This window comes from Electrona antarctica, assembly GCF_951216825.1.
Source record: "Electrona antarctica genome assembly, chromosome: 16".
Taxonomy (NCBI): Eukaryota; Metazoa; Chordata; class Actinopteri; order Myctophiformes; family Myctophidae; genus Electrona; species Electrona antarctica.
Window position 1 is genome coordinate 15,519,495 of NC_136797.1, and position 144,179 is coordinate 15,663,673.

The following is a 144,179-nucleotide window of genomic DNA, read 5'->3' on the forward strand; positions in this document are numbered from 1 at the left end:
GAATGTTGTTAATTAACTTGAAATCGGTGCACCACTGTGTGAGTAGCCGGCCTGCCGCCATTAACCGGGCCGTGCATGCCACTGGCTCGTCAGCACTACTGTGGCATTGAAGCCTTATTTCGGCCAGTTCCACTGGGTCTTTACGTATAGTAGTCACGTAGTTCTTCAAAAGGTATTCTGTGCTGAGCTGTCAACAAGAGTTTTCACCAAGCAAAAGGAATTAATTTAGAGAAATACACATGCGTTTATTAATATGTATCAAGCTTGATTCATGCATGCCATAATGCCTTTGCGTATTTATGTTGTTCCGCTCCATTAATTAATTCGGCTAGGCCAGAGAATCGGAGCAGCAGGGGCGGTATTGCAGTCCGCACTGTTATGACGAAAAGAGAGCTGAGCCAGAAGGCAAAGCTCTCCGTCAACCAAGCAATCTTCGTTCCTACTCTCACCTATGGTCATGAAGCTTTAATGTGAGCTTTAATCATGTTCCATCATATTCAAGTGCTTTTAGAGAGGAATGAGACAGACTCCATGGTCCCCAGACCCCATGTTCGTAGAGAACCATATTGGACTAGCCAGTAGCCATCTGTAAGAGGGTCGGCCACACATGTGGATCTCAGGATCCCCATGTGGCTGCATGTCAATTGCATGTCAATTCATTAACAGTGTTCACATATCGAGGCCTTGTGAAGTGTGACTCCATTTCCCATACCCAGCACTTGTCCAATGTTCTGGATTCTTGTTTGCCAAGTAACAAACAGTTCTCTTGGCAGCGTTATACCAACCTTGCAATATGTGACACAGGCATTTCCCTATTTAGACTGTCATCCAGGAAACATCCTGGGACGTTTTGCAATGCTTAAAGTGCTGCTCCATTCCTCTCTCCGTCGCCCACTTTGAGAACAGAGAGACCCAGTAAGGGAACAGAGAGACCCAGTAAAAGTCCAGCTGTGAAGACAAATTCCAGAGCTTCCAGGAAAAAAGAAATGCTATCAGACAGCATTAGGCCAAATAACACCGTTGATTAATCATTTGCTAACAAGCTCTGACGTCGGCTCATATCAGAGACATACTGAATCCAGAGCCTGAACATTACTCACACCGCCTGGAGTTTCTGGTCACTCACACACACGCACACACACACACACACACACTCTTGCATGGGTGTATAGAAATATCTCCCTTGGTCTATCTACCTGACTGCAGCTTGCAGACCAAGTTTGGTTAGTAACTCAACACCTTTCTGCTTTGTACATCTGACGTGCACATCTCGCCGACAGAGGACGTGAGGTGGAGGAAACCCTACAGTATGTGTTTTTTCAACAAGAAATTAACCCTAGTCAGATAAACAGTGATTAATTTATCAGATCAGAACCACATGGGTCGACTGCTGTAAGCCCACTGATGAGAACGGGACCAAAAAGGCCCGGTACGTTACATTTAATTTATTACTCTAAGCACACCAATAGATCAAAACAATATCAGTGTATTGGATTACTGGGCTTACTGTAATAATGATGGCTTGTTACAGGGAGAGAGAGGGGACGGGAGGGGGAAAAGATGAAATAGAGAATTTGATATCTATTGCTCAGTAATACTTTGTTCGATGACAACATTATTTTCATGTTGATGTTTCCCTCATTACAGTAAGCCGGAACATGTGTAACATGGTGTCGTTTGTTTGTGCTTGCAATTAAAGACCCGTCATTTAAAAAGAGCACGGCCTCCTGGGGCCAAGACACAGAGGGAAAAAAATGGCTGTTCTATAAAAACTAAATGAATCATTATAATTATTCTCAGGCGTGTGCTGGGGGATACCTCAAAGACCAGCATCACTGAGCAGAAAGATGCAGAAGAGTACAGTAGAATAGAACTCCCAGAGTTAAATTGACATTGATTTTACAATATAAATTGGGGTCCCAGAGATAGAAATGCCATTAAATGGGGGTCCGTAGACTAATGCATGTCAAACTGGGGGGGGTCCTTGAAATAAAAATGGTTGAGAATCACGGCTAGATCCATAAAAATATTCTCTTATGGGGGTCCTTGGCATTATTATCTCTTCAAATGGGGGTCTGCGGGCTAATTGGTGTCAATTTGGGGGTCCTTGACATGAAAAGGTTTGGGAACCAAGCGGTCTAGTCAATAGACCAACTTTGGGAATAAGCCGCAAACAAGTGCTCTCCAGGCATCCCGGTCGTCCATGCGCCAGTTTCTCCAGCTGCCCCCATGTGTGGCCAGATCTCTTCACATCTGCATCCAGGTCACGCCATTCCAGAACAGGGCATATATATCTTCGGATATTAGATGCAGGCTTGCAACGAGTGCGGCCAATCTATCTTCCGCTCATGTTCAGGTCAGGATACCAATTCCACGCAATCAGAATATGACGTAATGAGGCACATTATGAAGTACATTTTCCCTTCATTGTCAATGGCGTTTTTAAAAACAAACATTGAACTAAAAACAAACATTAAACCATTAAACCTATATCAAAATATGATTTTAATATGAATAGGATATGAATATTGCAGAATAATATGCTGTAAAACGTTCTCTATGGTCCGGTCCTTGTATAATGTTTTAGTTCACGTGGCACAGAGTCTCGCCAGAACTCACACAGCAATTTTATTGTTATTTTTTTAATTAGAATCTTAATTTAAAATATTCGATTATTCTTTTATTTTTTACATTCGAATATTCATTTGAATATGGAATATTCGTTGGCAGCACTAATATAGGAGGGGCTAGCGCCCCTCAAAAATAATAGCAACAATGACGTGGCGAAGTGGCGAGATGGGTTGGATTATATAATATTATAAATAAATATAAATATTATCAGAGGGTGTGGTTGCAGGTGGATTCAATCATCCTGACCAATCAAATGCTCGCTTTTCATTACGTTTAAGAGCAGTGTGCTGCACTCAGCCAACCACTGCTCATGGGTCATTTTCAGTGTCTTGGAAGAAAAGCCCCAGATACGTAATTCCTCCCAAGAGCAAACTGATAACCTTGTGTAAGAAGAGATGCAGAGTCATCAACAATAAATCCTACCGCATCTTAACTATAGACCGCCAAGAGCACATTATGTCATATTATCTTTGGAGGAGATAACAAACGCACTTAAAAACGTCTGGCACTGGTTCCTATGAGAAGAGTTCCTTGGTTAGGCCCGATTCATGAGTCCAGGTCATAATAGCCAAATAAACTAAGCAGGTGGATGTCCACAAAATGACTGTTGGCAGAGAGATGTCCGTAAAGTAGACCATGGGAAATGTTTACAGAATGTCATTGGCAGGGACGTGCAGAGAGAGTTAGAGGGGCAGGGGCTGAAATCCCGTAAGAGGGCACTTTTGGACTAACATTGCGAAAATAGTAGATCTACAAGCTCACAACGCGTTGCAGTGCGACGCGTTGAGAGCTCGTAGATCAGCTATTTTAGGGGGGCAACCCAGCACCCTTTAGCTAGTGGAGATGCGGTGTAACGACATGGATTTCTCCAAAACTGTTGGGCCAAACTGAACAACCAATATGTCAATTTGAAGCTATGATTCCCTGCTTTCATATGAGATGAAAAAACGAAAATTTAAAAAAATCCAATGGCAGTCCCTCAGTCAAATTTAGTCACATTTGTTCGACGCAAAATACTGTGTTCAAGTTCAGGAGACTTTGGGAAAAAATGCTGCCTTCTGGCATGGCATGGGAAGGAAAGGAGTGGCATTTGCATTTCTTTCACCATGTAGTAAATGCTTCCAGTGGTCTGGAAAGGGCAGTTGTTGTACAGACGGGTAAAAGGGCAGGGGCTGAAGCCCCCTTTGATGTCTATGTGTGCACGTCCCTGGTCATTGGTATGCTCCAAGTATGCTACACTGGACTATGAAAGCCAAACGTGGATAGTCTCCTGGATCCTGTTATAACCACTTACTCATCCTACGGTATATATGTGACTCTTTTTGATACAGAGACAGTCATGGCGGCAAGACTAACTGGTCAGGAGAGGACCGCCGTGACAGGATCGAGTCCCTCAGGGGTCTATACTAGGACCCCTCCTTGTTTCCCTCTACACCAAGTATCTTAGCCGAAAATAGCCGTTTCCACTGCAGTCACACGTCACAATGCAACACTATTTTCACCAAATATTTGCCCCAGACTATATGAATGCTACATTTTATAATGCTGAAATATGGATATAACCTCACATTCTACATATAAACAAGCTAAAATATATATTTTTCCCTCATAATATTCTATAATCTATACTGTATATTGGTGCAGTATCGGGCAGGAACATCTTATGTTCATACTACAAAAACTACAAGCTCAAATGTTTTGAGCTTGTAGATCTGCTATTTTTGCTATTATTGAATTTTCAGTTCAGGTATAGGCATAGGGTTTGTAAATCCAAAGTTTCACTGCAACTAAAGGCACTGCTTTATTTGCTGGTGGTAAAATAGGTTTTTAGAGTGTAAAGCAAAAAAATAAACACTTTTAGCATTCCCGACAATGCATGCGCACGCACGCACACACTCTCTGCTGGGAAGAGCAGTGTATACCAACATCACCAATGCCAGGCATATAAGACCACCAATAACAAATATTATTGCTACTATAGGACTCTTGCAAATACAAAAATGATCTAATGTTCATCAAGAAGGTGGTGCTTAGGGCTTCTTTAAACATTCATGAAAGTCTCAAATAAACGATTCAGATTTCCCGTTAACAAACTTGAAAAGGTGAATATTGAAATGAATACAGAGAATGAAATAGATGGTGTAAGCTTGATGGGCTCGGCATTTGTAGACTTACTTTGTGAAGCATAAGGCAGAAGAAAAGCAAACGCAAGCAGTAAGTTTGACTCTTTCAGGCATATTTCTCTCCAAGTAAATTGCCACACAGCAAGAAGGTTCTGGGTTCTAACCTGACTTGCAGCATTTCTGTGCACATTTTACATATTCATTAGCGTTTAACTCCCACACTTTGGAGCTGTTCCCAAAGCTGCAGCTAGTAAGGATCAGTGACTCAAATATAACATAACCATTTGATTTTGAAAATGTTTTTTTTGCGGCTTTCGCCTTTATTTTATATTTTTTATAGAGGGACAGACAGTAGGCTGACAGGAAATGGGGGAGAGAGATGGGGGAGTGACATGCAGTAAGGGCTGTCGGGATCGGGAGACGAACCCGCGGCACACTGCCAGACTCTGGCTGCCGGCCAAGGTGCCTGGACAGCTGAGCCACGGCCCAGGCCTAAATTGTTATTTTAAACATCTTTTTCTATGCTCATTAGTACTATTACTTGTCCCAGATGGCATTTTTGAGTGGTGCAACTGCAACCACTCCAAGGAACAGCAATGTCCGTGTTAACCTACCTATGTGACTATGAGTACCAGTAGGGGCAAAAGTGGCGCTGTTGTGCCAGAAACAGAGAGAGAGAGATAGTGCTGCACTGTTGCCTGCTAATGAGAGAGAGGGGGGGGGGGGTTGTTGCACCACTCAGTTCACACTCGTCACACACACTAACATAAGATTATAACATCCGTCTGGGTTTGTGGCTCTTCAAAATAAGAGTTGAACGGGTGAAAATGCTGGCTTGAATTATATCATATTAATAAATGCTGGCGGACTATCTGTTAATATCGGAATATTGATATATTATTGATTTCAGCTGTTACAATTCCAAACATGCAAGTATAATAATATGAATATATTTGTACAGCTACACAGTTGCAGGCGGGCATGTTTATGTATACTTTGACATACAACCATTTTCTACAAGAATAGAATGCTGTTATGTACAAACTCACAACCCCTTCCTATAGCCTTCTTATACTGCATCAGCCAGGGAGTGCACCTTATCTGCTAAATCTATCCTAAATAAGCAAGAAAAACATTTCCCAAGTGGATTAAACAGTGGGGGACTAATGGTTGGAGAAATAGTCAGCGGATATGAATACAATCTGGGAATAAATCTCTTACCAATAATTTTCTTCACCAATGTGTTTGTAAAGGTGTCTACTAACATATCCCACATTGGTTTCTATTCAACCACCCTAGGGGAATTTGAGACAGCTGATGAAAGTTGGGGTACCATCAACAACAATATATGGCAAAATGTTAAAAATGTCATTATACATTAAGTAGCATGTGACATGTCAAACTAGGGGGTTTTCATGATTCTGAACCCATTCCAAGCATTAGTTTTGCACGAATTCGGCCATAGCCACTTGCCCCAAATGTGCTGACCTCATCAGTGTCACATTTGTGATGACGGCTATGGCCGTTTTTAGCCCACGCAAATCTTGACTGAGAAAGAAAAAAGGTAATGCCCTTCCATCCCTCAAAAACTACAATTGAAGTGCTTGAAGAACATTTAGATGGTATATCTCCATTTTAATTCAATTAAACTATACTCAGAGAGCAGATTTTGCCAAGCTTTGCCAAGGTCCTTTGGCAAAAAGTTAACTCTTATTACACGCTTGCATTATGCAACCAGGTAAATGAAATAAATTGCATAATCTAATCATTCTGAATTGTAGAGGCACCCTCTGGGATACAGTAAGGCATGTAGGGGGCCTGTGGGCACAACTAAAACCACCATATCAGAGAATGTGAACTTAGAGACTCCACAGACAGGGCACTGTTTAGTCTGAAAGCTAGACTCCACCATCTGCTCTACAGCTGCCTGTTAGAAGTCCTAATTAGAACAATGATAATGTTCAATGCTACATTAACATAACATCTACCAGTCAGGGAATCAGTGTACAGTACATGGAAGAGAGTCTCAGAGCTCATGACAAAAACTCTTAATGTCAAAGCCATAAATATGTTGCCGATTAATTTTCAAAACATTTTTTCAAAAAAAAAAAAAAAAAAAAGACCAAATGGTTTTACCCAGCAACATAATTGTGATAATCGTTTTTAATATGGGCATTTCCTATATCAATGTGGTAATCGGGCCTAATACCGATCTGATTTCATAATGCGCCTGTAGCCTGTCCAAGTATCTGTTAACTTAAATAAACAAAGCACCGCGATAACCTAAACTATTTAAAGTAGAATGCCAAATATGTATAACACATCAAACTGTATGAGAGCTTTATTGGACCTGCAAGCATAATCCTTGAAACGCAAGCCCTGACATTTTGTTATAACAGGAAGCTAGTTAAAGGACCACTTCACCACTTTTCAACCTATCTTCATATAATAGGTCCTCAATAATAATCTTGATAAAATGGTCTGTGTCTCATAGGAGGGCTGTGGGCAGTTCAGAAACCCGTCCACTAGTGACATCATCGATGGGGAATCCAAGCTAATAGAAACTGCAGGCTTTCTAGTCCTGAAAAGTTGCAATGCGAAAATGGAAGCCATCGTTCTCAAGATAATAAAAATCTAAACATTATTGTAAAGAAATCTTGTTTTAAAAAAAATCTGCCTAACGATGATGTCACTGGTGGACGGGTTTCTGAACTGCCCACAGCCCTCCTATGAGAGTAGAAAAGAATTGTGCCATTTTATCATGATTATTAGATTAGGACCTATTATATGAACATAGGTTGAAAAGTGGTGAAGTGGTCCTTTAAAAGGGCATAAGACCACATGCAATGCCACATATTTTATTTGAACAAGAATTTAAACAATGTCCTATCTTTAGATATCAAGTTGTTTATTGTAACTAAATCACAAGCGTCAGTGCTGTGCGTGGCCGTGACGTATATGCTTTTTTTTAAAGTATGTTACGATGCCGGGAGATGCCGGGAGATGAGAGCACTGTTAGTCATGTTCTTTTTGTGACGTAATCACATAGCTGGGAATGGACTTATTCACTCCTTTTGGTTTTCTATTCTTCCTAGTCCTAGGCAGCAGACAGGTTTCTTTTGTTTAAAGTGCACAATTTGGTATATGGTCTTTTTTATTGGCCTAAAATATTGTCTGTATACATACATTCATGAATCCACATGCTGACCGGCTGTCGGTATTTATTGTGCAATTGTTTTATAGGGGTTTATATCAAATGTGATGAGGTCAGCACATTTTGTTTTTTAGCCCAAGGACTGTTTTTTTGTGCAAAACGAATGCTTGGAATGGATTCAGAATCATGAAAACCCCCTAGTTTGACATGTCACATGCTACATAAAGCATAATGAAAATGTGAAAATCAGGCGCCCCGGCTGGCCAGCTGGGGGGAGGTAGTTTAGAGACCAGGATTACTGCATGTTTTTGTGAGGGTACCCACCCTAGGGGACACGGGGAGAACATGCAAACTCCACACAGAAAGGCCCTTTCGCCGACCCCGCCTCGGGTATGGGCACTGCTGACGCGGAGGAGATAACACGGCCTCAGCGCCCACAGCGTCCCAAGCGGGAATCGAATCCAGGACCTTCTAGCTGTGAGGCGACAACACTACCGACTGTGACACCGTGCCCCTTCCATCAACATTATTATAATCATCATCATCATTAAAGTATTACACTTCTTCACACATCTTTAGAATGCATCTATTCCTGTTTCTTAAACTAGTCATTCTAAGGTACATTCCCACAGAAGTGGAGCTTCCCATGCTCATACACCCTGAAATCACATAATGCCACTGATCCTTTTGTTTCGTAGATTCGTTTGTCAACCACAAATTAGATATTAGATAGCAGGGTATTTAGACAGATTGTTTGCCATCCTAGTTTATTTGATGCAAGACTACACTGTACTCTCTGCACTCTGTTATCATTCACTTTGGATAGAATTCATGCATACTTTTTGTATTATCTCACACATAAATTATAATTGTCCTAATAGTTCAATCTACGCAGTATATTTAACACACGCACTAGCCTTTATCTATTGGGTCGGCGGTGGGTCAGGGGTAGAGTGGCCGGGACATCCCTATTATCAATATCATGATATTAGACTGGATATTGTCTGTGATATTGTACTATTGTGATATGGCATAAACGTGTTCTATAGAAATATAAATGATCGGTATCAGATCGGGAGCAGAAACACGTGTTCGGGACATCCCTAGTGATGACCAATTATTCCGTACACGTACAAGTGCATTTTCTGTTTAATATCAATGCATTGCTATATAAAGAATTCAGACATTTCCCATCACTCAAGCTCACAATGCATCACATCGAGCCTGTACACCAGAGCTTGCACACTCACTATATTCGAAAAAGAGCTTAACGCGCTCTCCCCCCCCCACCCCGTCCTAGGAATGTAGTCTAAAAAGTAGCCAAAAATGCATAAAAATATGTTTGTTAGTCCACCACTGCCCGCTAAAAACCAGCCCATGTCTCCCCCGCCCCCCCTCTTCACCCCCCCTCACCCCCCCCCCCCCCCCCCCCCCCCCATGGCCCTCAGCCCTGACACCAGGCTTCCTTTGAAGTGCTCTTTTAAGAGCACAATTAACCCTCTCCTCCAGACATCGCATTTACTTCTCACCTTTTTAATAAGCCGCCTCATAGACCAGCGTCACACTTGTTTCTGTCTCTCTCACACATTGTCACTTGCACGCACGCACGCACGCACGCACGCACGCACCCCCCCCCCCCCCCCACCCCACCCCTCTGATCCTTACACACACACACGCACTGTATGTGTGTCTGCGTGTTTGTGTGGGTGGGTGGGTGTGCGTGGGTGGGTGCTGGTTGACTCAGTGCTTTGATACCAGGTGAATCAGGAGTGACTAGCGCTGAAGCAAGCTGGACCATCTTAATTGGTGCTCTGCTCGCCATGTGACCTTTTCTGCACTACAGTATACACATTGAAACATTGAAAATACTCAGTATTCATTCCCCCCCCCCCCCCCCCCCACCAGCTAAGATTTTGTTGGCATCCCACTTTTTCATGTGAAGGACCCCCCACATTTATTAATTGGCAAAATATTTTGAACCCCAGAAGCCCCACCAGCTCAGCGGGCTTGTGGTTAGAGTGTCCGCCCTGAGACTGGGAGGTCGGGGTTCAATCCCCAGCCCTGGTCATACCAAAGACTCTAAAATGGGACCCAGTGCCTCCCTGCTTGACACTCGGCATCAAGGGTTGGATTGGGGGTAAGTCCCTGCGACAAGGCTGGCTCGGCAAGGCTACTTACTTAACCCCAGAAGTGAAGTGTGTGTGTGCGGCACGCGTGCATGTGTGTTGGGGTTGCAAAAATTTGCCACTTGAACCCCAGCATGCCTATTCTGAACATTAGCCCAAAAAAAAAAAAAAAGCCGATCTACAAGCTCACAACACTGTGAGCTTGTAGACCCAACTGTGTTTGACAAAGCGGTCCAAGCACCGTTGTAACTGGGGTCCGTTTGACTAAGAACAGAGGGTTTAAGTGGTTTAAGTATCGTGTCCACGTAATGGTGAGAACGTTTGCAACAGCACACGCACATGGCCTGATGATCAGCAGACACTTGTGGATCAGAGTTCAGCCGCTTCCAGAGGTGGGACACGGGGTTAAGCCCAGCGAGTATTGAGTTAGATTGAGAGGATATTCCATATGAAAACACAGACGTCCTGCCTTCCTATAATAACTTCCTCAGAAGCGACAGCAGCTCACAGTGTTGAGCTATTTAAGACCTGTGAGCCTTTGAGGAGAGGGGATTTTTCCCTACAACTACTACTACTACTACTACTACTACTCTCTATTGCTCTCTCTCTCCCCCCCCCCCCGCCCCCTCGACCCTCTCACTCTGTCATTAATAATATGATATTGTCCCATCTGTGTGCGGGAGAGCCAGTGCGGAGCACGTGTTTCCAGTTATGGCTCATCAGAACCTCATGTGGGGAGGCCTGGGAGAATGCGAGAGAGTAGACTGGAACTGGGAAAAACCTGGTTCTGAATGGGACTGCTGGGATCTCGGGGAAAGGGTAATTAAATCAACGGTGCTCCGCCATTTCACTGCCAGGGGTTCACATCAATGATATACGAGAAGGCAGGCGGCGTGACAGGCGGTACCTGCGACGGGACTGTGCTTTTACTGTAGAAGAGCATCGAAACGATGACGTTAAAAAAGACGCAATGCCTAATTTTAGTTACACTATCCCGCGGCTGGAAATAGCAGATCGACCAGCTCACAACGCGGTGCATCGATCCGCAAGATCTGCTGTATTCTATGACAACAAATAAAACTGGCTTATAAGAGATACAAGAGAGAGGGAAAGTAAAATAGAGGTTCTACTAGACTGATATCGAGTGGCTTGCTGAACTAGTCTGGGTCTAACAGCGGATGTGTTGCATGCAAATGAGAGAGAGAGAGCGGATACAGAAGACAGACTCCATCACACTGAAAAGTTCGGAACAGAAACCAGGCTTTTCCACCACGTGCAAAACCTGGTGACGGCGAGGTTAAGGTTTTTACAATTGCACAAAGTTGTGGTGTAACGTCATACTCCTAAGCTGCAGTACCTTAGCGAGTCATAGGCGCGGTGTGATTTCCTGGGGGGTCCGTCTGTGGTGTAGCGTGGTGGGGGTGCTGGGGGTGGGAGCGGGGGTGGTGTGGCGTGGTGGGGGTGCTGGGGGTGGGAGCGGGGGTGGGCCGAGTGTTAAATCCACGGGGCTTTGGTGATTTGTTTTCATCCCTGCAGGCGGAGGCTCGTCGGCTCCTAAAATCATGGCATTCAAACGACGTCCCACCGTCGCTCGTTTCTCGTAATAGTATTTATCAATACTGTAATGTAGAAATATTCTGTTACAAGTAAAAGTCCGGAATTACAAATTGTGCTCGAGTAAAAGTACAAAAGTATTGGTATCAAAATGCACTTAAAAGTACCAAAAGTGAATGCAGAATGTCCCATTTCAAGTTTTCAAAAAGTATACAAATCTTTTGAAAATAGCAGATCTACAAGCTCACAATGTGTCGCGATGCATTGTGAGCTTGTAGATCTGCAATTTTCCGAAATGTTTATAGGGCTGAAGTGGTTAATGTATGTTTTGTAATAATAATCCACATCTACAAAGTAACTAGTAACTAAAAGTGTTCAAATATATGTAGTGCAGTAGAAGTACAGTACAATATTTGGATCAGAGATGCAGCGCAGTAGAAGTAAAAATGTAATTGGAAATACTCAATTACAAGTACCTCAAAACTGTACTCAAGTACAGTTCTTGAGTAAATGTACTTCTTTCCACCACTTCTAAAATGGCATTCAAACAACATCCAGCTGCCTTTTCACAGATTGCATCCATGAGTTAATACGTTTAGAGACACTGAGGAAACACTGTGACATACACCAGTGGTTCCCAAAGTGGGGTCCGGGGACCCCCAGGGGTCCTTGAGGACCAAAACCAAATACCCGTCAGGGTCCATTTGGTTCCATTTGTACACTCTGAGTTAAATTAACATTGATTTTACAATATAAATTGGGGGTCCCAGAGATAGAAATGCCATTAAATGGGGGTCCACTAATGCATGTCAAACTGTGGGTCCTTGAAATTCAACGGGTTGAGAATCACTGCTAGAGCCGTAAACATCTTCTCTTACGTGGGTCCCTGGTGTATGTTTTCAAATGGGGGTCCGCGGGGGTCACTTTGGGGGTCCTTGGCATGAAAACGTTTGGGAAACACTGACATACACAGCAGAGCCATGCAAAGTCTTCACTGCAGAGTAGACAAGTCTAATGTTGGCTCGAGGCCCAAACGCTCCCTTGTGTTTTTCACTAAAACACAATCATACAATCATATTTTATTATGTCATTGCTTCTTCAAGTTAGGTCTAGACATTTAAATCTTAAGTCTAAAGGGGAATACTATAACTAGGCTACAGTGTAACTGTATTTTCTATAGTTATAGTGATCTGTGTGAACAACTCCAAATAAAACCATTTATATTATTTATTTGTTGTTGTTTTTTCTTCTTCTATTAGTCTAAGTTGCAAAGGTGCATTGAATAGAAGCGTATATTTGTTTAGCTCTGCAACAGATTCCACAGGTCCTATTGGAATTTTCCAGAACATGGTTCCTGTGCCTCCGTTTAAGTTAGTTATACGATTAAGTTACAACCAATGTTCTTCCTCCTCAGGTCCAAGAACTAAATGTAGACGACATGCATACGGATAGATTTGAACAACCGTATGAATGCCATATAATCGTTTGTCATTAAGTCAGTGCACAATACACTGCTCCCCATGTCTTTGTATGAGTCCAACACAACAGACCCTTCCTCTGTGGTCCCACAGAGTGTAACCCTATCTCAGTGACCTGGGTTACTGCAGTCAACGCTGTGATGTCACGGTATGTATCACCCAGAGCCATAGAGTAAGATACAGAGTTACGAAAACTCTGTTCACTTCATGGGGCCAGTCCAATGGCGGCTCTCCTACATAGACTTCTATTGAGAATGGGGACAACAAATAGGGACAAGTCCTGGACCGGAAGTAGGCAGAGATGCATTGGACCCAGGCAACAGCCCAGCTTTAATGATCTTAGATCCCTTTATTTTAGATTGTTTTGTAGTAATTCATACAACATAAACATTACAGAGACTTTAGTTGTTACTGTACAATACTTACATGCCAACTAACAGTTGGCATGTAAGTATTGCACAGTAACAACTGTTGCACACATTTCAAACTCCAGCATGTCACTCTCCAGGCTGCATGAAGAGCGCTCGGTTTCTGCCCCCTCAATATCGTAACTCTTCTATTAGATGGCTCTGGTATCACCGTGCAGGCGTGCACTGAGATGGTGCAGTGCTGTTATAGAGGACGACCTCTTGATTTAACCACTTGAACCCTGTAGGTCTTAACAAAACGGATCCGAGTTACTTTGACCGCACCCCCCCTCCCCCCTCCCCCCCCCAACCGCCCCCTATATTTTTGATTGCTTACCTCGCTAAGATTACGATATAAGTCGCTGATGATCGCTCGCTTCATATTTTAAACGAGAGGCATGTTTGAAGTCAGAAAGAGAGAGTTTAGTATATCAAAACCACGGAGAGCTCCTTAGATTACGCGCGCCGAGCCTTTCTTTCTGATCCGTATACAGGGAAGTGAACGACAACGCGTGTGCGTGAAGAGCAAGGAGTATGGTGGCCTTGGAGGCCAACTAAAAAAAAAAAGAAAAAAAATCTGAATATTTGTCTCTCGTTTGATATCAATGAAATTGCGCTAGCAACCAGTCGGTTGGATTAGTTATGACGTTCCCACACGTCGTCCGGTCTGAATGTGTTAAGAAATCACCTCTTCTCTATTGATCCATGACAGCAGTAATTATTTTCCAGAAACTTAAAACAACTATACGGTATCACCCAAAGCTTGTAAAACAGAGATGCCAGACTTTTAAATGTGATCCCATACTGGTGCAAAGTTTCAACTGCATAGTTTGTCTTAACCTTTAAAGAGAGCTATGGTGTGCTATTTCCTTACCAGAAAATCTGGATCAGACTCGACCGTGTTGTCACTTCACACGACTACAGGTGTAAACGTTTTTGTTCAGGCACTCTGCAGTTCCAGGAAGAGTTGGAATACTATACAGGGAAGAGAAAAGAGAGAGAAAAGGAACACAGAAAAAGTCACATAACAGGAAGGCACAGTCAAATCAAAATACAAAGTCCAATATACACATACAGTTGGAGGCCATCGATATTGTCCTTTTCTTTTTGCTGAGGTTTGCGTGATCTGCGCAAAAGGACAGTTAACCCATTTTGGGCGGGAACCCCTTTTGGTGTTTTAAATTATGTTATAATTTAGCTATTGAAAAATAGCAGATCTACAAGCTCATAGCGCGCCACCGAGTGGCGCGCTACGAGCTTGTAGGTCTGCTATTTTTGAAAAATCGTGAAAATATTTATTTCAGAAAACTGGAGGATTTAGAAGGATTTTTTTAAATTTTGAGGTCAGGCCTAAATGGGTCAAATGATAAGGGACAATATCGGTGGCACCCAACTGTACAAAGTTGCAATGGATAGGTGGCAGAAAGGCAGAAATGCTCCTTGTTCCGATGGGGAAACATATCCATCATATAAAAAAGGGAAGCAGGTACTGTATATAAAGTAAGATCACAGTTTTATGTACATCGTTAAAGTAACATGGTGAAATAAATGAAAAACAGAGAATGCAAGTATAAAATCACATTGAATAGCAGAAGGTATAAAATCATGGTCTCATGTGCAGTTTAAAGAAACAGCAAAATAAAGCATGGGATATATATATATATATATATATATATAATGGTGAGTCACCATTTCTTGAAAAGAAAATTTGCCATTTTCTCCAGGAAAATAATCCTTGTTATTGTCAAACTCACTTTTTCCATCTTCTTTCTAATTGATTCTCTATGTCGCTGTACTGTACACTGATGTGATAGCACACATCTTCTCCTCTGGTTCCTGTACTGTACACTGATGTGATAGCACACATCTTCTCCTCTGGTTCCCGGCTATGGGAAACAGCAGTGAATGTTCACAAGTACAGATCAAACTGTCCTAGAAATAACATTTCAAAGCTGAAAATCAGCGATATTCCCTTTTAAGACCCCTGCTTCTGGATCACATATGCTCTCGCCTGTCCAAGACCAAATCCTGCCAGAATCGTCTGCATCTACTTTTGTCTCCCTCATGATTTCCACTCCTAGAAGGCATGGAACTTACTCGCAGGCTGCCACCATCCATCCATGGCCACCTGAAGCTCCCCAAAGCCCCTTTGCAACTAATATAACGTTTGATCAATTGAGACTATATGACTCAAAGACGGTCTTATTGCTCACATGCCTTTAGGGGAACCCAATTTTCAATTTGGGTTTGTTTCAGCAAATTTGGGGAAGGTTTGAATGTTCTTCATCCAAGGACAGCCTTGTAGCAGAATTAAAACCTTGTTTTCCACCACTAACAAACAATCAAAAAGTATGCCTGTGAAATTTAGACCGGAGTTGTTCGTTTTTTCTTCATGATTTCCTGCATGTATGCATGTGCATATGAATGCAAATATTAGTGTGTGTGTGTGTGTGTGTGTGTGTGTGTGTGTGTGTGTGTGTGTGTGTGTGTGTGTGTGTGTGTTGTGGGCCCGCAGTAGGCCGCAGGCGAGGTTACATCTTGCAGTAATTATGCTGCATGCGTTTCTTACGCCCCTCCATTGGTCTACTGCGGGGTCTTGTTTCTAGGCCAGCGTGGATGACACAAAACGGCGAGTGTTCAATGGCTTAGTAGCTGCATGGGGGTGGGATGAACACAGCAACATGTTGCAGGCATCAGTTAATTACCCGACAATCAAATGTGGTCATATTAGATGGAACACAAGCATGTAAACAACGCTGACAAGCCACAGAGATCTGGAACCAGGGAGAGGGAGGGAGGGAGGGAGGGAGGGAGGGAAGGAGAGAGATGGAGAGAAGAAAAGAAAATATCAGGGAGAGGCAGAGAGGGGGAGAGACGAGAGAGAGAGAGAGAGAGAGAGAGAGAGGGAGGTTTGGGGGTAGAGAAACAAAAAATGAGGAAAATTAAGAATTGTGAAAGGGCCACTGTAGCACCGCACCACAGATTCACGGCGATTTAATGCAGAGAGTGTAGAAATGTACCCGTTTGTAACTTAGCCTATATTCAACCGCAAATGGCCCCTCCGGGACCATTTAGGGTTGAATATAAATAGTTACAAACGGATAATGAACACTGAGGAGGATTTGTACAGCGAAGTGACGAGCGGTGGGAAGAGGGCCCGTGCGGGCTTCAGAAAGCAGTGATAACATTCTCACGTTTTAGTCCTGGAAACAGAAGTTATTCTTTGCAAAGATTTTCAATCGAAAATATGTCAAACAGTGTCTTATATTTCCCCCTCGCACATTCCTCTACGTTCACAGCTTTCATCTCCCAACAGATCTCCATCAGAACACATATCTAAACATATCCCTGTGGTCTCCATGTTCTGCCAAGAGGAAAAGGGCGCTGGATCAGTGAGAATTACTCTCTTTTACTGCTGTTGAACTTCCTGATGACAGCATGACTGAAGCCATGCAGCCAGTTATCATGTGGCACAGATAGCTTACATACTCAAGCCTCGCCATGTTTATGTGAAACTGGCTGGAAATAGTCAATGGCTATATACCTTTCCATTGTAGGCTAAAAACTGGAGTTGCCATGGCAGGCAGGCCAACCAAATTCATTTATCTAAAGCTGTAAGTCAGCTAACAAATCATCGGTTTTGGCAAGAAGAGGCAAAACTGAGACGCACTGAGTAAACCCTGTGAGGCCTGGTCTGGAGCAGGTCTGGAGCTGTAGTGTTGATATTAGATCCTACATTGCCCCTTGGTGGTGGTTGAGAGAAGTACAGTACACTACAGCAATGATAAATAATATTATGAATGGCCATTACGCGGTATATGTATCTCGTCGTGCAGAGCAGCAGATAGTGGAAGAGGGACATGGTCACATGGACAAAATAATAGAACACTGGATTTGTGTGCAAAGCAATACTGATTAGATTAGACCTGTGTACTGTATTAATACAGTTTAACATGTAAACCCTTTAAAAGTTTAAATGACTTTTATTTTATGTTTTTATTATTATTATTATTTTTACCTCAACGTGTGCTAATTAAAAGGCTTCGCCAGGCTAGGCTGGGGAATAGAGTTCTAGACGAATCCAGTTTTTACACCTCATCCTCAGCACTGATTAGCAACACCTGGATGCTGGATAGCTAGCTGCAGCTATTTGATTTGCTTGTCAATATAGAAAACACAAGTGGAGGTCAATATATTAGAGGATTTAGGTTGGGTGAATCAGTTCACGTTCACAATCAGCCAGGCCTAAATTTATGCTTCCTCCTACAGTAGGACAATAAATCAGGCTTTTATACTTTTCACAATGTCCTCCAGGCCTCTCCAGGATCAGTTTACCTACCTCCTCGACCCTCTCCAGACTCCATGGCCCCTCCTTTCTCTGCCGGCTCCATGTACTGCTGCAATACTGAATAGTGGCTTCACTTTGCCTTGATATGGATCATGTGTTGTTTTAGAAGATTGTCTTGGCTCTATAAATGACGACCTGGCAGGTCCATCCAATGCTTCGGGATCTTCTGGACTTGAACCTCTCTTCTCTGATCCGCCCGTTGTGTTGCTTGCTTTTAGCCACCATCAGCTGTGGTACGTACAGTAGTAGCTGGTCGGTTTTATCCAAAAGCGTCAAACGCAAAATTGGTCACTGTACAGTATGATATCCTTTGTTTCTTTTGGACCAATTACAAGCTGTTCTTGATGGTCTGCGTTTTATCTCTGCACACTGGATCATTATGCTCCCATGGTGTATTTATTCAATTTACCACCAAGGTGATGTTTGGAGCGTCTGCGCTCTTCGCCTCTTCCCCAGGGGAAGAAACGTCACCTTGGACGTAATTAAATAAATACACAATGGGAGAATGATGCAGTATATATTTCTATAATTTAAATGTGTTCTGTCCAGCACCTGGGATTTTATCATTTGGATGTGCGTGCTTTGCTTTGTGAATATTCTTCCTTGCTTTTTATCTCTGCCAAGGCGAAGGAAGGCATGTCAGAACTATCATAACCCAAACAATACCACCATAAATCCCATCTAGTCTTGGTGAATCTAGATATCCAGCTGTTGTGCAAGGCCCATATATACTGTATTTAGTCATCATTAAACCCATGCAACCCTTCAGGCCTGTCCTCTGCAAAATCCACCATTTCCTCACTATAAATCCTCCCCATATGGAAATCCCAGGCATCTTTCCTCTGGACAAAAAGGACATTCATTGTGTGCTGGCTACGTCTTCATTCCTTGCATTATTGAGCCTTGCACCTAAAAGACTATTCATATTAATCTGGAGTGCTGGAGGCTTTTTCTGCTTTTGCAGATATTTCCCCTCAAATAGCTCCACCAGGCACCCAGCTGCCCCGAGTAGTCCTACTCCCTTCAGTCCCTAATTCCCAGCAGTTCAATAACCTGATAACGGAATTCTTCCAACCATGTTGTGTACGCAGTATGAATGCGTCACGATGATTCATTTCCTCAAACACTGGTCAACAACATCACACCCATTCTGGAAAGGTGAGCTGGAAGCAGCCGGCCTGAGTTGACCTGAGAAGAGACGTAGCATTCAGACTGCCATTCAGGAATCCTAGCGTTTTGGGATATAATCTATGTTGAGAACTTGAGATGCTTGACAAAATGGGCCATAAACTGGATCCGGTTCAGTAGGAACATGGAAGAGCCTGGGCAAAAGATCACAGCGTAAGATCACTCTGCCCCGTCCTAGGGCTGGAAGGCAGAACATGAGGGAATGTACATGTACAGTTTGGGAAGGAAGTGCTGTGAAAAGGTAGAGTGTGTGTGTGTGTGCGTGTGTGCGTGCGTGTGCGCGCCCAGAGGCCTGAATATGGGGGCCAGGGAAGGAAACTAAAACGGTCATGCCACCGGTTAGAGGAAATAGAACGGCAGATAAATTACCCAGAGTTGTGCTGGCAGGACATCTGAAGCCTAATTTATAGTCTCCGTCGTACGACGGTGTCGCGTGGCAAAGATAGCTGATCTACAAGCTCAAAACGCATTGCTGACGCAACGTATTGGGAATGGTAAATGGGCCGGTTGAGACTGAGGTTTGGGTTAGATTTAGTGTTAGGGTTAGTAATGTCGGACAACGTGCCTCGTCGCTGTCAAAACGGTAGTCGTGCTCAACGCACAGATTGCAGCTACTGAGATCTTGGTAGGTCTGTAGACGTCTACTGAGATCATTCAGTGGTCTGATTAAACGTGATTTTGTCCCGTTCAGTGAATCGATAGCATTCGAAGCGGCTGGTAAAATATCAATTTGAGTCTGAGGTTGGCATCTGGTGGGCTTTCATTGACCTTATATTATTCAAGCAGCAAGCGGAGCCACCTTCTCGCTCGGTTGGAGTCTGTGGAAACATTGCCCACCACTCCTGAATGAAGTGTCTGGTGCTGGGACTCTGGTGCAACGCACAGGTCCTGGGCCTGGTGAGAGCAGGAGTGGACCTGGTGAGACGTAGGAGGGGTCCGGACGGGAGGCAACCCACAGAGCCTATAGTCCTTCCATGCACCAGAAGCGTACCTCCCAGCCCTGGCAGAGTAGTTCTGGAGTAGTTCCAACGGATTGTGTGGCCCTGGTTTTTCCCTAATGGGACTGATTGAGGGTAGCTACTGGGACGTAAGTCGGGACTTGATCACCCCGGCTGGGTCGCCTGAGTGAGAGGTATGATGTTCGAGAGACCCGAAACCCTGATGACCGTGGGATACATCACCGAGGATACGTCCCAGGTGCATCCATACGTTTTTTGTTATGAATGAATAATTATAATTATTATACTCATGTGCAGGGTTCACTACACATTCCTTTAGAGTTCAAATTAATTAATACCCAGATTTTTACTGCGCTCTCACAAAGCAAGAAAGTGTTGTACATAATATTAACAATTTGTTAATTGTGCTACATGTCAATAGCCTAAGAAACCTCATGACCTGTTTAGTTGATTGAGAATGTGATTACAATGTGATTACATTTGAATGTCATCAACTACTTATTCTCTATTGTAAATGATAAAGCTTGTCTTTCAGACAGTGTTTTAACAATTTTCAAATAAAGTTGTTTGCAAAGAAATGTCATCATCTGCCTGTTCATTATGCATGTTTTGATTTATGAAAGTAACATCCAAAACAACATACCACAGAGAAGCAAAGAATACAGATTCACAATTTATTTAAAGTGGGCATTAAAAGCCAATGGCAAACAAACATTTAGATTTTCACTATAAAACGGTCGATAAAAGAAATAACCATAGCATACGTTGTTTCCTCATCCCTTTGACAGAACTTTGAGAAAGGCCTATTTTACTCTCTGCAATGCTGAGAGAGAAGTCGACGGTATATATCCTAGCTAGCCACATAAACAGACAATCTCACAAAAAAGAAAGGTTTTCTACTCGGGGTATAAAGAATTGTGGATGAGGTTCAATTTCATTCAAGTTCCTGAGTAAGAAAAAATGGAACAGATTGGGGTTTGGGGTTCTGAATAAGGTTCAAATGAATTGCCAGTAATTAGCTGAATATGTTCCTGAACTTCTGGCAGCTGGCTCTAGTGGAAATAGTGCATTCTAAGCAGTGTTGGGCAGCAACTTATTACTAAATAATATATTGTATGCAAGGGATGGCCAAACCAGTAATTATATATTTCAGTTACTAATCTGAGGGTTGGGGTAGCGAAGGTAGTGGTAATATAACAAGTATAGTAACGCACCAAACTACATTTGATACGAAGTAATAATAAAGTTATTACTTTAACTCATTACACTTCCTGAGTAACTCGTCCAACAACAACTAATTCTAAATAATCTAATTGTGTTGAGATGAATGTGAAATTACAAAGGATCATGGTTCTGAAAACTAGTTCTCAAACGTTTTTCATGTCAAGAACCTCGACGTAATGGCTACTGGTAAATATTTGGCCACGAACCGCCATCTCCAAATATCTTGTGCTAAACACCCCTGCTGCTGATGTACTGTATATACATACAGCAGTGGTTCCCAAACCGTTCAGTTTGAGACAGACCCAAAAGAGAGATTAGAGTTTTAACCTGGACACAAACGGCTGAAAATAGCCAATCTACAAGCTCGCAACATGGCACTAATTATTATAGTTTTTATTTGTGGAATTTCCAGGATTTGTTTTTAAAAAATTGTAAAAAAAGAGAATTTGGATTTTTACTGGAGTCATGACCCATAAAAAGTGTTCCATCACCCACAAATGGGTCCTGAACCACTATTTTCAATGGTATAGTGATTAAACTGATGTTGATGCTATCCTAACACATTTTCTGGACCCCACCCAAGGACCCATGGGGTGTTGAGAAACACTGCAGTATAAGGCAAAGGCGTTTAGGCTGGCACTTGTCATGAGACAGAGCTCTGGCATATATTGCTGAAACCTTGTATCTCCATATTTCATCCCCCCCCATAAATGTATGCCCCATTTTATAGCATTAAAATAGGGTTCATAACGCAATGATGATATTCCAGGTTGAAAGTGTTTAAAGTCTGTCACACAGATCACAATATTTTTGAGTGGTGCAACCACTCCTATAGACAGCTGTGTGTGTGGCTGTGTCCCTGGGTCTGTCCCTGTGTCCCTGGCTGTGTCCGAGCACGAAAATAGCGTTATAGCAATTTCCCCTCTGGGATTAATAAAGTATATCAAAAAAAGTGTCACTGTTGCACAGCCTAACACACACACAGAAACACACAGGCCAGGGAGGAGGGCTTGTACAGTACAGTACGGGTCTGATTTTTGTTCTATTTCGTGATAAGGTAACGGTTTGAACATACAAGGTTTCCACCAGCGAGTGATGATACTGTATGTAATTATTCTTTTCAAGCAAACTAAATTATGTGCAAACGATATTATAGAAAGACTAGACCAGAGCGGTTGAAATGAAATAAGGATCATTGCCAGCTACTGTTTTCGGAGACCAGGGCAATAATAACAACGCTAAGCACATATTGCTAGGTATTGTTAGAGACAATCTTCTACAGGGATTTTTCAGTATGTTAAATCAATCGAATTCAATTAACCGCCAAACTATAAAAGCGAATATAAGAGACAGTAAGGGCAAAAACAACTAAACAACATTCAGGTGACACTAGACATCATAGTGCATTAATATACGTAGTTGAAGAAAAACATTGTATTAATTCATACAAAACAAACAATCAACAAAACAAGGCCATCAATAGTACAGCTATCAAACCTCTTTTTCTCTTCTCAAAAGTACAGTAACTTGGGGGAAAAAAGGTCACGGTTATACATTTCAATAAAATACATTTGTATAAATGCTTTGTGCCAATAGGAAAATATTGATAGAAACAGCATCATACATTTCTTCATCTGAAGTGCAGCCCCAAAAAACACAGCATTTCTGTGGTTTGATTTCTGAGTACATAATGTCACATGTATTGTCATCATGTGACAAATAATTTAGTGTATTAAGAAGACACGGACGACAACAACGCAACAAGCAAAATAAAACTAACACTGTTGATTCATAGAGATCCATACGATTAACAGCAGCGACGTGCTGTCATTGCTCAAAACGTGTATGTGTGTGTCTGACATTTTGTGCATACTCCCACAGTTATTATAGTTATAACAAATATTTATTAGTTTAAATTTGTATTTAGTATTTCAGTTTGGTGTTTGCTATTATAAGTAGTTTTAGGAATTGACAAAGTTTTTCTTAGTTTGGGGTTTTTTTCTTTAGTTTTTATTGTCGTTTCAGTATTTTCTTTTTCCCTTTTAGTCTTAGGTTTATTAAGTACAATAACCCTGGTATACGCACACACACACACACACACACACAAACGCGCGCGCATGCATTTTCATGCGTATATGACTTAGTGATGTGGTACATACGGTATGTAGTGTAAGGTCAATGTCAGACATGAAAGACTTGATCAAACTATAACAAGTTTAGCGGGGTAGCTAACAGCCTCTTTGTTCGATTGAAAGACAAAACAAAAAATGTGCTCACAGCGTCACTCATTTGTAAATCCACGCTACTCCTCACTTCCAATCAGCCACCAGGTACCTTTTCAGAGGCGTGGTTGGTTGGCACTTGGCAGTCATCTTCGTTGTAGTGGCAGACAACAAAACAGGCGGATTAGGACCCATTTGTACTGTTGTTCAAAGGCATCAACTCTTTTCTCTGTTGAAAATACATTGTTTTTTTTGGTACTGTATAGTGTATACAGTATAAAGTATGAATTTGCCATTAATGTGAATGGAAAAGAGATGCTAGATGTAGTAGCTGAGAGCAGCAGTTCACTTGTTTTTGGAAGACAGGGCCTAGTGTTTAGCCTGATTTACACATAGTTGTGTGACTACGTATAACCTGATTTATACTTGGTTGTATGGCTGAGTGTAAATACAAGCGTGAGCTTGTAGATCTGCGGCTATTTTCCGTGGTATAGGACTGGGGCGTGAATGAAATGACGTATCTCAGCATGACTCCTTGGCTGGACTCGGCATCTTGCACATCATCAGTATCTGCTTCAAGGCTTTCTGGACGTCCTCATCCATCTGACCCTGGAGGAGCACACCGAACAGAAGACGTTCACGTTGATTTTCAATAAAGTAATAATGACATTAATCTACTTAATCGACCAAATCTGAGACAAAACGATATCAAAGGCCACGTGACAAATTCCCTGTTACAGTACAGGGCTGGGCGTCATAACTTTAAAATCAAATCAAACTTTTGCCTCAATTAAGATTAACCCATTCATCGCCGTTCGGCGCACCATTCGGCGCATATCTCTTGGATCCCAGTGTATATTGTAAAAGAAAAGTAAATGTAACTCAGTGTAAAAATGGAACCAAACCCGTTAGGGTCCATTTGGTTCCATTTGTACGCTCTCAGAGTTACAGAGCCATAAGGGTCCATTTGGTTCCTAATTATCATTTAGCTGGGGACCCCCTGGAACTCCCTCAAGGACCCCTGGGGGTCCCCGGACCCCACTTTGGGAACCACTGGTCTATGGGGACGCAGCTTTTTGAACGCAAATATCTCGGAAACTTCTTTTGGGGTCAAAACAAGCTAGATGTGCGCCTCATTTCACAAAACGGTATGATCCTCGCTTACAAAAAAGTATGTTTTGGGTGGATTAAATGACATTTGCAGCAGCCGTTAACAGTTTGACGGCATAAAACGCTTTACCCGCTATTTAATCAAATATTTTACGCTGCCGAGACTGTTTTATTACCTTTAGAGCATACGCTGAAGTATCGTCGGCTTGTTATGATCAGTAGCACCAGCGGCCATGACAATGCGATACGAGACCACAGAGCAGAGCAAGTTGTAGTCTAAACAAACGGCCCGTCCACTTGCATTGGGCTCAATTTCCCAGAAGCCCTAGCAGCCCAGAGGTTGACTTGATTTCCGGTTTCGTCATCATAACCTGACGGCCTCGTCACCAGGTCCCGGATAAATCCGCTGTTTCTTTTTAAATTATTTTAAAACGGCGAATTAAACGCATTAAACAAATGTCGGGTATAGCGTTTTACGCGCGGTGGAACCCTGGATTAAACAATTAGCGTCCGTCAAACTGTTAAATAAAGTAGGAAGTAAAATTTGGCCGCACAGCCCCCATCTGACAATAGGTTGTTCCAGGGACCTCCCGGTAGCAAAGGGAGTTAAAAACGTTCACCGTGAAAGAATATATATTCCTGAATGGGGTTTAAACTAGTAGAAGGTACTGTACCTGAACGGCATAGAGTAGATGCATCCTGTAGACTGATACGATCTCATGGTGCTGCTTCTTGGACTCCTGGAGAAAATAATAATAGGAAATAAAAAAATCGGAAATAATAACTACATAAGTTCAGTCAGAACAACTCATGAATGGATGAAGTATATTTTTATTGTATGTAGTCATAGCACTTCATAGTATATATGTACAGCATAGTATAATATATGTATAGTTTATATGTATAGTGTCATTATATAGATATGTTCTAGTTACGTTCTTAGCTTACGCATGTTTCTTGATAAATGCTTTTTATATATGTGATGTATTCCCATGCTTTTTGTTCTTGCTTAATGTAAATCGCTCTGGATTAAGAGCGTCTGCTAAATGCCTAAATTGTAAATTGTAAATTGTATTGAATATAAAATGAGCAATGTATTATTTATTTTGGTTTGGCGATGAATTGGATCAGCTTTTTAGGTACTGAGCAAGAGCATCAGTCCCTTAACCATATAATAGGGACTCTAGCTAAACAGTAGCTAAACAGCAGATCCAAAACGACAGGTTGTAGCTAGGGTGGAGGAGGGTGAGACAGGTGGTAGCTGGGGTGGAGGAGGGTGAGCAGCAAAGCTTTAAGCAGACAGCAGCGCAGCGGCATCAGTATGCAGCAAGCAAGCAGTTTGAGCAGTGCAAACTTCTAGTTGAAATAGCCGGTATGAAGATGGAGTGAGTGTGTGATTGGATGAAGGTGAATCATGTGAACGAGAACGTGATGCTGAGGCGGCCTAATGAACGGCCGGCAGCAGCTGCACTGAGTTTCCTGACTGAACTTGCTCTGCGCATGTCTGTGACAGGTGCACCGCTCATTTATTTTGGTATCCATGATATGATCTACAAGCTCACAATGCATGGCATCACGACTCCTCATGTTGTGACTGAGGACTTTACCGTGCAGGAGTTATAGAATAACAGAAACCTGTATCGCTATATTTCTACTTGTGTTTTGTTATGTGTCTCACACAAGTAGCGAAGATAGCCGATCTACAAGTTCACGACGCGCTGTGAGCTTGTATTTTTGCTATTTTTGAATGAAAATGAAAAAAGGAACGGTTTTGGACTAATAAGGCAACGAAATGAGAAGAACCTTACCGCTAGCTGGTACTGCAGTTGTTTGACTTGTTGCTGCAACGTCTCCATCTGTAGGCTCTGCTGCTGCCTCTTGGCGGCGGTAGAGGAACCGTACGACAGCTGTGATAGGCTGTTCAAAGCCTCCTTCAACTTGCCCACCTCCCGTGATAGGTCATCAATCTGATAGGGATATCACATGGGAAATGTTTGTACAATAAAATGGTTTAAATGTTGTTATTCATTATTATTATTATTATTACTACTTATTGTTGTTGCATTTGATCATAATGCTACTAAAACTAACGTGATATAGGATCAATGCTAAAGACATTAGGCACTATTTTCGTCAATGCTAAACCCCTTATCCCTGAACTTCCCCTAACCCTTTTTTACTATTTTGAAAAACATATTCAAATTAAAACTAGGTGATCTACATCGACTCGTAGATCGGCTATTTGAACTATTCAAAAATGTTTTTCAAAATAGTAAAAAAAGCACTGATGAAAATAGGGCCCAATATTCTAAACATATTAACACATGACGCAGATATTCATCTTCAGTTCATATTACAACTCTGTATACTGCATATGGATGTGCATTTAGAAATGTGAACGCACTCTCAAATCGGACAACATTTACAGCTGCTGATTCCAAATGTAGTAGACTAAGCATACACATTTGGATCTTGTCCTGTAGGCCTCTATGTATGGGTCTGGTTCTAGTATCGGAGTGCATTTGTAAATGTTATGCTACCAGGGGAGAAAGTGTTGGGGAGTAGAGAGAAAATAAATGACTTCAGGATCAGGTGCAGAGCAGATATGAAGATCACTTGTACACAACTACCATTATCATTGTTTTCGAGCAATTCAATTGCTACGTAATTCACTAGGCTGAGGTCGACACAACTACACTGGTCAGCCTGCAATGACATGCATAAGATCAGGTCATCCCAGCTTAGTAAGAGGTTCAAACTAAGTAAAATCACACCCGTGTGAACTGAGTGGTGCAACTCCCCCCCCCCCCCCCTCTCTCTCTTTCTCTCTCTCTCGCTCTCTCTGTCTCTCATTAGCAGGCAGCAGTGCAGCACTATCTCTCTCTCTCTGTTTCTGGCACCACTTTTGGTACTCGTGCTCATAGTGACATAGTCACATAGGTGGGTGGGTGAACACATGGGTGAACACATAGGTGAACACATGGGTGAACACATGGGTGAACACATAGGTGAACACGGACAAGTCGGACATTGCTGTTCCTTGGAGTGGTTGCACCACTCAAAAATATTTAGGACGACCGTCTAGCCGATTCTACTCTATGGCTCTGAGACACTTTCAAAGAAATGAGAGAAATTATATGCAGTATAAGTAAAAGAAAGGGGGAAAAAAAGAAAAAACAATAACTATGCGTCGCCTACCCTTTTGTTCTTCTCCCTCTCGGAGCTGACGTGGTTCTCCACCAGCTGCTTGAGCTGAGAGACGCCGTCCAGGGCCTCGGCCAGCCGCGCGCTCAGGGTCTGGTTCTCCTTGTCCCTGGACATGACCAGCTCCTGCAGGGCGTCGCGCTCTGCACGACTCTCACGTGCCTGGTGGACAGTGGTGGGGAAAAAAGGTATACTCAAATGGGCTCTATATTGCATATTACACGCCATTTTGGAAAGAACTTGGGGGCCCTTCCGTACTTCCTTCACAGGTGTTACCGATGATATCAGTAATGAAGGCTCTGTTCCATTCTTGTCATACAGTGTCAGGGTGCTGCTATTGTGCATGTTGGCTCACTGGAAACGCTCTAGTCTACACTGCCACACCAGTGGGTCTCAAAGTGTCCTTGAGTGGGTTCCAAATGGCCCCGTACAGGTGTGTAACTCTGAGAGTTGAATGGAACCATTTTCAATTTGTACACTCTCAGAGTTATGGGGGTCCTTGAAATTAAAACGTTTGACAAACCACTGTACACTAAACGGAACAGAGCCCCAAACTCGGGTCATCAGGTCAAACCGTTTGACCTGATCAAGGGCCTTGGCTCAAAACGTCGTCAATAAATTACATTGGAGCAGATGACTGTGCAGGTTTATTCTTCAGTGTATACAATGGGACACATGGCTACGGTATTTCAGCCATGGTCCTGTGATAACAGTACATTCTTTATTTTCACATTTCCTTCAGCCAGTCGCTCACCTCCTGCCATGCGGCTGCAGCCTCCAGAGCCATCTCGTCCTGCTTCCTGAGGGCCCCCTGGAGGAGCTGCGTCAGGTGGTTCACCTCGCCCTCCAGGCCCTGTCTCATGGAGTCGTGCTCCGCACGGGAGACCGTATGGTCCGGGGTGTCATCCTTCTCCACCGTCAGCCTTATTGTGGGACAAGCAACAAGCACAGTTAAACTTAACTTGGGCCAATGGTTCTCAAACGATTTAATTTCAAGGATTATCTCCATAACTCAGAGTGTACACATGGAACAGAATGGACCCGGAAGAATCACCAAGATTCCACTATGACGCGCGTCCAGTTTTGGGTTCCATCTTGGATGCTAAATTAGTAGCGTTTTAATGCTAGCGAGCTAAAACACAGCGAGTCAATCTTATAGCGATATCAGACGCCTCAAGACGAGCCCAGTCGTCATGAGCGCCACGCGTAATTAATTTATATGACGAGTATACTGTCCTTAGGATCCAATGTGTTAATTGAATTGAAAAGATTATCGATAGAATAATCGCTATCTAAATAATCTACAGTTGCATCCCTAAATAAAATCCCCTCTTCTGCTCATTCAGAATCATCACATTTCTCCTCTACCTCTAAGTGGTTAAGTAACAGCAGCAGCTGTGAGGTACAATAATCTTTGTTTCCAGGCTTGAATGCAGTTGTGATGATTACACCCACCTCTTCTGCAGAGCATCCACCTGCAAAGCCTTCTGGGACAGCTGCTGTTTCAGGGCTTCTGATTGGCTCTCCAGCTCTTTGATGGCGCTGCCCAGCGAGGACACCACCTGCGTGTGGTCGGCGAGGGCCACGGAGTCTCGCGCCTGCGCCTCCGCCTCCTGCCTCAGGAGGGCGATCTCCTGCCGAGAGGCCGCGTTCTTCTTCTCTGCGTCGCTCAGCAGCGTCTGTAGCTCCTCCACCCTGTTCTTTAAAGGGATTGTGACATTAAAAAAATAAGTTTTTGTAATTTTTCCCTTTTTTCTCAGCTCAATTGTACCCAAAAAAAACATGAACTTTTAACATTCCGAAGATCTTCTGTGGTCTGGGGTTTTCTGGCTCAAACAAGTGCTCCGATTTGCCTGTGGAGTGTGAGGTAAGACTCCACAAATAATTTTCATTGCAGCTCAAAAGGGTTCAGAACACACAGAGAAAACCACAGACCACCGAAAATCCACCGAATGTTCAAAGTTGTATTTTTTTGTATTTTTCACGAAAAAAATACAAATAAACGAAAATTAATGTCATGAATGAAACCTTTAAAACCTGGAGCTGCTGTTGCTCCGAGGACGGGGAGCAGGAAGGCGAGGCGGGGGAGGAGGCGGGAGGGGAGGGGGACGCAGAGCTGCTCCCTGCGGTGCGCGCCTCGGCCAGCTGCTTCTGCGTGGTGCCCAGCTGGCTCTTGGTGTCGCTGTAGGAGTGCGAGAGTTCCAGTAGCCGGCGCTGCAGTCCGGCGACCGTCTCGTTCATCTCGGCCTTCATCTCCTCAAAGTCTTTGGCTGCTCTCTCTACGGGCACCGTACCCCGTAGAGCCTCCTGGACAGACAGAGTACAGTACATGCATTAGGGAAGAAGACACTGGGGCGATGTCAGTGGCTCAAAGGTCATGTAATGCAGTGTTTTTTTCAACTGGTGGTCCTTGAGGAGACTCCAGGTGGTCCCCCAGCTAAATGATGGGAGAGTTGGTAACCAAATGGACCTTTATCCCATTTTGGGGCAGGAACCCCTTGAGTTTGAGTTTATGTTATACTCGTAGCGCGGCACTCGTAGGTCTGCTATTTTAGATTTTTTTTGAAAATGTAGCGCAAATCTTTGAATATATATTCTTTCAGAGCCAACGTTTTTAACTCAAATCTTTGCTTCTGGGGGGTCCCTGGAACAACATATTTTCAGATGGTCAGCAGCCAAATACAGATAATAATAACAATAATTTTTGGGGTCCTTGACATGAAAATGAAAAAACGACTGACATGGAACTATGAGGTTTTTCAGAAAACTGTTAGGATTCAGAAGATATTTGTAGAATCGTCCTCAGGTCTAAATGGGTTATAGATCTTTAACTCTTGAGTGTAAAATGGAACCAAATGGACCCTTACGGGTCCAAATGGACCGTCTCAGTAGTTTCAATAGTTAAATTATTGTTAAACATCTGCATTACTTAAGTTAATTTACAAGAAGTCTACACAATTAGAGAATGTCGAAGAATTGTTATTTTGATCAACGTTTGCCTGTTATCTCTCCTATGGTACAGCATTGAAATGTGGACACATTCTTTAGTTTGGGGTCTGCAAGGCTAAATTAATCTCATCAAATGGTGGTCCGTGGCTCAAATGCCAAATAAATAATGGGCCTTGATATGAAAAAAGGTTGAAAACAAAAATGTGCTTGCAGACAGCAGGCAGTCTACCGCTGCGACCTCCTTGGCTTTCAACGTGCGAGGCAACGTTGCCAACATGGCAGGTGGCAGCGGGTGACAGAGCAGCTGAACATGCAAATGACTATTTGCTGTCGCAGCCCAAATTAACCACTTTTTCAACTTGCCGTCCCTAACTTGGGCATGTCATTATAGGCGAAAACATTTAAAATAGCCTATTCCTATACATGCTTAATTTATACTAGCAATAGCCAATCAAAACGCTTAGCATGACACTGTTGTACAACTATTATACATAAAAGCTTGTTCAAATGTTCTAGCTTGCTACCTATGGCAGATATAACGGTTGATCTAATCTATTGAGGAGTGAATCAATGTACCCTGATTTATAAAACACCTTCACTGTTTCATTGGCCATGGAGCAGCTTCAATGTTACGGTAGATTCTGGTATGAGCCAATGAACACCTTGTTTATTTGATGCTTAGCTTTAACCCATTCAGGACGACGGGAACCCCTTTTGGTGTTTTAAAGCATTATGTTATACTTTAGCTATTGAAAAATAGCAGATCTACAAGCTCATAGCGTGGCACCGAGTGCCGCGCTATGAGCCTGTAGATCTGCAAATCTTTGAATATATATTCTTTCAGAGCGAACGTTTTTAACTAAAATCTGTGCTTCTGGGAGGTCCCTGGAACAACATATTTTCAGATGGGGGTCGGCGGCCAATTATTGGGGTCCTTGAAAATCACTGACATAGAAACAGGTTTTTCAGACAACTGTCATGATTTAGAAGACATTTGTAGAATCTGGTGTCAGTCGTAAATGGCTTAAGCCCTGCGAAGTTCCCAGTCAATCATCTATATAACAGTCCTACTGGGCAATGGAGCCAGCAGTAACCACTCACTGTCTGCAAGCACCCTCGAGTGAGACAAACGTTACCTGGAGCATCCTGATCTCCTCCTGTGCCTCCTTGTAGAGTTCCTCCATTTGTGCCGCCTTCCTCTCCTGCTCCTTTCCTTTCATAGTCCCTCGTTCCTCCTCGGCCCTCCTCCTGAGCCCCTCTTCTAGCTGTCTGATTCGTTGAGCTCCCTGCTCCTGCTCGGACCCCGATTGGACGAGCTGAGCCTTCAGCTGTTTCACTTCCTGCTCCAGAGAGGACCTGCGTCTCGGAGCCTGCGGCTTCTCCGTGCCGTCGCTCCCTCTCTCCCCTCCTCCGCCTCTCATCCCAGTTCTCAGTTCCTGCACCTCCTCCACGGCCTGGTGGTACCTCTCCTGAGTCTCCGTCAGCTTCGCCTGAAGCTCCGCCAGACTCTCCAGCAACTCTTCCTCTCGCCTTCTCTCTCTCCCGCTCTCCTCCTCCTCCTCCTCCTCTTTCTCTCGACCTCTCTCCGACACGGCGCCAGGCTTCAGCTGGGCCTGCAGTGAGCGGTTCTCTTTTCGGCTCTCCAGCAGTTTGGTCTGGACACTCTCGAGGGCCTGCCTCAACAGGCCGATCTCCTCTTTGCCGGCATCCTGTCCTCCTCCTCCTCCGCTCTCCTCTTCCTCGTCTCCGTCTTCCTGTCTTAGAGACGCACTTCCTGAAACCCTGGACGTCTCCTCTTCGGCCTGCTTAGTGGGAGCGGGCGCTTGGCTAGTGGGCGGGACGTGTGGCAGCGAATCAAAATCGTCCTGAGTGGAGTGGAAGGAGGAGTTGGAGGCCATGCTGTTAGGCCGGCTGTCCTCTTTCAGGTCATCACTGCCCTGGAGGGACGGACGTTTCTGCATGGGGGAGGGGGGGGACACAAAAATCACTTGTATGATGGTAGACTAGCATGTAGTTCCATCACAATGTTACTAAACCAGTATACTTTGCCTCTGAGTGGAGACAAGTGTAACCAAGGGTCCATCTGGTTCCACTTCTATCCTCTCAGAGTTACAGAACAATGTAAGGGTCCATTTGGAACCCCCTCAATGAATCCTAGGGGTCCCTGGACCCCCCACTTTGAGAAGCACGGTACTAAACCACAGCCATCAGTTAAAGACTGAGAATTAACACATCGTGCTGTATATATAAAGCATGGGGCTCATTTATCAAAGTGTGTGTACTGTAGTTTCCGGTAAAGATTCTGGCTTATTAGCCAGAATCTGAGAGGGTCGTCGTTTCTCACTACGCCTCTCAGCCATTATAAAATACCCGGTAACCTGAGACCTCTTGTGGCTTATTGCTTTAATGAATGCCGTGGCAGATATGCAGAGCACAAGAAACTTCAAGATGACATTTAACCAAACTTAATAAAACATTTTGGGACAAGTGGGTCTTTAAACTGAAGGACCACTTCACCCATTTTCAACCTATTTTCATATGAATTGGTCCTCACTAATGCTCATTATTATAAGAATTCTTTATGTGTGTCTCAGACGATCGGAGGGCTGTGGACAGTTCTGCCTACCGGTGACATCATCTGTAGACAGGTTTAGCCCATTCAGGACGTGGAACCCCTTTTGGTGTTTTAAGCATTATGTTATACTTTAGCTGTTGAAAAATAGCAGACCTACAAGCTCGTAGCGCGGCACCGAGTGCCGCGCTACGAGCTTGTAGGTCTGCTATTTTTGAAAAATTGTGAAAATGTAGTGCAAATCATTGAATATATTATATTCTTACAGAGCGAACGTTTTTAACTCAAATCTTTGCTTCTGGGAGGTCCCTGAAACAACATATTTTCAGATGGAGGTCGGCGGCCAATTTCATATAATTTCTGGGGTCCTTGACATGAAATAGTTTGAGAACCACTGACATAGAAGCACAGTTTTTTCAGAAAACGTATAGGATTTAAAAGACATTTTTTTCGAATCGGCCTCAGGTCTACATGGGTTAGCCAAAGTTAATATTAATTGTATATTTTATTAATGCAAGAACAATGGCTTCTATTTCTGCATACTAACTTTCCAGCTAGAGAAAAGGCTGCAGTTTTGATCGTCTTGGATTCCCCATCGATGATGTCATCGGTGCCCACCAATGAGACACAGAGCGAGTAGACAGAAATTATGGCATCTTATAATTAGCATTGGTGAGAAGCAATGTCATGAAATCAGGAGGAAAATGGGTGACGGGCTCCTTTGAACACACAGGAAAGAGTCTCACCTTTAGCATGACAGCAAGCTGCTGGTTTTCCAAGGTGAGAGCAGCAACTTTGGCTTGAAGAACACAGACCAGGGCAGAGGCTGCCGTACCACTGTGCTCAGTCTATATGTAACACACACACACACACACACACGCACACGCACAAAGACAAAGACAAAGACACACACACGTAAACACACAGGCATGAAAGCAGCGATCGGGACCAAACGCTACCTAGGGAAACAACAAAACGGGTTTCAACATGTCTAAAAGGTAGGTAAGACCTCCTTCAAGAATGTAGGGTGAATACGTTCAGCAGTAAAGAGTTTGTCTGTTTCCAAGGTATGGCAGTCAGTCGCTTTGAAGCCCTTCAACAAAGTGTTTAATAAACCTTTGGCCCGAACATAAAGGCAAGCGCACACAATGAGACCTCGGCTCGCGTCTCCGTGAGATTAGCCATTTAAATAAAAGGTTAAATACAAAAGAAAGATGATGCTGGGAGGTTAGTAGAATTAGTTTAAGTTGTCCTAATCTGCTGTGCTTAACCAAAGTCTGTGACAAGTCTGTGTCTGCGTTGCAAATGTTGACTGAATGTTTTCAACAATTTTCAGACATGCTTTTCGCATCAAGATCTCACTTTATTAGGCACTAACATGATCAGAATAAATGTTTTGGACAGTATATTTCCGCATGTCCATATTGTCCTAAACAGGTCAGCGTCTGCACTCTGGACCACATTATAGCAACTGACCCCTAGTAAAAAATGGGCCCCAAATGAAATGGATCATTAAACGTATCGCATTGTTTGAGAACAATCAATCAATGGAGTCTTTTCTACCTTTCACTTGAAGTGGACAAATGAACCATTCTGTAAACACGATTAGTCAGTTAGTCAGAGTCAGTGTAACACACACTAGTGTTTTTTTCTTTTTAAAGCTTAATTTACGCTCTGTCGTACGACGCTGTAGCATGGGCAACAGCTGATCTACAAAGCTCACGACGCGTCCCTTTGGGCCTGTAAAATCGGCTATTTTTTGGCACACACAAATGTAAACAATAACGGCATCTGTGGTGGTTTCACCTGTGCATGCTGCTCTGGAGCGGTCGCTGCAGTCTGCTCCACCATGTGCTTCAAGTCGTCGATGGTCTCCAGCAACATGCTCTTCTCCTCCTGAAGCCTCAGCACATCCTCTCTCAATGCCGTTCCTCCAACCTCGTCCTCCTTTAGAAGAGGAGCAAAGGGGAGGAGAATTGGAAGGAAGGGGGGTCAGGGCCCAGGAGTGGAATTATAGGGAGGGAGGGGGGAAACAGAAAACAAAAATAGGAAATGAAAGGAAAAAAGAGGAGCAATAGGGTGACAGAGGAATGTCAAGATTTAAGCTCCCCCAGGAAGTGGTCGCTGAATATTCATTATAATGTTTAATCCATCAAGACTAAGATTATTATGTGCCGCCACGTACCTTAAGATCATCGGGTCAGGGTCTACTGAAGGTGACCCATAAGGCTAATTTGGTCACTAAAGGGGATCACTTTTGGTCACTTTTGTGGTTAAGGCCCCAATGCTCTGGAATAGCCTACCAGATGAACTGAGGCTAACCCAGTCACTAACACATTTTAAGACCCTCCTGAAGACCCATTTTTATAGAATAGCCTTTGCATCTCCCTGATTCTTATCGTGTTTGTTATTTTGCATTTTCTACTGTTTTTTCTTTTGCATCTGTGATGTATTATGTTGTTATTGATGTCTGACTGTTCAAAGCACTTTGTAACTTTGTTACTATATAAATAAAGTTTTATGCTTAAACTATTTCATGTGAAGGAACCCCAAACTTATATTTAATTTGGCCGCGACCCCAATCTGAAAATATGTTGTTCCAGGGACCCCCCAGAAGCAAAGATTTGAGTTGAAAACGTTCAAAGATTTGCGTCACATTTTCACATTTTTTTCAAAAATAGCAGATCTACAAGCTCGTATCACAGCACTTGGTGCCGTGCTATGAGCTTGTAGATCTATTTTAATAGCTAAAGTATAACATAATGCTTAAAACACCAAAAGGGGTTCCCGTCCTGAATGTGTTATGCTCCCAGGAAGTGTTGGCTAAATATTCATTATAATGTTTACATTCATACTAATGTTAATGAATGATTAACAATAATAATAATCCAATTCAATAATCCCAGTGTTTTGGGGCATGTGAAACATCTGAAAACATTCAACGTTTGTCCATTTTGAGCTAGTAGATCGGCTATTTTTAAATAGCCGAATTATAAAATAGGGCTTAAGACTTAAAGCCCTATTTTATACTTCCGCATCGTAAGCCTTAAGTGGATTAAGAAAAGATTTCCCATTACCGTGAGAACTTTGTACGAGATTGGCCAGGAAGAAAATGGTTAAGGATCAGCGGTTCCCAACCTTTTCTCGATCTCTTGAAAATCTCTTAAGCGCGCTCACGGCCCACATTACTTTTTTATATTAATGTTATATCATCATTAAAATATTGCCAATAATTTGGGGGACTTGGAAGACCCTCGCAGCCCACAGGTGGGCTAGATCATTTTCTGGCTGCTGTTACAGAAGAAAAAAGTGTTTTCTTTTCGTACGTTACCTTGTAGGTGAATGACTTGGGGGTATTACTCTTGCTAGACACTGGGGTTCCAGTGGGGATGATGTATGACGGAGACGACAGTCCAGAATTCTGTCAAAGGGTTGAATATAATACAAAGTTGATCACTTTGAGTTGACGCCGTAAATTAATACTGTTCGCCAAACACAAGCCTGAATGCGGAGGAGAACCGACGTTCGTCAAGGATGATGAAACACTGGTGTGCAATGAACATAAATAAAATTACTCAGGTTTTTGTTGTAAAACTGCAAAACCAAACATGTAGCCAAGTGCGGACAAACTGACAGACAGTCAGGTTAAAACAATAAAGTTGCCTACTCAAGTAGCGGTGGCGCCGGATCAGACTCCCGAAAATGCTCTGGCATAAGCGTAAGCGTGCGTATACTAGCCTAGGTCTGATCGAGATCTGCAATCTATCTGAATGACTGTTAAAGCACTTTATTTAAATAGGTGAATGATTAATAAAGCACCTAACTTAGCCTACAGTATAACATTGCAAATAGGCTATAATAGCCTATGTTTGTCAATCGTCACTTGGAAATAAAATAGGCGTGCATGTCCATGTATGCCAAAATGTTATATTTTCACAGGGGTTATGTATGTGTTACCGACGTGGTCAAAATCCTCTCGCATGAATGCACTCATAATGTCTTAACAGAGCCAGCAAAGTAGTGTTTGATTAAGCATCCAACTAGTAACTTGTAACATTGTAAACATGTTATATCTAACTAGAAAATGAACCAAGTCTATGTGTGTACGTCTGTACGTCTGTAATCCACCTAACTCGAGAACTAACTTCAAATTCGACACACGCGTTCCACACCATCACAGGGAGTGCAGTGCTCGGTGTCAGTCGGACCCACGGTTGTCCAGAACCGCCCCAGAAAGGCCTCTGCCCGGGCGGGACCGGGCCCTGGACCGGGCCCTTGCCCAGGGGTCCATAAGGAGCTGGCCTGTTCTGACCTCACAACACTCCATATTTGGGCATGCCTGACACAGAACTCCATAGAGTGGACGGATTCATTTGTAAAAAAAGAATACCTGTGTACGTGTGGACATAGCGTTACGGTTATGTCAACCACTGCCCCCAACGCGTGCGCACGCACGTACGCACACACGCACACAGCTAAAGCGAGGCCACAGTAGAGAATATACTGTAGACATACAATGCATTCAGAGGCAAGCAGACACTGACAGACAGACAGACATGCATTTACCTGCAGTGGACTAAGAGGAGGTGGGGGTGCTTTTCGTTTTTTGGGTGTAGTGATCCGTTCATCACTTAGTTTAGCTACTTGATCATGCTGGGGAGTAGCCAGCCAAGAAGACAGAGGGAGACAGAGAGAGAGAGAGAGGTACACAAAACACCAGAAAGAGAGGAGGAAATAAAGAGGTGGATTTTAGTGCAGGTTAGTGAAAGTGAAGAATAGTCACTCAAAATGAATGCAAAGATCTACGTTTTATTTCTCCTAAAAGCAGCTGCAAGGATTTATTTTTTCCCCCCGTTTTTTATGAAGAGATACACAGTACAGACATGGGAAATGCTAATCATATGCTCTTGGTCATATGATGCAGCTAAACATGTACATCAGGTCATACTTAATCATCATTCAATTAATAATTTTAGTAGTTTCAAATCTACAATTATTCATTCAGGTTAATGATTGATACTGTATTAGCCACTCTCGAACCTGGCCTTCCCATTAACGCAAAACTTTCCCCAATTCTGTCCAGTTCCGTCAAGATTATTCAAAAAATAGAAAAAAGAGCAGATCTACAAACGTGTCTAGTTTTAAAAAATCGTTTAAATTATAAAAAGGGGCATAACTAAAACCATATACTTCAGATGACCGGGATCACCCAGGGGTATGTACTTGGTCCTCTCCTTTTTCCCCTCTACACCAGTGGTTTTCAACCCTTTTCACATCAAGGCCCATCTTTTTATTCAGCATTTGAGCCACGGACCACCATTTACTGACATTTAGCTGTCAGACTAAAGAACTAAAGAATATTTTGTTGTCGTCGTATAAGATTTTGTCCAACAATTCCATGCTGTATTGATGTTGGTACCATTAGGAGAGATAGAAGGGAAACGTTGATCAAAACAACAATTATTTTACATTCTCTAATAGTCCCCGACCTCTTGTAAATGAAGTAATGCAGGTGTTTAACAATAATGTAACTCTTGAGAGCGTCAAATGAAACCAAATGGACCCGTACGGGTCCATTTGGTTTCATTTTACGCTCTCAGGAGTTAAAGATCTAATAAGGTTCCATTTGGTTACCAACTCTTCATCATTTAGCTGCATGGGGACCACTGGTTGAAAACCACTGCTCTACACTGAAAAGCTCTTCTCCAAAAAAAGATCCAGTTGTTGATCGGCTCTTTCGGGGCAAATTATGAAATGATATGTCCAGAATAAGGATGTTACGACGTAGTTAAAACTCTATTAAAGTTTTACATTAGAGTTTATGATCCTTTTTTTTTATATATATATTTGTATTGATTTTTACATTTGTTCACATTGTACTGTATACTAACAGTAAGTAAGGACAGCTGCTGCATGGGTAGGAATTATAATGTTGATTTCTTACCTGAGGACTTCTGGGAGACTTGGTATCTGCTCACAGGGACAAGAAGGTAACCAGGAATTAGACGTTAGATTCTAAATAAAGGCCTTCTAAATCCTAACCTAAGTTTTCTGAATAAAGAAACTTCAAATTCTTATTCAAGACATTAAAAATAGAATGATATAGAGAGGCTATGCACATGCATAGTGGCAAACCGAGTGTATGGGTTTAACATTGTTTAACATTGTTTAATGCATTCAGATAGGACTGTCAAGGCCAGAAAGTCGTTTTTCGCCACTCAGTAAGCGTTCCCGCATAAGTTCCGGGTATGATGATGCATACCCTCTATTGCTATGGCAACAGCTCATGTGACACAGATGCCGTGCCGGACTGTTGACAGCTTACCAACAGGTCCAAGTAGAAAAAAGAAAAGCCTATCAAGTTGGTTGGGGAAAAAAACAAATACCATGGTCATGTCTAAATAGTCAATGTAGTACCAGCTTCCACCACACAGGGGAGCCCATTACCTTGGACTGAATTAGAAAAGGTGAGAAAGGCATCCTAGATCCTCAAACCAGTGTCACTCTGTAAAGTACACATTATGTTTGTTTGTGTGTGTGTGTGTGTGTGTGTGTGTGTGTGTGTCCTAACTAAGTCATCACCCAACTCTGTAAAGTACACAGGATGTTTGTTAGTGTGTGTGTGTGTGTGTGTGTGTGTGTGTGTGTGTGTGTGTGTGTGTGTGTGTGTGTGTGTGTGCAGTGTCCTAACTAAGTCATCACCCAACACTTACAAGCGCACCAGCAGTCATGTGACCAGACTCCTGCTGTGTGATTGGTTATTGGCAGCCAACTCAGATGTATAATAAATCGCCACTGTCAGGCAGAAGCGTAGGCCTACTTAGCAAGTTGGTTATGTCTGTCAGAGGGTTTTATAAATATTTATCGTATCCATTAGAGAATAGAGATTAGAACACACGTTCCTTTTATCCATTTTCTTGAAACGTTTGTGTTTTGTTTTGGACGCACAAGGTTTTTTCCGCCCCGAAAAGTGACGATACAGAAACATGAACATGCACTGAGGAACTGACAGTGTGTGCTCTCTCTCTCTCTGTGTGTGTGTGTGTGTGTGTGTGTGTGTGTGTGTGTGTGTGTGTGTGTTCATGCGTGCGTGTATGTGTGTTTTGCAGTGGTGGAAAGTAAGTACTTTTACTTAAGTACTGTACTTTGTACTGTACAATTTTGAGGTATTTGTACTTTACTCTACTCCACTACATCTCAGAGCCAAAATTTGTACTTTTACTTCACTACAATTATTTAAAAACACTAGTTACTTTGGCGATTTTAACATACATTAACCACTTCAACCCTATACATTTCGGCCATTTGAAAATAGCCGATCTAGATCGGCTAGATCGGCTATTTTCAATAGATTTTCTTCACATTTTGAACTTGTGAAATGGGACATTCTGCAATATGAAAGTACATGTTGATGCCGATACTTTTGTACTTTTACTCAAGTACATTTTCAATTCCGTACTTTTACTTGTAACGGAGTAGTTCTAAATAGCAGTATTGGTACGTTTACTTAAGTAAAACCATTGAGTACTTTTTCCACCACTGGTGTTTTGCATCAACATATCACCTGCGTGGTGGTGGTGTTGTTGTTTGTGCAGGGCAGCGGTGAGCAGAGTCTTGACCTCAGCAGGGCTGGGCGACAGCTTGGCGTAGTGCAGGACGTCTTTGCCCTCTGCGTCCACCGCCCACAGGTCTGCTCCTCGCTGGAGCAGCACCTCAATCACAGACACGCTGCCGCACTCCGCCGCCAGCATCCCGCACGTCCTGAGTGAAGAACCAGACGCGGAAATAAAGTGTTCCCGTTATTTTTTATTTTTTTTACTTTAACACTAGCATGACTGAAGTAAAATGAGACACAAGTAGCATGTGCTTAAAGGACAACTTTAGTTTTTTTCAGCCAAGGTTCATGTTTTAGGTTGTTATTAGAGAAAGTAAAATATGAGTGTTAAAAAAAATTCATTTGCTGCTTTCTTTCGTTTTAGGGATTTTAGCTGTTTTTGACAGGGGGGCGGGGGCATTCGAGCATGGGGCTAAATATGTATTATTTTACATAATTTCATAGCGATTTCTTTTTTTATCATTTACTATAGTCCTACTAGACCCCAAGAAATTACATCTGGCCACAAAAGTTCACAGGATCTACTGAATATGAAGGTAGCCTACTGGGGGGAAGCCACACTGTAATAGGCTCAATATGTCAGTTTGACACATTCAGTAGATCCCGTGATCTTTTGTGGCCAGATGTAATTTCCTGGGGTCTAGTAGGACTATAGTAAATGATAAAAAAAAGAAATCGCTATAAAATTATGTAAAATAATACATATTTAGCCCCATGCTCGAATGCCCCCGCCCCCCTGTCAAAAACAGTTAAAAATCCCTAACACGAAATAAAGCAGCAAATGAAAAAAAATTAACACTCATCTTTTACTTTCTCTAATAACAAAGTAACAACACTAATAAAACATGAACCTTGGTTGAAAAAAACTAAAGTTGTCCTTTAAATTCATATTTAGAAAATGTTTCAGATGTCAAACATGTCTGAGATGATAGAATGGTGATGGATGATTATGGTCATGGAAGGGGGACCTTCTGAAAGCTTCATGGGCAAAGATAATAAACTTCAAAATATCTCAAATGTCTTCTAAATTCCGTTTCTACTGTCGGTGGTTCTCAAACCTTTTCATGTCAAGGAGTCCCCAGAATTAAATATAAATATATTGGCCGCCGACCCCCAATATTTTGTTCCAGGGACCCTCCAGAGGCAAATATTTGAGTTAAAAAATAATAACAATAACGTCCGCTGTGAATAGTCGCACGCATTTTCATGATTTTTTTCAAAAATAGCAATTCAAATTCAAAAATACAATTTAAGGTATTCAAAACAATCCTTTCTAGGACAGACATGACGAACATGACATCCTGTTATCAGCTTTCAGGAGGCGTAGCTCCATGCAGTCAGAGATTGTGGAATATAGTTGGCTACGAGAGAATGCATTTCAACCACAGCCATAGAGACTGTATCTGTATCTGTACTGAATGTGCCCTGTGCACAATCACTTGTGAATTTGTGGGCATGGGTGTGTGTGTGTGTGTATGTGTGTCTTGGCTTATGTCCGTCACGCTACCTGCCATTGTTATCGGATGCGTTGACGTCAGCTCCCCAGTCCAGCAGAATGCTACATACTTCAGCATGAGCGTGTTTGGCCGACAACAGCAAAGGACTGTACCCCTCCTGTCAGAAACACACAAGACAGACAATAACTACCCCTCCTGTCAGAAACACACAAGACAGACAATAACTACCCCTCCTGTCAGAAACACACAAGACAGACAATAACTACCCCTCCTGTCAGAAACACACAAGACAGACAATAACTACCCCTCCTGTCAGAAACACACAAGACAGACAATAACTACCCCTCCTGTCAGAAACACACAAGGCAGACAATAACTACCCCTCCTGTCAGAAACACACAAGACATACACTGTACCCCTCCTGTCAGAAACACACAAGGCAGACAATAACTAGACTACCAATCCAAAAGACTGTACCCCTCCTGTCAGAAACACACAAGACAGACAATAACTAGACTACCAATCCTAAAGACTGTACCCCTAACCCCTCCTGTCAGAAACACACAAGACAGACAATAACTAGACTACCAGTCCTAAATACTGTACCCCTAACCCCTCCTGTCAGAAACACACAAGACAGACACTAACTAGTCGACCAATCCAAACCACTCTCAGTGGGCTCCATAGGCCATGCATTAACCACATGAACCCTAGCCTCCTAGCCCATTAAAACCCGGGAAAGCTTCTGTGCCATTTTAGATTTGAGATAAAAGCCATGTGGGCCTCGCATTGGGCCTCTCATCAGGGAAGGGTGCTCCACTGCCGATGTTGAGTTGTGTTGCGCTGCGTTGCATTCGCCCCCTATTCGCCACGGTTCGTTTTTTGACGCCGTCCAAATGCAACGCAACGAAACGCAACACAACACAGTAGGTGGAGCTTTGGCGTTACGGTTATTTTGAAACGAGGTTGGCTTTTCAGCGGAAACCAAAGCATCAGATACCCGTGTGTGAATGACGCATGACCAAATTAATAGTTCGATGTGAAACACTCAGACGTTCTTTATTCGACACGGTCCCGGAGTGTAATGACCTTTATTCGGGCCAAATAGGGGAACATTGAGCGGGAAGCAGTCTGCGTGAGGACGCGATGCTATGACGAGGAGGTGTGTCTAAACGGGAATAAGGATTATGTCTATGTGGTGAGAAAGCTCTCAGTCAGGTGTGAGAATAGAAGCACATGTCTGAACAGCACCATGTGTTACATAGGATAGAGTTAGTCTGTTGAAAGACTGGAACAGAAACCCCCCATCCCAAGGAAAGGAAAGGAAAAACACATTATCTTCATATCTGTTTACTCTGATCATAAAATGAATCACGATCCGCCTTGATTATTATGGCCATTTTGTTGTGCAAGAGAATTCACTGAAGAAATGCATTTATTTAACCACGTGAATCCCAGGCAGCGTCCCTGTTCTGCGGTGAACATTCGGCCAACCTACAAGCTTACGTTGCACAGCGACACTTTGTGAGCTTGTAGATCTGCTATTTCTGCAGAAGGAATTTGGTGTAGAGGGAGGAAAGAAGGGGGATAAGTAGGCTACAGTAGACCCCCAGGGGGCTGAAGTACTGTATATACAGTAGGGTTTAAGTGGTTAAACATTCCCCCTTTGATGCATTTTGGATTTATTGTTTGCCTGAGTTCGAGGCCACGGCGCCCGCCCGCCCACACACACACACACACACACACACACACAGAGAGCACACACACACACACACACACACACACACACACACACAGAGAGAGAGAGAGCACACACACACACACACAGACAGAGAGAGAGAGAGAACACACACACACACACACACACACACAGAGAGAGAGAGAGAGAACACACACACACACACACACACACACAGAGAGAGAGAGAACACACACACACACACACAGAGAGAGAGAGAGCACACACACACACACACACACACACACACACAGAGAGAGAGAGAGAGCACACACACACACACACACACACACACACACACACACACACACACACACACACACACACACACACACACACACACACACACACACACACACACACACACACACACACACACACACACACACACACACACACACACACACACACACACACACACACACACACACACACACACACACACACACACACAGAGAGAGAGAGAGCGAGCACACACACACACACACACACACACACACACACACACACACACACACACACACACACACACACACACACACACACACACACACACACACACACACACACACACACACACACACACACACACACACACACACACACACACACACACACACACACACACACACACACACACACACACACACACACACACTTTGGGTTGTACTGCCACATTGGGAAACATTTGTCCACATTCTCGTATCAAGTTACTCACACATCGCAACACATACTCCGTCACGCAGTGGTCATGCTTGCCGAAAGGGACAATTAGATTCACTGAAGAAAAAAAAATGTCTGAGAAATAATATGAAATCTGGCAGTTTTACTCAATGAAGCAAAGACGGTGTGTGCGTTTATTACATGCAAAGCAGATGTCTGTTCTTCCACATCGATTTCTACAATTTTGGGGTTAGGGTTCTACGCGTTTGTTTGTTTTTTGGGGGGGGGGTGTCATTATAGGTGAAACATTATCACCTCACAACATGTTATAAAGCAGCAGTGTTTGCGTGACATCCTCATATGACAATGAGTGTAGAATGTGGGGTCCCCGGTCCCGGGACCCTCGGGTTCCTTGAGGGGGGGTGCGGGGGGTCCTCACCCCCCCAACCCCCTCCTCAAGACCCTTACAGGTCTGGATAACTCTGAGAATGTATACAGTACTCTCAGAGTTATGGAAGTTCCTTGAAATCAAAACGTTTGAGGAGACACTAGTTGTAGAAGGCCCAGTAAAACATGTCAGCATAGCTTTGTGTTTTATATGACATGGCGGCCTGCTGCCACAAACCACACGGTACAGAACTATGTTGTGGCTTTTCCCTGGAGCTCTGTTAAAGACTTTAGCAGCGCTCCCTCCCTCTGTTCTCTCCAGTCTACTGTAGACGTCTGCTACCTAGTTTTTCTCTGGAGTCTAACAGACACAAATCAGTGTTTTTGCTCTCTCTTTTCGACTTCTCTCTCTCACACTCCGCCTGTCTCTGTCTGTCTCAGTCTAGCTCTGTGCGTGTGCGCGCGTGCGTGCACGTGTGCGTGTGTCTCCGTCTGCATGTCTGTCTCCGTCTCTGTGTACTGTGCATGCATGTGGATGCAGACAGGGTGCCCGTGTTGATGTGTAAAAGATACAACGTGTAAGAGATAGCATTATCATTATTCTATTCTAGCCCATTCTGGGTGGGAACCCCTTTTGGTGTTTTACCCCCTCAGGCCGGGAACCCATTTTGGGGTTCTGTACAGTATGTACAGTATTCAAAAAAATGTGATGCTGCTATATGAATATTTGAAGTATTTCAGAAAACTTAGGTCAGGATATAGAGGCATTTTTAGAATCGGCCTCAGGCCTAAATGGGCTAGTTTATGGAATGAAAATAAGTTTCAATTTAGACGATGGGTTTCTATATCAGGGCAGAAAGCAGAATCATGTCTGTCAATCTCTTAAAATGCCATTGTAAAAGAAAATTGTGGAAAATTACAATTTCTGTAATTCCACATTTTGGAAGTGTATTATTATATTTTCTCATGGCAGTGGAAAAAAAGATGTTATTGTGTCAGTGTGTGGTGCTGTAAATGTGTCTGGCTTCACAGTGAGCCCATGCAGTTCAGGGCATTATTCAATGTTGTTGAATACTCTGCGTTGTCTGTGAAACTGGGCTAGTATACTGTGCCGTTGAGCCCTTTCTCTGGGAGAAAAAAAAGTTAGAATTGTGGGGAATATGAATGTGTGAGACTGAAAATATAGGGGGAAGCTTTCAAAGCATGCTGCTGCTTCACGTAAACAAACAAAGTTGAACCAAAAAAGCAAAGTTTAACAAAAGGCTCCTCTTTGTTCCTCCATTTTACTGGGTGTTTATTTAAGTCAGATACGCGGATAAACATGACGTGTGCCTGGGGGGGTCTGACAGGCTGGCATGGTTTTCTCTGCTCCTGCGCTCTCATTCTCCTCCGCTCCCACATAGTCAGGGGAAATTAATATAAACTGGGAATAAATCTCTTACCTAAGGAATTTTCTTCACCAATGTGTTTGTAAAGGTGTCTACTAACATATCCCACATTGGTTTATATTCAACCACCCTAGGGGAATTTTTGACAGCTGCTGAAAGTTGGGGTACCATCAACAACCAATATAAGGCAAAATGTTATAAATATCATGATGCATGATGAAGTAGCATGTGACGTGTCAAACTAGGGGTTTTCATTATTCTGAACCCATTACAAGCTTTGCACAGAAAACACTCCTTGGGCTAAATTCGGCCATAGCCACTTGCCCAAATGTGCTGACCTCATCACATTTGTGGTGACGGCTATGGCCGTTTTTAGCTCAAGGAGTGTTTTTCGTGCAAAACTAATGCTTGGAATGGATTCACAATCATGAAAACCCCCTAGTTTGACACGTCGCATGCTACTTAAAGCATAATGAAATTTAGAACATTTTGCCTTATATTGGTTGTTAAAGGAGCATTCAGTGATTTGGGTGATTTGGAAAACCACCCAGTCCGCCCCGGTAACAAAATGTGCACATGCACGCTCTAGTAACAGCATGTGCACCAAGGCCCGCCCCCACTCGATCATGATTGGAGGAAGGCCCCTCTCATCCTGATTGGATGAAGGTTTTGCCACCCGCCACCAAAACTGAAACTAGGGTTTTTTGACCCCAGGGGCTCACTGGGAACAGGGAGGATTTCCTTATATGGTCAGCACACTCTATAGTAGGGAGGATTATCCAGAAAAAAAGAAAAAATAAGTGATATTTGAATTAAGTCAAATCACTGAATATACCTTTAATAATACCCCAACCTTCAGCAAACGTCAAAAAGTCCCCTAGGGTGGCTGAATATAAACCAAGAAGAAAATTCTTGGTAAGAAATGTACTCCCAGATTTGACATTTTTCTGATAATATTCCCTGACTAACAGCATACAGTCAGAAACACAGCAATGTGTTCCAGATGGCTCTGTGGGATCGCTGTCTACATGTCAACTTAACCACCGCTATACTCGACAGGACTTGCAATTGTACGTCCAAGTATGAAGCTTGCACGTGAACGTGCGCAAACATGTGTTTCACAGTTCACACCCACATGCCACTGTACTCACACACACACACACACACACACACACACACACACACACTTTGTGATGGCAAATAAAACGTTATGTCTGTGGAACCAATGCCACGAACACTCATTTGTGTCAATTTCACCACTAAAAAGCCTACTCAAAATGTCAGTCTCAACCTTATATATGAATAGAGACGGCACCGGATTTCTCCTCTCATCCACTTGCATTCAGTTGCTCAAAAGCGCATGAGGCGATTTCACTCCTCCTTCCGGCTAGGAACAGAGTGCATTCTGGGAAGAATTGGGCCAAATCGTGAACACGCTGGTCCGTTGACTATCATTGCACGCGTTCATGTATGAAGCGGCGTTCACGTGTCATCATGAACGTGCGCAATGATAGTCAACGGACCAGAATTGGCCCAGCGCTGCAATACCAAATTCGGCCACTATGTCCATTTCGCCTCAGGGTTTCCTCCAGGTGCCATCTCAGCGTCTCTATATACTCTAAGGTCTCAACGCGTCGCATCGCAACATGCTATGAGCTTATAGAATACATTGTCCGTTTTTGGAAGTGTTACATTTGAATGTTTTGCCTATAATAATGACATGCCTGAAACAGATCCATGCAATCATCTAACATCCACCTTTCTTTATCAAGTCATGGTGCACGTTGATAGCCTGGGTTCCAGCCTGCTTCGCTGGGTGCCGTGAATATGTGTTGTCACTTCGCTAATCGCTACTTAGGCCTCACTCACACGGTCGCAACAGATTGATGTATGCTTGTTGTATACAAAGGGTGTGACATAGCTTGCCCCAATGCATTTCCAATGGGAGTCACATGGTTTGACACAACATTTGTGTTGTATGAGGGGGAGGGGGGCAGTCGAAACACAGCCGAAAGCCATACAACAGCTTGTAGTCCAAAATGTGGACTACAAACCATGTGACTTCCATTGGAAATGCATTGGGGCGGCCATGACACTCACAACATTCATACAACAAGCATGCATCAATGTTGTAAAGGTCTGAGTGAGGCCTAAGTCTGGACAGGGTCCTCCTATCTACCAAGGTAGGCGCAGTGGTGTAAAGTACATTTACAATTTTGAGGTATTTGTACTTTACTTGAGTATTATCAATTTCCAATACTTTTACTTCTACTCCACTACATCTCCAGAGCCAAAATTTGTACTTTTACTCCACTACAATTATTTGAAAACTTTAGTTACTCGGGAGATTTAAATTTTTATTAGAAAACATACAGTACATTTACCGCTTCAACCCTATACATTTTGGCCATTTGAAAATAGTACTACTGAATCTGACCTAGTGATACAACCTACCTTCACAAAGTCTACTGGAAGCCCCAGACATGTTAGACCCAGACATGTTGGTTACTATAAACCTTTTGGTTACTATTCAAATGTCATCTATAGGCTTAGCATGAGAGATTAAGCTTGGTTGCTAAAAGTTGCATGTTGAGCAATTTGAATAATAAGCGTAATATATGACCATACCAATCTATAGACCTATAAGGCAAAAAATCCTAAATTTCATAATTCTTTAAGTAGCATGTGACGTGTCAAACTAGGGGGTTTTCACGATTCTGAATCCATTCCAAGCATTCGTTTTGCACAAAAAACACTCCTTGGGCTGAAAACGGTATTATGGAGACATTAGTATTAGTGTCTCCAAACAAACAAAAAGGCGTAGCCTACATTGTGTCACATTTCATGAATTTGAGTATACCAACATGACCTGAAAATCACACCTGTGTAAAGTGAGTGGTGCAACTCCGTGTGGGGGTCCCCGGAAGTTCCAGACCCACAGGAACACGGCCAGGGTGCCGGCCCGGTTCCGGCGAGCCGCCCCGCGTGCGAAACGGTCGAGAAATGACAGTTATCGTGTGGGGGGTCCCCGGAACATCCAGAACCCCAGGAACGTGCACATAGTGCCGGCCCGGTTCCGGCGAGCCGTCCCGCGTCCGAAAAGGTCGAGAAATGACAGTTACCGTGTGGGGGTCCCCAGGGCAGGACCCATGCAGGGACCCAGCCAGGGACCCAGGCAGGGACCCAGGGACACACATAGCTGTCTATAGGAGTGGTTGCACCACTCAAAAAGATATGAAACGTATCTAGTGCATAAACAGCTGGATTAATTAGACAAGCCCAGTATGGTGCGAGTGTTACAGCCCACTTTGCGGGTGCCTAACTGGTAGCTTGTTACTAGTTCAGACAGAGTGCCACAACAAAAAACTCCTCCCAGGCATATACAAGCTGCAATAAATGTTCATTATTAAGTAACATAACATCTTTAAATCTAGGCCAAGGGACCCACCGGGGTAGAGTTGCGTTTGTGTGTAATGTATGTGCGCGTTCGCACAAACCAGCGTCTCTCAATTGAGCCAGCTGTGTCATGTGATGAGCAAGGAAATAACGGGGCATATCTTTCTTTCTCTTTCACATTTTCTCTCTATGCCTCTCACTCAAACACAAACACAAACACAAACACAAACACACACACACACACACACACACACACACACACACACACACACACACACACACACACACACACACACACACACACACACACACACACACACACACACACACACACACACACACACACACACACTACAGGGTAGAGACCACAGGCATGGAACGTCAATCCAGTGGAGACCACATGTCTGTGGCTAGAGAGCAGAGTTCCCACAGTACAGTGACCATTTACCACAAACATGCGCTTGCACGCACGCATGCACACACGCACACACACACACACACACACACACACACACACGCTATTAATCTTAATACAGGGACAGACAGGGGAAATGCCTGAGTTAGAGAAATTATTTCACGCTAAAGCTGCAATCCGTAAGATTGATGCCCTTGCCAGGATTCGAAACAACATGGTCTCCTCACACAGGAGATAACATTTCTACCACTGAACCAAGGGGACTATACCTTTTTTGCGGAGCCTGGGTTTCGAATCGATGGGCGCTGATGGGATGCTTGTTTTACAGCGCCGGCTACTAGGGCGAGGGTTAACCTCACAAAAGCTATGAATTAACCTAACCTCACAAAAGATATGTCTATAAACCTAAACCTAACCTGTAAAACAAACGCACCCCCTCAGCGACCATCGACTCCCAGGCTCCACGAAAAAAGACTCTCCCCTGAACCAAGGTCTTCCACACAGGAGACAACATTTCTACCACTGAGCATGAAGTGGAAAGAGTTGTGCGGCCCCGGGAGATATTGCTTTGAGCTTCAGGCTTCAGGCAGCACCACCTGTCAACCACAAGGGTCTGCATTTATCACTGCAAATGTATGCAGGGAGACCTTTAACCCATTTAGACCTGAGGCAGATAAAACATTTAAAAAAATAATTGCTTCAAAAACAGTTTTCAGAAAAACCTATGTTTCTATGTCAGTGGTTCTCAAATTATTTAATATCAAGGACCCCAGAAATGATATGAAATTGGCCGCCGACCCCCATCTGAAAATATAATAAAGAATATATATTCAAAGATTTGCGCCACGTTTTCACGAGAAAAAAAAATAGCAGATCTACACCGAGTGCCGCGCTATGAGCTTGCTATTTTTCAAGGTATAACATAATCCTTAAAACACCAAAAAGAATTCCCTTCCTGAATGGGTTATACCTACCACACAGATTGGTCCCGACTGCGGCTTTAAGTCATTATCATGGCCTTTCCCTCTTATCTGCTCTATTTTTATTTATTTTTATTATTTTTATCCAACGATTTTGCAACCCATTTTTTCAACCAGTGTCAATTACCTAATGTAATCTTGGACGCTACACTTCCTCTGCCAACCTGGGGGGGCAGCGGACTGACCTCATGGTTCCTTCTATACATGAGGAGTCCAAGCTGCTTCTTTTCACCTGACAGGAGGAGGAGTTTCACTGGCCGGACATAGCACGTGGAAGGAACACGTTATTCCGACCAGTTCCTTTCCCCTCCATCAGGCTGGCCAGGGGGAGGTAGTTTAGAGACCAGGATTACTGCATGTTTTTGTGGGGGTACCTACCCCAGGGGACACGGGGAGAACATAAAAAACTCCTCACAGAAAGGCCCTTTCACCAAACCCGCCTCGGGTATGGGCACTGATGACGCAGAGGAGAGAGCACGCCGCCAGCACCCACAGCGTCCCCAGCAGGAATCGAACCCAGGACCTTCTTAGCTGTAAGGCGACAGCACTACCGACTGTGCCACCGTGCCCTCCTTATCTGCTCTATTGATAAAATGTACAATGTGCCTGCAGTGCTTAAACCACTCGAACCCCATCATCCATTCTGTAAACTATCTACAAGCTCACAACATGTATATTTATACATATTATATGTATACAGAGAAAAGCGGCCCGAGTACAGACAACGCGCGTCCAGTTGACTCTCTCTATAGTGTCTAGAGGCATTGAGAATGCATTGGGCGTTTAAGTTAAATAACTCCGAAACTACAAATCATTTCAAAGTAAAAAGTTCCAGCATGTGTCTCCACAGTAAGCTGAATTATAAAAAGTGTGAATGGAGTTTCTAGGTGAAAGTGCTTTTTTGACGTGCCAATATCTGCCATTGAGCCCCATTGTGAATTTCTCAAATTTGAAAGCACTATATTTCTAAAACTATGAAACATTTCAAAGATTTAATTTCAGGCAAACATGTAAGATGAACCTAAATAGGTTTGAATGGGGTTTCTAGGTGTAAGTATGTAGGACTAGTAGCATGCCAAAGTTTGTGCTATTGCCATTGAGAATGCATTGGGCGTTTAAGTTAAATAATAGACATATTTTGACAGCAGAAACTGCCTGTCATAATTTCTCCCTATTCCAAAGCCCCCCCAGGTACATTATATATTTAAACTATTTTCAGCAATGGTACACTTTTCAGTGAGTAGATCTTGTTGAGCTGGTCATTTTGAAAGTAGATCCCCACATCATAAATGTGTGCACCCCTGGTCTAGAAGTACCAATTTGTGGGTCACGGACCATTTTTTTATGGGTCACGATTCGAGTAAAAAATAATCCCATTTTGTTTTCACACATTTACACAAAAACAAATTTAAGAAATTAAATAAATCAAAATAATAAAAATTGTAATGAAGTACGATATTGATAATAGCTGATCTGCTATTTTCACTAGTTTGGGCAAATGTCTAATCTCTCTTTTGGCTCTCGACCCGTTAACCCGTTCTGGGCGGGAACCCCTTTTGGTGTATTATGTGTCATGTTATGCTTTAGCTGTTGAAAAATAGCAGATCTACAAGCTCATAGCGCGGCACTCTGTGTACGAGTTTGTAGATCTGCTATTTTTGAGCATTGTTTGAATATATATTCTATCACAGCAAACGTTTTTTAACTCAAATCTTTGCTTCTGGGGGGGTCCCTGAAACAACATATTTTCACTGGGTGTTGGTGGCCAAATACAGATCATTTTTGGGGTCCTTGCAGAGAACCACTGACATAGAAACATGAGTTTGTTCAGAAAACTGTCAGGATTGTAGGGGGAAGTTTCCTGTTTGGACGACGGGCAAAGGGACAGTACTGACATCACATCTTAAGAGAAACAAATCTAAACGTGCAAATGATTTTTGCCTGACCTCAATCCTCCTGAAACAAAGCCCCGGCCATGCTGTGGGGGAGTCCAGTTCGGCACATCATCAAGAACATGTGCCGCCGTAGGAATCAAGCCCACAGGGTTTTGTCAACCAAAAAAGCCAGACATTAGGGGCAGTATTATGCGTGTCTTAAGTACCAGGTCTTATTACTTAACTTTAGACCTGGAGGCGTGATCAATGCCATTTGGCTATTCTGAGTGGCCAAACAGCATTGACCACGCCTCCAGGTCTTAAGTTAAGTCATAAGACCTGGTACTTAAGACACGCATAATACTGCCCCTAGTAGTCCAACTAATACTAGTGGACGGTGCTCAAATGTTTTATTTGCAAAGAGTCCCCTTAACTCTGAGAGTGTTCCATTTGAACACTCTGAGTTACAGACCTGTTATGGTCATTCAGGGCTATCTATTTATGTGTTTCTGGTCATCTTATTGTCCACTCATTTTGTATGTCCGTCCGTGGCAAAAAATTTAATTTTGACAAAAATGTCCACCACAAGCCAACATGGCGATGACACCTGATCATCATACAGTGGAGCATTTGGAGTGACATCATCAGGTAAAAAGTATGTTAAAAATAAGTGCGTGCCAGGGTTGATTTCGTCGACTACCTTTTTCCACTGACAAAAACTAAATGGAAATCTACAAGCTCACAACAACGCGTCGCAGCTTGTAGATCGGTGTAAAAGCAGCCATTACGACGGCATCAAGGCCCGCCTAAATACATTTTAGTCTAGACTAACACTAAAACAACAACACTGGTGCGTAGATGAAAAGGTCCATACCGAGTCTCTGAGGTTGATGGGACTCTTGTGTTCACACAGCAGTTGGACGATGTGGACGTTCCCGCTGGCAGCTGCAGGGGACAAAATACAAATCCCACCCGTCTGAAGTGAGTGGTGCTGTACTGTACACGTGTTTGTGTGTGTGTGTGTGTGTGTGTGTGTGTGTGTGTGTGTGTGTGTGTGTGTGTGTGTGTGTGTGTGTGTGTGTGTGAGGCTGCACAACAGTTCATACCCTGAAGACATTCGTTAAGGCATTCGCTAAGGCATTCGTTGTCCGTAAGCCTTTAATTGGGCCCGGAAAACAAAATAAACATTACGTGACATTTCCCCCCCCAGCTGCTCTAGAGAGCGAAGGAATGTGACAACATTCATTTGTTTTCTACCCAAAAAAAAATCCCAATTCAAATATATGTCTAAATGACCTATTGTTAAGTGTCTCAGAGAGATCTGGGAGGCTTTATTGGGAGGCATTCCTAGCTACGTCAATGCAATGCCATGACATTCCAAGTGAGGATTAATACAAATCCTATAAAGATTCCTTGCATTGTTTTAAAAGGTAATGACCCGTGCGTGCACCTCCAGATGTCTCCCGACTCTCCGAACTGGGAGTATGCATTGGCCTTTAGGAACCAAATGGACCCTTACGGGTCTAGAACGTTACATTTGTACCACTCTCAGGGGTACATTCACACTGAGGATTTGACAAAGGACACACAAAATAAACCAGGTCAAGTCAACCAATGAAGTGCCCCTAAAACCAGGAAAACATCCGTGTCATAACTCATGTAAGATTTTAGCTACAGTATATATGAGTCTCACGATTTCGGATTTAAAAGAGAAATAGCAGATCTACAAGCTCATAGCGCGGCATAGAAAAATCTTGAGAATTGGTGCAAATCTTTGAAAATAGGCCTATATAATATTGTTAAAGCAAACATTTTTAAGTCCAATCTATGCTTCTGGGGGCCTCTGTAAAAAAAAGAATATTTTGAGATGCGAGTCGGTGGTCAAATAAAAAAAAATCAAGCTCGGTGCCGCGCTACGAGCTTGTAGATCTGCAAATTTTCAATAGCCAAAGTATAACATAATGCCTAAAACACCAACAGGGGGTCCCCGTCCTCAATGGTTGAATGAAAGCCTTACCGGCGTGGTGCAGAGCGGTCCTCCCTGAGCTGTCCAGAGCATCAACAGCACACTTACTCTGGATGAAATAACAGACACAGAGCTCATATTAAAACACATGTGTAATTTATTTTTGGAGAAGTTTCCATTATGGTACAGTATACCTGAATGAGCTTTTTGGCACACTCCTGCTGGTTGTTTTTGGCAGCCAGGTGTAACGCACTGAAACCTGAAGATAGAACCAAAAAGACACATTTAAAGGGATTGTGACATTAAGAAATACATAACATTCAGTAGATTTTTCTGTGGTCTGGGGTTTTCTGGCTCAAACAAGTGCTCTGATTTTCCTGCTGTTTGTGATGTCACAGCCTGCAAATCCCATATTATGTCAATGGGATTTGCCAGCAGATGTAACTGTTTTCACTGTTTTGCCTGTTTTCATTGAGGCTCAAAAGGCTTCCAAGCCACAGAGAAAACTCCAGGCCACAGAAAATCCTCGAGTCAAAGCTATATTTAAAAAGAACTCTGTTTGACCAAAGTACTGAAGTACTGCCCAGACTAGGAGGTAGCTAAAACCACACACACGGAAGCATACACTTAAACAACAAGAGAACACAACTCAAAGGCAGAAACAAACAACCACCAATAAGAACATTCAAATGCTAGTGAATAAAATATTTCTTTAAAGTTAAACGTTGAGCTTGCACATGCACACACACACACACGCACACAGGCTGTGATTTTATTTTATTTCTTACGCATTTTTATATACTGTAGGCCAGGGTATCAAACATTCAATAAAAATACATTAGTATATAATAGCCAAGGAGGCAATATGACTATACAGTACCTGTTCCATCTGTGACTGACAGGTCGGCACCATGGGCCAGAAGGACAGACAGACAGTCTGTCAGACCACGAGTAGCTGCAACATGAAGACTGCACACACACACACACACACACACACACACACACACACACACACACACACACACACACACACACACACACACACACACACACACACACACACACACACACACACACACACACACACACACACACACACACACACACACACACACACACACACACACAGCAAGAAGTTAATTAAAGTAACCATTACAAACTACTTCTGCAATACATACAGGTACTGTACATGTGCGTGTGTGTGTGCGTGCGTGCACAAACACACACACACACACACACACACAGACAGACATGCCTTTCTATCAGGTTTTATCACCATAGAGACACTGTAGACTCCTCCTTTGTGGGTCCTGAAAAGACTGGAACGCAGAGGTTCCAAATAAATGTGCGTGCGTGTGTGTGTGTGCATGTGTGTGTGCGTGTGTGCGTGCATGTGTGTGTGCTTGGGTGCGTGCGTGCATGTGTGCGTGCGTGCATGTGTGTGTGCGTGCGTGCGTCAGGGTGAACGTGCATGTGTCCCTGTATTTCTCCACGTGTGTGGAACAGTGAGCAGCCGTTGAACACATTCAGGTCAGTGGGTGTTGTGTTTCAGAGGAGAAAGAGGTCAAACATTAACGCTGGGCCTCCGCGTTATCAACTCAACCTCAAACAATGACTGAGACACAGACTGCCTCTGAGCAAGGGCTGTACTTAACCCATTTAGACCAGAGACCCATTCTAAAGAAAAGAAAAAAAAATGTTTCTATGTTGTCAGTGGTTCTCAAAGTTATTCATGTCAAGGACCCCAAAACTATAATATGTATTTGGCCTGAAAATAAATATGTTGTTCCAGGGACCCGCCCCAGAAGCAAAGATTTGAGTTAAAAACATTTGCTCTGAAAGAATATATATTCAAAGATTTGCGCCACATTTTCACGATTTTTTTCAAAAATAGCAGATCTACAAGCTCATAGCTGTAGATCTGCTATTTTTCAACAGCTAAAGTACATTTTGAGTTACTTTTACTTCACTGGAGTATTTCCAATTCTTGTACTTCTACTCTCCAAATGTTGTACTTTTACTCCACTACATTAATTTAAACACTTTAGTTACTGCACTAGTAGAATAACTTTTAATCAAGTAAATTTTGAATTCCGCACATTTCTATATTGTAATATTGATACTTTTACTCAAGTAAAAATTGTGAGTACTCTTTCCACCATTTAATGTCATACTGTATAACCTATTTAATTAAATACGTTTTTTTAATATATATATTCTATCATTTGTGTCATTTTTTGGGGGGCCCAGGTAGGGCCGAGAACTCTAGTTTTTGCCGGCTGCCGGGTGGGGCTGCACTAATAACTTTGGGGCAGGCCCGTCTAGAGTTTGGAATTGGACAGGTACGTATAAGTCAAAAGGGAGACATCCAAGAGGTAAGACGGATGGGGAAGGATCAACATATGTAATGTCAGAACAGGTCAGCTCCATATATGGAGATCTAAGGGTTTGAGGTCAGATGTAGAGTTGCTGGCCAAAATTGATGACATCAGGGATCTCCATATATGGGCTTAATATTGATGACATCAATGATCTCCATCCCTGATGTCACGAGGCATGACCATATATGGTCATGCCTGGGGTGACATCATCCACATCATTCCATTTATTATTTTGAGCAGTGTGCCCTAAATTTGAAGCCATAATTCACCATGTCTTTGTTTGTCATGATTTAATCAATGTTCTGCGTGTGTAGATAAGACCATGACTGTACTAATGTCAATAACAGGAGTGGTCAGACGAACCTTCCTTCCACACTATATTGAGGAAGTTCACATACATGTTTTTCCACAAGGTTCCAACACATTCCCTCCCGTTACTCTAGGCGGGGATCGTGAGGCCGGTGCCACTCAAATGCGCAAAATACCAAAAGTAGAAGAAGAGATCCTGGGCAACCAGGAAGGGCAGCCCCCAACGCTTCACTGTAGGCTACGGAGTTGTTCTGGGCCGCGCGATTTAAGAACATGGAATCATAACCTCCCAAACACCGGATCCTGGCCATTATATTAGTCCACAGTTTGGTGACTATACAGTGGCTACAGTAGCTTCGTTATGCTTATCCAACAACGGTGCAGGCGGTGCGGCATTATTAACAGGTTCAGTCCATCCGACGTGCCCACACGTCATAAGCAATCCAACTGACGGATTCAAAGGACGTGTGTACATGTCCGACTCCTAGCGCATCTTCAATGATATCAAACGAGAGAAGAATATTCTGAATTTTTCGCTTTTTTTTTTTTAATAATTTTTATCCCACAATTTTGTAACCCAGTTCTTTTCACCCAGTGCCAATTATCTAATGTAATCCTGGGCGCTACACTTCCTCTGCCAACCTGGGGGGGCAGCGGACTGACCTCATGCCCCCTATGCATGAGGAGTCCAAGCTGCTTCTTTTCACCTGACAGGGGGGAATTTCCCTGACCAGACGTAGCGCGTGGAAGGAACACGTTATTCTGGCCAGGGGGAGGTAGTTTTAGAGACCAGGATTACTGCATGTTTTTGTGAGGGTACCTACCCTAGGGGACACGGGGAGAACATGCAAACTCCACAGAGAAAGGCCCTTTCGCCAACCCCACCTCGGGTATGGGCACTGATGACGCGGAGGAGGGAACACGTCCACAGCTCCCACAGCGTCCCCAGCGGGAATCGAACCCAGGACCTTCTAGCTGTGAGGCGACAGCACTACCGACTGTGCCACCGTGCCCCGTATTTTTTTTATTTTTGACTGGGACTCCAAGGCCACCATACGCTTCGCTTTTCGTTCATGCGCGGTCCGGTCCGGTCTGTTTACCGCTGCAGAAAGAATGCCTCGTCTCTCCTAATCCAGGGAGCTCTCCGTGGTTTTGATCTGATGGATATACTAAGCTCTTCATTTCTGCCTCTCGTTCAAAATATGAACTCGATGGATTATTTAGCGATATTATGGAAACGAGAGCAAGGTAAGCAAGCAAAAAAATATCGAATACCGAAAATCACGTTTGGTTAATGCCCTAGCGCGTGCACGTCAGATCCGTATGTAGGTTGTCTAACATGTGAGTAAAATATATATATATTATTTTTAATTTCTGGATTAAATGAAATTAAAGAAAAACAGATTCTCACGTTCTGGCAGAGGTGGGTTTTTGAGATTAAAACGGATTCTGGCGTTCGTGGCTTAGATTGGTTAAATATGGCATCCCCGTTATAGGAGCACGTGGTTATAGATAAAAAGCCTCTGTGATTCCAGTGGGAACAGCTGTGACATTTTGTCCGGATCATTTGAGTGTCTTTATATACATGGTTATTTGCATGGTTATCTTTACTGCTTTAACCCATTTCGAGGACAATTCTACAAATGTCTTCTAAATCCTACACAGTTTTCTGAAAAACCCTATGTTTCTATGTCAGTGGTGCTCAAACTTTTTCATGTCGAGGACTCCCAAAAATATCTGTATTTGGCCGCAGACCCCCATCTGAAAATATGTTGTTCCAGTGACCTCCCAGAACCAAAGATTTGAGTTAAAAGCATTCGCTCTGAAAGAATATATATTCAAAGATTTGCGCCACATTTTCACGATTTTTCAAAAATAGCAGACCTACAAGTTCATAGCGCAGCACCGAGTGCCGCGCTATGAACTTGTAGGTCTGCTATTTTTCAATAGCTAAAGTATAACATAATGCTTAAAACACCAAAAGGGATTCCCGCCCAAAATTGGTTAAAAAGAAAAAGAGGCGGGGAAAAAATAGACCAATGAAAACCAAAAACTTAAGAAAGCAACCATTAAAAGCTAGGCTGTAGTCTGCTGCAGCCATGATGTCATGGTCTATAGAGGCCATTTCAGGACGGTACCACAGCACGTGCGCGCGCGCGCACACACACACACACACACACACACACACACACACACACACACACACACACACACACACACACACACACACACACACACACACACACACACACACACACACACACACACACACACACACACACACACACACACACACACACACACACACACACACACACACACACACACACACACACACACACACACACACACACACACACACACACACACACACAGGGTGGCATATCTACACGCTGATAAGATTTGGACTGACTGACTTAGCTTAGATAGCGTGAGAAGAATTTGGCTTCAGAGTTCAGACTAGTTGGCAAATGTCTATAGGCTATTCCGCTGCTTTAGTATCACACAACCAAATCATTCATCCGATCTCTATCCTCCGGTTAACTCACATTCTGACTAATCCCACACAGGCTTCACTTCTATTGCCCATTATCTGCCATGTATGTACATATATTTGTATTGCTATGTTGTGGAGTGTGCTGTTTATGTGTGTATTCAATTTAGGCATTTAGAAGATGCTCTTAATCCAGAGAGATTTACAGTAAGCAAGAACAAAAAACATGGTAATACATCAAATACATGAAAATCATAGATAAGCTTAAGAACCTAACAGTGGAATATCTATCTAATGAAACTATAAGTGTATACACTATAGAGTGTTATGTCTACATAAAGTGCTATTTAAGTTACATAAATTGAGCCTATGCATACACCTGTTGGACGTCGAGGCTAGGGCAAGTACTACGGCAAGTGCTATGGGCTAAGATGGAGTCTGAAGAGGTGGGTCTTCAGACTGGGGTGGAAGATTGGGAGTGAGTCTGCAGTTCTGACTGCAATATTCAATGTAACCTCCAAAGGGACTGCAGATGGAAATTAGCTGAAGCTAAATCTGGTACAATACATCAAATGGCAATATTGTACATGGCCCTTTACAAATAAAGAAATAAAGTATTGTAGGATACTTATAACCACTTAAGACACACATGGGTGCAACATACAGCCCATAAGTAGAGAAAAGTGTAAGAAAAATGAACCTCACGGTTCCCATCCGGCTGTTCTACCGGCCACTCTACCCCTGAGCCACTGCCACTCTTGTTCTGTCGACGATGGAGAGGGCCACAAAACTTCCACACTCACTCCAGAGGGCCACATTGCATATTACTGTCGTAGCAAAAATAGCTCTGCGAGCTCAAAACCTGTCGCACTGCAACATGTTTTGAGTTTGTAGATCAGCTATTTTTGCTATATTTGAAATCCTGAATTTCTTTTTGCTATTTCTTAATTGCAATCCTGAAAAGTAACATTTTTATTTAATTTAAAATACCTTTCAAATGCCTTTAATTATAGTTATGTTAACTTTATGAACTAAATACAAATACATTGGACATTAAAAAAAAGACAATAACATTTTAATACTACTCATTAAGCTAGTGATTAGAAGGCGGTTATGTTTGCATGTTTGGAATTATAACAGCTGAAATCAATAATATATCAGTATTCTGATATTATTCTGGAACCCTTTTTGGTGTTTCAAGCATTATGTTATACTTTAGCTATTGAAAAATAGCAGATCTACAAGCTCGTAGCACGGCGAGCTTGTAGATCTGCTATTTTTGAAAAATCGTGAAAATGTAGTGCAAATCTTTGAATATATTATATTATTTCAGAGCGAACGTTTTTAACTCTTCTGGAGGGTCCCTGGAACAACACATTTTCAGATGGGGGGGTCGGCGGCCAAATACATATATTTTTGGGGGTCCTTGACATGAAAATGTTTGAGAACGACTGAAATAGAAAACATAGGGTTTTTCAGAAAACTGTCAGGATTTAGAAGACATTTGTAGATTGTATAGAATCGTCCTCAGGTCTAAATGGTTAAACCTGCGGGCCACATTAACCCATTTTGGGCGGGAACCCCCTTTGGTGTTTTAAGCATTATGTTATACTTTAGCTATTGAAAAATAGCAGATCAACAAGCTCATATCGCGCCACTCGGTGGCGCGCTATGAGCTTGTAGATCTGCTATTTTTGAAAAATCGTGAAAATGTGGCGCAAATTTGGAATATATATTTTTTTCAGAGTGAACATTTTTAACTCAAATCTTCAATTGCTTCTGGGGAAGTCCCTGGAACAACAATTTCAGATGGGGGTCGGCGGCCAAATACATATAATTTTTGGGGTTCTTGACATGAAATATTGAGAACCACTGATTTAGAAAAATTTGGTTTTTCAGAAAAAAATACATTTTAAAAAGACTTTTTTTAAATTTCGACGTCAGGCCTAAATGGGTTAAGTGAAGGTGAGGGCCGCCATGTGGCAAGTGGCAACCCGGACCGCCAGTATGGCCCCATGTATGGACTATAGGCTACTCAGTACTCCCGTCCCGGACCGCCAGTATGGCCCCATGTATGGACTATAGGCTACTCAGTACTCCCGTCCCGGACCACCAGTATGGCCCCATGTATGGACTATAGGCTACTCAGTACTCACGCTGACTTGCCCTCGTTGTCCAGCTTGACGGAGCTGGCACCCTTCTTGGCCAGCAGCGATGCCACCCTCTCCACCTCGCCATGCTCCACCGCAGCCAGCAGACGCTCGTCGTTCTTGTTCCACTCATGGGTCTAGAAGGAGTGAGAGGAGGAGGAGGAGATACGTGACGAGGAGAGAAGGAGGAAGAAGAGGGGGGGGGGAGAGAGAGGGGACAGAAAGTGTCAAAGTGATGATGAGAATGACTTAATGTACCAGTGGCTCTCAGACGTTTTGTTTCGAGGACCCCCCCCCCCGCTTGATATCTTATATATTCTTTTTTTTCCTGAGGGTCAGGGATCCCAATTTACACTATAAAATCCTCCATGTTCATTTAACTCTGAGACCCCTTTCCACCAGGAACCGGTTCAGTTCAGAACCAGTATTTTAGTCCATGAGCCAGACCTCCAAAATTGGAAAATTAATTATGATTTGAGTGGGCAAAACCATACCTATATTAAACTGTAAATATAGTAAATTAATATATGATAACCATTCCACAGTAGTAACTTTTCATATTTTCTATTTTTTGCATATTTTCCTACAGTACATAATGCCTAATTTGCATATTTAAACAATTTCAGAAAATGTGTAATACAATAAATCATTGTCTTTAAAATTAACTGGGGAAGTTTCATGGTGATAACTATTAATTAAAGTTTGACCTATTCACCTATCACGTATAGGCCTACTGTAGGTGAAAATTACAAAATGTGTGATAAATATGAAAAGGCTACTCCTGTGGAAGGGTTATCATATATTAATTTACTTATATTGATCCTATAAACAATTTAATATAGGCATGGTTTTGCCCACTCAATTCATAATTAACGTTTCAATTTTGGAGGTCAGTCATGGACTAAAAACTGGTTCTGAACTGAACAGATTCCCAACCGGTGGAAAAGGGGCCTCTTTTGCATACTTTTGGAGTTACAGACCCATGAGGGTCCATTATTTGGTTCCTCGCTCTAGCTGGTTCTCAGCGTGGAGGTCCGGGGACCCCCAGGGGTCCTTGAGGGAGGTCCAGGAGGTCCTTCCTTCCTTGAACCCCACATTGAGAACCAGAGATACACACATCATGGCATAGTGGAAAGAATGTGACTCCTATTACAAAGAAAACATTCTACATCGACCCTCAACCCTAACTCATGATGATGAATATATACATTCCTACAAATCAAATACTGCGTACAGACATTCACTCACACATTAGACTAACCTCAGGCGAATGGCTGAGATGCTCTGAATGTTAGTAATGCTCCCAAAAAGACCAACATGTTATTTTGGCTCCGTCGTAGCAGCTCGCGCAATAACACGACGTGCACGTGTGTGTGCGCACGCACGCGCGCGCACGCACGCGCGCACGCACGCACGCACGCACGCACGCACGCACGCGCACACACACACACACACACACACACACACACACACACACACACACACACACACACACACACACACACACACACACACACACACACACACACACACACACACACACACACACACACACACACACACACACACACACACACACACACACACACACACACACACACACACACACACACACACACACACACACACACACACACACACACACACAGTGAGCGAGTGTGTGTGCGCACGTCCCTGCACACACCCACACATATAAGCTAACGGGGCCTAATTTATATTGCTGACAGCTTGCGCTGAGATAGAGAGTATTCAGCTATTGGAGTGTTTCAACCATGACCTCATAGAAAGGCTATATCTAACTGAAAGCACTACACACTACAGAATACACTACACAGCAGGAACGTGCACACAACGTTCCTCTCCAGACCACGAATGCAGCATTTACTACATGGTGAAAGAAATGCAAATGCCACTCCTTTCCTTCCATGCCATGTATTTTGCGTTGAACAAATTTGTTTAGAAATCCATGTCGTACACACCGCATCTCCACTAGCTAAAGAGTGCTGGGTTGCCCCCCGGAAATAGCTGATCTACAAGCTCTCAACGCGTCGCGCTGCGACACGTTGAGAGCTTGTAGATCTGCTATTTTCGCACTTTTTGTCCAAAAGTGCCCTCTTATGGGATTTCAGCCCCTGCCCCTCTAACACTCTCTGCACGTCCCTGCTACACATGCAACAGTTTGAAATGCCACTCAACACAGCTCTTTAAAGCAAAAATAGACTTTTCTATTGGTGAACAAAGCTCAACGCATCGCAATGCAATGCGTCACACAATGTGACCCTGTAGGACGGTCACTATTTTCACAAATCTTTTTACTCACATTGTTTTCGATTTTCAACTATATTGACATGCCCAAAATAGGGACACTTGTTCGAAAGTTGTCAAGTGGAAAAACAATATGAAGCAAATGAGGATTTGTGGGCAGACAACCAATACAACAAACCACACCACACAGTCATGAACCACAGAATGATCATAAATTAAATAGAATGTGAATTTTAGGGAGTCGACAGTACGGCCTGTCATTCTACTCCTGTACTCCTTCCATCACACAATGCAGTGAGGACTCAGGACAGAGAGGGAATAATAATAATAATAATCTTTATTTATATCCCGAAGGATATTCATCTTCACAGGTCTGTTCAACACCAACAACAAAAACAACACATAGTACAGAAAACACAGAGTTCCCCACTGTGTACAGAACCATCCTATCGGCGGGGCAGTTTGTTTAATGCCGCGATGGCTGAGGGGACAAAGCTCCTACTGAAACGGACCTTTTTCCATGGTAAGGTTCTGTATCTTTGTCCTGATGGCATGAGGTTGAAAAAGCGATACAGGGGATGATCAGTGTCACGTGATATTGGCCGCGTTTCCCGTACAGATTTCTTACGCATCTTCTTAAGAGCAAAGTTCTAGGCACGCGCAGTAGCCCTCTAGGCCGCAAACAGAAGCCTGTCTGCTGCATAATTGGCTGCATGGGCAGCGAATCAGACACCATGTCCTTTTTTGGGAAACGCCATCAAACACGACAACATAGACATAGAATACCTAGATGTCATAAGGCATGAATGAATTTAGAAGCAACCCCGTTTTTCCTAAAGCCTTTTTAAATATAAAAATGTCGTAATTAAATTAATATTTTTAGCATCATCTAGAGAATTTCAGCCATCTTGCCATACGTTTTATATTTCTTTTAGAATTATTGGATTACCCGTGACAGCACATTTAGGAAAATGCAGCTATTATAACTCCATGCGTCGTCTTCATTTTGCTGCGCCATGGCGCAGTATATGAATGGAGTAGGCTAATTATTTATTTGGAAAGGCTCGCCACCAAACATGCAGTCATCTTTTTTTAGTATGGTAAACAATATACATTGCAGGCAATGCATTTTGATTTAATTGTAAGAGGGAGCGTATCAACACACATGTGTAACCACTACATGCAGTGCACGTGAACTGTGCTTGAGCATTATATGCCGATGTTAGCATCTCACTCCATATAATTTAATAAAAGCATATAAAAAACATGAATTATACACCCAATGAAAATTTACACTTCACGGATTATAGGCCATTTGGAATTAGAACAATCGGTTGAAGATTGCCCGATTATAGCACGATTTAAATATCAACTTTGTGGTTGCGCTGAGGCAGTGAGGACCTGCGCACCGAAAATGGATGATCTGCAATTAAGCTCACAAAGCGCTGTCATGCAACACTTGGAGCTTGTAGATACACGGATGACAATAAACATTTCACAGAATACCGTATAAGCCTATACCACTTTGAATTAAAACAATTGGTTGTGCATAGGCTGCATAGGCACTTGAAACTGAAACTATAGCCTATATTTCTTTTATGGATGTGGAGCCGGAGGACTGGTGTTGCGCTGTTGTTAGGTGAGTGGCGTGCGGAGATCTGCAAACTCAACACGGTGAACACGCATATAATAATATAAATGAGGGGTGAGGCTGATTAAGTTTGCAAATAACGGCCCATGGGCGTTATATGGACGATATATATATATATATATATATATATATATACTCTTTTTTTTCTCTCTCTCACCCTCTATAGCGCGTCTCTCTCTGTCTGTCTGTGTCTCTCTCTCTCTGTCTCTCTCTCGCGCTTTGATCATAAAATGGTAATTGGTCAATAGTTATATTATTTCTATATAGTCCACATTTATGTCTGCCTGGCTCAGCTGGTTCGGGTCTCTCGGAATGTCGGAAATAATCGGATTTCGGTCGGAATGTGAAAGAAATCTCGGAGCGGGTAGGAATCGGTAACATGTCACAGATTAATTTAAAGAGTAAAGAGAGCCTACTGTCAGCTGTCCAGCAGTCCAAATATTATTAAATTAAATTTCAGAATGGTAGACCTGAGGCCTACCATATACCAGACTTCAAGCCTGAGGCCTATACCAGGCCTGAGGCCTACCATTGAGTGGCACATCTATGCACGGAACCTCTATGTTCACAGGCGTCATGCTTCACTGCGCGTGTCTAGAACTTTGCTCTTAAGAAGATGCGTAAGAAATCTGTACGGGAAACGCGGCCATTGAGAGTGCTAGCCGTGTGATGGCCTTATTGTTCATATCATAAAGTGTTGGTGTGGGAAGTCCGGAGTGGCCTGTAGAATCTAAAGCTGATCACACTGGACGTATCAATATCAACTAGAAAAAGTGCCCTTCCGGGCACAGGTCTCCACCAGGAGGATAGGACTGTGTGAGATGTTTGGCAAAATGTTTAGGAGTAATATAAACATGTTTGTTTGTTTGTTTGTTTTTTGCAACAATGTTCTTTTGTTGAGGAAATGCAGAGCCAGATCACTCATAGCATCTCTGAGGATAGAATTCAGGACATGTGCAGCATTTTGAACAAAACGGGCCACTCCTGAAAACTTTGGAAGGCAATGTTAGCCAATCAGTGTAGAATCTGAGAAATCCAACAGACTGTCTTGTTCACATGACTACAGAGATCATGTGTACCGATTTGCGTGAGATTTGGATGAAATCTGTGCGACTAACATAAGCAATGTGTTTTGCAGAAATCGGCCTCATGGTGGCGCTATAACCGGTAGATGTGGAGGGATGCAGAGACAATGTTTTTACATGGCCTCTAGGGAGTGCGCATACATAAGTTGTATACAGATCGATGCAGTTATAGCTAAAAACAGGAATTGGCCTGTTATAGCGCCACCATGAGGCTGATTTGGAAAAGAATGAGTGGCATGTCGTCCTCGGCCTAGTGGAAATGTGCGTGTATAATTTCACGGAAATTGCACACTGTGTTTGTGATTTGCGACATTTTGTTCGAAACGGACCAATCATGTGAGCTTTGGAAGCCAATCTTAGCCAATCAGGATGGAAGATGGGAAATGGTGCAGATCCGTGTTGATCACATGACTATGAAGATAGTGTATACCGAATTGTGTGATGTATGGATAAAATGTGTACGAGTAATGTACAGAAATGCATTTTGCCTAAATCGGCCTCATGGTGGCGCTATAACAGGCCATTGAAGAATATTTGGGGCAGAGGTTCGTTGTTGGCATCCAGGGAGTGTGTGCGCAAAGTTTGGCATGGATCGGGCCAACGGTGCCGGAGATTAGCTGATAACGGACGGACGGAAGGACGGAAGGAAGGAAGGACGGACACACACACACACACACACACACACGGACGGAGTGCAAAACATACTCTCTCCCCATGCCTTCGGCCTGGTGGAGACAATAACATCCATGACTTGTTGCTGCCGAGTGCTTAGTTGCTTACCAGCAAGAAACGGAGATGGGAAATGGAACGTGATGATGACACACACCTGGCTAGTGCTCAAAGTTCTCCACTCCCTTATAGTTGACAGCATAGTATCAGAATGATTACTTTCCTTGGCAAGCACATTAGTCAACTCAACCATGAGTGAAACCAGGGTTCGATTTCTTAAAAAAATATATCCATTTAAGCCCTTAAACCCATCCAAGCTTGTACATCTGCTATTTTGGGCTAAGATATTATTTGTTTTATTCACAAATTTGCACAAAAACCAGGCAGGGTTCATATGGTTAGCATTTTTGAGCGGTGCAACCATAGGGTGCAGCACTCCAATGCCCAGCTACTGTATGTGTGTCCCTTTGTATACGTGTATGTATGCATGTCTGTCTAGAGTACCAACAGGTGATAAAGTGGCGCTGTTGAGCTTCACACTGTGCACAGGTGCATGATGGGAAGATGAGTTTATAGCAGCCATTACGTGATTTCGGGTGTGACAGTACAGTACTGTGAAAGTACAGTACAGTAGAGGGACCCCCACACGGTAACGCCGTCATTTCTCGACCGTTTCGGACGCGGGGCGGTTCGCCGGAAATGGGCCGGAAACCTGGGCGCGTTCCTGGTGGTCTGGAACTTCCGGGGACCCCCACACGGAGTTGCACCACTCACTTCACACAGGTGATTTTTATATTATTGAACATTGCTATATCAAATATACATGTATCACTGCCAGACAGTCTACATTTCCCAAAATGCATGGATTTAACTCGGTCTGACCAGAAGCGGGGGAGAAAACACCAGTGATATCAAATTAATGCCTAGAGGGGACACTACCTCCCCAGTGCCTCCCCAGTGTCCCCCCAGTGTCTCCCCAGTGCCTCCCCAGTGTCCCCCCAGTATCTCCCCAGTGCCTCCCCAGTGTCCCCCCAGTGCCTCCCCAGTGTCTCCAATAGCAATACAAGAGCAATAATACAAATTAATCTTAATTTATTAATCTAATTAATTAATTAATTAATTAATTAATTTATTTATTTATTTATTAATCAATCAAATTAATTAATTAATGAATCAAAATCTTCGGCGCGCGGCCCGTGCCCAGCTCCATGCCAAAGCTTTTTCCTGCAGGAAACACTGCACCCCCCCGGCTCATACCCCAGCAAATCTGACCATCAGTGACACCACCCTGAACCATTAGTCTGGACTTATTAGGATGCAGTACAGTATTAGATCTGACCCGATAGCCTACTGACCTACACATGATGAGGAGAGCAAAGCCCTCTCTCTCTCTCTCTCCGCTCCACAAATAGCCATTTTGGCATACTAGTACAGTAAGCGCTCAGTGTAGCAACGTAAGCCAGCGAGCATAGCGGTACATGATGGTGTAAATAGCTTCCGTGGCATACACCCAAAGGCTGTTGCTGCAATACGTTTTGCACAGCTTGTGGAAAAAGGCAACGCTCGCTCGGGCTATAAACATCCCCTCACATCGCTGAGGTGAAAGGTCAACAGGTCAACAGAGCCATGACTGGATGACATCGCAGTGATTCTGCACTAGAGCTGCAGGGCAATTAGCGCAAAAATATATCCATACTTGGAACCAAGAACCAACAAAATGATGCTCATGTAGGATAATCCAATAATGCAGAAGAAGCAGTTGTTTTATAAACCATATATATTTTTCTCCTTTTTTTCCCTTGAATCAACACAATACAAAATCCAATAGATCTTTTATAATAGACTAAATTGATTAGTCTGACTAAACACTGATTAATGGTGATCTACACAGCCCACAAATCCACGATGCGGTTTCTTTATTTTTTGCAATGGCTCACATTCGTAATCACAGCAAAAAGTTTGAAGTCATGTCGCCCCGTGTTCTGCAGTGGTGCTTTTCATGTAAGGCAGAAAACTCCAGAGAAGGTGTGAATACTGATTCTCAACCTCATTGTACAGGTTCAACGCTAAAGCCAGAAACTAATATGGATTCATCCTGCCTTTGCCCACCGTCTAAACCCAGGAGTTCCCACACTTGTCCATGCGAAGGACTGCCAATAGTCATCATAGCCACTCTGGCTGCCATTGACTTCCAGCGTAACAGGAAAACAGCTCTCAAAGTCACTCTTTTAGCACATAAACAAACGCAAACAATTTCACACCAGGAAACCAGTTCCGTACTGGTTTCCTGCCAGCCATAGCCACCAAAATGTGCTGACCTCATCACATTTGTGCTGACCTCATCACATTTGTCATGACGTCTATGGCCGTTTTTAGCCCAAGGAGTGTTTTTTGTGCAAAACTAATGCTTTGGAATGGATTCAGAATCATGAAAACCCCCTAGTTTGACATGTTGTAACGGTTTGACTTGGTCTAAATTGGTTAACTGCATTAGAAACAGCAAAGCAACTGCAGGTGTTCTCACTCTGTGCGCGTGCGTGTGAGTACATACAGTATGTGGCCAAATTTGACTGAGGGACTGCCATTGGATTTTTTTGAATTTTCATGTCATAAAAGCAGGGAATCATAGCTTCAAATTGACATATTGGTTGTTCAGTTTGACCCACCAGTTTTGGAGATATGGCTTTAGAGTAATGTTTTAGAGAAAACAGGCTCAGGTTCACTTCTGTGGACTCTAACATTACACCTAGCTACATTTTGGATAAAAAAATTAATAAATCTGTTTTTCTCCTCTCCTGAACAGTTATTGCCGCCATGACTGTCTCTGTATCAAAAAGCATCACATTTGTAGAATCTAGTCTGGTCGAAATTGGCTAACTGCAATAGAAACAGCAGTGCGTGCGTGCGTGCGTGCGTTCGTGCGTGCGTGCGAGCGTGCGTGCGTGCGTGCGTGCGAGTACATACTGTATGTTGGGCCAGTGAAAGTGGAGCGGGGAGGTCAGACACGAGGCTGTTAGTGTCCATCATAATGATTAGTACTCCAACATGACACACTGGGAAGTGGCCGCGCCGGCGATGGGATAGATAGGAAAGACTTTCCAAGCAGATCAGATTACACTCATCACATCTAGTGGACTGCTTCTTAAACATTTTCACCCAGGATCGCCACGGTTCAACTCACAGAACGGGAACCGCTTTTTTTTGTATTTTTTTGTATTTTTTAGGTTTTCTGAGCTCAATTGCACCCAAAAAAAATCACACCTGTGTGAAGTAAATGGTGCAACTCTGTGTGGGGGTCCCCGGGGGGGGGGTTCCAGACCCACAGGAACGCACCCAGGGTGCCGGCCTGATTCCGGCGAGCCGCCCCGCGTCCGAAACGGTTGAGAAATGACAGAGTTACCGTGTAGGGGTCCCTCTACTGTACCCTCCACTGTACTGTACTGTACTGTACTGTACTGTACTGTACTGTCACACCCGAAATCACCATATATACAGTTAATATGTGAGTGTGTGTTTGTGTGTGTGTTAGGTTGCGCACAGGTGGTGAAAAACAACCATGCTGTTTTCATGCTCATACCTACAGTTCTAGGAAACACAGAATGTGGGGACTTTTATATTATTTCCACACACAACAGTTCTAAGGTATATTAATGACATAGTAAAATGTTGAAAATGAGTGGAATGCCCCTTTAAATTAACATTGGTTTTACAATATAAATTGGGGTCTCAGAGATGCCATTAAATGGGGGTCCGTAGCCTAAATTCATGTCAATCTGGGGGGTCCTTGAAATTAAACGGGTTGAGAATCACTGCTAGAGCCGTAAAATAAATCTTCTCTTATGGGGGTCCCTGGCATATCTCTCAAATGGGGGTCTGCGGGCTAATTAGTGTCAATTTGGGGGTCCTTGACATGAAAAGGTTTGGGAACCACTGAATTCGACATTTTGACCTAACCGTGGCACTAGAGCAGTGGCTCCCAAACACTCAAGAGAGAAAGAGAGAAGGCATGGCATTTGAATTCATACTGTATATTAAATTCATATAAGGCATGGCATTTGAATTCATATATTAAATTCATATAGAAGGAAGGCATGGCAGTTGAATTCATATATTAAATTCATATAGAAGGAAGGCATGGCAGTTGAATTCATATATTAAATTCATATAGAAGGAAGGCATGGCAGTTGAATCCATATATTAAATTCATATAGAAGCAAGGCATGGCAGTTGCGTTGCAGAACGATGTATCCAGAACTGTTTATGTTGTGAGCTTGTAGATCTGCTATTGTCACTAGTTTGGGTCCTGGGCAAAAGTCTAATTTCGCTTTTGGGCCTTGAGCTAAAATGTTTGGGAACCACATGAGTTAAATCACAGGGAATAACATCCCTAGTGAAAATGGCACGTCGATATTATCAGCTCCCTTTGGAGAATTGCCACCCCATGTTGTTCTCTTCTGTCAAGTCAAGAATCTGGGTCCAAATTTCCCAGCTTTCATTGTTTTTGTTTTTCTGGAAGTGAAAGGTTTCCCGGCACACGCTGGCAGACACAGGACATAGTTTTCCTGTTCACATCACAGTGTTGGGTTTGCTTTAGATATTACAAATAGATAGAAGATCTGCTGTAGATCTGCTATGATGTGTTTTTTTTTTATGTTTTTCTTTTAAAAAGGACCACTTCACCACTTTTCAACCTATCTTCATAGGTCCTCAATAATAATCATGATAAAATGGCAAAATTGTTTTCTACTCAGTATGTGTCTCAAGTTGGGCAGATTTTTTTTAAACCCTTTTTTTTTTTTTTACAAAAATGTTTAGATTTTTATTATCTGGGGAAGTGGGAACGATGGCTTCCATTTTCGTATTGTAACTTTTCAGGACTAGAAAGCCTGCAGTTTCTATTAGCTTAGATACGCCATCGATGATGTCACTGGTGGACTGGTTTCTGAACTGCCCACAGCCCTCCTATGAGACACAGACCGAGTAGGAAAGAATTGTGCCAATTTAACTCTCAGAGTTACAGACCCATAAGGGTCAATTGGGTTCCAAACTATCATTTAGCTGGGGACCCCCTGGAACTCCCTCAAGGACCCCTGGGGGTCCCCGCCGGGCCCCACTTTGGGAACCACTGCTTTAGAGGCTGTGACCACAAAAAGCATTTTGGACATCATATCCAGAGCACTTCTCTGCTTCGGAAAAAGTGGTATTTGTCAAAAGTGTAACTATTTTCTGGGTTCTACACTCAGCCAAACGCTGGTTGCCAAGAGAGCTGAAACGCAACACTGGTATAGCTTTCCTAGCGTGTGTTTACCATAAATTACACCCCAGGGGGGGGGGGAGTGCCGATGGCCAAGTGGTTAAGGACGGGGCATAACCCCGCATTATTATAGGCTCTGATGCAGCGAGGCCACGGGTTCGACTCCCGAGCCCGACAGACCTTTGCTGCCTGTCACTCTCTCCCCATTTCATTTCCTACATCCAAAAAAGAATTGCATGGAAGAAAAGCTCTAGCAAGAAAATAAATAATAAAGGCACTTTGTCACTTTCTATGGACACTGCCCCTTATACAAAGAACATCTCATCTTCCCAATACTGTTTTAATAGACCCCTTCAAACGTTGACAATCTCGACTCCCCCACAACAATAGTCTGTCTTAAACCTTTACAACACTGTAGTTATTGGTACAATAACTACAGAACGACAACCCTCTGTACTTCAAGATTTGAAGGTGTGAAAATGACAAGTAGCAAAAGCAAGCATATCTTCTGAAATTCCACAATAAGTATCTCCTCTAATAATAGAGTCTTCTTTATAAATAAGAAAAGAACCATTTTATACATTCCTCATAGAACTAAAGTTTGGACTGGGAATCAAACAACGCTCTTTCTTAGGTATATTCTATTGTCTATACTTAACTTATTTGACTTGTTTATATCCTTGTTTAACATTCCCTTTCAAATGTAATGTTAAAGTGTCTTATTCGTATGTCATTCTTTTGGCTAATGGTACAAGATACCATGTGGGACTTTCGGAGCAGGAACTTTGGGGGGTGGGAGAAGGGGTAACAAACATACACAGGCTATTGTGCCATTATGATGATGTGAAAATATCAATAAAGAAACCTTTAACAAAACAGAAAAGAAACGTTCTTAAGCGACAAGTTTGAAGCAAAGAGAACCCTCAGTTGCCACAGCTACAGAGAAATGGCAATGCATTAGGTGCCCTAGGTGGCCCTGTTTAATGGCCTGTGTGTTCATTATAGCCTGAACTAAACTGAATTAAGGGCCATCTACGGTGTGACACTGGCCTGCATTGTAACGGACAGCTTTAAGTAGAGCGGAATGCACTGCTCTACTTTCAACGAGAGCCCGTGTACGTGCGCACGCACATGCGCATGCACACACCCACGCACACACACACACACGCACAGCTAGTGGCATCCTAGGAAGGCTGATGCGATAATGGTGCTGACAGAGGTGGAATAATATCAGTGTGTGTGTGCAGGACCTGACAGAAAGTGGGCACAGACTAGAGTGTTTTTCTGAGCCAGAAATGCATAAATATTGTGCTCGTTACTGATAGCATGTGCAGCACATCCTCTAGTCTATAGATAATGTACTGGTTGGGAGTATTAGACCCCCAAAATAAATAAAACATTTTCAGGTATCATCTCCATGTGACAGAAACGTACTCAAGAACCATTATGAAGTCGTATGAAGGATTAAAAAACACATTCTGGACGGGAACCCCTTTTGGTGTTTTTAGGATTATGTTGTACTTTAGCTATGGAAAAATAGCAGATCTACAAGCTCATAGCGCTATGAGCTTGTAGATCTGCTATTTTTGAAAAATCATGAAAATGTGGCGCGAATCCTTGAATATATATTCTTTCAGAGCGAACGTTGTTAAGTCAAATCTTTCTTCTGGGGGGGGGGGGGGGGTCCCTGGAAAAACATATTTTCAGATGGGAGTCAGTGGCCAATTACATATAATTTCTGGTGTCCTTGACGTGAAATAGTTTGAGAACCACTGACATAGAAACATAGGTTTTTCTGAAAACTGTCATGATTTAGGAGACTTTTTTTTTTTTTTTTTTAAGAAATCGGCCTTAGTCCTTAAATGGGTTAAGTGCCCAGACAAACGGACCTTCTCTCTGTAACACAGCGTGTGATGCCATGTGTTCCAGAGCTTGTTTTTGGTAGCTATATCTAATTATCTACCCTCTCTTTCCAAAACATCATAAATATACTAGGACCAGGGCAAGCTCCTGTCAGCTCTCAATGTTGGCTTACACCACTGGTTCTCAAACCGTGGCACGCGTACCACCGCCTACCATCGGGTGGAAAGCAGAGGAATCTCCCTCAAAAAGAAAAATATACAAATAAAATGTAAATCTTTATCCCATGATTTTTGTAACCCATTTTTTCACATAGTGCCAATTGCCTATAAGCTGTGATCCTGGGCGCTATACTCGCTCTCTGCCAACCTGGGGAGAGCCCCAAACTGAGCTCATGCTTCCTTCAATGCATGAGGAGTGAGAAGGCTGCTTCTTATCACCTGACAGGGCGGGGGGAGTTTCCCCGGTAGGACCTATAGTGCATGGAAGGAACATGTTATTCCAACCAGTTCCTTTCCCCTGCATCAGGCTGACCAGGGGGAGGCAGTATAGAGACCAGGAGGATTACTGCATGTTGTTTTGTGTTTTTTTGAAGAACATGCAAACTCCACACAGAAAGGCCCTTTCGCCAAACCCAACCTATAGGGTATGGGTGCTGATGACGCAAGGGAGAGAACAAGCCCCCTGCAGCAGTGTGCATTTTGTCGACTAAAACTAAGACGAAAAATGTTCGTCGACTACCTTTTTTCACTGACGGAAACTAAATGGAAACTAGAAAAAACGAAGCTATGATGACTAAAACTAAGACTAAATATACTGACAATTTCGTCAACAAATACAAACTAGACTAAAATGTTAGGAAGGGACTAGTGGACAAGAGATCCAGAATAAGTCAATTTACATGCATGCTGAAAATAGCTGATCTACAAGTAGATCGGCTGTTTTCAGCATGTGTAAAAACAGTCATTACGACGGCATCAAGGCCCGCCAAAATACATGTTAGTAGACTAAATCAACGGAAGATTTAGTCGACTAAAATCTTATTATATTCAGTCGACTAAAACTAGACTAACACTGACTAAAGCATTCAAGGTGACTAAAATGTGACTGAAACTAAATGAAAACTATTCAAGAGACTATGACTAAAACTAAAATAGAAATGTACTGCCAAAAACAACACTGCCCTGCAGCGTCCCCGGCGGGAATCAAACCCTAGTGGACCTTCTAGCTGTGAGCAAGGTCAATTAAATAAGGTTAGGAAGCGAAGACCGTACGGTGGACTCCATGTTGCTCCCTGGAAGGAAAGAAACATGCGCAATTGAGACCAAAGCTGAACACAGAATATAGCCCATTGCGCATGTTTCTTTCCTTCCAGAGAGCAACATGGAGTCCACCGTACGGTCTTTGCTGCCTAACCTGATTTAATTAACCTTGGCTGTGAGGCGACAGCGCTACCAGGCCCCCTGAATGGAAATAACTTTACAATGATATCATGGAAATGGGACACAAGCTTTGCTTTCCTGTATATTATTATAAATATGTTGTCAGTGTGTGCCGTGTTTACTGTTTATGTGTCGCCGATGCGTACACGATCACAACAACAGCTCACAACAAGCTAAACGGTGGGCGGTGACTAAGATACTAATAAACACAGCTGAGTTAAAAATGGTGCAATCGTGAACTCAAAACTGGTTGGAAGTGTGGATCGAGAGGAGAATGTTGTGTGTTGTGGTGGATGTCTTATGGACCACAGAACTTGAACAGCACAACTTTGTCACATATATAAAAGACAGGGTGCTCTCTCGCTGCACTTGGGGGAGTGGGGGGCGGGGGGGGGGCAGAGCAGCTCGCAATTCATTTTCAATGGGAGTCACGTGGGTTTGACTTGACAAGCTTGCTCCCTGCTCCATGGGTGGGGGGGGACAGCGATGGAGCAAGCCTCCCGCCTTTTCCCCTTTTTACCTCCTCTATGATGATTTCGTGTTTTTAGCTATATAGAAGTGTATACTGTAATTGTACGTCTCTAAATGTTATGAAGAATTGAAAATAGTGGAGCCTCATGTAAACACGTGTAATACTTTATGGTGTCGTCCACTCACAGTCGACAGTTTTTGTATGAGTTGTACTTGAAATGTACTGACATTCTGCAAACTGTTAATACATACTTCAATCAATCAATCAATCAAGGACATCGAGAGAGTCTTTTATATGTGAGTGACGCCCAGGAGCACAGTGAAGTCGCACCCAGCACCAATTAACTGCCGCGGCACAAATACACTGGTTAATATCATGCAGAATCTGGGATTCAAGTGGAGTGGGAAAGAGGAATAGCCTATACCATTGATTGATTGATTGAAATATTTATTAACAGTTTGCAGAATTACAGTACATTTCAAGCACAAACTCAATACAAAGGCTGTTAACTGTGAGTGGACGACCCAATTAAGCATTACACTTGTTTACAAGAGGGTCCACCATGTTCAATTCATCAAAACATTTAGAGACGTACAAATAAGACACTTCTATATAGACAAAGAACAGAACAGGAATTCATCATTCAAGGCGACTAAAATGTGACTGAAACTAAATGAAAACTATTCAAGAGACTATGACTAAAACTAAAATAGAAATTTACTGCCAAAAACCACACTACAGACAGTGTGGTATGTAATGAACGCATGAAGCACTTCTCAAACAGCCTCTTACAACCAAACACTTGGAGAGCCAAATATTTTCTGAGGTGGTACTTGGTGTAAAAAAAGGTTGAGAACACAAAGTACTAAAACGGGTCCTGTTTGCAGAGAAACAGTGGATGTTTTTCTGACCAGGCTGTTAGAAATGTGCTTCATCGTGGCCCAATAGCTCTCTCAAGCCTCTGCAATGCAAGACTGAACAGTCAGTAAATGAGTCTATTTCATTTAGCAAATTGCACGAATGATACAGATTAAAATGTGCATCGCAAAGCATGCCATGGAGAGGAGAAAAGGGGTTACTGGCAGCTTATAGACCATAACATAAATTAAAATCTGAGACTACAGATGCGCTCAGTTGAGTGTTTGTGTAAAAAAAAAAATACCAGCTGCTGAGTAAGCCCAGCTGGTCAACATTCTCTCTGCGGTGCTTTTGCGACCTAAACTTGCTGTAGGTGAGACCTATGTTTCTCATTGGCTGTACTGACAACCTAACGTCCTGATTGGCTGCCTCGTCTCTAGGCAACCACACACTTTTTGCCTCTAGCCGACCTCTCAGCCATGGGATATAAGGCAGAAGCTGGTAATTAATTGATGTCATCAATTCTTGTTTATGAATTAATAATAACAATATAATCCACAATCCACTGGAAATCACTGTACACGCGGTCAAATATAGTCTGGACAAGCTAAATGCATTAAGGTAGGCCGACCTGACAGCATGAGGTATGTTAGCCCAGTGGTTCCCAAACTTTTTCATGTCAAGGACCCCCAAATTGACACTAATTAGCCCGCGGACCCCCATTTGAAAAGATATGCCAGGGACATGCACAGTACCTCTCTCCCTCTCTCTGCTCGTACACAGATGCACATAGAGAGTCCCTCTCTCTCTCTCTCTCTCTCTCACACAGATGCACATACCCTCTCTCTCTCTCTCTCTGCTCGTACACAGATGCACATACCCTCTCTCTCTGCTCGTACACAGATGCACAGATGCGCTCTCTCTCTCTCTCTCTCTCTCTCTCTCTGCTCGTACACAGATGCACATACCCTCTCTCTCTCTCTCTCTCTCTCTCTCTCTCTGCTCGTACACAGATGCACATACCCTCTCTCTCTCTCTCTCTCTCTCTCTCTCTCTGCTCGTACACAGATGCACATACCCTCTCTCTCTGATAAGTGTGTTTACAGTGGGATCGGGGTGTGGACAGACAGCAGTGTTTGTTTCTTCTCCGTCTCTGGCCTGACACTCATTAAGACACACTGAGTGTTTCCTGTTTTGTCCCTGAAAGCCAGAGGCTGCTGGGCATGTTGCGTTGAAAAAGCCAGGGTGGCAAGTAGAGAAGCAGACACGCCAGACAGTGAAGGAAAGAGCAGTGAATATGGAGGGGAAATGTGCCGAGAGAGAGAGCTATAGAAATAGAGAGTTTAAGTAATTTCCCCTCAGGGTTCCAATTGTTTCCCTAAATCAACAACACAATTAAGAATACCAACCCTTGCCATTTCAATTTATCTAATACCAATTCTTGACATTTCAATTTATCTAATACCAATCCTTGCCATTTCAATTTATCTTGAAACCTCGACTGAAATGTCTTGAGAGCGAGCGAGAGAGAGAGTGAGAGAGAGAGAGGGTGATTTAACACTGATATTAAACACAGATGTTGATCAATTCTTCCTCATGTCAATCGGCACAACAGATGATTCATTGTCTTACTGTATGTTATGTCCAATTGACTGTGAAAAATGAAAAAAAAAGATGGCTGTCCTGATCTCTCCCTCAAACTCTTCGTCAATGTATCTGAAATCATACGACCAACCATCACAAAAAGCTATGAGCTCAATGTTGGGGGTGGGAGATTCATAAAGCACACGCACTTGTGACACACACACACACACACACACACACACACACACACACACACACACACACACACACACACACACACACACACACACACACACACACACACACACACACACACACACACACACACACACACACACACACACACACACACACACACACACACACACACACACACACACACACACACACAGTTAAATTATTATTTATTTATTTATTGTATTTATTTATTTGGAGTACATATGGCTGCTCTGGAATGGTTCTCGTGTTGCTCTGAACCTCCATTTCTCATGAGGAAAAACAAACAAAGAGCAGAAAGCAGTCATTCCTTCTGCTCCATTCTGTACAGTATGTCTGTCGAGTTCAGCCACTTTAAAGGAGATGGAGATCAACAGAAAAAGAAAACATTTATGTAAGAAACCCTGCTATACATTTCCTGGGAAGAGTCGCATATGACCCCTGAAACTGCATGACAAATTCTGACAAGAGTCTGTATTGAAGGCCGAATTTTACAAGAACCAATAATGTCCCATAATAACCATTATAACCATAATGTTCTGATCTGTTTATTGGTTTGGTTTGGGTTGGGTGGCATGGACGTTGGAGGGAGTTGCCTTGGAAACTGACCATGTGACCACTAGCCTCGGAAACCCGGACGTTTTTATTTCCAGGGAGAAAAACCGTCTGACCGTCTGCACCTTTGTTAAATTGACACACACGTACACACACACACACACACACACACACACACACTCCTCTCTCTCTGTCGCTCTAATTAATTAGTCTCATGTCCTGCAGCTGTGCCTATAGTTTCTCATGGCAGATTCTGCCGAGACCTGCCTATGCCATAAAAAGCATAGGTGAGTTCCAGTCTGTCATGTGACCACTGACCAGAATTATGTACAACTAGCTACTTCCTCCACTTGAGATATACAGTAATTATTGTGCAAAAGAATGCAATCTGTACAGTCACCGTCCTTTTCAGAGCTTCACATTTTAGGTCATTTTTTCCATATACGGTAATGTATATGAAAAAAGCAAATATTATTATTATATGGACAATGTACATAATTATTAGCTCACAGCCTTCCTCCCACCTTCTATATTCACACTGTGAGGACTATTAGGGAACACCGTGACTCTGCTCTACCGTCTGCTGTAATCAACTGATGCTCCAGACTAGTTCTCATAAAACAGTATATGACTCCCTTGTCTCCTCTAACACAAAGAAGAAAATGTTCCTCTTCTTGACCTCAGGGCTTACCTGTGCAGATGAGAGATAAAACTGAATAAACACAGAGAGGCCAATTAGGTTAGGCGGGCGCGGGGAAAGACCAACAAACACCATCAGCACTGCTCATAATAAACGACAGAAAGAGGATATTGTACAGTATGTGTGGGGATTCGAGAGACAGATACAGTGTGCGTGCGTGCGTGTGTGCGCAGCAGAGTGCCTCAGAGGCTCTGCCTGAAGACTACAAGCCTAATATCTCCGCAGGCCAAGGCCAAGGGGGAATTCCCCTTCAGGCTAGTGGATGAGATGTTTGGCTTCAGTGTCCCTTCCTGCGCGAGAGACCCGGGTATTCGAATCCCAGGTATTACACGCGTGTGTGCGTGTGTATTCAGTTCAGTTCACTTAAGATCGGTTATATTTGTACACTCTTCTGAGTTCAATATTAACATTGAGGATTTTACACAAAATCAGCTATACGTGTCTACTGTATTTGGGCTCTTTGATCAGTGACGGCTGCGAACTTCAAACCGCTTATCTACAACAAAGCAGATGCTCAAATGTCCCTAAACAATACATCCTTTCTCTAGACGAGCCACAGCTGAAACTGCTTACTGCCCTCTCCAGTACAAACACGCACGCGCACACGCACGCATGCATGCACGCACGCACGCATGCATGCACGCACGCACACACGCACGCACGACAACAACAACAGTTTAGTGGCCTCTGAAACTCTAACCCAGAATAAGAGAGTGAGACTTTGGTAGACATGGCTGTTAAACAAAGAGCAGATGGTTGGTCTCACATTGGAAAGATGTTGAGACAGAACGCTGCGGCCACAGAACACTGTGTTTGTCTATGTCACAATGCTGTCCACTCTGGACTGCACAGGAAGGAAGGCAACACAGTCACTCAGCATTTAAATCGTCACATTTCGACAACTTGAACTTAAAATGTTAGTTAAGCAGTTTAACCCCGGTGTCCCTATTTTAGGCATGCCATTTTAGTTCAGCAGCCATGTTTTTAGCAGCTAAATAACAGCTATTTTTTAACATAGGGCATAAGTGTTTAGCTAAGCTTAAAAGGTTAGTTTTATGATCTAGAGTGGATTGGTATGATTGGTGAAACAAAATACCAGCAAAGAGTAAGAAGACTAAACAAGAATCTAACTCGTACAAACCCACAACTCTTACGAGGTAAGTACAGGGGTACTTCCATCTGAAAACATTTAAGGACTCTTGGTTGCCTCAAGGTGCTTACTTCATTAAAGCTGGGGGATTTGTGTAAAAGTCCATGATAAGTTGGTTGTGGTTGTTAGAAGGCCCCAGTAAAAATAGTGGTCACGCAACACTTCCTGCTGACACAAAAATAGCCTATCCTGCCCTATAAATAAACAGTGTTGGACTTGGAAAGCACCCAGACTCCAACACTTAACAGCTACTGAGAGAGTTAATGTACAGCAATAGGAAAAACATACAACACTCCCTCGGTCACGTACAGTGTGCACATTCTGTAGTAGACATTTAAATGGAACTGAAAAACGATATGTAGCCTGGCTGCACATACCGTGCACAAAATGTGTAGGTGTACACCGATAGATCTTCACAAGGAAAAAGGAAAAGGGAAAACGAATTATGTCACAAACTCTTGTTAATAGCTTTCATTGGTTAAATGTTTATAAAAACCCACAGATGGACTTAACCACTTATAACCTGGCTTTTCTATTTTGGCCGTGTCATTCTAGGCAAAATCACACCCGGGTGAAGTGAGTGGTGCAACTCCGCGTGGGGGTGCCCAGGGGGTCCTCGGAACTACCAGCTCGAGGCCAGCCAAGATCTTTAACTGAACTAGGCCTATCTCTACACCAGTGGTTCCCAAAGTGGGGTCCAGGGACCCCCAGGGGTCCTTGAGGGAGTTCCAGGGGGTCCCCAGCTAAATGATAGTTTGGAACCAAATGGACCCCTGTGGGTCTGTAACTCTGAGAGTGTACTAATGGAACCAAACAAAATTAACATTGATTTTACAATATAAATCGGGGGTCCCAGAGATAGAAATGCCATTAAATGGGGGCCTGTAGACTAATGCATGTCAAACTGGGGGTCCTTGAAATTAAACGGGTTGAGAATCTCTGCCATAGAGCCGTAAAAACCTTCTCTTATGGCGGTCCCTGGCATAGCTTTTCAAATGGGGGTCCGCGGGCTAATTAGTGTCAATTTGGGGGTCCTTGACATGAAAAAGTTTGGGAACCACTGCTCTATAGAGTGCACTTCCGACAGCAACCGCCAACAGTTGCATTGTCTGTCGTACAAACTCTATTTCCACCCACAGCTTCCTCGCGTCATGATGACACATAATGAATTAATGAATTGCATTTTTATAGCGCTTGTCCAAGTGCTCAAAGCACTTTACAATGGTTCATTCATTCATACATTGGGAGGTGAAGCGGCGAACAGTCGACGCCAGCGTCCTCACTTCCCACATTCACTTCACACACCAATGGTGGCGAGCTCACACCGACCGACTCATTGGAGGCAATGTAGGGTTCAGTGTCTTGCCCAAGGACACTTCGACATGTGGACAGGAGGAGTCGGGATTCGAAACTGCCGACCCAGGGATCATTGGACGACCAGCTCTACCTCCTGAGCCACAGCCCTGGGTAAGCAACCAGGCCTGGCAGAGATATGCGCTCCGAGGAGGACACTTTTTTTAAGTCTGTGCCTGTGTCTTGTGACACACCAGTCTCCTCATCCAGCTCTCAATCAACTCTGCTGGACTTAGTAGTGCCATAAAAGCTTCAAATAAAATGGCACGCCCAAGCAATTAAATGTAGGCACGTGGACAATGCACGCACACATACACAGGCTCAAACTCTCTCTCTAACGCACGCACGAGCGTGTGCACACAGTACACACCCAGTGTGTCACACACACACACACACACACCCACAGTGTGTCACACACACACACACACACACCCACAGTGTGTCACACACACACACACACACACACACACACACACACACACACACACACACACACACACACACACACACACACACACACACACACACACACACACACACACACACACACACACACACACACACACACACACACACACACACACACACACACACACACACACACACACACACACACACACACACACACACACACACAGTCCCCAGCCAGTTCCCAACTGATTTGCTGAATACTGGCTTTCTCTGTCCATGTGTCTGTACTAGTTCATGTAAACAGGAGATAAGAAATAAAGAGCCAGCATGGACTGTTCCCGCTTTAATTGGATCCATGTCTAAACAAGACTCGAAGCTATTTCCCTTTTTCTTTCCTCTTTCCTCACTTTGAACTCGCCTCCAGTCCATGTTTTGTGCATCCTCTCTCACTGTGGAGTGGGACACAGCTATGTGTGTCCCTATGTATACATGTCCCCGTGTCTGTCCGAGCACGGAAAGCTGCAACACGCTAACTCTGTCCTTTCTCGACCGTTTAGGCTCGCCGTTAGTGGGCCGGCGCCCCCCTGGACGTGTTCCTGCGGGTCTGGAACCCCCACGCGGTAACTCGACCGTTTCGGACGCCGGGCGGCTCGTCAGAACCGGGCCGGCCCCCTGGGTACGTTCCTGGGGGTCTGGATGTTCCAGGGACACACCGGGGAACCCCACACGATACCATTTCTCAAAGATCTTTTCTAAAAAATAATCAAAGTACAGTACAGTACAGAGCACAGTACACTACAATACAGAGTAGAGCACAGTAACTATAACAATACATGTATAGTTGCACCGCTCAGCTCACACAGGTGTGATTTCAGAGCAAAGGTATGGTAGGGCCTAAATGGAACAAAATGATCTTCTTTGATTACAGTTCAGGCCCAGGGTGACGCTCATCATAAATGGTCTCTCTCTCTCTCTCTCTCTCTCTCTAACAATACATGTATAGTTGCACCGCTCAGCTCACACAGGTGTGATTTCAGAGCAAAGGTATGGTAGGGCCTAAATGGAACAAAATTATCTTCTTTGATTCAGTTGATACAGTTCAGGCCCAGGGTGACGCTCATCATAAATGGTCGGTCTCTCTCTCTCTCTCTCTCTAAATGGTCGGTCTCTCTCTTCTCTCTCTCTCCCCTCTCTCTCCCCTCTCTCTCTCACACACCCAAAAACGAGGCCAAAGAACATGTACACTGATGTGCATCCCCCCTCTCTTAGATCCATCCCTGCCCCCCCCCCTCTTAGATCCCCAGATTAAACCTTTGCTGATTTAACAGCATTAAGACCCTTTTACAGCACACAACCACACCACACCATTCCATGCCAAACCTCGCAAAGCCAAGCCAAATCAAATAAACAAACCTAGCGGAGACATTTATATGATGCACTACAAAATGTTTGATTCTATAATGTGATGGATTATGTTTTTTTTCTTTAAAAAAAAACTAATTTTGAGAGAAAAAAAAGCCATTCAATACACCAACCACTGTGCTGGCACATCTTTAGAAATCAGATTTGTTTTTTGTTTTTGTTGAGGAATGTTTATTTCCTTTTCCTATTTAATTAGCAAAAGTCAGTTTCATGTGTTTTCTTTCTTTTTTTTTGCCTTTCCGAATTGATAAAAACTAATCTGATTCCAATCTGGATTGGCAAAAAATTCATTTTCAAATTCATATCGTTTTAAAAATAAATTGTTCTAACTCAAGAAAGTCCACACCACAACTATACCGACTCAGTGTGTGGATGCTCACCGAATTATCGTCATCATTATCGTCATCATTATCACCATGAGAATCTCTGTATTTGGAGAGAGAGGCAGCATAATCCACAAGCGCACACATCAATTAGACACATTAATTAGACACATTTTGAAATGGGGGTGTGTGTGTGTGTGTGTGTGACGTGTGTGTGTGTTTGTGTGTGAATGTCTGCTGTTTAGATGTGTTGAAACCGCACTGCACAACTCCATGTAGAAAGATGAATGCAGCTTTGTGTAGGTTTACGTGTGTGTGTGCGTGCGTGCATGTGTGCGTAACCCTTTGTAATCCCTTTCAGTCTATAACGAACAGCTGGGGAGGGGAGAGTAGGGTAAAGTAGGGTAACCATGTAGAGCTGGGTGGGTGCATGCAGGGTGATACTAGGACCACTGTCAACAATGGAGTACACAGATAATAGAGGGGCGCAGTACCAGTGTTGTTTTCGTCGACTAAAATTAAGACGAAAAATGTTCGTCGACTACCTTTTTCCACTGACAAACTAAATGGAAACTAAATGAACACTAAGCTATGATGACTAAAACTATATACCGACAATTTCGTCAACAAATAAAAACTAGACAAAAATGTTAGGAAGGGACTAGTGGACAAGAGATCCAGTACAAGTCATTTTACAATTAGTTGCATGCTGAAAATAGCCGATCTACAAGCTCACAACGCGTCGCGCTGCGACGCGTTGTGAGCTTCTAGATCGGCTATTTTCAGCAAGTGTAAAAACGGTCATTACGACGGCATCAAGGCCTGCCAAAATACAATTTAGTCGACTAAATCAACTGTAGATTTAGTCGACTAAAATCTTATGACATTTAGTCGACTAAAACTAGACTAACACTAAAACAGGTGACTAAAATGTGACTGAAACTAAATGAAAACTATTGAAGAGACTAGGACTAAAACTAAAATCAAAATGTGCCGCCAAAAACAACACTGCGCAGTACTTAGTTCAGAGTCTCAGACTAGCCATTGGTCCGACAAACGACAACCTACCTCAAACCCTAACCATAACCGCAAGCACGGGAGCAGCGCATGTCCATCGGAATTACGTGTGGATCCCATAATAGAGTACACCAATAATAGAGTACACAGGTGGTACTGTGGGATAGTAAGATAATTACAGTACAAACGTGTGTGCTGGGTGCAACAAGAACAACACGGTTTATCGAGGGTTGCAAATAAGCCTAAACGCAGTTTATTGGGGTTGCAAATAGCCTAAACATTATTTTCATTGTCGATTAACCCATTCAAAATCAGGACGGGAACCCCTTTTGGTGTTTTAAGGATTATGTTGTACTTTAGATATTGAACAATAGCAGATCTACAAGCTCATAGCGTGGCATCTGCTATTTTTGAGAAATCTTGAAAATGTGGCGCAAATCTTTTGCGCCAAATCTTTTGGGGTCCCTGGAAAAACATATTTTCAGATGGGGCTCGGCAGCCAAATACAGATAATTCTGGGGGTCCTTGACATGAAAAAGGTTGAGCACCACTGACATAGAAACATAGGTTTTTCAGAAAATTGCTGATTGCTGCCCCATCAAACACAAATGTTTGGTCAAACAATGTGACTCCCATTGGAATTGCATTGTGGCAGCCATTAATCACAGACAGAACACAGAACATTACTTTGATAGGAGTGTATATGAGGCCTCAAGACTAAGAACATGGCTGATTGGTAACTGGAGGAGCAGAGTATATAGGAATGTCTGTCTCCTTGTAAGACTGTGGCTGCTCGCCAAAAACCATTCCCAGAAACAATCTTACAATACCTGCCAGTTTCTTAAATACGCACGAATGCACGCACACACGCACGCATCACCTCCCCGATTCTATTCACTATTTGGGCCAAATACTGTAGATAGAATGTATGCCCAAAGGCTCCCACTGTAGATTGGGCACACACAAGAGACACAAACCTATCCTCCTGCCCAAAATGTACCCAAATGTGATGAGGTCAGCACATTTGGGCACACACAAGAGACACAAACCTATCCCCTTGCCCAAAATGTGCCCAAATGTGATGAGGTCAGCACATTTGGCATGTGGCTATGGCCTAATTTAGCCCAAGGAGTGTTTTCTGTGCAAGCTTGGAATGGATTCATAATCATGACACATGACATGCTTCTTAAAGCATAATTAAATTTGTATTTTATTAAAATTGTTTTGCCTTCAGAAAATGAATGGTACTCCAACTTTCAACCCCTGAATTTACCATGATCCACAATTTATATAATACTCATTTGTAATGTTATTTGGACGAACCGAAAAAACCTAGAACGGTTACTTTTGCAATATTTCTTTTGGGTCAGGCCCATTTTTTTTGCTTAGATTGACTGGCCTAAATGTATAGTACGAGTCTATTACAATTGTGATTTTCACACTTCTATGGGTCATACACAATATCTGCTCTAAAAAGACCATCTTCTCTGCCAGGCAGTTTCCCTAACATGTACACACGTCAAATATATCCGTCAACTCACACTGTGTTGTGTGTACATTGTGTATGCTATGCATGTCTCGGGTTGAGAATCACTGCTAGACCCGTAAAAATCTTCTCTCATGGGGGTCCCTGGCATAGTTTTTCAAATGGGGGTCCGCAGGCTAATAAATGTCCATTTGGGGGTCCTTGACATGAAAAGGTTTGGGAACCACTGTTCTAATAGGAGAAACAAGCCTCTAGTACTTTCAGTAATAGAATCCACTCTAGTCAAGGAAGCAGTGCCTCTAAACTTATCAACTTTGGGTTAATACAATAACCATAACCGCAAGCACGGGAGCATACAATAGCAATCGTAAATTGATCTAGTCATCATTCATATATCACTAGTGTTGTTACAGTGTTTACTGAATATCATGTCCGTAATATCCAATAGCAGTTTCTCTGACGCATTTAACCCCATTAACGCATTAAACCCCATTTATTTAATTGACCGTACTTGGCCCCCTCTTTTCATTTTCATGGAATGTTTGCTTTTATGACTTATGCTTAGAACAGGGACGCCAGGATCCGTGTGGTTAAGAAGTCTCTACCTTATTTAGCCCTCTTTCTCAGAGACATCTGCGTGTAGTACATTGGCTGCCAGATACATCCAGCGAGTGCGGAGGAGGGTCCTGAGTGAAACATTTAGCAGAGATTTGACTTCATATTTCTGAACCCGGGCTAAAACAGTGACTCCATTTACAAAAGGCCAATCTGGCCAAATGCCCAACTACATAAAAAAAAAGAAGATATTTGTGTAGGCATCCTGCTTCTCGTTTTGTTGGAGAATGAATGGGGGGGGGGGTCGGGGGGAAAGGCATTCCTACGCAATCTATCACTGACATATGACTCCCAAAATAGAATCAAGGACAATTTTTCTTTCTATTACCCCTTGATTATGGGTTTATAAAAAGCGCAATGGAATGAGGACTATTGGCTCAGAAGTGAAACATGCTGTGTGATATTGGAACTATATGCTGTGCTTCAGTTACCCCACGGTAGGTTTGTGGAGCACGAATGTTCCTTTTCAGCCAATGCCCTGCTTTACCACCATGCAGTACACATTCACACCTGGAAACGTCCCAGTACAACCACAGTCTTATGGTACTTGCAGACTGCTGCGTTTTATTTCCTCCAGAAAGTGCCCAAAAAAACGCAGAATAAAACACCACCATCTGCAAGGACCTGTACGGTACGATGCGGTCACACCATCAGCGATAAAGACCTGTCCTGTACGATGCGGTCACACCATCAGCGATAAAGACCTGTACTGTACAATGCGGTCACACCATCAGCGATAAAGACCTGTCCTGTACGATGCGGTCACACCATCAGCGATAAAGCCCCGTCCTATACGATGCGGTCACACCATCAGCAATAAAGACCTGTCCTGTACGATGCGGTCACACCATCAGCGATTAAGACCTGTCCTGTACAATGCGGTCACACCATCAGCGATAAAGACCTGTACGGTACGATGCGGTCCCACCATCAGCGATAAAGACCTGTTCTGTACGAAGCGGTCCCACCATCAGCGATAAAGACCCGTCCTGTACGATGCGGTCACACCATCAGCGATAAAGACCTGTACTGTACAATGCGGTCCCACCATCAGCGATAAAGACCTGTCCTGTACGATGCGGTCACACTATCAGCGATAAAGACCTGTCCTGTACGATGCGGTCACACCATCAGCGATAAAGACCTGTCCTGTACTATGCGGTCACACCATCAGCGATAAAGACCTGTACGGTACGATGCGGTCACACCATCAGCGATAAAGACCTGTCCTGTACTATGCGGTCACACCATCAGCGATAAAGACCTGTACGGTACGATGCGGTCACACCATCAGCGATAAAGACCTGTCCTGTACGATGCGGTCACACCATCAGCGATAACAAGAGACAAAGGGACTGGCAGTCATTCATTTCCAATGGTAGCTGGCGCTATTAGTGACATGGTCTGGTGACAATATATCTGCGACTTGGCAACAAACAAAGTTGAGAAATGTTGAACTATGCAATTATTCTATGTCATACGCATACAGTTGACCTTTCCTGGAAATAGGCCAGGAAAGGTCACTTAATCCACGGGACAAATTGTTTATTTTGTTCATTCATGATAGGGTAATCAACTCATCAGCCAACATGAAAATACTTTGACAACTAGGACTAGTAAAATGGACTCTCCTATACTGCACACAAGCCGCAAATAACAAACGTATAAACTAGTCGTTATAAATATGAAATGAATAAAATCAATAGCAACTGTGTGGCCTATTTCTAGCTTAAAATGTTCTCTGAAACAACAATGTTATTGTTGTTGTTACGTTGTACAGTACTATAGGTCAGGGGTCAACATTTTTCATGCCAAGGACCCCTTAGCAGAGAGAGAGATGAAGCAGGGACCCCTTAGCAGAGAGAGAGATAAAGCAGGGACCCCTTAGCAGAGAGAGAGATGAAGCAGGGACCCCTTAGCAGAGAGAGATGAAGCAGGGACCCCACTAGATATTGCATAAAATCGTGTTGCAGGTTCGACTTTTTCATAGATGGCTTCATAGACTTGTTTGACAGCACTATCATCAGCGATTTGTTTGTGTGTTTGTTATGAAATAAATACAGTAGATCGCTTCCCAACAAGCTGCAACTGCTCTTCAGAACTCAACTCAACCCAGGAATAAGCGACAGTGACACAGCGACTTGGCGATACATATAGCACTGATAGCAGCAGAGTCGCTGTCGTGAGTGAGTGCAGCCAGGGACGTGCACACAGACATCAAAGGGGAATTCAGCCCCAGCCCTTTTACTCGTCTGTAAAACAACTGCCCTCTCCAGACCAAGAATGCAGCATTTGCTACATGGTGAAAGAAATGCACATGCCGGAAGGCAGCATTCAGGTCTCCTGAACTTGAACGCAGCATTTGCGTTGAACAAATTTGTTTAGAAATCCATGTCGTACACAACCGCATCTCCACTAGCTAATGAGTGCTGGGTTGAGCCCCGAAAATAGCTGATCTAGCGGCGGTGGCTCAAGGGTGGTCGGCGGTGGCTCAGGGGTAGAGAGGCTGGATGCAGGTAACCGCAAGGTTGCCAGTTCGAACCCAGCCTCCCCCAGAGTTAGTGTCCTTGAGCAAGACTCTGAACCCCTAATTGTTCCTGATGTGCTGGTTGGTGCCTTGCATGGTTTCCTCCGCCATCGGTGTGTGAATGTAATGCACAATCTATGTAAAGCGCCTTGGATAAAGGCGCTATATAAATGCACCATTTATCTACAAGCTCTCGACGTGTCGCAGCGCGGCGCGTTTTGAGCTTGTAGCCACATTTTCACAATGTTTTTCCACGTTTTTTGTGCCGTGCTATGAGCTTGTACTGTAGATCTGCTAATTTTCAATAGCTAACATAATACTTAAAACACCAAAAGGGGATTGAACCTTCAAATGCCTGATAACAAGCACACTCATCTAACAGATCACAGATCACAGCTGCCCCCAATTATCAATCTTATCTGATGATTTGGCCAAAAAGTAAGTAATACAGTTGGGATAACAACTGCAGTTATACTCATTGCCACATTTATGAAAAAGACTCAAAACTAATATTGTATTGTATGACCAACAATGCATATTATACAAAGTATTGTGACTGAGTGCAATGCATAGTATAAATAGTGGATCAGCCTACTACTGATTAATCAACAGTAAAAATCTACATTGTCTGCAACAGCAAAATTCCACACTGGTTTCTGACTGATCCTAAAATCAATACATAAGCCATGACACGCATACAGTGAAGGGCATGGCATTATTGACTTATATAATCAGCAAGAGAATTCTGATGTAAAAAACAGCAATGTGTCCATCGACATTTTTTGTAAATATGCCTGAGAGAGTTTTCAACTGCAATTCCCGTTTCTGGATTTGTAGTTTTGCAATTTGATCACATTTACATTACATTACATTGCACTTCCAAAAAAAAACGTCGTACATTAATGTGTCCGAGATGCAAAAACATAAATGATGGTAGAATACAGACAGATCACGGGTCAAAGATCAAGGATGTATGGTATGGTAAATCCAACTATTATCCAGCAACTAAACCCTAATATAGTTGACTGGGGGTCACCAGGGCTTTATTAGTAGATCCACTAGCAATTCCCCAGTCTCCTCACGGAAAATAGCCGATCCACACAAGCTCACAATTCGTCACACGGAGCTTGTGGATCAGCTATTTTCTTCGCCGACTGTTCACCCCAGAACAGGGGCGCTCTGAAGAGTAGAACATAACAAAGGATGTGGGAGTGAGGCATCTGATGCTACAATATGTATGATTACGGTTCCCTATTACAAATGGATGCAGTCTCTTGTTCCTTAGCAACATTCACAGCAATTCTCCACAGTGCGTATTCTTTTCGTGCCACCCACCACAGGCTCTTTTGTACAATGCTTTTTTTTACGGTTTAAATAACCCATTTAGACCTGAGATCAGATTCTAAAAATGTCTTCTACATCCTGACGGTTTTCTGAAAAAGCTATGTTTCTATGTCAGTCGTTCTTCGATTTTTCAAAAATAGCAGACCTACAAGCTCGTAGCGCGCCACTCGGTGGCGCGCTATGAGTTTGTAGATCTGCTATTTTTCAATAGCTAAAGCATAACATAATGCTAACACCAAAAGGGTCTGAGAGTGTACAAATGGAACCAAATGGACCCGTTAGGGTTCCATTTGTACACTCTCAGAGTTAAATTTTACAATATAAATTGGGGGTCCCAGAGATAGAAATGCCATTAAATGGGGGTCCGTAGCCTAATGCATGTCAAACTGGGGGTCCTTGAAATTAAACGGGTTGAGAATCACTGCTAGAGCCGTAAAAATCTTCTCTTATGGGGGTCCTTGGCATATATTTTCAAATGGGGGTCCGCGTGGCTTATCAGTGTCAATTTGGGGGTCCTTGACATGAAAAGGTTTGGGAACCAGTGGGGTAGACTGTTGGTAAAGATGTGAGACTGAGGGCAGGTTGATTCGGACAGAATATCACCTGTGACCTCGCAGCCTTCTCCTCCACCTACCAACTTCCTTTCATTCTTTGTCTCTCTCACACACACACACACACACACACACACACACACACACACACACACACACACACACACACACACACACACACACACACACACACACACACACACACACACACACACACACACACACACACACACACACACACACACACACACACACACACACACACACACACACACACACACACACACACACACACACACACACACGAAATCTAACAGACAACATGACGCTTAGATGGTTTAAAACCAGCACAATAGTGAATACCCCCCCCCCCCCCCCCCCCCCCCAAAAAGAAAAGAAAAAAAAACTTAGAACAACTTCCGTACCGTTTCCTGGATAACATAGGCCTACCAGATCAAAACCTTAAAGGAGGGACGTGCCCAAAACACAGTCTTCCTCTTCTGGCACCGTCTATGTCAACAGAAGCCACAGCTCATCATCCTACCCCACCTAAGCTTGTTGGAGTCTCTTTGAAACTCTCGTCTACGCCAACCAAAAATATCTCATTTAGCAAAGCCGTCTTTACTCCACCTCTCTGGCACACCACACCCTCCCTCCATCTTTTTTAAATGTATACTTTTTTCAGCCGACAGACGCACCGCCAGACTCTTCCTGTCTGGCGCTCGCGTCTGTGTCATTATGGTCGCCGTGACAACAGATGAGTCACGGTGGTGCTGCTGTGTGTGCAAGGCAGGCGCCTCACTTCCTGTGAGGGAATCTTACGAAAAAAGTGAGTGAACGATCCGACTGTCCTAACATGGAAGAATCTCTCCCTAAAGAGGCTGATTCATGCTTTGCTGAACAGGATCAGATCTCGCTGTCTGGAATAGTTCAGCCCAGACTGCTGGAAGGAATTTGTGGCTTTTACATTACCGATTCAAAAGAGTTCACGCTGATCTGTGTAGACTAGAAACACCTCCTAAAATGACTCAACGTGTGTGTGTGTGTGTGGGCGTGCATGCATGCGTGCACACTGCGCACACACACATTTCATGTATGTGATTTGACAGTATGTGATTGGGTTTGAATAAATAGATAGTAACTCGTAACTACTATTATACACTTTAAGTACACTGCTCCAGACATCCATGGACACAAATGTGTGCGTGACCACACACACACACACACACACACACACACACACACACACACACACACACACACACACACACACACACACACACACACACACACACACACACACACACACACACACACACACACACACACACACACACACACACACACACACACACACAACACACACAGTACAGTTTACTCACGTCGGTTTTTCTAAACTTGGCTTTGAGGCTCTTCATGTTCAGTCTGGTCCATACAGTTTGTCTCACTCTCTCAGAAAGGCCTGGGGGGGGGGGGGGAATGAAATGCTGGTTAAAACCCCACACTGCAGTCAAGTCAGCATCAGTGTTGATTTCGTCAACTAATACTATGACGAAAAATTTTCGACTTTCACTGAGGAAAACTGAACAAATGAAAACTAAACTAAAACGTTAGGAAGGGACTAGTGGACAAGAGGTCCAGTATAAGTAATTTTACACGTGGTTGCATGCTGAAAATAGCAGATCTACAGCTTGTAGTGTAAAATCAGTCATTAGGACGGCCAAAATATCTTGTACAGTAGCTCTGATTTTTTTTTCCGGGAGCCCAATGGCTGATGTTCCATAGCCATAGAGTAAAGCCATGTTCAAGGTAGAGTGCAGGCACAGGTGTTCATGTAACAGAGTGATAAAATGGTCCATTCTACTGTGTGTGGGAGGTCTCTTTTTTCCTTTCACCACTTGAATCCTAGAGACTGTCGAACTGATTTCATTTCATTTCATTTCATTCTGCAGCATGCGAGTAAAGTCATCTGGCCCACATTCACCATTGTGATAACTGCTTTAGGGAGTGTTGTGGGCAACATCTGGATTCATATATTACTTTGATGTTCCATTGTAGAATCACAACAAGGCACAGGTGTGCCTCGTGTAGCTTTTGACAGGTTATAATGAGTCCGAGTCAGCAAACCAGACTATGCCCGGAACTCACAAAAGGAGTGTCCTTCTTCCCGTACTTTGATTTACTTTCATTCAAATCAGACACGGTCAAAACACGGACGTGTTTCGGCCAAAGCCTTCCTCGGCGTGATTGATCACGCTGAGGAAGGCTTTGGGCCGTGCCTGATTTGCCTGTGCCTGACTGGAATAAAAGTAACTACTCACTTCCACTCAGCATTCACTTCCATGAGTGCTGGTGGTCTTTTGCTGGTCTTGAACTTTTCTGAGCCTTTTCTGAGCCTTCTAAATGAATTACTTGTTGAGCTGTGACTGAGTTAAGCTCGCATTTTTTTTCTTCTATAATAATTCCGCCTGGACAAAAAAAAGGCATAATCCTTTATCATGACCCAGGTGAAACCCAGGTCACCCAGAAGAGCATCCACATATTTCCATGTGATTTAACCCATTAAAAACAGGAAAGCTAGCCCCTCCTATAAATGGCTATAGTGTTGTTTGAAGTTTGAACAAACATTGAGGCTAAAAAACATTAAAAATGCCAAATACAAAGAAGAAAAACAACAACACAAAAGTGTTTTTCGTTTTTTTCTTCTAAGTATTTGTTCGGCCCAAAAGATTGTGTTTGTTGTCATGATTTGCCACGATCAGAGTTGGCTTTTTCTGAGGGCTTACTGGTCTTTAAATAAATACTTTTTGAAACGTCTATGGGAAAAATGTATGGGGAATTCTCGTCTGGGTCCCTCGTCATTCTGAAAGCGGGTGCAGGGACTGCGATGGTGGGTCACTGGTCGTTTTGAAAGCGGGTGCAGGGACTGCGATACTCTATATAAGGTTAGGTTTAACAGTTTAAGCACAGTTCACTTAGGTTACGTCTAGGAATACCAGCAGCCTGAGCAGTTCCGCCGGCTGTACGCCCGGCCCGGGGCGACTCCACTGTGATTTGAGGGCGAGTTCGTTGGTATTCGTAGAATCGGCCTCGGGTCTTAATGGGATGTTAAATCATGTCTCCTCACTTATGTTAGGAATTGTGTCAACGGGAGGAGTAGTAATTTTGGTCAGAATACTGTACTGACTTTTATGTCACTACTATATTTCTTAAGCCAGGACGGGAACCCGTTTTGGTGTTTTAAGCATTATGTTATAGCCTACTTTAGCTATTGAAAAATAGCAGATCTACAAGCTCGTAGCGCGGTGACACCAAGTGCCGCGCTACGAGCTTGTAGATCTGCTACTTTTGAAAATGCAATTCTTTGAATATACTGTATATTCTTTCAGAGCGGACGTTTTTAACTCAAATACTTGCTTCTGGGGGGGGGGTCCCTGGAACAACATATTTTCAGATGGGGGTCGGCGGCCAAATACAGATAATTCTGGGAGTCCTTGACATGAAAAAAAGTTGAGCAGCACTGACATAGAAATATAGGTTATGATTTAGAAGCATTTATTTTTTTTTATTTTTTATTATGGGCCTCAGAATAACTCCTATGCTTGGTTGACTGGAAGCAACAACCCCACTGACTCTCAAAGGGCTGTAACTAAACCCCAGAGCAAGTATTCTCCAAAATAGATCAGTCGGCATCTCCTGGTGAAGGTTCTGTAGCCTGACACAAGTCTGTAAAAGCCCAGTTCACTGCAACAGTGATTATCTCAACCGGTTTTCATTTCAGAGACCACGACTAATATGATATGCATTACTATAGCATTATAGGCCACAGATAACCATTTGATACGATGTGCGATCTCTGGTACGGGGTATAGGACCCCAATCCTCAACACCATCTCAACGCCAGATTTGGCACAAACATGGGGTCAAATTTGCCCTTCCAACAAACATCAAAAAGTGTAACTCCTTAGTACCCTCCCTCCTTCAAAACCGCCATAAAAGAACACCTGTCTGCAATTCCCCCCCCCCCCCCCCCCACACACACACACACACACACATTTAGTACATAAATATGTTCATTGTTACTATTGTTAATGATGTCTTGTATATTATTTATTGTATATCTTTAATTGAATTCAATACACAGGACCACAATGGCCTGAGAAAAAATGAAAACTGTTTTCCAACTGTATTCAATCAATCCTTCACTGTAAAATCCTCCACTTTTATCTAACTCTGAGCATGTAGGCTATAAATGGAAGCAAATGGACCCATATTAAGGGTCCATTTGGTTACATTGTGTAGTGAGAATAGATCAGTATGGGTCCCGAATCCTAACATCCTTTAGCAGGGGATCCCCCTTAAAGACCCCTCCCTGTGGTCCCCACGACCCACGTTGAACGGGAACAGAACGGATTAGGATATTAGTGAAAAAAATAATATGTTACCAACACTGAAACCCACTTTCTATAAGAGAGCACGTACAGCATTGTTGAATAACAATAACATAAAACGTCTGTAAATCTTAACAGTTACGCGTAATCATTAAGTGGTGAACAATAGGTTTATGCGGCGCATATTCTATTATTCTCGGAAGGACCGGCGTTTTTGTCAGACACGCAGATTTGGAAACAAAACCGAGTGCCTTGGTTTGACACAAAAGTAGCATTAAATGCGCGCGACATGATGTATCCATGATGTATCAACACGGATGCAGGAGGAGGATAGTGCCGAAAATAACCGATCTACAAGCTCACAGTGAGCCTCGATGTGACGCGCCGTGAGCTTGTAGATCGGCTATTGTCGGCACGCGACACCGTCGTACGGAATAATGAATATTACTAATATTACAATGACTCTAGACTCACTGTATGTAAACCAACATAGAGTAGGTTAGCTATGGCCACACACACACACACACACACACACACACACACACACACCGGGCCGGGCATAGGAACAAATAGCCTACTTACCCTACAAAAGTTGCAGTCGCTGGAGGACTCGACAGGACAGGAGACACTGAGCGAGAGAGAGAGAGAGAGAGAGAGGGGGAAAGATTGATTCGGAAGAACCGTTGTCCTTAACACCATTAAGCCGGTGAAACAACTAACAATAGTCTGACTGACTGCATGGGAAATCCTGCGTGGAGTGGAGTGGAGGAGTAGAGTAGAAGAGAGCCGAAACAGGGAAAACAAAATGCATAAAGGAGGACAAAACAGTGCGCCTTGGCGGCGGCTGGCTGGCTGTACACACTGGTGGTCTGAGGGCTGAGGCGGCCTGAATACATTAAAAAGTTGAGCTATTCAAGAAGAGGAGCCCCCTCTTTAGCTCGGGACTCAGTCGGGACGGGTCTCTCTCTCTCTCTCTCTCTCTCTCTCTCTCTCTCAACGAGCATTGTTGTTACCCGGTTTAGGATGGATGACGTCACTCTTCAAATGCTCCCGTGACCGCGAGCTTTCTCCTCTTGCTCTTGCGCGCGCGCCCCGTGCTTGTGCTTGTGCGTGTGCGTGTGTGTGTGTGTGTGTGGGTGTGTGTGCGCGCGTGCGTACGCGTGTGTGTCTGTGTCATTCGTGTTCAGATTAAAAGTGTAGGCTATTCCCCTCAAACAGTGGTTCACAAACTTTGTATTTATTTCAACTCAGAGAATATAGCCTACAAATGGAACCAAATGGACCGGTTTACAGTAAGGTCCATTTAGCTCCATGTGATGTTTGTAGAGTAGACCTCAGACCTGTACTCAGAGAGAGGGTTACAGACCTGTAGTGTAGGCTACTGTAGGAATCTCTCAAAGGAACCCAGAATGTCCCTTGTCAGACGGTGACCCCATATTGCCATAAAGTGTCTTTAGCATGAGTTTTATTTAATAGAATAGACATACCTCTTTCTTGTTGCCTTCAGAAGATAAGAGAAGAGAAGAGCTCCAGACAGTGAACTTCCAAGGCAAGGAAACAAAAGCCTATAGTCTCGTCTCCAGGATTTAGTGTGCAATAATAAGGCAAGTTATGTTGAAACTGCATGTGTCACAACAACACATCATAGTGAAGCGTGTTGCAGGTGAGAACATGTCTGGGCTGCAGTCTGCTCAGGGTGTAATGCTGTAACACATATATCATATTGTATATCTAATCCATTTATCTAGTATAGGCTATTATCCAGGCTATATATCCAAAAGGGTCCCCAAATGACAGTAAAGTGACAATTTAATACCTTAAAAAAAATTAACAAACTACTAATAAGAACTGGTCAAACATTGGCCAAATAATATAAGAAATATCTATCTATCTATCTATCTATCTATCTATCTATCTATCTATCTATCGTGTATCCAAATATATTTGATTGATTGATTGAAATATTTATTAACAGTTTGCAGAATTACAGTACATTTCAAGCACAAACTCAATACAAAGGCTGTTAACTGTGAGTGGACGACCCAATTAAGCATTACACTTGTTTACAAGAGGGTCCACCATGTTCAATTCATCAAAACATTTAGAGACGTACAAATAGACACTTCTATATAGACAAAGAACAGAACAGGAATTCATCATAATGGAGGTAAAAAGGGAAAAGAAACATATACAGTGAGGGAAAAGGGGGGGGGGGGGGGGGGGGGGCGGTGGGGGGGGATTCAGATTTTACGGGGGCCAGTTTCGAATTGCAGCCATCCATAGGTGCCCTTTGAGAGCGGTTTTGAAGGAGTCAAGGGATCTAGCGACATCTACTGGAAAACTGAGTCAAGTTCCTACATCTGTCTACAGTTACATGATCCACAACCATTCACTTGAACTGTAACACAACTGACTTTGTGTTCCTAATTTATTGGGGTGCATTTTTATTTTTTAATCAACTAACTATTATTTAAACTTTATTTAACCAGTAAAAACACATTGAGACTGCGTGTCTCTTTTACAAGTGGGAACTGGCCAAGAGGCAGAAACAAAATGTATGTGTATTTACCATTCGCCCAGGACCTGCAGAGGAATGCAGAGTGGGAAGTTGCTCAGATCAGCAGAGTTAAATTAACATTGATTTTACAATATCAATTGGGGTCCCAGAGATAGAAATGCCATTAAATGGGGGGCCGTAGCCGAATTCACGTCAAACCTGGGGTCCTTGAAATTAAAATGGTTGAAAATCACCGTTAGAGCCATAAAAATGTTCTCTTTTGGGGGGCCTTGGCATATATTTTCTAATGTGGCATGGGGGTCCGCGGGGGTAATGCGTGTCGATTTGGGGGTCCTTGACATGAAAACGTTTGGGAACCACATGGTCTACAACATGTATTGCATAACCGGAACGGCATACGACCCCACCGGGCATTGCCCTAGTATCCATTTCCATTTCCCACAAATCCCTGAATGAGTGCACAGTACATGCATATCTGTCCTTCGCGGCCACACATCATGTTTGAGTTCCACACGGATCCATACTGGCCTCCAAATAGGGTCGGGTCGGGTGATCAGATACTAACTGCACTCACCAAAGCCCAAAGGTATTAAGGTAGTCTGCCAAACATGGCTAAATCACAGGTGACATCATCAGATGTCTTCATGAAGCGTGTATAGAGTAGTAGATTGTGGAGTATAAAACATCTGGTCTGTCGGTCTGTCAAGATGGATTCTATAACTCGGGCGTGGGAAGCAGAGCGAGTGCTAGGATGATGGACAGTATAATGGATCCCATGCGGGGCTTTGGGGTGAGCGCCACGCACTACCTGCAGACTAACTACAAGGGTGGCTTCTTCCTCTGGGTGTCGTGGGCGTCGGACCGTAGAAATACCTTCTTTATATTATTCCCCCTTTTGTTCCAACTGCGCTCGTCGGAGGGCATCAAGCTAATCTGGGTGGCCGTGATCGGTGACTGGCTCAACTTGGTATTTAAATGGATTTTATTTGAGGGGAGACCTTACTGGTGGGTTCACGAGACGCAATACTATGCCAACCACACCCTTGCTCCTCACATTGAGCAGTACCCTGTGACGTGTGAGACTGGACCAGGCAGCCCGTCCGGCCACGCTATGGGAACTGCGAGTGTCTATTACACACTAGTGACCTCCATCCTGGCCATTATGACTGACAAGAAACACAGTAGCGAAAGATCCACGGGCCAGAGCTGGTATCTGAAGACCATTCTGTGGATGGCGTTCTGGGGTATCCAGGCATGCATCTGTCTTTCCAGGGTCTTTATCGCAGCTCACTTCCCCCATCAGGTCATACTTGGAGTCATCATGGGTATGATTGTGGCCGAGGCATTTAATAGGATCCAGTGGATTCACGGTGCCAGCATGAAGACTTACCTCTACGTCACCCTCTTCTTGACCGCTGCCATCATTGGCTCCTACCTGCTGTTCAGGGAACTCGGCGTGGACCTGCTGTCGACAGCGGAGAAGGCCCAGAGGTGGTGCGCGAGGGCCGAGTGGATCCACGCGACCACCTGCCCCTTCGCCATCCTGACGCGCAGCACGGGGACCCTGCTTGGTCTGGGCTTGGGCCTGCACTCTCCACTCTACACCGAGTCCGAGCGCAGCAGTGCCCTCGTCAAGGCCCTGTGTGTCATCACCTCCATGGGCCTGCTGCACCTGATCGACTCCTTCAAGCTACCCCCGCACAACAACGGCCTCTTCTACCTGCTGTACTTTTGCAAGAGTGCTGCTGTGCCTCTGGCCACCGTCAGTATCATCCCATACTGTGTCTACAGCTTTGTTCTATCATGCACAGTATATATTGTGCTTATTTTTCATACTTTCAGGTACTTCCTTGGCCGGTAGGCCAACCCACTTTCAATTATTGTGTATATATATTTTTGATGAAAATTTGAAAATGATTTAATTTGAAAAAAATAGAAGTGAATGGCAGTCAGCTCAGACCCACTTTCAATTATTGTGTATATATATTTTTGATGAAAATTGTAAACCACTCCTACAACTGGCTTTTTTGTGCAGAAAAAATGAGCATGGTTGCTATGTTCAAAATAATTTCTGACGTAATTAAATCACACCCGGGTGAACTGGATGACCGTAGCGACCATGCTCATTTTTTCTGCACAAAAAAAGCCAGTTGTAGGAGTGGTTTACAATTTTCATCAAAACCCGGGTGTGATTTAATTACGTGGGTGAACAGGGTGAACATAGCAACCATGCTCATTTTTTCTGCACAACAAAGCCAGTTGTAGGAGTGGTTTACACCACTAAAAAAAAAATAGAAATGAATGGCAGTCAGCTCAGACACCCTGCATGGCCAAATTTGGAGTTGTGACACAACTCTATAATTTGGGAATTTAATATGATCTCAGCCCAGTGTCTTACCTGAGACCTCATGGTTTGAATTTGGTTTCTTTATACTGTAATTTGGTTTAGGATGCGATCAACACCATGGGCCCAGGCTCCAGCTAGATTCCTTGCGATTTCTATTCTAACCCATTAAAACTGGGAAGGCATCTGTGTAATGTTAGCTATTAGCAACATACGTTTAAAAAAAAAAACTCCTAGAATTTAGAACAGTGGTTCTGCTGGAGCTAATTGGCTGGCCAAGGAAATGGGAACCAGCTTTTTGTTTGCAGAAACAATCCCCTCAGGTTATTTATTCCATTTCATGTTTATCTAAAAAAGTTCATGAATGTATTATGTATTAAAACGGTAAGGGATTTGCACTATTTACAGTTTAAGATTGAAGAAGTTAGAGAAACCTTAAGGGTGAAACTAAACTTTAATTGAGAAACTATAAGGGGTGGCCAGAGCTCTGGCTCAGTCGGTAATGTGACGGCCTGCGAGTCCGAAGGTCAAGGCTTGGCAGCCTATTGAGTACTGTCTATGGACTTTTAAGGTTTGTTTAGGGCACTAAAATGACGACGTGAGATGTCAAGTGGCCAATATAAATACACGGTATACACCTTGTGACACACCGCATTCATGTCTCGTAACGTATATGGAGACAGTGAATCTGCAATCATGTGGCAGCCACAAGTGGGTGCCCCTCACTTCACATAAGTGTGATGTTTGAGTGCGCAAGCCCCTCCAATGCACGGCTTACCGAAATTACATCATGTGGAAGCCAAGTCTATGGACTTTAATGTTTGTTTTAATGCACTAAATGATGCCACGAGACATCATATGGTTGATATAAATACAACTCATGAGTAGTTTCGTTTCATATATTAATTAACACTAGGCGTTCATGTCTCGTGGATGATGATGTCAGCCTTTCAGCAACACCACTAAAGCACGAGAAGGAAATCCACTTTTCAGACCGTATGACAGTGGAACTGATCGGGGACCACAGCGTGAGCCCCTCACTTCACACGAGTGTGATTTTTCTTTGAATTGTGAAGATCGCCTGGAAAGGAGCTATAGCTTAGGTGCTTCGGGCTTCTGGTTAGGATGCCTCTCGGGCGTCTCCCTAGGGAGGTCCTCGAAGCACGTCCCACTGGGAGGGGACCCTGGGGCAGACCAAGGCGCAGTTGGAGGAAACACATCGACTCACTGGCCTTGGAACGTCTCGGGATCCCCCAGGAGGAAGTCACTAATGTTGCTCTGGAGAGGGACGTCTGGAACACTCTGGTGGAGCTGTTGCCCCCGCGACCCGACTAGATAAGCGGTTGAAGATGGATGGATGGATGGAACTGTGAAGATTTTGTAAATATAAAAAATAATACAATTATTATTAATAATACCAGCCCTGTGCGTACAGTACACTGCTTTAAAAGAGCCTTTAAGGTATGTAACCTGATGGTCTGACGCTGACTTCAGGATACGTACATTCTATCCTTCTGCTGGTTATCACAGCTAGAGACTGCCTAGCCTCTGTCTAGGCCCTAGACTCGAGGCTGAGAATAAGGCTTTGAGAGCTTCCAGCTTTGAGAACATCAAACTCACCTAGGAGCTAATCTCCCAAGAATCCACAACATATCCAATACCAACTAAGTCTTATCAAAGTGCGACAGAAAGATTATTCTGTGGGACAATGAAAGTAAGATGAGGATCTCACCTAGCTAGTCCATGGACTACTATAGACTATAGTCCATATAGTCCATGGACTATATGGACTATATATACATGGTTCACATGGCGCTCGTGATTATGTCATGTTTCAGGGCTAGATCTCACCAGACCAGGAGATCACCCTGAAAGAGGGAGACCAAAGAGGTTGCCATTTGGGAAAGTCAAAGCCTGGAAAAGCCTGAAAATATAGGAAATCGATCAACGTGAATGTCAGTGGAAAAATAACTTGGGAGGAGGGAGAGGCAGAAACATAGAAGTGGCTATAAGAGAGAAACACTGTCACCTTCAGGAAGCAGCGGTACGTCGTCACAGAGGAGAACATGGACATCTCAGATTCCAGCTGGGTCTCATCAGCAACAAAATGGCAATGGAAAGAGAATCGTTGGGGCTTGAAAAACGGAAAGGGGAAATTCATCAGCTGGATCCCATCAGGATGGATGCAATGAAGTAGAGATTTAATGAGCTGCAGTTGTGATACAGAAAGGAGAAGAGGAGTTTGTTGTAAAGAAGGCTGTAAGAAATAGAGGGGTGGACAATAACACCCCATTCAATCACCTTAGGCTAGATATAGGGTGTGAGTCATATGAGTGTGTGTGTGTGTGTGTGTGTGTGTGTGTGTGTGTGTGTGTGTTCTGAAATCTGAAGTGAGGGGCTCCTTTGGGGGGCACCCACTACGTCAAAAACATGCTAGCCTATATTTTCATGTAGGCCTATTTAGCCATTAGGAATTACCCTTTCACTGCAGCCATAATAGAATGAAATAGCAGTTTGTGTATGACTCAGCCTTCATGGTATTATTGATGTTAGCCTACTACAAATAACTATGCCTCTTACTGCAGGACAGCCTTTCCAGTGAGCAAACTATAAATATAAATATAAATATTTCAAAAGCAATTATTTACTGAATACTGAAATGGAGTCTGTGCACGTCTATAAACAATGATACGAGATTCATGTTCTATTTCTACTCATTCTGTTCTTTACCATCTCTCATATCTTCCGTCACGTCATGTGTCCAGTACTGTATATATTCTCCATGTGTGTAATAAACTACAGAACTTGTCATGTGATACTGTGGCTGCCTGGTGTCCTCCTGTTCTCTGAGCTCAACTGAACTGAAGAGGGAGCCTCTTAGGACCACATGAAGGGTAACTAAATTCACAACAGCGACCTAACTTAATCTACGCACGTTTCCGTTGTGTGGCAGTCATTAAGTGTCCATTGCACGTCGTCTAATGAGATCGTGTTATAATTCATAGTCCAGAAAAAATTACATGCACACAGGAGAGTATACACCATTCTGTTAAAGCCCATGTGCCATAGGGCACAGCATAGGCTACGCCTTGCACCATGTGCTTGTGTACTCAGACCGACACAGAGAGACTGCGCATCTGTGATACTCATGCATGGGAGAGAGCCTGTTTGTTCACTTAAAGCCCATATCTGATTAAAGGTAGGTAACATGCTAAATGTGACAACAAACTCTGTGCCTCTATGACGCACACATACCACATGGACCAGAAACAAAGAGATGGGCAGAGAGAGATTTCTGCATCCGTGTAATCCGCAGGGAGGACCCTTCTGGGACTGTGCTAGACAATAAGTCATTACCGGCCAGTGCCACTCAAATGTCAAATGTTTTGTTTTGAATTGCAAGCAACTTTTAAGTGTTCTTGTTTTGTTTTACACTTGATTTATCCAGATTATATGCCAAGGTTGTGGCATAAGCATTTAAAACCCACAGATAAATTTACAGGACTACAAATGAAGTATGTACAGTATACTAAAATAGAAAAGTAATAATGTACAGTGTGTGATTGTTAAGAAATATTTGTATGCTTAATCATACCCATGTAAAGCAATGGCTGTTATTCTACTGGGGAAAAAAGGAAAACCGAATGAAAGCTGACAGATAACAAAATGTTTAATTTGAATAAATGATTCATAGTGTTTTAATTTGGCATAACAGCTTGTTAATGTCATTGTCACAATATATGTGTGCAATTAGCGTTGGTGATTTTAAATCCGTCATAGATAATAGTGCAGGTCATACAAAGTAATAAGTTAATGGTAAATCATCATTTATGGTAAAAGACTGAGAACAAATAATCTGGACATTGTCCATCCATGTACTGTTTTAAGATGTAATGAAACATTCCCTTTGCATTGCAACTCCTACTTCTGTTAGCAGGTCCCTTGACAGTACAGACCTGGCTCAACACTGTGAGAACTTGTTTTTGTTTGTTTTTAAATAATACAAATTTTTACAAACTACAACAATGGACAAGCGAACTACAGTAGATGTAAAACTGTTGAAAATTGTCATTTCTTTACAACCTCATTATTGCACAATCTTAAAGTCAGTATACGGAGAAACCGTTATTATTGATTGCTACAAACTAATGAGATTAACGAACAAAATGCCTGCTTTTACAAATAATCTGTTGAGAAAATATTATGACTGAAATAATGTCCTGCAGTAGCCTAGTATAAACCCACAATTTCCCCAGAAACTTTGACAAAATAATACAAAAAAAAGCAACATTCTAATTACATAGAGTGGATAAATCCCCGGAATTTAGAAAGTACAACATTGCAGCAGCGGTTCATCTCATTGCACAAATCATTCCTCAAGCCAGTTGGGACGGCATATACAAAAATATAAAAGGTTGGTTTACATACTAAAGGCATTCCCTTCCGTCTACAGTACACTGAACTGTCATATCGTCGCTGTCGTGTGGAAACCCATTTAGGCCTGACGTCGAAATAAAAAAAAAAGTCTTCTGAAAGAATATATGTTAAATTTTCAAAGATTTGTTCACGATTTTTCAAAAATAGCAGACCTACAAGCTCGTAGCGCGCCACTCGGTGGCGCGCTATGAGATTGTAGATCTGCTATTTTTCAATAGCTAAAGGGTTCCCGCCCAGAATGGGTTAAAATATTTTTTAAATAACATAATGAAAACATCGTGACGTGTTGGGCGGTGGTAGAGTGCAGTTTTCGCCAATGTGTGTGTCACTCTTGCACGATGAAGTGGGGCATTAATGTTGAAATATGGAGACATGAGGTTTCTACCCAACAGTGACGATATCACACAAGTTATCATAAACATGAGATGTCTGTGGAAAGTCTGACTAAATAAAAGTTGTTCATGAAACACAGATAAAACCTCCAGTTAGAGATGAATGTGATCAAGATAAAAACATGATCATAATTATGTCTACGTTATTAGTGCAATTATATCAACAGTGCATTACTGTTCAGCTACCCAAAAGTCAACTCCTCTCTGTCTCAACTCACACAAATGTATCGCTCATAGCTAAAAACAAAATTACAAAAAACACACAACAAAAAACACATGTAGTTCCTAGAAGTAAGTAGAGCTAAGGACCATCCTTTATGGGGAGAGATTTGTTTAAAAAATATTTGTAAATCCAATACCAAGATGCACAGAGTGTGCATTGTATGTGCATTCATCAAATATCACCTGTGTGTGTGCATTTATCATTAAATATAGTGTGTGCAAACTGTGCATTCATCATACAATATCATTTGTGTTTGCAGATTGCAAAACACATTTGTAAATTGTGGAATATTTGTGCATATTTGGATTTACAAATAATTTTGATACAAATCTATCCCTATAATCCTTCAAAAATGGAACGCATTCAGAAACCTCATCGCAGAACAGAATTCCTAAGAGTAAAGCCGTTTTATACTCATGTCAACAAGAATAACAGATTCTCAACACTTTTAGTTTCAGAATGTGTAATACTTGTTGCCCAACTACTGTCTGTATTGAATAGGCGAAATCATCTGTTATCAGCACCTTCGAATAGGGCCAATATGGCCATACTGGCATACTCACCATAGCCTGGTCAAGGTTTCCCCCTGGTGGACGTGTCATTTCCAACTATTGTCGGTGCATGGAACTAGGAGCTACTAATATATACTATTCTCTGCCTATTGGGACGTAACTCGGACGGCGCTGAGTCGGGTCTGGTGGCCGTCACAACGCTCGGCACGGCGACTCGCTCGGCTAGCGCCTCGCTCGGCAGTGCCTCACGTAGCTCAAGGCCACCAGACACGGCGCGCCTCCGTCAGGACATCAGTGATAATGACAATAGGTGATAATGACATAATGAAACAGTGAGTATGCCAGTATGGCCATATTGGCCCTATTCGAAGGTGCTGATAACGGATGATTTCGCCTATTCAATAGAGAGATAACAGTCGAATGGGGTGCAGTGATAAAACAGACATATAATCAGGAATATAATCCTGCTGTACATCAGTAAGTAACAGTAACAGCTCTGCTCAATTAAATTACGCCAGTGCCACAATAAAGTGTGCTGATGTGGGCATAGGATCGTAAACTGGTACTTGGAGTAGATGATAAGAGTTGCAGAGTCACTGAGCCCTGGACACGCAGACATCCTCATGATAAATGCAGTGACATCTCATGGTGTTTGGCAGTGCGATCCAAGCAGGGGCTGTCGCTCAGCAGCCGTGTACTGAAAGGTGAAACCAAACGAGAAAGAATAAATGCACACATTCAACTCAAAGTACCATCAAAAAGCGATGTCTTGAGGTTAGAGCTAAGATCTAACCTCATTATATAAAATTAACACACTATTTAACTCACTCGGCGCCGAGATCGCCTTTTGACGCGTCCCGGTCCAAACACCCTTTGCACAGAGTTTGCCATTTGATGCCTTTTTTTTTTAATATCAATTGATTACGGTTCACAACTGTGTCCTGTACACGCTCATAACACTCCGGCTGCGGTGCGATTAAAACAAGCTTGATTTGTGTTTCCGAGTGAAATGGCTTTTGAACTAAGAGACTGGGGGCAGTTCTGGAGTAACCTTTTCAGACACCAGATGGGGGTGTCGCTGGTAAATCAGTTAAGCTGCAATCCAGAACGTATTTGAGTGAATAAAACACTATTTGACCAATCTGTGCAGTAGAGCATGTTAATACAATACAATAGAATACAGTAATACATCTTGCAGTGGTTGGAAGTGGTCTCTCTGATCTTTGAGAAATTTAGACCCAGTGTCAAACACTACAGGATGGTACTGCCCGAAGCTCAAAGTGCAATATTTCCCTGACCAAGTGTTTCCTACGACAGCCAGCAATAATCAAATGTACTGAACCTGTTATTTTTCCTTTTGGGCATGCATCTTTAAATTACTTTTCCATTCTCTATAACCTGTTATCATGTTAAAAATGCAGATTTTTGGCATAATCTGTCGAGTTTATCCTGAGTGGCTCTACGGTATATATTAATAATCAATCCGGTTTATATTCAGGAAGTCAGTCAGGAAGTTCATGTGCAAATAAATCATTCTGTATTATTAAAGATCAGAAACCATTGCCAACCAATTGCAGTCTACCTCAGGGATGTAGATAGAGATAATTGGGGTAAATGTGATACTGGAAAAATGCTTGATCATACTGTGGGACACAGAGAAATAATGTGACAGGAATGTATTAAGATATCGGCTGTCGGAACAGAGTGAGAAAGGGCGTGAACTAACGGAGCTTAGACACAGAGCATGTGAGGTCAGATTAATTCAGCAAAATGTAGTGAAAGAGACTAGTACCGTGTTGCATACAGTAAATGTTACTATTGCTTATAAATGTGTTATTGTTTATGCTTAAAATGCTCTGAATACAGTCATAATGATACGCTTATGCGGTCGCTATATCTGTGAATTAATAGTATGTATTTGTGTTTCTCTCTGTTTCAGTTTATTACCTATTTACAGACCGTCTCATCTCGTTGCTATAATGTTTAGCTAAAAGCAGGCCAATTGTTGCTACCAAAGGCTAACTGCTAGAAACACGGGTCAGGATGGCATAGGTATTTACTGTACACAGTATAGTAGAAGTATGTATGTCACGTGTACGAGTGTGTTTACTAGTTAATAAAATGGCCAAAAGACAAGTGGTTGTTTGCGGGCGTTATTACAACTTTTGAGTGTGTTCGTACGAGTAATAGCATTAAGGTTGTGTGGGTTAAACCACAGATTACAATCTATTCTCTGTCTATCCCTCATGCGGAGGGAGAACCAAGTTGAACAAAGCTATGAAAAGGCTAAGTTTAATTATAACCGTACAATTTCCATGACCACCAAAGAAATTTGGAAGTTCTCACCTGTGGTTCCTTCTGCCGACACATTAGAAGCATAAAGATTGCTCCCAGGAGAATGCCAAGACCGATGAACAGGAATGGAATGTTGAGCATTATGTTCTCCTCAGCGACAACCACCAGCACCTTCTTGGCTGACTGGCCATCAATAACAACACTCTGGAGAGAAGATAGGAAAGGTTAGCTCTATAACAGAGAGTTAAGGCATTAGGAAGCTCATGACAAACCTTCTCATGGGGAGAAGGCTTCTTGTTTGTATCTCACAGGTGTGAATTTATTGTCGGTGTTCCGGAAGTTACTCTCTAGATTATCGTGGAACCTTGTATGTCCAAAACCATTATTTTTTTAGGAAGTGGAAAAAGAATCTCCCACTTAAAGACTTTAAGCTGCTATAAGCAATACTATGTCAACATTTTAATGACCTTTTTATTTTGTTGGTATTCAGACAGCCAGGTAGAACGCTCCCAAAAAAAGAATTAGTCTCTGTGACACATCTAGGGGCCGCAATCTGCATTCAAAGATGTTCCTAGAAGCTTTGTCATTGGTCGAAAAAAAAACCGGTCGCAATGACTAACCAATCAGGAAGCAGATAGGGAAATTGACCCCTCTAGATGTGTCACAGAGACTACATTTTTTTGCTGGTTGTTTGAATACCAAAAAAAATAAAAATAAAAAGGTCATTAAAATTTTGAGCAATTATTATTGCTCATAGCAGCTTTAACCTTTTTGTGCCTTTTGCCTGACACTCTTACAACTTTTCTTTCTTTCCTTTTCCTTTATTTATTCAGGGAAGAACGAACGAAGTAGGTAATTAATTTACAAACAAAAACATACAAAGTTAAAATATGAAGATACAATATTCTGGCTCAACAGAAATTGACATCGGCTCAACAGAAAATAACTTTAATTTTGTGCACATGTGCGTGCGTGCATGTATGCGTGTGTGATGAAACTGGCTTACTTTACCTCATTGAGATAAACCACAGGTAACACCACTGTTCTCACATTTCCTGTTTGGCTAAAAGCAAAATAAATTAGTGTTACTGTTGTGTGTATTAATGACAAAATGCTGTTGCACCATTAGAAATTTCCCAGCATGGAAGTGACTGAGAAGCGATTAAATAAGCAACTGATTATTATTACATGCACTGCTGCATACATACCTAAAGGCAGGGATTTTCTCCAAGTAGACGTTGATCTGTAGCCTCTTGGCTGCCTGCAGTATGATGCCTGTAAGCTGTGGTGGTATACAAATACACCTTGGTTATCGTCTAGGTCAACGGTATGATGCCTGTAAGCTGTGGTATACATCTTGGTTATCGTCTAGGTCTATCAACAGTATGATGCCTGTAAGCTGTGGTATACATCTTGGTTCTCGTCTAGGTCTATCAACAGTATGATGCCTGTAAGCTGTGGTATACATCTTGGTTATCGTTGAGAATGCATTGGGCGTTTAAGTTAAATAACTCCGAAACTACAAATCATTTCAAAGTAAAAAGTTCCAGCATGTGTCTCCACAGTAAGCTGAATTATAAAAAGTGTGAATGGAGTTTCTAGGTAAAAGTGCTTTTTTGACGTGCCAATATCTGCCATTGAGCCCCATTGTGAATTTCTCAAATTTGAAAGCACTGTATTTCTAAAACTATGAAACATGTCAAAGATTCCTTTTCAGGCAAACATGTCCACCGTAAGATGAACCTAAATAGGTTTGAATGGGGTTTCTAGGTGTAAGTATGTAGGACTAGTAGCATGCCAAAGTTTGTGCTATTGCCATTGAGAATGGGCGTTTAAGTTAAATACGGGGGGGGGGGGGGACATATTTTGACAGCAGAAACTGTCATAATTTCTCCCCTCCCTATTCCAAAGCCCCCCCAGGTACATTATATATTTAAACTATTTTCAGCAATGGTACACTTATTTTTTCAGTGTTTTCATTGTTGAGCTGGTCATTTTGAAAGTAGATCTCACGTCATAAATGTGTGGGCACCCCTGGTCTAGGTCTATCAACAGTATGATGCCTGTAAGCTGTGGTATACACCTTGGTTATCGTCTAGGTCTATCAACAGTATGATGCCTGTAAGCTGTGGTATACACCTTGGTTATCGTCTAGGTCTATCAACGGTATGATGCCTGTAAGCTGTGGTATACACCTTGGTTATCGTCTAGGTCTATCAACAGTATGATGCCTGTAAGCTGTGGTATACACCTTGGTTATCGTCTAGGTCTATCAACGGTATGATGCCTGTAAGCTGTGGTATACACCTTGGTTATCGTCTAGGTCTATCAACGGTATGATGCCTGTAAGCTGTGGTATACACCTTGGTTATCGTCTAGGTCAACGGTATGATGCCTGTAAGCTGTGGTATACACCTTGGTTATCGTCTAGGTCTATCAACGGTATGATGCCTGTAAGCTGTGTGGTATACAAATAGACCGTGGTTATCTCCTAGGTCCATCAACAGTGCCTTGTGTGAAATATTATTCCAGTGAGCTACAATACAATTGGCCTATAATATTTGGGCTAAAAACTTCTCACTTGAATATTCAGCAGCATTTTGATCATCAATACATTTTCAAAATGTATGTGGCAAATCTATTTATTGTGGTTTCAGCATTTAGTTTAGCTCGCCTCGGTAATGCATGATTACATTTTTTAAGATGGTCATTTCTTTTTAGTTGGTTAACCTCCGACTAATGACTGTAATGACTGAAATGTCTTGGTGTTTCCAAGATTATATTAGATATCTTAACCAATATCTTTGGTTATCTGTACTGGGTACAGTGGGTATCACTGCAGGAGAAAACAACCTTTCAATGTTAGGATACTACTCTATCTAGTGGTAAAAGTTCATGCAAACAATTGACTGCCGAATGGATACAACAAGAGAAGGAACATTTTTCTTTCATAGTTGCCTCACTGAGTTATTGCTTTCTGAGAATGCAGATTGTTGTTTCAAGGAGGTGTAAGTGGAAGAAAAAAAACATTTAGTTAAAATGTTAAAGGTGTTTGTTCAGTAACAGGGGTTGTATTATATAGAAATTTCACGAAATACCTTTCGTTTATGGGTAGGTTTCCTTCAAAACCTAGCTGCAGAACATTATTTTATGTACTCCCAGGACAGAAAATTCTAGAATTTTCGCTGTCCTGGGCTCTAAGGGTGACGTAGGAAGCCACGCCTATCCCGTATAGATACCTGCGTGGCTACGTCAGCCCTCATTCAACTTTTCTTCTGCTAAGCTGCGAGAACGAACTTTAACATTCCAGTGTGTGCAGGGTAATATATCTCGCAAACTCGGCCGAGAGATTAATTCTTTAGGACCGTGAGATCTCTGGCACACTCTCGAAGCAAACAGAAGGATACTTCTCGAGAAAAAAAGCCGAACTTCGACACAAGTGAGTTCTAGGCAACTTGTTGCTACGCTAGCTTGTCGGAAAAACAGCTCGCGCCTCTTTTTCTCTCTCGCTAAAGCTAGCGTTTGTTAGCTTAAAGCTATCGATAGTTAGCTTAGCGCTACTAGGCAGATACGCCTGTGGTCTACTATTACACGCCACGAGGAAGATAAACCTGTGGCTGTTAAACACTCGGACTCCTCTCTCTACAAGCAACCATGTCGCTGACGAGGGAGACCCAGCCCGGGGAAAGACGCCATCGAGGACAGCCGGTGCCCGCCGACTGTCAAGAAGGCCCCAAACAAAAGACGTGCTCCACCTGGGGATGCGGGAACACGATGTCGGGCAAAGACGGGCATGACGAGTGCATGTATTGTCTCGGCCTCACCCACACCCGTGAGTCCATGGAGGAAATCGGTCCCGTTTGCCTCCATTGTGAGAAAATGGACGACGACGTCCTAAACAACAGGCTCGGACGTGTCCAAAGGTATTATGACAACTTTGCCGCCCACGGACTCCGAGAGAGGAGCCCCACTCCTCCCCCGCGACGAGCTCGCATACAAGTCCCGCCAAAGGGGCTTTGGCCCCGCGTCACCGGAGAGGGACAACGAGCTACCCCGAGACAGAGGCTCGACTACTCGGGCAACAGAGCCCCAACCGGAGCCTCTTCTTCAAGAGCAGCACCTGCCGGCGCTAGCCGAGACAGGTACGCTACTTCAGCCTCTGCAACCAGGGCTCACGAGGCCACTGATTACGAGGCTCATGGCGCGAGGCCAAGGGATACCTTCGCACCGCGCCGCTCTTCCCCAGCTCCACGTGCTCGACAACACGTCGTGCAGGCCACCATTGAGTGCCCGCCCAGACATACAGCTAGACGCAGACAGCCTGCCGTTGCACCCAGCTATATGGTGGACCGCCTGGACCCTTCCCCAGACCGCGCAATGTCTCCCGGTGGGGAGCATTGGACTACCAGGGAGGAAGGGGAGCTTCGTGATGACGAGCTCCCTTCCTTCCAGGAGCAACTCCAGGACTACCACGTCCTGGACGAGGCCTACGCGGACGAGCGAGATGGCCATGATGACCTCTCCCCCGGGGACTACGTCAGCACCACTCGTCGCCCCTTCGACGACCTGGATGCCATGGACATACAGGAGCACCAGCAAGCCAGGGCTCCTGTCCCCCCGCCTCCTGTACCCCCCATGGATGACTCCAATATTTACGAGATATACAGGAAGGCTAGTGCACGTTGTAACCACACATGGCCTAAGTCAACTGTCAAGGTACTACCATGGGAAGGCAGGACTGATGAGTCCGCCCCCCCCCCTGCACCTAGAAGACAGAAGCTCCCTATGGCACAGGGCTTCGAGGAGGCCATGATGCACGCCTGGGACGAACCCCTCCTGAAGGTGGATTTTCCCAAGGCCAGCGCCAAGGGGCCCAACGACATACCAGATAAACAAACCCTCGCCATAGACTTCATGCCAGCTATGGACAAGGCTATAGCGGCCTACCTGGCCAACCCTGCAGCTCCTAGAGTGGATCACCACGTAAAGGAACCGCAGCTCCTGTCCAGCAGCGTGAGGGAAGCCTCAAAACTGAACAAGTGGCAGTATGCACACATGTCCTTCGTGGCGAAGGCCCTCAATGCAGGAGCACTTCTCCAGGGTTCCATGAAGAGCCTCCTCATTGAGATGGGACAGAAGTCCATTAAAGTCCAGCTAGCGGAACTGCCAGAAGACCTGGCCGAGTTACGCCGCCTGAATCACGAGATGGCCACCCTCCAGAGGGACTCCACTCTCCACAACGCCAAGGCAATGGCATGTTCCATCCTCCAGGAGAGATGGCATTGGGTCGATCAGACCAGCGCCATCTCCCTGGAGACAAAGAAAGAGTTTGTGGCTGGAAATATCCACCCAGACAGTATGTTTAAGGACGCTCTGGCCAAGATGTCAGAGACCATCCAACAGCTCGAGTCCTCCACCAAGACGATGAAGGCGCTCGAACCGCTGGCCAACCAGGCCGCCCCGGTAGGCCGCCCCAAGGCTAAGAAGGCACCCTGGAAGGCCAAGACCGATGACAAACCCAGGTCCCAGGACCGGAGCGGAGATAGACAGCGACAGCCTGCAGGCCGAGGCAGAGCAGACCGCCGCACCTCTCCGCCGCCCTACAAGGCCAGGAGCGCTCCCAGAGGCCGAGGCCAGGGGAAGCGCAAATGACCTGCCCGGGCCGGGTCATCTTCCCCACCACACTCAGAGTTCAAGGCCAGAGGTGGGGATCACAGATCTCACCTCAGAGCCTGCGCTGAAGCGCTTAAGGGGGCCTGTACACAGTGCTGTGAGCACCGTTGTACAGACCCCGAAAATTGTTATGTGCAATTCACATGTGTATGTTTTTCCACGTTGTTCAATAAAGAAAACAAAAAAACAAAAAACACAAAAAACAATAAAACCAACTCTGAAGGGCATAGGCCCAGTGGGAAAGATAACCCACACTGTGACAGCTTTAGCTGTCACAGGCCAAGAAATCCACGCCAATTTTTTCCAAACTCAATACCGAAAAAATTCACTAGAGGGAGACATTTCACACAAAGTAAGTCTTCCCCCAGGCAGGCCATGCACCACGCTGACAAGCACAGGGAACCCTTTGTCACGTCATCTGTCACAATGGCGGATATCCGGGGCTTCCCCGTGGATAATCCGTACAATTCAGACAGGATACAGGCTTCAGTTCGCCTCGAAACCGCCCACTTCCAGGAAAATTATTTTCTCAGAAGCGAGCGGGCAAAAGGCCGCCATTCTGCAAGAGGAAATCAATTCATTAATGCAGAAAGGCGCCATCACAGAGGTGGCCCTCGACCAATCAATGAACGGTTTTTACTCCCGCTATTTCTTGGTAAAGAAAAAGGGGGGCGGACTCCGTCCCATTCTAGACCTGAGGGCATTGAATCGTCACTTAAAAAAGCTGCGATTCAAAATGCTTACTCCACCAGTCCTCCTACGCCTAATTCGCGAAGGGGACTGGTTTACGTCTATAGACCTGCAAGACGCATATTTCCACATTCCGATTTACCCGCCGCACAGAAAATTTCTGCGCTTCGGGTTCAGAGGAAAAGTGTACGAGTACACAGTCCTTCCCTTCGGAATGTCACTGAGTCCCAGAGTCTTCATAAAGTGCACCGCGGCAGCTATCGCTCCGCTCCGACAGCAAGGGATCCGTCTCGCTACATACGTAGACGACTGGATCCTACTTGCAGACTCTCCACGAGAAGCACTGTCGCACACACATCGTGTGCTCAGCCACCTCGACTCGCTTGGGTTTATAATAAACCACGAGAAGAGCATGCTTATGCCAACACAGTCAATAGACTTTATAGGCATAACACTGAACTCAATCTCTTACACGGCCCGCCTGAGCCAAGAGAGAATAGACGCAACACTGCAGTGCGTGGCGTCATTCAAAAGGGGACGCTCGATTCCTTTTCATGCATGCCTCCGGATGGCGGGGTTAATGGCCTCTGCGGTCTATTTAATCCGCCTAGCAAGGCTACATATGAGACCTTTCCAACGATGGATAGGCTCTCTACATGTACCAATGCACCGTCGGCACCAGAAGGTAACAGTAACATCACAATGCATACTAGCCCTTCAATGGTGGTCAGACAGGAAAACCCTCTCAGAGGGCGTCCCCATGGGAAAGCCTCTGATCAGGAAAGTCATCACTACAGACGCCAGCATGACAGGCTGGGGAGCCACGATGGAAGGACTCACAGCCAGAGGTTTATGGTTGGGGCCACTACGTGCCCTTCACATAAATTACTTAGAGCTCATGGCAGTCTTCCTCGCCCTGAAACACTTCGAGCAGCGCATCCTGGGTTGCCATGTCCTAGTCAGGACAGACAACACCACGGCCATGTGCTACATCAACAGACAAGGTGGACTCAGGTCCCCTCGTCTTCATCAACTGGCTCAGAAACTGATCCTGTGGTGCAACACACGCGTCCTCTCAATAGTAGCGTGTCACGTCCCAGGTCTTCTGAACACAGGGGCAGACCTGCTGTCCAGAGGACCTCTCCGCTACTCAGACTGGTCACTACACCCTCATGCAGTGGCCCAGGTCTGGAGCAGGTTTGGGAAATCCAAGGTGGATCTCTTTGCCACAGAGGAGAACACGAAGTGTCCCCTCTTCTTCGCAATCAGGGGACCATCAACGTTGGGGCTAGACGCTCTGTCACACCAATGGCCCAAAACCCTTCTCTACGCCTTTCCCCCGCTATCCCTCATCAGCCCCACTCTGGACAGAGTGAGGACTCAGGGTCTGAAGGTGCTCCTAATAGCCCCGTCGTGGGGGGTCTGGAGGTCGGAAATAACCCCTCTCCTCTACGACCAGCCGTGGAGAATTCCCCTTCGAGCGGATCTCCTCTCTCAAGCGAGGGGGGAGATCTTCCACCCTCACCCCCAGGACCTAGACCTATGGGTCTGGCCCGTCAAAGGGTGATGTTGACTGCCGTGGGTCTACCTCCGAACGTAATCGAAACGATTCAGAAAGGCAGAGCCCAGTCAACAAGGGACCGTTACGACACAGCCTGGCGCGTCTTCGAGCATTGGTGCTCACGAAGACCAGACCAAACAGTCCCCTACCAGGCCTCAGTGATCGACGTCCTGTCATTCCTGCAGGAGCTCTTAGACAGCGGTCTAGGCCTCTCCTCAGTCAAGGTCCATTTGGCGGCAATCTCCGCCTGCCACCCAGGCTTTGATAACCAGACGGTGTGGAAGCACCCGCTGGTAAAACAATTCATGAAGGGTGTACGCAGGGAACATAGGACATGCAGATCCCTCGTTCCCTCGTGGGATTTGTCCCTGGTTCTAAAGGCTCTGGCTACAGCACCCTTCGAACCACTACAAACCGTGAGCCTCAAGCTCCTAACCCTGAAGGTGGCTCTCCTGATCGCACTCACGACAGCAAAAAGGGTCAGCGACCTACATGCGCTCTCGATCTCTCCAGACTGCATGAGGTTCGATGAGGGGTCGACCAAGGTCACCCTAAAGGCAAACCCCGCCTTCATTCCCAAAAATGCTCTCTCAGTGTGTGTGCCAGTGAACCTACAGGCTTTCCATCCCCCGCCGTTCTCCTCTGACGAAGACAGCAGGCTTAATTGCCTCTGCCCAGTCAGAGCTTTACGCATATACGCGGATAGACTGGCTCCCTTCAGACAAGGAAGCCAACTCTTTGTGTCCTGGGGTGCCAGGACCAAAGGAAAGCCCGTCACGAAGGTCACTATCTCTAACTGGATAGTGGAAGCCATCCGTCTGGCCTACACTAGCCAAGGCGTGGATTCCCCTCAAGCCCTGAGGGCCCACTCCACAAGAGGTGTGGCAGCTTCCTGGGCACTCTACAAGGGTGTCTCCATTCAGGAAGTCTGCACAGCAGCAAGCTGGTCTACACCCTCGACTTTCGCCACATACTATAACCTAGATGTGGCAGCGCCTTCGCTAGCGCACGCGGTCTTGGGGGCCGCTGCTCAGTAAAGCATCAGGGCAGCATAGCGCTGCCTCCTGCTCTCCACAAGGACTAGGTTCTGGACCCAAAAGGGTCCGAGCCCCTCCCAAAAGGTTTACCTGGGACCCACTGGAAGTTCAGGTCACGGGAGTTCATAAAGTCCCATAAACGAAAGGTATTTCGTGAAATTTCTATATAATACAACGTTAAAGGTTACTTTAGTAACCACGGTTGTATATATAAATTGAACGAAATACCTTTCGTGGAACGCCCTTCTGTTCTCTAAAGCAGAAGAAAAGTTCCGAATGAGGGCTGACGTAGCCACGCAGGTATCTATACGGGATAGGCGTGGCTTCCTACGTCACCCTTAGAGCCCAGGACAGCGAAAATTCTAGAATTTTCTGTCCTGGGAGTACATAAAATAATGTTCTGCAGCTAGGTTTTGAAGGAAACCTACCCATAAACGAAAGGTATTTCGTTCAATTTATATATACAACCGTGGTTACTAAAGTAACCTTTAACGTTTTCCCCATCTCTCCGGCTCTTTTTCAGGCCAGGATACCAATTTTAGGAAGTCATTTTACATTATATAGTGTCCAGATTCAAATGTCTGCTTCTGCTTATTTTGTGTTTCTCCAATTTCACTTGTTTATTCTGTATCCTGTACGAGTTCTCCTGATTAAATATAATTGGTAAGAGCTGGCGAGATGGGGAGATCTGTGTTACTGAACAAACACTCTATAACACGCATTGGAATATAGAGCTATTAAACACATTATTTAACAACATTTAAATAGGGATCCAAGTGATACGGTGCAGAACGGACTCAATATTCAATTTGAGGCTGCCATTCTTTCTAACGTGGCCCTCATAAATCCAGTGATGTAAATAGGTTTTCAATAAAATGGGTCCCGGGGCCCAGGGGTGGACATTTTATGAGTCAACAACGTTAGAGTACAGTATTGAGTACTGTACTCAAGGTCAAGGTCAAAGGTCAAAGACCCTATACTTACCGGGTGGATGTCAATGGCAGTCTGGTGCTGGTCCTTGTTGGGTTTCATCCCAAATACATCCTCTGCAAATCTTTCATCTGCCTGGTAGAAATGTGGCGAGGACATAATGATTGGAGCACCTGAAGAGATAGCAAAGAAGAAGGTGTTCGTATTTAATGATCAGGAAACACAACAGACGTGATTGAATACTTAAAAAAGAAAAATGTATTCTTTTGACATGCTATGTACATACTGTATAGTGCCTTGGATAAAGGTGCTATATAAATGCACCATTTACCATTTATATAGCAACAAAATATCTTTGTAAGTTTTTAATAAATATTTGAAGTTTTTCCAGAAAGATTAAGAAGGTGTTTTTAGAATCGGCCTCAGTCCATGGAAAAAAGAATAAAGCAAAAAGAAGGGGTTTCGCATAACTTTTTTCTTCTTTTTTTGGTGATGATTCCCTCACGGGTGAACATCATTTTAACAACCAACCGTATATTCCATTTAGTAAATCCACTAGTTGACTTGGTTGGTACTAGTTGACCGTTTGTGTAGGCCTCAAGATCAGCTAGAATGCTAGATTGTGGTCACCAATGTACACAGTTTTAAATGTACAAATATTATTAAAAAAATAATAATATATAATATATATATATATATTTTTTTTTATTACATAATAGGTAGTTGAACAACTAGTCGACTAGTAAACTAGGCAACTAGTCAACTAGTAGAAATCACTAGAAGTGAAAGCCCTACCTTGTTTACATGCACTGACATTGAGCAGGCCAGAGCCCAGGCAGTTCCCTGCAGGGACACAGAAGCCTGCATTATCTGGGTTTACTGTGAGGTTGGCAAACACGTGGCTTGGTGGTACGAAGCGGTAGCCAGGGATCCCCTTCACAGACACGTCCTCCGTGTACAGCGCGTACATAGACCTTGGGGAAAAGAAAGGGAATTTGATTAGCCACATTCATTCTGGTGTCCCTACAGTTGGGTGCCACCGATATTGTCCCTTATCATTTGACCCATTTAGGCCTGACCTCAAAATTTTAAAAAATCCTTTTAAATCCTCCAGTTTTCTGAAATAAATATTTTCACGATTTTTCAAAAATAGCAGACCTACAAGCTCGTAGCGCGCCACTCGGTGGCGCGCTATGAGCTTGTAGATCTGCTATTTTTCAATAGCTAAATTATAACATAATGTTTAAAACACCAAAAGGGGTTCCCGCCCAAAATGGGTTAACTGTCCTTTTGCGCAGATCACGCAAACCTCAGCAAAAAGAAAAGGACAATATCGATGGCCTCCAACTGTATGTTTTTTATTTTCATAAATAGCAAAAATAACATATCTACAAGTTCGCTGTTGCGAGCTGGTAGATCAGTCATTCCTTCTGTACATTACATTCTACTGGAATCAGTGTTTTTTTTTTAATTTAGAAAGACATTCATCTGGCCAAAGTACTGCATTCTTAATATTTTCGATTAAATATTGGAATCACCAATGAGTAGTGCCCACTTTTTTCAAGATTTGCAACATTTTAAGGCGATACCTCTGCTTTAATTACTGGTTAACTTCTCATATACCGGTAGTCCAAGGTGGGTAGAGAATCGATTTACAGTATGTAACTTCACTGTTTAGTGTTTATTTTGTTTATTTTTACTGTGATATTTTGCAGTTGTTTTCTGTGTAATAGCTTATACAGTGTATTTAGCTTTTGATTTTCTGAGAAGCACTTTGTGCACCCCAATTACCCGGGGCGGCGGTGGCTCAGGGGTAGAGTGGCTGGATGGAAATCGCAAGGTTGCCTGTTCGAACCCAGGCTCCCCAGAGTTAGTGTTGAAGTGTCCTTGAGCAAGACACTGAACCCCAAACTGCTCCTGATATGCTGGCTAGTGCCTTGCATTTCTGCCGCCATCGGCATCGTATGAATGTGTGTGTGAATGGGTGAATTGATGCACCATTTACCTTTTTTTTTTACCGGTAACCCTATCAAGCTCTTCACTACCTAATTCTGTATTTAGTTGGTATTTGAGCAGTGCATTGTCTGGTCTCTGTATGAGCAATCAGAAAGAACCAGTAGCCTATGTTTACTGTAATAACTTAAGCCTCAAGCAGTGCTAAGCTGAAACTTCAAGAGGCAAACTCTAGCCAGCATTGCTACCAGCAAGGATAAATCTGTGTCCTTAATCTTATATCCAGACCTGGATAATATAGAAGGATATATTAAGGATGGTTGGGTGAACTGCAGCAGCACTAGGCAGCTCAAATAATAACACTAGGCCAAAGATGGGCCAAAGTTCAGCAAAAAAGGGGAAAGTACATCAAACTGAAAAAAGTCCTATTGCAATTATTCTCCAAAGAATGTATGCTCAGCCTTAAAATCTAACAAAAAAAGAAAGCCACTCAATATCTTGCTGTATTCATTCAAATTATTATTATTAATTGAATTGTTTTAATAAATCTAATTATTAAAAATTTGAAGCATAATGGAACAACAATTGGATGGCTCAAAAATGTACATAATCACAGCATCATGGATGTCAACATAACAATAATTTAAGGCATAGACATTTAAAGAGATCAAATAACATACCGGTAGGTAGGCTTAAATACTAATGTAATGGTTATTCATATTGTGCAAGAGCGTGTTATAGTTATTTTATACTTCACACGAATACTTCATAGAACCCACCAAACACACCTTAAAATGCACCATTATGCAAAAAATAAATAAATAGAAAATTGGTCCTGGAATTAAAGGTTATCCGGCGAGTTGGCAGAAGCCTCCATTCTTCTGGAACTTAGTCCTGAATGTGTGTGGCATAATACACTTAACAATGCCTCACTGTGTTTTGTTTTAAGTCTGGGAACAGTTACAGTGGTAGATTATACCTTGACGGCTTTTTATTTTCACGTGTTGGTTGACACCTTATTTCTGTGGCTCCCGAGCCTGCAGACAACAACTACCAAAACAACGGAACACGTACCTGCAGAGATCAGAAGAGAACATGTACAGTGTCTCATTCTTGGCGATGATGGGATGGAACGAGGCCCCATTTGTTCCATTAATCATGTTACACTCATCCGTCGTCCACCAAGTCAGGTTGCTGCATACATAGAATACACACAGAATATATTATAATACAATATCATTAGTTTAGCATATATATATATATATATATATATATATATATATATATATATATACCCTGCACTCTTTGATTAGTTTGCTTGGCTTGTTCATATTTGATTTTTGCAACACCTAGTTTGACAAATGGAAACATTATTATGGCTGCAGTGGCCCAGGAGGTAAAACGACTGAGTGACTGCCTCCTGGGAGCCGGAAGATTTCTGGTTCACTCCCGTTTGCATGTCAAGTGTTCTTGAGCCAGACTGAACGCCTAACTGCACCCGATGAGCAGGTTGGCACCTTGCATGGTGGCATGGTTGTGCCAAAGCACATTCTGAGTGGTCGGAAGACTAGGAAAAGTGCTATATAAATTCAGTTAATTTGCATTGTGATTGGAGTAGGCTAAATAGGCTACATTAAAGTAAAGTTATCATTCTATTTCTGTTTACAGTGGTGTGAGATAAACAGACTGTGCTAGAATCGCCTCACGTTCTAAATACATTCGCGGTATGCATGCCATCGTGAATAGTTAGCGCTGTACAGTTTTTTTTTCCTCCTTTGTTTACCCAGGGTAGTAGCCGAGCACAAGTGCTCATTTTCAGCAACGCCCTGCACATAGAAACACACAGACAGACACACACATTAAAACCTGGGAGCTGACCAATACAACTAGTCTTATACTAAGCAGCTCCACTGGAGCAGTTGGGGGTTCAGTGCCTTGCTCAAGGGCACTTAAGCGGTGTTGGATGAGTGATGACCAATCACTTCCCGACCCAGATTTTTCATGCCCATCCGGGGAAATCGAACCGGCAACCTTTCGGCAACAAGGGGAGCGCCCTTGTTGCCGAAAAGGTTGCCGGTTCGATTCTAACCCTTAGGCCACCACTGATGTTGATTATTTGCTTGTTCTTTTAACCGTTAGTTATTGAAGAGTATCAACTACTGGAGTTATAGACAAGGTGATAGTTACAGTACATGGTGCTGGTGGGGAGAAATATTTTCAAATAATTTACCTTTTACCATTCCATGTGTCTACTCGTGCAAAGTCCTTGTAGTTCTGCTGACCAGTGAAAAACACATAATCTCCATCATTTGTAGCATTAGCCTAAGAAAGAAAGAAAGAAAGAAAGAAAGAAAGAAAGAAAGAAAGAAGCATTGCTATGAATTACTGGATTGAACAGTGATTTCATCTGTGGTTGAGTTCTTCATATAATGAATCAGATATTTCTTTACTATACTTTATATAGCTTCTCTATATTAATTTGTCATATTCTTATACGGTAATCATATCATCATAATGTAAAATAATATAACATAAGAGCTGTGAAGAGAAATTTGGCTATAAACTTGGCTATAAATTCTTGTGATTACAAATTAGCATTTTGTTTTCTCTTGAAGAATGGTTTGGACAAGCAAAGTCCATTGTGTAGACAGTACAATGTGTATTATATTATATATTAATATAATTAATTATAGTATATTATATATAGTATTATATATAATATTATATATTATACAATGTGTATGCTTGAAGCAAACCTTGTAGAAGAGTCCAAAGACGGTATCCAGATCATGTTGAAAAACCTTCAAAGCTTTAAGAAGTGCATCCTCGTATCCCCACAGTAGCTCTCCGACTGTACGGGTAGTGAAGAGGTCAGCCTTGTTAGCCTTCATTAAGGCAGAGATGAACTCAGTCTCAATCTTTAACTTGAACTTGAATGTCTCCATCACCGTCTATAAATAGAGCAAATGAATGAAACCATGTCTGAACAAAAGATTGTGAAAAGTAAACCACTCTGACAATCAATATATTTGTTCAAAATGACTCACAGTAGATTAAATAATATTCTACAGTAGCCATAACTTCACTCAGTTACATTATTTTCAGATGGGGGTCCGAGGCCAATTACATATCATTTTTGGGGTCCTTGACATGAAATATTGAGCACCAATGATACAGAAACATGGGTATTTCAGAAAACTGTCAGGATTTAGAAGACATTTTTTAATTTTCGACGTCAGGCCTAAAAGTTGTTAAAGATCACACTGTGTATTTGTTACAGTATCAATAAAACTGACTGTCTAGTGTCTACGCACCATGGCAGGGACGTTAGCCGTCCTGATGAGGTCACTCTCTGGGCCAGTGGACATGTCGGGCTGGAATATGTAGGTCTTAGTATTGACCGCTGCTACTTTAGTACCGTTGTCCAGGAAGGCCACTTGCTCCATTGGACGGTATTCCCTGTATAAGAAACCACGACAGTATTATTGAGATGTTAAAAACTTCAAAGAGCTCATGGAATCATAGACTGACAAATCCATTATAGTTATATTATGCCTTTTAAAAGATAGATATATCCATGAAGTGTTATCCTACTATAAATGCGCCACGTCTCTGTGTGCGTGTGTGCGTGTGTGTACGGTTGTAATGCACGTAACTCAAGAACCGTTTGACCCACCAACTTCAAATTCGACACACGCGTTCCACACAGTGCAGTGCCCGGTATCGAGTCGGTCGGACCCACGGTTCTAGTGTTGATGAATGTGCGATTTAAACAAGGTGAGTGTGGTTGGTTGGTTGGCAGACCAACATCATTCTCCAAAAGTTGTCATTAAGTTGTCATGGAAAGTCCCAGCCAATATCCCAAACAAGTGATCATCCAGAATGATATAGCTAAACATTTACAACATTGGAATGTTTAATATTGTATATTAGTGTTCAAATGAATCTGTTACGCTACCCCAAACATTTCCCATGGCAATGAGTTTTATATATCCTATACAATAAACAAGGCGCTGTACCGCACTGCCAATCCACTGATGGATTGGCAACCATATATGGTGGTGTGACGGACGCGAGACACAGGCTTTCATAGTAAATGCGACCAATAATAAATAATGTTTAATGCAGTAAACGTTAAAAGTTGATATTTACTTACGACCCAGGAAAACAGTGGTCTACTTCTGTTTCCCAAACAGTGGGTCAGGACCCATTTGTGGGTCACGGGCCATGACTCGAGTAAAAATCACATCCTATTTATATTTTAAAAGATTATTCTTAAAACATGTATACATAACATTTGTATAATTTTAAAACAAACAAATCTAAGAAATTCCATGAATTCAAATAAAATAATAAATTATTTCTTTCCCATGTCCGTATATATACGGACCCTGACGCTAGGGGACGTCATATCCCAGGTCCGGGGGCGTGAACGCGTATGGTGGCACCTGGAACTGGGATTTATGCTAACAGCTAACCGCAATAAATTAGTTAAAAAGTAGTGAAAATAGGTGATCTTCTACATCCCCAAAGGGGGACTTGAGCTATTTTACAATTCCCTGATTATCTCCACACATTTGGATTTGTTTATTGGGGCCTAAAATGTAGCGAAGCAGTGGAAGGTCACCAGTAGTCTTGTGACAGGAAGGTCACCAGTATGATTAAACGGACTGCTTGTGAAAGTAGCCCACGACGACCATGACGTGCTCATGACTAACCCCCCAAGTGACCAATGCCCATGCCCATGATGAGACCTTAGTTTGCAAACTTTGCATTTAGAATATGAACTCTCTGGTGAGTGGTTTTTGTTCCTCATTTTGTGAGACTCACAGCCCCCCCCCCCCCCCCCCCCCCCTTTCAGTAAAAGTGGTGGTATTAAACACAAACCACACCTTGTTTGGGGAAAAAACGTTTTAAGGTCAACCACACTAATGCAACTCATTGCAACTCAATGAGTTGCATTGCGAGAAATATCATAGACGGGATGATATCTAGAGTGTACATGAAACTGAATGTTTGAAAGAAAGAAACAAGATAAAATATATCTGTGTTTTTTAGTTTTTTGTTTGTTCATGAAAAATGAATACAATTTAAGTTAAAAAAAAATAAAAGAGTGTGGTTGACCTCGTCCCGTATCAACCCTTTGGTGTGGTTTGGGCTTTAGGGTGGTATACAGTATGTGTGCCTCTGCCGGTTGTGGTGGGCCGGTTTGGGCCAAATGTCAGGGGCGATTTTCTTTTCTTTTCTTTTCTTTTTACCCAGTCCAGCTCTGCCACGGACGGCCCTGCGCTCCTCACCTGTACGTGTAGGGTCCAATCTCTACCACGGCTGGCCGCTCTCCATCCAGGACCTCCAAATGGTTGGTCAGATTGAAGAAATAGAACTGCATGTAGACGGGTGGCGGAGGATTCTCCCAGGCTTCAAATGAATCCGTGCCATTCTTCAACACCACTTCCTACGTGGGGGGAAAAAGGCCATTCCTTCAGTTAAATGACAGACAGACTGCTAAAATGGTTACACGAAGAGTGGGCACCTCAATGTCAAATTTGATGTTTTGTCCAAAATGTAAAAAAACAAAACATGCATGCATGCAATGCCATGCGTATGCATACAATCATACATGCATATGTGCATAACAAATACAAGTTTTGTAGCAACAGTAGAAATATTAGACCATTAGTTGTGAAATGTTCAATCATGTTCTAATCATGTATACCGTTTTCAAAATATTTGTACTGTATTTTGAACAAAATAGACAATTTTACATGGAGTTGCTCACTCTTCCTGTTACCGCTGAAAATAGCCTCACATGACATGATCACATCATCGATTCATCACACATGTCACCCACGCTCCCAAGCTATTAAGAGTGTTAACTTAAATGTAGCTTTAATAGTACACTTAAGCAATATTCACACAATAGAGTATGTAAATATGTATTGTGTGCCTGTGATTTTAGTTCTGTGTGGACTGTAGACGTAATCAATGCTGTTACACACGTGTAGATTTCAATTCTGACATAGTCTAGAGACTAGACTAGTGGACCCGATACAACTTTTAATGATTAGAATTCTGTACGGAATGACGGAATCAGCATAGCATTTTCCCGGATAAACATGAATGAATCGAACAATATGTAATGTGTCAACATGCACTCGTGACAAGGCAACCTCCAACAGCACAGCCACACAGCGATAAGCAATAAGCTAGCAAAATAGCTAACGATCATTAACAGTTTTCTCTAAACAACATTGATTTTAAGTATTGAGTCAAATACATCAACACACAGCACACACTGCCTATTGCTGTCAGGCAGCAAGCTAGCGCCACTCACCTTCTTTACAAGTGAATACAGGATATCTTGGAACACATCAGAGAGGATTAAGGTAATGCCCGCTATTAAAATGAGAATAGCAGACACCCCCATGCTGTAGAGGCAACATGATTTCAACAGCATGTTGGCCACGAAGAGAGAATATGAACGTTATAGTTAGCAGCTAAACATGTACTGAAGTGTTCAGTGTTTCCTATCCTATCCTCTGCTGGAGTCACTGCTGCTGTGTTGTTGTTTTGACAGATCAGCACTCTCAGGAACCTAGAAAAATACCAATAAGGATGAGTCAGTGACGTAACGGGAAGTCTATGTCATGGGGATCATCCGGGGACCATCAGCCGATCTACAAGCACCATGCGTTACATTGCGTAGTCACGAAGCGACGTGTTGTGAGTTTGTAGATCGGATGCTAATCGTGCTATCTTCGGCGCGCGACACCCGGGCGTAGCATATACGATGACATCACCGACATGTCCTTTTCTAGTCTAGAAGGTTAACTGAGTGCTGCTCGACAATGACTCATGACCTAAATATTCTAGTTGACTCGATCTCGACGCACGCACGCACGCACGCACGCACGCACACACACACACACACACACACACACACACATACACACGCACACACACAATTCAAAGGGCTTTATTAGCATGAGAAAACATATGTTTACATTGCCAAAGCAAAAAGTGTAACAACAACGAAAACAAAATGTATACATGTACAAATAATACATTGAAAGTCAGATATACTCAGATACTCTCGATGCAAATAGTTCAGGAATACACACAGTGATAATAAGTCTTTATGGGTGGTTGTGTTCCAGTTTAATTGATATCCTTCTCCTATCACAGGAGCTCACACATCTTGCTACAGTCACGGCTGGCGTAATTGAAACGATTATGTAAAACAAAACAAAACATTGATTTACCCAACACTGATGATAGTGGTGTCAAACTAGTGTAGTCTATGAAGTTATATGCCATCTATGAATTATATGGAAAAAGTTGAATCTGCAACACTGCTTCATCTCTCTCAGCTAAAAGAGGTCCTTGGACATTGAAGATGCATATGTGTGTATCAAAGATTTATTGCTGACGGTCAAACGGTTCATGAGCAATGCTTGTTCAAAGTTTGCATTTTCAATTGAGTGCTATAGCGCCACCCTTTGGTCAATGGTTGTGGGCTTCACGTTTTCACTGTTTGGCATAACCCTTACCATATTGCCAAGTTTTGCAAAAAACGTTAAGCCAGAACTTCAATATTTGGCCTAAGAAGAAGAAGAGGAACAATCTTTCCAAAGGTGGCATCGCACTACAGGCTTCCAAACAAATTTCGGCCACTTGTATCCACGACCTTATTCTTCCAGTCATGACCCACAACTGCTGGGGTGGCTGTGATATATTCATCTTAAATCTCTAATCGCCTACTCAGTCAGCTTGCCCACCGAGAATGGCTCGTCAGCAGTAAAGATTGTTAATCCTTACACTTCATGACCCGGCCTACGGGCTTGGCCACCTAATTACATACAATACTTATAAAGTTATACACAATACACATATGCATTTCCAAAGATTTGTCTCCATACAGCCTGTCACTCTGGTTACTCTCTGGTCACATAACCCAGTCATGTCCCTCCCGTTTGTAATGCGGGAGCTGGCAAAAACCTATGGGAACTCAGATTACTCTGCTACAAGTAAGTAAAAGTAGCTCACAGTCAAAATGTTACCCAAGTAAGAGTAAAAAAGTACTTGCTTTTAAATCCACGTAAGTATTCAAGAGTACATGCTAAAGTACTCAGTCAGTACTTTACAGCCTTCCTAGAAATCTACTTGAGTAAAAGTAAAATATTTGTCTTTGAGAGTAAGTATCAAAAAAATCTCAAGTAAAGTACAACTCCTGAGAATCTGTACAAGTAGCCTACGAGTACTCAAGTACATTTATTTAGTTACTGTCCACCTCTGCTGACCGTTGTAGGCTACTGCGGACTGGTGTAAATGAGTGTTTTGTGTACTCTCCCTCCTCCCTACCTCTCTCTCTAGCAACCAACCAACAATGCTCAACTCTGCGCTAATGCTCGAGGCTTTTGCCCTAGTGCAATATGGAGGAATTTCCCCCCAAATTTAGCACAGTTCTGGTGACACCTGATCCACATTACATTCCAGGGTAAGTAAGGCCTTTTGCAACTTTGTTAATTCGAATAAATAGCATAATCAAGTCAGCCAGCAGGTGTTCTCAATTATGCAACAACACCAGTAGTCATAAAGTATAGGCACAAATCCACGATGTCCATCGACCGTCAAAAACTGTAAATTGTAAACAAAATATGATGCCTTGCAAAAGTCCCGTCTGGAATTTTGTAACACATGAATGGAACTGTAAGCCTAAGAGGCTATAGCCTACTACTATACATTGATTGATTGATTGATTGATTGATTGATTGATTGATGCTAACAGTTTGCATGAACAGTACAGTAGCCTTCAATACAAGGTCTGCTAAAAAGATTAATCAAAGAAAGCCTCTCAGCTTATTTCCAACAATGGGGTCCTCATGTAGGCTACTACGCACACACACACACGCACAAACGAACACACGCACGCATGCAAACACACACATATGCACGCATGCACGCACACACACACACGCACACGCACGCACGCACGCACACGCACACACTCACTATAAGCACAAACTGCCAAAAAGGTGTTGTGGACTGTACCTTTATGTAGACGTGTGTGGCCTCTTTAGCTACGCAGGTTACTGCCCACAGCTAAAGTTTCACCTGGGTGAGACCTATGGGCAGCTCACAGCCAAGCTGTTGACTAGTCCTGACATGATGACGCACTCCAATCGCCTGGTGCTCCACACGGGACGCTTTCCGTCCACGGAGGAGGACACGGGGCCACGGGACGAGATCTGGAGAAGCTTTCATTACGGAGGTCAGAGGAGTGTGCAGAGCGTCATACCTCCTGGATACACAGGTATGACACCCCACCCTTATGTCCAGGGGATTTTCTGTTTTAGACACCATTGTAATGTTCTTATTTTGATCATAACGCCCACTTTACTGAATGTCAAGTCTCCAGGTTTTCTCCAGAATATGTATGACAATTATTTATTATGACACTATGCCACATTTGGAGTCCACTGGTAGTAGTGGTTCTCAAATGTTTTATTTGCAAAGACCCCCTTAACTCTGAGAGTGTTCAAATGGAACAAATTGGAGTTACAGACCTGTTATGGTCATTCAGGGCTATCTGTGTTTCTGGTCATATTATTGTCCACTCATGTTGTATGTCCGTGGCAAAAATCATGGAATGTTGACAAAAATGTCCACCACCAGCCAAAACATGGTGATGACCCCTGATTAGTGCCTTGTTGTGGTACAAAAAGATGGATCTGAAAGCTCCCTGCGTGCTGTGAGCTTTTAGATCTGCTATGTTTGGTGCGTGACACCGTATGACTGGAGCATAAACAATGCTGTCTCGCACGCACGCACGCACGCACGCACGCACGCACGCACGCACGCACGCACACACACACACACACACACACACACACACCAGTGAGTGACACCACACACAGACACACACACTGTTGTTATGTAATGTTAACCGTTTCTCACAGGCTTTGTTCCCAAAAGCCGAAACTATTTTGCTCATACGTACGCCGAGACGTGCAGGCGAGCGCTCACTGAGTTCCAACGAGACCAGGAAGCCAGGGCTCATCTGCAATCAAAAGACCTGCCAGTCCTCTACAGCCACCCAGAGTTTCAAGTAACAACTCTTTCAACACGCGCACGCATGCACACACGCACACACACACACACACACACACACAGACGACACCGAACACTTGCTGACATCACACGCCTAACACACAGGTGTTTAATCATTCATGGTGGAGATAAAGTGTCAGTTAATTGCGATGTTAAGTGCCTTTCTCTATAAGAGTAAATCCAAACCGTAGAGCTTTCCAATCAGACCACTCAGATTGAACCATTTTGTGTCGAGATTCACAATGATTAGATTATTGTTGATCCTTTAATGTGGTGGTACAGTATACGCAACGATAAGGTAGGCTACTGTAAGTCCATGTATCGACCCCCCCCCCCCCCCCCCTCAAAGGCCCAGGTACCGACCACTCCCCTGAGAGCCATCACCACACAGCCGTTCTCTTACAAGGCAGAGTCTCAGAAGGATATGGGATCACCGTACTTCATGGATGACACAAGCCCGCACAAGTACTTTATTTCAGGTACAATGTATGAGATAGCTTTATGTTTGAGTTTTTGGTTGTTACTTACTGAGACATTCCATAATAGCTCACGGACTGATGTCTGTCGATCTGTCTGTCTGTCTGTCCGTCCGTCCGCCCGTCCGTCCGTCCGTGTCCAGGTTTTACAGGATATGTGCCAAAAGCTCGTTTCCTGATTGGCACAAGTTACCCCATTACCACTAACAAGGCACTGATCCATTTTGGAAGGCAGTTCCGAGGCGAACCCACCACCTCCCTAAACATCCCAGGAGAGATCTGCACCCTGCCTCCAATTCCCACGGTGTATTCCTCCACACAGGGTCTGATGCCTTCCTACACAGGACATGTGCCAGGTATTTTTCATTATCAACACTTATTGTACTTACTGTACGAGTAGTACAACACATGATATAAGTATTATAATATTGTCTGTTAAGTTGCAACTCCCTTTTGGAACACATTGAAGTTCTCTGTTGTTCTCTGTATGTATAATGATGATAACCACCACTGCCGTGCAAGGTTTTGTTTAGCAACTTTGGATCAAATTGTGGGTGAATCTATAGCAAATGTTTTACCACGATATGTTTTAATCGTCAGCCATGTCTAACTTGATGCCATTCTACAGGATACAAATTCCGATATGGACGTACCTTTGGTCAACTTACCCACAACGCGCTGGGGATGGGTGATGCTCGGAGGAAGATAGAGGGAAGATCGTAGTGTGAAAGGCCAGCAGACCACAGCAAGATTACACCAGATCTGAGGAAATTATATTATGAAATGAGTCAAATTGCATGTACTTATCATGAATAAGCACTGGATTCAAAATAATTTGATCAAATATATAGCAGTGTTGACATTCTATTGGGTTCGTATGATTTATTGTGAGATTTCTGTAGAATTCTGTGAGTATAACGACCATGTATGCTTACAGAAGACTCCACAATACAGAAAAGACAATCAGACATAGGCTATAGACAACGCAATCTTTATTTAGGCCACTCGGGACTCACTAGAGGATGCATCCAAACGTTGAGGGAAAAAAAAACATATTGTAGTAAAGTTAAGTTATATTATTATTATAATTATATAGTTATAATTTCACTTCGTTTAGTTTATTGCAGGACACTGAAAATCCTCATCGAATGAATGACAAGACAAGACAATTTATCAGTCCCCATTCTAGCTTATTACTGTTCTTCTATCAAAATGTACCTGACAGTCTATATTCCTGAAACGACCACATGATGGCTTATATTTGTGCAACGTCACACACCTCACAGAGAGACATACATGTACTGTACAGTCCTAACAATTCCACACATTTAAAATTCACCTGCAAAAAAATAAATAAAGCCAACTATTCTATTTGTATTCTTTCATAAAAGCGTCAAAGAGGAATTTGGGAAAGTGGATTTGGAGCCTCTACTGTAGCAAATACGTTCAGCACCTGGCTGCAATGTTTTCCATTTTCTCATGCACATACATTTAGCCATGCTTGGAATTACAGCAGATCAAAACAGGTGGCTAGAATTTAGTTTGCTACATGAAGGTGGTGAAGGGCATTATTTGGGTACTTCCAAGAATTATTGTTTGTTTGCAAGAGTGATCTTCATCTTTAATAGAACCTTGTGTTGTATTGTACCAGCTCAGTGGCCTTGTGGTTAGAGTGTCCTCCCTGAGACTGGGAGGTCGGGGTTCAATCCCCGGCCGGGTCATACCAAATACTCTAAAAAATGGGACCCAGTGTCTCCCTGCTTGACACTCAGCATCAAGGGTTGGATTGTGGGTAAGTCCCTGTGACATACTAGAGTCATGTCCAGGGGGTGTACACTTGTACATCAAGCTGCCTCACGCCACAGAAACAGGGGATAGGCTCCTGCCCTATGGGCCTCATGGCTCGGCAAGGCTACTTTTGTGTTGTATTGTTATAATATGTGTACCTGTCCCTGATTAAAAGTGCAAATATTGTCTGCCATCTTTATCAGTTGCTCCTTGTGCAACAACTAAATCTGTGACCCGTTGGATTCTGTGACGTTAAGAGGGTGGATGAATACAATCACAGAAATAGTAGTAACACAAATTCCTAGCTATTTCCTTTCTATACTGTATTTGCAAAATCTACTTCAATCTTGTTTGTTTACTTTATATGCTACAAGTGCTATTTTGAGACCTGTTTCATCATAAACATGTGAGAGAATGTTCATGGATATAGGTACTACTGGCCAGCAGTGGTTCTCAACGTTTTTGGCTGGGAACCCACGGAGATGCTTTGGCCATGTCAACCCCCAGGTTGAGAACCCCTGCTGTATACAACCCAAGCTTCCAAAAGTTCAACATCACTTCAAATGAGAAAGTACAGCAGAAGAGGGGAATCTATAGATACAGGACATGGATTGTTTTGTACAACAAGAATGGTACTAGGAAGTCCTAAGGCAAGTGCATTTTCAGTGACATCATTTGATTGAAATGTATACACAGGGTAAATGCAGAAGACAGCAGCGTAACCCACAACATAATCATTTAAGTATCGTATTCGTCCAGAGAGCTCGTTGCACGACACAGCAAAATCTTACCACTCATGCTCAGCAGTTCTCATGACAATTCTATTGTTTGTGCACCATGAGATTACTGAAAAAATCTTTGAATTTATTTTTAATAGATTATTATTATTATTATTATTATTACTAGTAGTAGTAGTATTATTATTAGTATTATTAGTATTAGTATTATTATTATTATTATTATTAGGCTATTGCTTTATTGGGAATGCTTCTTGATAGTGTTGTGAAATAATAATAATTAAAAACTAAATGTGGGGAAACAAAACAAATAATAAATAAATAAAAATGTGTCCACGACTCACAAATGTGTCCTCCTGACCCACTGTTTGGGAACCAGGGCTTTAAAGTAACATGGACTAATGATCGTGCACATTTTTAAACTTTTCTATACATTTTTTGGTAAAGTGTATGTAAGTCTTCCTCTATCTTCCGTCTAAGAAGGTTTCAGGCTGGTGTGTTCTGTGTTGTGGTCCTAGACGTTTCTGTCCAAGTCATCAGCTCCATCACGGAGCACACAGATTGGGCCAACAGTCCCAGTTGGGACCTGTTCAGCTGCAGCCACTCTGAGGGTCGCCTATACAGGTACAGAGAGAGTACAGGTGAGAGAGTACAGGTACAGAGAGAGTACAGGTACAGAGAGAGTGCGACAGAGAAGCTATTTATTTTTTTCATTTTTTTCAATGTATTTTTATTGAGGCTCTGAGATTTCACAACTGTTCAATCACAATTCAATGTATATAGAACCACACATTTTTCTTTTTTCAACATAGCATAGGAAAACAACAAGAACCACAATACGGACATTACAATGCACAGACAAAAAACAAACAAACACAACAAAAAAAAAGACAAAACGAGTACACCAGTCTTGACATGATTACATTACAGGTCACCAGAGTCTTTGTTATTCACTACCGTTCAATAAGGTACATTGAAGCGCAGTCTAGAAGAGTCCACTGTATCTAAGACTGGTTCCCATACCTTTGTGAACCCTTCCATGTTATCACGGAGGAGATAAGTCAGTTTCTCCAGAGGAACGAGAAGCTATTTATATTGGTACAATTATACGCTTGGCCCAGGCGGTGGCGTAACCGTCTGGGCACCCGACTGGTAATCCAGTCGCAGTGTGCCGCGGGTTCGACTCCCGAGCCCGACACGGCCTTTACTGCATGTCTTCCCCCATCTCTCTCCCGTTTCCTGTCAGCCTACTGTCTGTCCCTTCAAAAACCAATAAAAGGCGTAAGCCGCCAAAAAAATATCTTTAAAAAAAGAAAAAAATTATACGCTTGCCCGTTTTTCCTCCCGGAATGTTCCTCCCCAGCAGTGTTGATTTCGTCGACTAATACTAAGATGAAAAATGTTCGTCGACTACCTTTTTTCCCCTGACGAAAACTAAATGGAAACCAAATGAAAACTAAGCCATGATGACTAAAACCAAGACTAAATAAATACAGTATATTGACAATTTTGTCAACAAATAAAAACTAGACTAAAATGTTTAAAAACTCCACTATGCGCCTTCCCAAATGTGTGTGACCAAAATAGCCATTTAGGGGAAAGCGTGCCAACACGCCCATGACCACTCATCTTTTCATTGAGTCACAACTGACATTTTTTAAATGTCAAAGTGTGTGTAATCTACGATCTAATTCGAGCTTTCATTTGGTATATAGATTGTGCGTGTATGCCGTCTCGAAGAAACGGTATCAAGCGAAAAGGAAAGTTCGGGAAATCGGGTTAAACCCCATTTGCTGTGCTATGGGGTGATGAAACTGAACACACGTGCTGCACGAGCAAAGCATGCATGGGTGAAAGCTCCCTCCCACACTATGTGCTTCTGGCTAGGGGAAACACTGTATAAAAATATTTCTGAATAAAAACGTGTCACCGCATATATCTATAAAGAAAATGTAGTTACGTCACTGATAGTGCTCACCTTCTGGGCTGCTGCGTCCCACTGATGCTGCCTGACACCCCGTGTGTCCTGGTGGACGGATCCATGGCTGCTCCAAACAGCTTGGCCCAGCGCAATCTGCCCTGTGAGGGACTCTCATCCTGGACCTCAGCCCCCGGTGGTGTCACCGTGGGACTATCCCCCTGTTCTCGTCTCTCATCTCCACCTCGCCGAAATGAAGGACGCATGTCCGTAGAATTCTGGCAAAGGTCCTCCCCTTCGACCACCCCGTCCGCGAAGGCAGGCTGTCCCTGCCACCATTCGGGACTACGAGCCGACCATCGATCCCTGTTAGGCACTTCTGTTGCGCGATTCTCCTCCACTTGAGGCCGGTGGCACCACGGCTTCTGGGACGACGCTTGGAGATGCTGAACTTGGTGAGGCGACCCAGTTCGCACCGAGCTCTCATTAGCTCCGGCCTTTTTGTCGGCCTGTAGCAGAGGCCAGCTGGTCATTAGAAAGGTGGAGCAAGGAGGAACGCCGTACTCCTCAGAGCACAGCTGTCTGCTGTATAACAGGCGGGGCTCTAGCAGCAGGTTCAGGTCAAAGGGCAACATTGAGAGCGGCTGCAGCAGAAGTAGCAGCTCCTGGAATAATGGCTGGCTTTGCCCCTGAGACATGGGCAGGAAACCCCAAGAATGGTAGTGTGTTGTGACCACATCTGGGGAGAGGGAAGGAAGGAAGTGCATGCATTATGTGCAAAAAGTCAAATCATGTACATGTATGTATGTATGTATTTAGAGAAACTATGATAATTTTTGAATAGTGAAATATACAATATATAAATGACTACTCAAATACCTTTTTGGCTCTGAAGGTGACATAACCAGTATTCTAAAGCTCTCAGGCTAAAAGAGAGAGCAGGAGAATGTACATTAAAGTGATGATTGAGTCACAATGCCTCTACACACAGCAAATGCATTAATAATATCCTTCAATATTCTATGGACTGTTCATGTTTAACTAGGCTTGTTCAGCTCTTACTCTCTCATTTATTTATATTGTGTATATGCTATTGTGTATATTTACCTCTGGCTGCAACATAATTATATATCCTACAGTAACCATGGGAAGATGCTAATGTTGTTTTAAAATGTCTATGCCAGCTTTACACACTGCATACACTGACACACTACACACTAAATATGCGTTACACTTTTTTTTAACTTATTATAATAATGGAGGGTGACACGTAAAATAATGTGTATAAAAATGCAAATGCTCAAACTGCTATGCTTCCCACACTACTCATTACTAATCCTTGGGGTCCTGATGACAAAACCACATATATTTATTCGCAGACTGTACATATGAACATTTTATAACATATACAGTTTTGCCATCAGGACACAAGGCTGAGAGAAGCTATAGCATTGCAAAGATAACTTTTAAATCACCACTTTAAATCAATTTTTGTAAACATTATAAAATATTTTACATGACATTCTTATTTGTTGTGGTATATATACAAATGATACGTTTATTATGGCTATAATTGTTTGGTATTTTGATCAGTACTCACTTCAGCAGGCCCATGATGAAGGCTCGTAGCCGTATAGAGTAGTCTGTGAGCTGGGAACACTGATTGATTTTGGAGACCAGGCTGCTGAGGACTCGTGCACATGAACCTAGAGATTGTACAAAGATAAAGACATTTGAAGCAATAACGTATCAGTGCGTTAATCCCACTAGACCTGTACGTGCCCGTCGGCCACCGGCCTACTTGAGAACGATGCAACTTGGGAACCTAATAATACCCGTTGTCAACTTGTCATAGCAACCGTTTTAACTATCTGTCTGTGTCCCTTTTGTGCCCATACTGTATATGGAGATCTCTGTATCTGCCTGTTGCCATGGCAATCAATTGGCTGAGGCAGAGGCTGGGAATTGCCAACCCATTCAGGGTGGGATCGAACCCCTTTTGGTGTAGCTATTGATTTTTTTTTGTTGAAAAAAAGCAGATCTACAAGCTCGTAGAGTGCCGCGCTACGAGCTTGTAGACAGGAAAGAGCTTGTAGAATCTTTGCTTCTAGGGGGGGGGGGGGGGGGGGGTCCACAGCCAAATACAGATACTTCTGGGGGTCCTTGACATGAAAAAGGTTGAGCACATCTGACATAGAAACAGGTTTTTCAGAAAACTGTTATGATTTAGAAGCCTTTTTTTTTTTTTTTTTAAGAATCATCCTCAGGTCTAAATGGATTAATCATGGACACAAAATCATCTTCTATAATACAACTTTATTTATATAGAACCTTTCAAAAGTGTATAAACCCTAAATATAAACCTGTCTGAGTCGAGACTTCCACTACGCTCCAAGCGTGGTTACGACGCTGACCAATGATGACGTCCAGCTTGTGATCCCTGAGTCCGTCCTCTAGAATGTTCTGGACCGTTGGGCACAAGTGTTCTAGGACCAGACCAGCGATGGTGGGACTCCAGGAGCTGTTGCCCAGACGCATCTGTGGGATGATACATTCAGGGCTTTTGATTAACCACTTTCAACCTGGCCTCCCTATTTTGGGCATGTCATTATAGGCCAATTATTTTTTTTAAGGGGTGCACGATTATGCAATTATGACAAGGTCATATCTGCCGATACCGATTCTGACCGATTCCGATATTATACAGAGGACCACAATGGAAACAAGCCTAGGCCCTATAGGGGCTTGGCCCAAAGCCTGTGAATAAAGAATTCAATACATCAATAAATAGCCTATACACTACCAAGTGTCTGTTTTCACAACGTAAAAAGATATTACATCATATTTGATTTGGCTTTTGTTCTAGACAAGAGGTACTAGAAACTTTTGATTTATATTGAACTCATTGATGAATTTCATTTATTTTTTTCTGCTGAAAACCGATGAAATAATCTGTATTATTTTGAGACCGATATGGCATTTTTATGGCCGATTCCGATTATGCTACCGATTATATCGTGCATCCCTATTTTTTTATATAGCGGAAGTTATATAAAAAAATATAAGCTTGCAGCTTTTTTTTCAGATGTTTTTTTGCTATTTTGAAAAAAATGTTGAAAGTACAAAAACAGGGCGTAACCAGATGAACGCCAGCGTTTGGCTGGTCCATGCCATGCCATACCTTGTCCTCAGGGTCTCATCATGCCATGCCATACCTTGTCCTCAGGGTCTCATCATGCCATGCCATACCTTGTCCTCAGGGTCTCATCATGCCATGCCATACCTTGTCCTCAGGGTCTCTGCTGCTGCCAAAATGAGCCATGATCAGATCCACTGCCATGCTCACAGATCTCAACAAGCCTAGAAGACCATGGATAGAAAGGAGGTTTGGGTATAGGCAGAAATAAGCCAGAATGCAATGCATTATCATAGTTATACCTGACGTCCCTATATGGGGACAATAAATCACTATCTATAGTTCTATACTATAATTTACCAAATCTCTGTCTGTGTGTCACACTGTGGTTGGCGTAACTCGGAGTGTCCGACCGAACGTTCTCAAACTTGCCGTGTGTGTGTCTCATATGCTATTATGACCCCCGGGGTGTGCATTGAACGACAATTAGGACAGACGGACCAACGGTCCGCGGGGGTCTGAGAAAGACGCACAAATTCTAAATGTTAAGCTGACCTGTCGTCGGCTTAACTGATTGGCCCGAGCTTTGTGTAACGTTAAATGGAATGATATTGATATATGTGTTTTCTTTTATATAATATAAAAATAAATCAAACATTTTCATTACATTTCAAGAAATATAATAAAAAATGACAATACTTGGTGTCGCCATACATACATACAGCACCCGAATATGAAATATGGAACACTAAGTGATTACTTTTCATCTTGCTTGATGCAAAACAGTTCTCTGCAGCTATAGCGTGCAGCAGTGTGCATGATCTATATGAACTGCCATGCCCTACTAACTCTCCTTCCCCATCATCTCACACCGCCTCCACCTTCCCTGCAAAATGTCATGGTAAATTCTTTATGCATAGTGAGAGCTGTTGCCTATGGTGCTGCATGCTGCACCCCGCCGCTCGCTGCTGCTCGCTGCACTCGCCTCATCAGTGGCGTGCTCAGACATTTAGAGGGGCAGGTGCTCAAGTGAAAAAGGGGCACCTTGTGCAGCGCGTGGAACCGGCCGGTTGCCTTAATAGTGTGAGATTTATAGATTTTGTGGCCTAAATAATATATTAGAAGCTTTTTATCAAGAATTGAGCAATGTCACCATGGTCTACATACATATTTTTTCAAAAGGGCACATTGCTGAAAAGGGCATCAGCGACTGCCCACAGTAAATAAATAGACTATTTAGCTCATTCATTTCCCCCCATATCATGGCTCTGGTCTGAAATAACATTATTATGTGTATCATAAATCATCAGCACTGTAACCATTGCAATGTACCCCCGTATACCGTAACCCCCCCCTCCCCAACCTCACCCCCATCATCATCATCATCAACCCCCATCTCTCTCCACTCTCTGTGGTTGTTGGAGCTTACAGGCACTCCTCTCACATAGGCTAGAGAGCAGAAGAAGGCTCAGCCAATCACGTTCAGGCAGAGTTAAAAATAGGTCATGTTTGAGAGAAAGACCCTTCGGGGTATTGAAGGCATTGCTACAGTACTCTGAGTTCTTCCTTACTGCTGGCTCTTTATAACATCTCACATCACTGCACTGCCACAGTGGAAGGCTTCCATGACTCCCATCCTTTTGATACAAAATGTCATTCTTGTTCTTTAACATGTTGTCGTCCACAAAACGTTAAAGGTATATATTCAGTGATTTGACTTAATTCAAATATCACTTATTTTTTCTTTTTTTCTGGATAATCCTCCCTACTATAGAGTGTGCTGACCATATAAGGAGTTCCTCCCTGTCCCCAGTGAGCCCCTGGGGTCAAAAAACCCTAGTTTCAGTTTTGGTGGCGGGTGGCAAAGCCTTCATCCAATCAGGATGAGAGGGGCCTTCCTCCAATCATGATCGAGTGGGGTGCACATGCTGTTGGCCTGTTGCACTTCCCCCCACTGTAGAGCGTGCATGTGCACATTTTGTTACCGGGGCGGACTGGGTGGTTCTCCAAATCACCCAAATCACTGAATGCTCCTTTAAGAATGTGATATAGGTAGCATGTTGTTAGACAGATGATGAGATGCTAGATGTATTGTTCACCTGCTATCCAACGTTCCCTCTATCTACCTTGTTGTTTATGATTGACTATAGAGCTCATGCATATCGACAAAACTTTTTATGACATTTAGTCGACTGAAACTAAGAGACTTTCACTACATCCATGAAGAGAAGGCTTTGGATGCAGTGAAAGAGGACATTAAGTTAGTTGGTGTGAGAGAAGAGGAGGCAGAGGACAGGGTGAGATGGAGGCAGATGATTTCGCCGTGGCGACCCCTGAATGGAACGGCCGAAAGGAAAAGAAGAAGTCAACTAAAACTAGTAAAAAAAACTATTCAGATGACTGAAATATGACTAAAACTTAACAGACTATGACTAAAACGAAATCTAAATTTGCTGTCAAAAAACATTAATTAAAAAAATTAATAAAATCATAATTTCATTCACTTCGTTATATTTAGCCCTGCCGCAGACATCGGCTGACTCTCACCTCTCCTCTGAAGGTGGCTGAGCGATAGTGAGTCATAAGAAGCATCGGGCGAAAGGCAGAACTCCACTGGCGGCCTGTCACTCAGGATTAAAGACTCGCGTTGCTGCTGCTGACACTGCCTCTGGTCTGTAGTACCGGGCCCCCAAAAGTCCTGCCTCTGCTGTGGCTGCAGCCCAGAGATGGTCAATTCGGAGAGAGGGCTCGCTAGGGACAAAGAGGCTGTCAATTTGTCTTGGAATAAATGAGACTGCGTTGTCTGTGCTACTGATGGACATCGTGGGGTCTTACTTTGGGGCTGTGGAGTAATGGGCGGACAGAGGGACAACAGCAGGGTTGGAACACGGCTGGGACTAGCATCTGCCGGAGATGGCGATTGAGACAGCGCCGCATGGTAGGAAGAACTACGGATGTGTGTTGGAGTGTGATGTTTTTTTGGTTCTGTGCTGGCATGGGTCTCTTCTTCAGGGACGAGATTAATAAGGTCTTGGCAGGTAGCAACTGGCACGAGGCGGGGCTGATTTGGGGCCGAAGCTGTTGAAGTGTGGCTTGGTTTAAAACTTAACGACTTTAAAACATCGCTGGGTTGAGTCGTTCCCGAGCGCGTGCTCGTGTTGTCCCGGCATGCATGCGTCTGACCCACTTTTGGCTTCGGGCTGGAGTGAGTTAAGCTGATCTGCGATCCACACGGGCTGCTCTGTCCTTGGTCTGTACTTGTGTGGCTCCACGTGTTCCAGTGACTGGAGCACTCTGGACTGGACATGCAGGTGGAACAGGTGTCGGAGCTGGACGGTGCCTCCAGCAGGATGGGCCCGTGGGTGCCCAGAGGCGATGGCTGGAGGTAGGTAGACATTCCGCTGCCTTTGCCCTTGCCCTTGCACCCCAGTTGGCTGCTGCCAGGCTTGCTAGTACCCCTCTGGCTCATATATTGATCGAGAAGAGAGCCCAGCTGAGCCTGCGGAGGTTTGTCTGGCGGGGTTAGCAGCACACAGGGCCGGATGGGCAACGAAGTGGGCCTCTGGGCTTTGCTGTAGCGCACCACTGGAGTAGCCGACGGACATGTTCCTGGTGGTGAGTATAGGCAGGGGAAGAGAGGAGAAATATGAATAAAACATACACATTCTCACAAAACTATTCTTCTACCGTACATACTGTCCTATTCCTTCTCGGTCACCTACAAAGTTTAGTTGTCAAATTTTATAGTTTTACAAAAAAAGAATAAAGTCTGCACACGGAGCCATG

The 144,179-nt window shown here is 43.3% G+C and overlaps 5 protein-coding genes across 9 annotated transcripts in view; 2 read left to right on the plus strand and 3 right to left on the minus strand.

Moving 5' to 3' along the window:
* Nucleotides 1-22,611: 22,611 nt before the first annotated feature.
* rai14 (retinoic acid induced 14) lies at nucleotides 22,612-98,690 on the minus strand. Of its 5 annotated transcripts, none has more exons than XM_079524637.1 (22): nucleotides 98,246-98,690; nucleotides 94,655-94,734; nucleotides 62,469-62,599; nucleotides 56,009-56,097; nucleotides 55,323-55,387; nucleotides 55,180-55,237; nucleotides 54,037-54,107; nucleotides 42,372-42,478; nucleotides 40,814-41,010; nucleotides 39,194-39,222; nucleotides 37,816-37,902; nucleotides 36,581-36,670; nucleotides 35,056-35,196; nucleotides 33,996-34,097; nucleotides 31,814-32,632; nucleotides 29,766-30,035; nucleotides 29,184-29,428; nucleotides 28,483-28,651; nucleotides 27,723-27,890; nucleotides 26,333-26,491; nucleotides 25,199-25,264; nucleotides 22,612-24,023 (listed from the first exon to the last, which is right to left on the minus strand). In XM_079524637.1, the coding sequence occupies exons 2-22, from the start codon at nucleotides 94,688-94,690 to the stop codon at nucleotides 23,937-23,939; spliced, it is 3,186 nt and encodes a 1,061-aa protein (XP_079380763.1). In that variant the 5' UTR covers nucleotides 94,691-94,734; nucleotides 98,246-98,690; the 3' UTR covers nucleotides 22,612-23,936. The 5 variants fall into 5 exon arrangements, with proteins under 5 accessions (XP_079380763.1, XP_079380762.1, XP_079380761.1 ...); XM_079524636.1 differs by having other exon boundaries at nucleotides 29,757-30,035; nucleotides 39,194-39,219; nucleotides 98,246-98,689; XM_079524635.1 differs by having other exon boundaries at nucleotides 29,757-30,035; nucleotides 98,246-98,689.
* Nucleotides 98,691-100,932: 2,242 nt separating this feature from the next.
* LOC306940335 (glucose-6-phosphatase catalytic subunit 1-like) lies at nucleotides 100,933-102,042 on the plus strand (the record flags this gene model as incomplete). The annotated part of the gene is made up of 1 exon (XM_079525354.1): nucleotides 100,933-102,042. One exon carries the CDS (start codon nucleotides 100,933-100,935, stop codon nucleotides 102,040-102,042), a length of 1,110 nt encoding a protein of 369 aa, XP_079381480.1.
* A 4,138-nt stretch (nucleotides 102,043-106,180) lies between these two features.
* On the minus strand, nucleotides 106,181-128,797 carry scarb2c (scavenger receptor class B, member 2c). The gene is made up of 12 exons (XM_079523579.1): nucleotides 128,563-128,797; nucleotides 127,526-127,683; nucleotides 125,543-125,687; nucleotides 124,985-125,179; nucleotides 124,459-124,550; nucleotides 123,303-123,422; nucleotides 121,071-121,249; nucleotides 120,330-120,448; nucleotides 111,593-111,666; nucleotides 111,396-111,447; nucleotides 110,436-110,588; nucleotides 106,181-108,786 (listed from the first exon to the last, which is right to left on the minus strand). Exons 1-12 carry the CDS (start codon nucleotides 128,683-128,685, stop codon nucleotides 108,733-108,735), a joined length of 1,464 nt encoding a protein of 487 aa, XP_079379705.1. The 5' UTR covers nucleotides 128,686-128,797; the 3' UTR covers nucleotides 106,181-108,732.
* Nucleotides 128,798-130,660: 1,863 nt separating this feature from the next.
* cimip2b (ciliary microtubule inner protein 2B) lies at nucleotides 130,661-133,537 on the plus strand (the record flags this gene model as incomplete). The annotated part of the gene is made up of 6 exons (XM_079525355.1): nucleotides 130,661-130,725; nucleotides 131,309-131,541; nucleotides 132,188-132,336; nucleotides 132,688-132,817; nucleotides 132,958-133,170; nucleotides 133,443-133,537. The coding sequence occupies 6 exons, from the start codon at nucleotides 130,661-130,663 to the stop codon at nucleotides 133,535-133,537; spliced, it is 885 nt and encodes a 294-aa protein (XP_079381481.1).
* A 2,221-nt stretch (nucleotides 133,538-135,758) lies between these two features.
* LOC306939316 (AP-4 complex accessory subunit RUSC2) overlaps nucleotides 135,759-144,179 on the minus strand; it is a gene marked incomplete at its 5' end in the record, with an annotated part of 14,968 nt that continues 6,547 nt past the window's right edge. Inside the window, 8 exons of the mRNA XM_079523904.1 lie at nucleotides 135,759-135,955; nucleotides 137,318-137,996; nucleotides 138,137-138,183; nucleotides 138,858-138,963; nucleotides 139,621-139,795; nucleotides 140,541-140,617; nucleotides 142,941-143,144; nucleotides 143,229-144,002. Of these exons, the coding sequence (XP_079380030.1) occupies nucleotides 135,826-135,955; nucleotides 137,318-137,996; nucleotides 138,137-138,183; nucleotides 138,858-138,963; nucleotides 139,621-139,795; nucleotides 140,541-140,617; nucleotides 142,941-143,144; nucleotides 143,229-144,002 (2,192 nt within the window). The 3' untranslated portion in view covers nucleotides 135,759-135,825. The remainder of the gene's footprint in view (nucleotides 135,956-137,317; nucleotides 137,997-138,136; nucleotides 138,184-138,857; nucleotides 138,964-139,620; nucleotides 139,796-140,540; nucleotides 140,618-142,940; nucleotides 143,145-143,228; nucleotides 144,003-144,179) is intronic.

Bases quoted from the DNA above. Each gene is read 5' to 3' on its own strand.
- rai14 (XM_079524635.1), bottom strand. From the start codon at position 94,690: ATGAAGAGCCTCAAAGCCAAGTTTAGAAAAACCGAC. The intron at 39,223-40,813 runs GTGATATGTTGA...TGTCCCTGTGAG, and splicing joins ACAACACCACCACCACGCAG to CAGATACCAAGTCTCCCAGA. The intron at 27,891-28,482 runs GTGAGCGACTGG...ACTGTCCACCAG, and splicing joins CTGCAGCCGCATGGCAGGAG to GCACGTGAGAGTCGTGCAGA.
- scarb2c (XM_079523579.1), bottom strand. From the start codon at position 128,685: ATGCTGTTGAAATCATGTTGCCTCTACAGCATGGGGGTGTCTGCTATT. The intron at 127,684-128,562 runs GTGAGTGGCGCT...CCCCCCACGTAG, and splicing joins TGTATTCACTTGTAAAGAAG to GAAGTGGTGTTGAAGAATGG. The intron at 120,449-121,070 runs GTAGGGCTTTCA...CTATCTCTTCAG, and splicing joins TGTCAGTGCATGTAAACAAG to GTGCTCCAATCATTATGTCC.